The sequence below is a fragment of the Rhipicephalus sanguineus genome, chromosome 9 (genome assembly GCF_013339695.2).
Source record: "Rhipicephalus sanguineus isolate Rsan-2018 chromosome 9, BIME_Rsan_1.4, whole genome shotgun sequence".
NCBI classification, from domain to species: domain Eukaryota; kingdom Metazoa; phylum Arthropoda; class Arachnida; order Ixodida; family Ixodidae; genus Rhipicephalus; species Rhipicephalus sanguineus.
Window position 1 is genome coordinate 92815822 of NC_051184.2, and position 144179 is coordinate 92960000.

The following is a 144179-nucleotide window of genomic DNA, read 5'->3' on the forward strand; positions in this document are numbered from 1 at the left end:
TCTTGCGCCGCATAGCATCCGTAGGCGACGGAGGACATCCCTGTAGTTCTATTTGGTGATTGTTTGACCCTGTGGTGCGTATGTGGTATATCATGAGTATACTCATGGTGTACCACACCACGGGAGTCAAAGAAAGCAGTCAGCGTCACTTTGACATTGCTGCGCACTTGGCGGGCCTTTTTTGGTCTGCTGACGTGGAATGTTCCACTGGGCGACTGGGATTTGGTTTCCTTGTCGTACCCGTACACCCAAGGCTCGTCATCAGTGATTATGGTGTTCATAAAGTCGGTTCACTATTATTGGAATCGCGCATGTCGTGTGAGACTTCAACACGAAGTTGCTTTTGCTCCACCGTGAGCAGCTTCGGCATGAATTTTCGCCGAAACACACACTTCTTTTAGGTCGAAGTCTTCGATCATAATGGAATGTGCAGAAAAAGTGCTGATGCCCACCTCTTCCGGAATTTCTCGGATAGTTGCACGACGGTCCCGCATCACCAGAGCATTCACTTCGGCAATGATCTGGTCATTTCGGCATGTTGATGGCCGACCCGAGCGTGGCTTGCTCTCTACCAATGTGCGGTCATTTTTAAACCGGTTGTACCACTCCTTAATCTGTGTGCTGCTCATAGCATCGTCAGCTAAAGCCGCCTGAATCTTCCGAATGCTTTCGACTTGGCGGTCGCCAAGTGTGTGGCAAACATTGATTCAGTAGCGCTGGTTCAGTCGCTCCGTCATTTCCTTGCAATGAAAAAACCGACGAGAGCACTGCGCACTACCTCAGTCAAACGCTGCGTCCCAGCGACTGACGCTATCGGCAAGCGGGAAAAAAATTCGCGCATGCGCACGAAGGTTCAAGGTGGTCTTGTGCGTGCACGCTTTCTTCATATCCATCAGGTGTTTGAAAAAAAAATAAGCTCGGATACTTTCTAACAGACCTCGTAATGTATATTGCAGTGGGGCTGGCTTGCAGATGCTCAGCGACGAAAACTTCAAGTCAAATTAACATATTTTGTACGTGTTCTCCGACACCGGTGTGTGGACAGCGTTGACACTGCATACAAAGGAAACGGAAAATGTCCCTTTCGCGATGTCTCAAAATCGTGTCAGTACTCCTTTAACCATGCTCCTTGCCAACGCTCGCGAGCTTTTACTCGCGGGTAGAACAAACAATGCGCGGAGCGATGTTATCGATTTAGAGTTTATGCGGAACACGAAGGCGACGGTGAAAACCTGCCCTGAGTGTCCATACAATTGCTAACGCAATAAAAAATAAACAGAAAACCGTCGAAGCGGGCTCGCCGTTTTCCTGGAAAGCTGCATAGTCTCCGCTGTAAAGAGTGCGTCCGTTGGAAGAATCATATAATCCGGCGCCCTTTCCATTGGTTTCGTTTTCGCCTTCAATACCCTTCTCACAGGCGACATCTCCTCGCCACTTAATTTCTTCATAAAGCACGCGTACAATGTCACCACTAAGCGTTGAACCTGTCATGATTTCGCGCTTGTCGGCTACAGTCTGTTATCTCTGCATGCGCGGTCGCAAACGCACAAAATGGAGCGAAATTTTAATCGCGCACGATAGTCGTGCGAGAGAAACAAGAGCGCGCGGGTTGCTGCATAGCAAAGCAGTATGGGAGACAATTCACTGCTGTTATTTCTCGTATATGGACCAGTCGAGAGTATGTACCCTGATGATGTGACGTGAATCAGTGTTCTGGCATCACGAAGTGTACCAAAAGACATGAAACGCAAAGAGAGAAGAACGCGCTCGTTGTTTTTGTTTTTTGTTGTATTTGCAGAGGCTGTTAGGGGCGCTTTATCAAAGCAGGGTGTGCAAACACGGACACAGGAGAGTAGTCAAGACAGCAGAAACGCCGCTAACAACTCAAAAATCACACAGCGGTGGAACCGTAGGTAGACACAAATATTTATCTGCGCATTACCACGTAAGAGGCCATACCTATCAATCAAGTGCGAGTAGTGGTCTGCGCGAGAGATGGCTGTTCACTTTCTCGACTTTTCTCTATGTCCTTGTTTCCTGTTTTCTTAACACGAATACCTACCAACTAGCTCAGCTATACTCTAGGAGCACAAAGGAAATGAATGAAAGGCAGAGAGGTTATCACAGACGTGCATCCGGTTTGCTACCCTACATTGCGGGAAAGGGAAAAAGGGATTAAAAGAAAGAAAGAAGAAGGAATAAGGCACTGTCAGGGTACATATGCGCCTGCTTTCACTGAATGCCTACAAGCGGTCGCTTAAACCGGTCGATTTAAAAAACAGTAGCAATGCTCGCGTCGCTTTGCTGGCCTGTAATGCGTAGGGCCACGATCCGAGGATATTCTCTTCGGAAAACGGTCTGTCGTCGAACTTGTTCAGCGCATTGCGCAGAACGTTTCGTTCCTTCAAAAAACGTTCAGAGAAACGCAGTAGATGTTTTATCGCTTTTAACGCAGTAGATGTTTTATCGCTATTGCACGAGTCACATCTGGAGGTGTCTGCCATTCCTATGGAAAAAGAGTACGCCTTCGCAAAAGCTACTCCTAATCACAGGCGGCACAGTAAAGTTGCATCACGGCGTGAGAGGTGCTAAATTCTAATTTTGCCATTCCCTTTACTTCTGTATTTATTTATCGATTTACTCGAGTAAGAATGAAAGGAAAAAGGGTACTAACGCACCGATATATATATGTATTACTCATCTATTTTATTTATTTATGCACACTGTGCTAGGTCCAGGCCTCCAAGAATACGCTATCCGGCAAATTGGGTCGTCGCCCTTTAAGGCTGGAGGACGTGGCAGCGTTAACCCATATATGTCCAAACTCTGAAAAAATGACAAAACATATATATTTTTTTACGAAAAGTGTACTTCTACTATATGAGATTAAGAAGTTTGTAGATATAACGAGGGAGCAGAAAGCACAAGACAGTGTTGATTGGCGGAACATGGGAGAGGCCTTTGCCCTGCAGTAGGCGTAGGCAGGCTGATGATATATATATATATATATATATATATATATATATATATATATATATATATATATATATATATATATTGCTAGGAAAAGCCCTGACGAAGGGAGGATCCCTCCCAAAACTTATCAGGTTTCATAACTTCGCATTAATTACCAGAAAGCACTTTTTTTAATCTGAAAGACGTGAGGAGCACTACACAGGAAGGGCTTCAGTTTTGTCGTTTGATCCGATCGCCTACCTTTACTAATGAAAGAGTTCATTAATAAACTTGTTTGTTGTTGCTTTTTTTGCTGTCTCTATTCACCTAACGACGTGTGTCGCAACAGGAAAAGTAATTATAAGGAGAACGAGCAAATATCTTATTTGTCTCAATTTCACGGGAACTGCACGCGAATCTGCGATCAAAGTTGATTTCTCTGCAAAAACAAAACAACAACAATAAATAAACTCGGTCCACTGTTATTTAGCTCGCGTTGCTTAACTGAATTCTGGCGCTACTTCCGGTATTTCCGACCTTTAAAGCCGTGGCATCAGTTTCCGGGAATTTTATGTACAAGGAAGTGAATGACGCTTTTCTCAACACTTTCGTGCATTGTCCTTTTGTAAACAACACATTCGGCAGAGAGTAATAAAATTAAATAAAATTGTTGTTTGTTTGTTAGAATCCTGATACCGTAAGCAACGGCATGCTCAACTGAAGAATTTCAAAACAGCGGCATTTAATTGCCTTTCCTGGTGTCGCCTGTAGTGACGCACGGAATAAGCTTGTATGTGAGGGTCACAAGAAACAGCTACAAGTGACGCACTCGCCTTCCAGTGCAATCCGTCATTTCATGCACTCGGACAGGTAATATAAAAGGAATACGTAGGTTGGCTTAGCACTTCTCATTCAAGGCAAGGAAAGGAAGATACAGAATGGCCCGCAAGGTAGCCGTTGCACTGGTTTCTGTTCTCTACGGTGAGTTACTTTGTCAGCAGGTAGAAAATAGGTTTTAGAAAAAGGCAGAACCTTACAATAAAACATAAGCATGGGCGCTCAACGTGTGGCAGAAGGAATGGTCTTTGTTGTTCAAGTGGGCCGGCAGTGTGGTCTTGGTGGCCTCAGGTGGCTCCTCAGAGTCCCTGGACTCGGGAGGCATCCTCGGCCTGCAGGACGGCCCAGAGCTGTTAGTTCAGCTCTGAGCTTTTGAGGGCCGCCTCCCAGCGGCGGCGGCGCCGACGGAGAAGGTACCCCGCGGCTAGGCCGCGGCTCCCGCAGCGGGGGCGGCGGCGGGAACGAGTGAGCTCGAGGCTGCCGGTGACCTGGTATCGAATGGCGGCGGTATCACGACCGCTGTCGCCGGCACATATCCAGACCATGTGGCGCAGCGCTGCTCTGTGCCCGCACGCTTTACACATATTGGGGGAGTTGAGGTAGCAGTGGCATAAGAAGGCAGGGCTAGGGTATAAGTGTGTATGCAGTAAGCCGTAGCTTACGGCATCGCGCCTGCTTAATTTATCGTGCAGTCCGGGAATTTACGTCTTTGAGCCTGTACTGTACTGTAACGTCGCTGAACGTTGCGAGACGATCACCCCACGACCATTGTGATCCTTGTTGTTGCTGCATGGCTGTCGAAGTGTTTTGACCCAAAGCCCCGTTCTCGGGAGCGGAGGCGACGGTCACCTAATGTTCCGCGGCTCGGCGAGTGAGGCGTCGTGTCGCGGCGTGGGCCGCCTCGTTCCCCGCGAGCGGGACGTCGGTGTGTGCCGGGGTCCGTAGGAGGAAGGCTGTCGAATTTGGGTGTTGCGAGCGAGACGCCGAGTCGCGATCATCGAGCATTTTAAGGATCCGGGCCGCTTCCCGCGAGGCACGACCGCGCGCGAAGCCGCGGACTGCCGCTTGCGATTCGCTATCGCGATGGCAGTGTTCGGCGCTGCGGTGAATGCTAGGGCTATCGCGGCTTTCTCGGCCGCCTCCGAATGTCCTGTGGTCACCGTGGCGCACGCGAGGCATTTACCCGCGCAATCAACGACGGCAGCTGCGTGTTCTGCCTTCCCCATATCTTGTGGCATCTACGCATGCAACCTTGTTACTGCTGCCACACGTCTTTTGAAGGTCGCTAGCTCGCTGGTTACGTCGCCTGTAATGAGCCGTGCGTTGGTTTCTTGTGTCTCATTACAGGACAGGTCCTGTAGTGAGACAGAGGAATCAATACACTGTTATGCGCAGAATAAAGTTCGCAGTCTGTGTGCAAAGGTGTATGTTAACTGCTTCAGTCACTACACGGGTTCTATTTCTACGTGATCTTTGGCGCTAGTGCTCGGGATGAAGATGTGTCACTAGGCGTCAACGTGGGTGTATCCACGTCAAACGGGCTTATAGCTGCCAAAGACAAATAGACACTGTGCAATCTCTCATGCATCAATGTATAATAAACAATGAACTTTACTCCTCTGAAGACGCGGTTCAATTTCCTGTTATACCGAGTCACACGGAGAAAGAAGTACTTGAGGAGGAGATTCTTCTGGGCCGCGGCAGCGCTCTAGGGCAACGCGATAGCGTCACGGAGAAAATGCGGTTTTCGCCGCAGCACGAGAGATGACGCTTCCGGTGTATTGCGGAAATGTGTCATGCCGAACTTCAGCAATGGATACATATCCTGCAAGGAGAAGGTAATTACCTTCAATATCTTTAGTGAGCCAGTCAGGTTGGAAGCGTGGGCTCGTGCCATTCCAAGGAAAGACCGAGAGCTCACGCGTCGCGACTACGTTTGCGAGAAGGACTTCTCGGAGAGTAAATCCCACCATTCGTTGAAAAAGCTCACAGTGTCCCTTACGCATTAGACTAAGATGTCTCGAAGGCGAAAACTATCTTGTTTTTCTTCACTCGATGTGTCTGTCGTGCCCAACCCCCGGGCAAAGGCTTCTTAACCTAACGCGGTTTTTCACTGGCTCCAGGATCGCAGGCACAGCAAGCTTTCTGCACCTAACCTGGTTTTGCATTGCCTCCGTGAAAGGCTCAAGGATCACGGAGGCAATGCAAAGCGACGATGTCATATGATGGCGTCACGTCAGGTGAGGTCTTCATGATGTCGTGATGACGTCACGAATTTTGGCGACCTGAGACGTCATGATAACGTCGTGTGTGGACGTCATCACGGGATGATGATTTTTTGCATCAGTCATGTTCACGCCGCCGACGCTGGACGCTGGCACCGATGGTCAATTTTCGTGTTTGATGAGGCATCTAAGGCTTTCGCCTTAAAGATTATACCCAGGCTATCAAGTTCACGCTATCAAAAATTATAGATTTCGCGTTCTAAAAAACATATCACTCATGAAATTGTCCTGTATGTGGCGGCACTGTTCCCGTAGATTTACTGAAAAATTTGGAGCTGACGAGGACGCTGAAGAAACACAGCCAGTCCGGCGTAAAGCGCGAGATGCGAATCGGTGCCGAATGGCCTTGAACCGGCGAGCTTCGTCGGAGAGCACGATGGGCGCGTTTTTTTTTTTCTGCGCTGGCGGACTCTCACGACAGAGGGCGCGTCAGTGCTGTGCCCGATTCGGTGACTTTATAAGGACGCCAGAGCGAGCGCAATTTCGACTCTTCAAGAAATCTTTCTCCGTGACCAAGTACTACACGGAGGGTCCACCATGTTTTTTTATACTTGCGACTACACTCTGCAACAGTGAAAAGATTGTTTATCGCGCTACAGTGGACGCATATCCCCAAACATTTTGTTGCAGTGCGGGCTAGTTTCCCTGCGCAGATAATCGCCTTGATACATGCACAGTGTGTTTGCCAGCTCTCGCTGCTGTGCGGCTGTTATAGGGCGCCACGTCAAGAGCTGGGCTGATTCCTGTGCTGAGAATCGACAGACCCCTCGACTCAGACACATAGGGCAACGTCATTCAAAATATTTTCGTGCCATGCGCCTTCGGCGGACCTTTCCCTGATAGATTTTATTTTTTTTCAGCAAGATAGGAGTCCCGTTCACACATCTAAGAGAGTGAGAGCTGTCCTAGACGCTCTTGGCGTGCAGCAGCTGCCACGGCCTCCGAAAGGAGCCGACATGAACCGCATTGAAAATGTGTGGCGTCTATTCAAAGCCAATCTAGCGAAGTCCCACTCAGTGAATGCCAGCACAGACACACTGTGCGAAGGGACTAAAGCGGAGTGGGAACGGCTTCGCACTGACACGGTCTACGCCATGCCGTTTCAGAAGCGTCGTCGCTGCTGGCGGCGAATTCGCCAAGTCCTACAAATCAACCCTCTCCTAGTGCAGCCTCGATTGTCCTTGTTTTCTTCTTGTTTTGTTTCACGACAAAAAATACGTTTCCTAAAAATTATTCGTTCTTATACGCTTTGCATCGGAACGAGAATTCCGAATGGGTGGCGGTGCACGGTAACGCTCGCAGTGAAAGCATACGGACCGAGTTTCTTCGAAATTAGGTTTCTATTGCAGCGAGCAGTTTTCACAAACCAGGCGTCAATCGCAAGCAAAATCGAAATGATTATTAAAATAAAGGAAAAAAAAACAGACAGTGCTGCTTATCTCCTCAATGACGCGACATAAATACAGCGCGCACTGCAAACACATGCCATTAGATACTTGACAGTCCGCACGTCGCGCACGATGGCCGCATGGCTAAAGCATCGCCAGCAGTGAAAAGCGACTGCCCGCGCGCAAGTGCGTAATAAGCAGCGCCTCACGCGAAATGAGCGATGAAGCAGGGAAACGAGCATATATAGGACGCGCATGCGCTTCATAATCGCCTAGCGTCCCAGAGGCAGCTTTCGGACGGCACTCCGGCATCCCGCAAAATTTTGTCCTTTACTGTACACGTGTAAGTGCATTGTCAATATCGTTCAGCTTGAAAGAAATTCAGCTGCTCAGTAATTCTGCATGGCGTCGATAGATAGGGCATCTCTGCGACTGTGTGTAGCCTACTACTTATTTTTTGTTTCTTATCGCCATAAACCGTTGCTTGTTCGTTCAAGTGTTGTGCGCATGTATTTTTGCCTCCGTGTCCAGTTTTTTCGTTGCTTTGCGCAAAGAACGTTGTTCTTGTTTCATGAACAAGCCCTATGCAAGGTTTTTCTTTACTTGAGCTGTCTTTAGTAGCAGCACTGTATGATAGTGTAATATTTGCACCATCTGAAAAATGCACTGCATGCGGCGCGTAATTCCAGGGCGATCATGTTCTGCTTCCATAGAATATGCCGATTACATGGCTCTCATATTTGGTGTTTGCATTTTTTTCTTAACATTTAATAAATACGACTTTTTGTCTAACACATACTCTTGCTTTCTTCTAGCCTTCCACATCATGTATGCAGTTTGTGAAGGTAAGCATTTGATTAAATGAGCTTGTATATCGCTCTATGGTTTCTTCGGTTGAGATACCATGTAGCCTTTCAAATCCTAGGGGACGTAAAGTCATAGAATTACTTGGGAGAAACCTGAAAAGGAAACTAAAGGCAAATATTAAGTCGACGTTGGTTGTTCAAACAGCGGTTCAGAAACCTCTTAGTGCTACTTTTGTGCCAAGGAAGTGCTCATTTTGAAATAAAATAACGGTTTACTGGTGCGCATCGCGTTAGCGCACTTCAATTTACCCGTCTGAAAGCGGTTTTTTCTGACGTCACTGTTGCCGTGCCCAAGGTTGCCCGCCTTTACTGCGCGGCGGCGTACACTGGCGGCGTGCACCATTCGGGCATCCGGCAACATCACATGCATGCGGCGTATTGTCGAACTTTCTGTCAGAACGACTTTCACGAGCGCGCAAAACACACGCGACAGTACGCGATACCGAAACTACCACTGATACGCGACCGCGTTTGCGAAGCAGGGCGCCGGGCGAAGCGTAGTTCGACGAAAACGGAACCTTTGAGGAACGCGTGCCGTCCCCATGGCAACGCCAAAGAGGTTATTTTTTCCATGAATCAAACAGAAACGAACAAGGAGCATTTTATTACGTCTCTTGATGCACGGAAACTTCTTTTTTTATTGTAGCTAGTTTGATTACGAGTGAGTAATTGTAGTCGGACACTCTCACGTCATCGCTATCATTTCCAAAATGTCCCGCTCGTGGCGCTCATCGTGTGATACATTTAGCTTAATTTAAGTAGGGCACTGCTGTTGATAATATTGCCGTTTTAGACGTTGTCATACATTGAGCTTTCACTCTGACATAAATTGTTATTTGCCTTTAGTGTCCGTTTAAACGCAAAAACTGACCACCGGAGTCGGTGGCGTCCGGCGGCGTCAACACAACTGAGGCAAAAATCATAATCAGGCAATGATGTCGCAGATCGTCAAAATTTGTGACGGTCACGTGATGAGTTACAGAAGACATCGTCGCTCGGTCAAAAGGGAGCCGATCACGGAGGCAGTGCGCAACCACGTTAGTTGCAGAACGCTATCAGAGGAGGGCGAGGGAATAAAATATTGACGTAGAAGAAAAAAAAGAGGATAGTTTCGCCTTCGAGTCGTCTTAGGCGGAGACATGAGATACTCTAAGTTTTTTTTTTTTCAGAACTCTTTGCTTGCTGAATTTTTGCGAGTGACAGTTTTGCTGTGAACCTGAAAAATGTCCCTCGGAAAACTAGTGTAAGGTAAACAATGGTTCCTGACGTTAGCCACCGCATGCAACAGCACAGACACAGAGATAACAATAATAATATCTGGGGTTTGACGTCCCAAAACCACGATATCATTATGAGAGACGCCGTAGTGGAGGGCTCCGGAAATTTCGACCACCTGGGGTTCATTAACGTGCACCTAAATCTAAGTGCACGGGCCTCAAACATTTTCGCCTCCAACGAAAGTGCAGCCGCCGCGGCCGGGATTCGATCCCGCGACCTTTGGGTAGAGATGGCCGCCGCCGCGCCGCGCCGCGCCGCCGCCGCCGCCGAAGTCCCAAGAGAGATCACGCCGCCGCCGCGCAATAATTGCGGCGCGCCGCCGCTAGTGCTGTCTTTTATTTCTAAGGGGGATCTGGAAATAAAATACAGCACTTCGACGGAGGAGCTGTTCTCGATGTGTCCATGTAATGAACTGTCCATTTCAGCGGCCGCTGAATAGCGGGTGCTCGGCGAGAAGCGCGCCCCCTGTTTCCGGTTCTTGTTCTGCAGTGCCATCATGACATCAGGAAGCTTTCAAACACTCTCGACACAAATGACAGCGACGGAATGCGCCTCAGTGCAACGAACGCAGTCCTCCGAGATCCGATTTTCGGTGCACATGTCTTTTGATAGTGTAAGCCATAGATTTAGGTTCAATGCAGCCGCTCGTCTAACGCAGCTGTAAGGTCGGAGCGGATTCCCTGCATCGTTCTCAAACATTTCGGACACATTCATATGCAAATTCTTATTTGCAAAGTTCCTCATTCTGTGCATTTCGTCCACTTTCTTCTTACGCTAGGAATGTGCTGGCGGGTTCGGTGCGGCGACGTGGTCAAGAGCAAGGTGACATCACGGCTCACCGCTTTTTCGAATCACTAAATGCGCTCTGCCGAAATGGACTGTGGACATCTCCTTTGGATGAACGCATCGATAATAGCTCCCCAGAAGTTGCAGTATCTTTTTCTTCTCCAGAAATGTCACGAGTATTGCCTGACCTTAACGCTGCCGCGTGCTCCAGCGATGAAGGGGACGACCCAACTCGCTGGTTAGCATATTCTTGGAGTCTTGGACCTAGTACACTGTGCATAAATAAATAAAATAGATAAGTAATATATATATCTCGGTGCGTTAGTACACTTTTTCCTTTCATTCTTACTCGAGTAAACCGATAAATTAAGACAGAAGTAAAGAGAATGGCAAACTTAGAATATGGCTGAGCTAGTTGGTAGGTATTCATGATAAGAAGACATGACCTGGAAACACAGACATAAGAGAAAAGTCGAGAGAGTGAACAGCTCTCTCTTACGTAGACCAGTATTCGCACTTGCTGGATAGGTATGGCCTCTTACGTGGGAATGCGCAGATCAGTATTTGTGTCCACCTTCGGTTCCGCCGCTGTGTGATTTTTCAGTTGTTAGCGGCGTTTCTGGTGTCTTGACTACTCTCCTGTGTCCGTGTTTGCACGCCTTGTTTTTATAAAGGGACCCTAACAGCCTCTGAAAATACAACAAAAAACAAAAACTATGAGCGCGTTATTCTCTCTTGGCGTTTGTTGTCTTTTGGTGTGCTTCGTGATGCCAGAACAGTGATTTGCGTGACATCACCAAAGTAGATACTCTCGACTGGTCCATATACGAGAAATAACAGTTGTGAGTTGTCTCCCAAACTGCTTTGCTATGCAGCCGCCCGCCCGCTCTTGCTTCTCTCACACGACTATCGTGCGCGATTAACTGATTTCGCTCCATCCTGTGCGTTTGCGACCACGCATGCAGAGATAACAGACTAGCCGACAAGCGCGAAATCATGATAGGTTCAACGCTTAGTTCTGACATTGTACGCGTGCTTTATGAAGAAATAAGCGGCGAGGAGATGTCCCCTGTACGAAGGGTATTGAAGGCGACAACGAAACCAATGGAAAACCGGCGGATTATATGATTCTTCCAACGGACGCACTCTTTACAGCGGAAATGATGCAGCTTTCCAGGCAAAAGGCGAGCCCTCTTTGACGGTTTATTGTATATTTTTTTTATTGCGTTAGCAATTGTATGGACACTCAAAGCAGGTTTTCACCGTCGCCGTCATGTTCCGTATATACACTAAATCTATAACATTGCTCCGCGCATTGTATGTCCTACCAGCGAGTTAAAGCTCGCTAGCGTTGCCAAGGAACATGGCTAAAGCAGAGATGAAACAAGCTGGCATCTCCACCACACGGAATAACATCAACCCGCGTGCGAGGCCTGCCGTGGATTGCTCCTCAAGCAGAAGGAAACACCCCGCCCGTCATTTGCTGGGCGAAGGAGCAGGAAGCGATGTCTGGGGAGAGGGACTGCGTAACTCGAGCAGCAACTGTGAACTTTAACTATAAGGGCGCGGTGGAGAGCGCTGGCACGCGCGCTATTTCGGCAGACATCCCCCAGCGAAAGGCTCGTATACCTTCTACGCGCTGTGAGCGCTGTGATCTCACTGCTTCGCGCTCGGACCATTGATACGACAAACTGACTGGAAACCGCTTCTCTCCCGGGAGCGGCCGTATAGCCATACACCAGCGTTTTGGAGAGTTAAGTGAGATCGGAGCAAAAAGTTAGCTGCTAGCCCTCGTTCATGTAACATTACGGCGTGCACTTATCACATTCACTGCTTAGCCCTCCCCCCGCGCCGCGCCGCCGCCGGTCTGATGAACCCCGCGCCGTTCACGCGCCGCCGCCGGTGATTTTGGGACCGGCGCACATGTCTACCTTGGGGTCAGCAGTCGAGCGCCATAACCACTAGACCATCGTGGCGGGGCAGCGCACATACAGAGAGGTTTACCATATATACACCCTCGAGGTGCTCAAACACGGCCTGAATAAGCCCTGAAAGAGTTGGCAATGTCTAGGTGAGCACGATAGCACAAGAATACCCGAGACAAACTACAGCGGGGTATAAGAAGCACGAGAATCACACTCCTGTATCTAAAGCAGTGAAGATCAAATAGACTCTCATTTATGATATCGACGTTGCTTCAGCAGCAAGCGAAATGGAGTGGGACTCAAGATGAGTGATTTCTTTATCGCAAAAACATTACCAGTGATAACGTTATTTTAGATATTGAGGTAAATAAATTAGTATAACACTTATATGCGATTACAAGTTAAGTGCCGTGATTCTTACAGTTCTCGCTTCATGTGCTGAAGAATAACTTTCGCCTTGAAGGGGTCGTGACCACCCCTCAGCCTTGATGGAAAAACGCAACCTGCGGAAAGCATGCAGTGCTGTGAACCGCACAGCTCATACTTGGCGTAGTGCGCAGCAGCGAGAGTTTAAAAGTGGAGCGCGAAGTTGCCATTTTCTCAGGCGCCCTCTTTTGATAGAGGCCTGTGCTTACTTCCTTCGGAGCTGCCGCTACTTGCTGTTTGGCGTCGCAGAACAGAAATCATGCTATTGGCCGAAGGCGACATAATTCCAGAGCGGCATTTGGATCCGATGTACTTGGGGCCGGGTGCCGCGAGCTGCTGACGCAGAGCTCAATTGTATGTTAACATTGCAGAGTATTGACACCAACGCACACAGAAATCAGAACAGCAGAGAGCGATCACTTTCTTAACTAGCTAGCAAGGTGATGATGTGCGCTTACTCAGCCTCTTTCCCCGTATCATCTCTCCCTTGTAGCTTCGTCGCGTTCGTCGAGACAACAAAAAAGAAGTGCTTAAAGGGGTCGTGAACCAGCCCTCGTGCTTGGCGAAAAAACATATCCTGCGGAAAGCAGACACAGAAATAAACAGTTCAGTCAAAGGTTCCAGTCGTGCGCGCCAAGGAGAGTATACAAGCGGAGCGTGCGGTTGCCATTATCTCAGGTGCCCTCTTTTAATGTAGAGGCGTATGCTCACTCTTTTGGGAGCTGCCGGCGCCTGCTCTTTGACGTCGAAGAACAAACAGCATGCTTTTGACTAACAGCTGACAAAATTCAAAAGCGGCGTTGGGATCAGATGCGCTTCTGGCCATGGGGTGCCGCCGCGTGCCGATGCCGAACTCCATAGTCTGCTAACATTACGCAGTACGCACACGAATCACAACGGACAATCCCACGTTTGCAATCGGGAGAGAGCGATCGCGTTTAATTACGCGCGGTCAAGGTCACGACGCCTACTGTAGTAACTGCTTTCTCCCGCTGCAGTCCCTCCCTCTGTGGCTTCTAGGGCGTTCGTCAGGGTGCGAGAAGAATGGCAGCGCTTGATGCGAGAGACACATCACTCTAACTCGGCTCGTTCTTCCAGATTAGAGAAATTTTTCCGACAACGAATTCGTGAAGCTGATACTGGGGTCTTCAAAACTGGTTCTTCAAAACTTATTGCTTCAAAACTCTTTCGGGACCACTTTAATGTATACAATAATAGTACAATAAATAATAAAATGTCTAACTTTCGCCGTAAGACACTTCAATATGAGGCGGGATGGCTTACATGTGTTCGGTCGTGTTTTTGTTTCGTTCTGCCTGACGTCAGATTTCCGTCACTGGCAACGCAAGCACGAATGCGAAGCTATAACATGTTCCGTCCAGAACACCAGATATCTCGCTTTCTCTCTAGAGAACATATAAAGTCGCCTGTTCTGACGCCATTTATGTAATCGATTCACGCGACTAAATACGCAGGCGTTAGTCATTGAGGCTTGTTCGGCGAAACGCGCCGACATAAAGCGGAGATTGAGGGTTCCGCCTATGACTCCAATCGTTTCGTTCACCCATTCCGTATATCGTGCCGTAGCTCGCAACGATCCGCGGAAGCTTGCAGCGAGACTTTATAGGAGACCCATCCTGAGCAAAGCATATACCGAAGTAACGTCACAACGCGCAACGACGGCCCTTCGGCTTTTTATACACCACACAGGATACTGGCTTTACGCCAATAAGTCCATTCCTGCCAGCAGGTATGACTAACCACCGCCAAGGAGATCGACAGTCAGCTATTTGCTATTTCATTTGGAAGGCGCCGCTGTCCGGCTATTCGGTGAGGGTGGATACCTTTTCTTTCGAGACAAACGAGCTGTTTTGTGCATGCACGTCATTTTAACGTCGAGAGTTTGCACGATTTTCTGACGTCACTAGGTAGACAGGCGATTTTAGGCGAAACAAAAAATTCCATAGCGATAGATGTGAATAACTAGTGGCGAGGAAGATGCTGTAGAAAATAATTGTGCTCTTGTGTACTCGGTAACCGCAAATAAATAGCCAGTATGCGATGGCACGTCTTCGTGGCTTTTGTTCGATCACGTGACCGACAAGCGATCACGTCCAATCACGGAGATAGTGAGGGATAGGGAATAGGTGTGAGGGATGTGGAATACGAAACAGTTCTACGTTATTCCGTCCATTGCTTAGTTTGCTTACCATCAAAACGGGTTGTTTTCACTGTGCTAGTGTTTCGTTACCCCTAAAAGTTTCATGTCGCAAGCGTAGCCTCGATTACCCATGTACAACAAGCTCGGCGACTCTGTGGAAACAATCACGTCCTTAGCGTCGTGTAGAGGCAAAACAAGTGAGCCAAAAGTAGGTGCCTTTTCTGATAGCAAAACAATGAACGCCAGCGGGAGGATGGAAAGAAAGGTTAGTTTCATAAAAACGCCATTTCTCTTGGTAGGATCCAATAAAGTTCGTTGTCTGTCTGTCTGTCTCTTTGTAGGATTTCTCCTAGTCGCATTGCCAGCGCCGGCTTATCATTCAGCTTTTGTTGCGGCGCCAGGTATAGGGACCCTACCTCGAAAACCTCCCGTCGACGCCGAAGTAGTCAGCACGAAGCCCATGTGCGATGAGATCCTCATGCACGACGCGGACGGTACGTTATGAAATAGGCAGTGAAGTTCAATGTGAAGCGTGTGTCTCTCGTCTAGACAGCCGGGATAGCGGTCAGCCCATTCCTCCGTGCTTCAGAGGTCGTAAGATGGGTCGTGGTCCTCTTATCCTGCAGGTAACTCACGGAAGTGTCAACTGTTGAGCGAGCCGATGTGCTTGGCCGCTGCGTCTGAGTGTATCTCCGTGCGCATCCCCGTATATCGCTGCGTCTAACTTCCCCGCCGGCGTTATCTGGGAGATACGTTGAAAAACTTCATGCATTTGCGTACTGTTGTAGTTTATTGTAACCGAATAACTTTTCTCTGTAAACCTCGCCAGCGTTGTGAAAGTCAGATTTTGTGGTCATTGAGTGAAGTATGTCCATGCTCGCCTGTGCGTGGAGACACCATGCTCTGTAATTAGTAGCACCCCGGATGCTTACTGCAATAAACATGCTCGATAAAGCGAACAGTCTCTGTATGGCTATAAGCTGAAATGTCTTTGGCGGCGCTTCAGCTTTCGGGAAAAAGTGGGACCTTTATTTATTTCCACTGAATACAAAAGGTAGACCGGCATAATCAGTCATCGTGTATTGCGAAAACGAATTTGTAGGTTAGCGTTTATAACTCTGACTTGCACGTTTTTTTTTATTCAAGTTACAAGTATTTCTTTTCTTACGTACATTGCAGATCCAGAACTAAGTGATAGTAGCGAGGACTACTTAAGCGGAGCGTATGGTAAGTTAAACTTGCTGCACGTATTTCTTACCGAGAAATGATTACTGATTTGTTATATATAAATATATCAGTGTGTAGTATTTGTAAGTGGCAGATATACAACACCGATTGAGGGGAATTTTAAGAAAGAATTCTGTATCTCTTCAACTTAAGTAATCACCCTCCATATTATAAATGATTAGTACAGAATTTTCCCTTCACTTTTCATATAAAAGAAGCGTACTACAATCATTTTCGTCGTTGGGCTAGCGTAGTACCGAACCAATGTTTATTGCAAGCTGCTATGTACATCTTTTTCTGCGCACTGCGGTGTTGATGAAATCAATGCGATTTCCAGCTATACTTTTAAGATGAGCGTACGAACCACGATTACCTTGTTGGCCATTACTTCACTAGCTCTCCTAATGTGTGGAGGGCTTGCAGCTATGCGATTTGCTAATACTCTTACCGTATTTTAATCGTTTATAGTGGAATCGGGTTATGACATAGGGCAGAAAATTGAGGTGTGGACTTTGGGGGAAGAAACACAGAACGACAAACTCGTGAATTCATTCATAGTAGATTAGAAAATCGGAAGACGCCCCTGAAACCTCAATTCACCCACCTGAATATAGAAAAGCAATGCACTTCTTTTTTCTTTCTTTCTTCCGTTCTTTCATTCTTTGTTTCCTTCTTGCTTCGTTCCTTCGTTCTTTCTTTCTTCCTGTCTTTCTTTTGTTCTTTGATTTTCTTCCTTTCTTAGTTCTGTCTTCCTTTCTTTCTTCCTTTTTTTCTTTGGTTCTCTCTTTCTTCTTTTCTTTCCTTCTTTCTTACCTTTCTTTCCTACTTTCTTTATTTTTCCTTTCGTTCCTTCTCTGTTCCTTTTCTTCTTTGTTCTTTTCTTTCGTTCTTTCTTTCTTCCTTTCTTTGCTTCTTTCTTTGTTTCCTTCTTTACTCCTTTCCTTCCATCTTTTCCCCGCAGGGGCGTCTGCGCAAGCAGGCGTTTGGTGTGTAGCGACACCACGGACCCTAGCTAACGGGGGGGTTTCGACCCCTTCCCACGCCTCGCCGTGCGTGGCTTTGCCGTGTCCGGGGAAAAGGGGATCCTGGGGGTTGAGCCGACGCCGGGTGATTGGACCTTTAAGGCCCCCCGGCAGAGGCAACACGCCCCTTTGGCCCCGGCTTCACGTAGACGGCACCCCTGGGCTGACCCACCCAGGGGAAATCGGCAGTCGCCTTTTCCTATCTCTCTCCCACATCTTCGTCTTTCTCTCTCACTGTTCACCTTTCCTGTCCTCTACTCTCTTCAACTTACTTCCTTTTTCATGGCGGCAAGGGTTAACCTTGTGTGGGTAGCCAGCCTTGGATACGCCATATTTGGTTATAGCGGTAACGTACAGCTGGCGCTTGCAGGATGTGCTTTTCACACTTCCTGCAGCGTCCCCTAGTTGGGCTCCGTGGTGGGTGGTTGGCGTTACTGCCGAAACATACGACATCCTATGGATAGCTCTTTCCCGAAACTTCCCGATCGTCCCCATAAGAGGGGGCGCACCGAAGATGTATTTCGCTTTGTTGGACACCAGAAAGAAACCTTTCCACGTTATCATGTTGTACATTCCGAAAAAGCAGGAAAGACAGTGAGAATGATCTCACCTTTCCTGGTCTCGAAAACACTGTCAGATACAATTGGAGCAGGCTACAAAGCATCGAGAATGGCAAATGGAGATCTCCTCTTAGAACTCCGCGACCAAATGCAGCATCAGAAACTGTTGAATCTAACATCATTTGGGGACGTCCCAGTGACAGTCACCCCCCACCGCACGATGAACACATCCTGTGGTGTTGTCTCAGATGATGACCTCATGGGACTAACTGAGGCTGAACTTGTTGAGGGCTGGAGTGACCAGAATGTCCTGAATGTGAAGAGAATTAGCATGAGGCGCGATGGAAAGGAAATACAGACCAAGCATCTAATCCTTACTTTTGGCTCCAGTATCCTGCCCGAAACGATCGAGGCAGGGTACATCAAACTCAAAGTCAGACCCTACATTCCAAATCCTCTCCGATGCTTCAAGTGCCAGCGATTCGGCCACAGTTCACAAAACTGCCGCGGCCGCTCTACCTGTGCAAAATGTAGTGCAACTGAACATCCGTCCGAGTCCTGCGAAAATGCTGCACACTGTGTGAACTGTGATGGGGACCATGCCGCGTACTCGCGATCGTGCCCATCATGGAAGAGAGAGAAGGAAATAGTTGCAATTAAGGTCAAAGAAAACATCTCCTTCAGGGAGGCACGCAGGCTTATTTCCTACCTACCGAATGGTAGCTTTGCCGATGTGGCGCGACAGGGGGCAGCGTCACAACGGCCTCCGGCGGCTGTCCAGCGCACACGTAGTGAGCTGGCAGTGACGCCAACTTCCCCCTCGGCGGCTGCAGCCAGTGCTGCATCGCCATCTCTAAAAAAGGACCCACCAGCCTCTGAGCAGGTGGGCCCAAAGGCTCTGCCTCCTGAGGCGAAACCTCTTCGACGAACATCCAACGCCTCGCAAGAGGTGATGGACACTAGTTCGAGTGAGGCGGCGCGGAAAGCGCCAAAGGAGCGGCGCGACTCTGTCGACCGCTCTAAGAAAGGAAAAATTCCTATTACGGGGCCTAGAAAGAGCTCCGTAAGTTGAGGTTTCTTTAAACACACAGCACTAACCTTCCATTCAAGATGGATACGCAGGTATTGCAATGGAACGTCAGAGGTCTTCTGCATAATCTAGACGACGTAAATGAGCTCCTGCGTAAATTCAGTCCAAAAGTGCTGTGTGTTCAAGAAACACATCTTAAACCAACACACACAAAGTTCCTCAGACAATATGCCATATTCCGCAGGGACCGTGACGACGCAGACACTTCGTCCGGTGGTGTGGCGATCATAGTTGACAGTAGCGTTAGCTGCAGGCAACTCCATCTGAGAACACATCTAGAAGCAGTCGCTATTCAAGGAGTGCTTTTTAACAAGCTAATCACTGTCATCTCATTATACATTCCCCCAGGCTATAGACTTAGAACTGAATTCCAGAACCTAATTGATGAGCTTCCTGAACCCTATTTACTAGTTGGAGATTTCAATGCACATAGCACTCTTTGGGGAGATTCTCGTTGTGATGCGAGAGGAAGACTGATAGAAAATTTCCTATTCTCTACTGGTGCATGTCTGCTCAACAAAAACGAACACACATACTTCAATGCCACGCACCAAACATACTCATCTATCGACTTAACCATCACATCCAGTACTCTAGTTCCGTATCTTGAATGGCAGGTTATTAAAAACCCATACGGAAGCGGCCACTTCCCTATAGCGATAAGCTTAACAAAACGAGACAGTGGTTCCCCCCAGCTTCCTCGTTGGAAAATTAAGTCCGCAAACTGGGAGCTGTTCCAAGAACACACATATCTACAGTGGGATGACATTGCTTCCTCTAGCATAGACGACGCTGTGGCGTATATAACACATTTTATTATAGACGCTGCTGAAAAATGTATTAAACAAACCAACAGACAAATTAGAAAACGTCGTATACCCTGGTGGAATGAAGAATGTAGGGAGGCAAGAAAAAAACAGAACAAAGCTTGGGCTTTACTTCGCGACCATCGAACAGCTGAGAACCTCGTTAATTTCAAGCAAACAAAGTCGCAGGGCAGACGAGTCCGTCGACAGGCTAGGAGAGAAAGCTGGCAAAAGTACATATCTAACATAAACTCTTATACGGATGAGGGTAAGGTGTGGAATAGCCTAAACAAAATAAATGGCCGGGAAACACAACCACTACCCTTAGTAAATACCGAAGGCAATAGCATGGAAGACCAGGCAGACTTTCTGGGTGAACACTTTCAACATATTTCTAGCGCATCCCACTATAATCCAACCTTCCTGAGGTTCAAGGAACGCGCTGAGCGGGAACGCCTTGAACGAAAGTGCGCAAAAGATGAACCTTACAACCGTCCGTTTAATGTAGCCGAACTCAAGGCCGCTTTGAACTCCTGCCACAACTCAGCACCAGGTGGTGATCGTATAATGTATGAAATGATCAGGAACTTACACCCCGAAGCACAGAATGCACTTCTGTCTCTCTACAACACCTTGTGGGCAGCTGGGTACATTCCAACGTCTTGGAAAGAAGCCATTATAATTCCAATACACAAGCAAGGGAAAGATCCGTCCTTAGCCAGTAGCTATAGGCCAATAGCATTGACGAGCTGCTTGTGCAAACTCTATGAAAAAATGATAAACCGGCGATTAATCTATCTTCTCGAAAACAACAACCTACTAGACCCACTTCAGTGCGGCTTCAGGGAGGGTCGCTCAACACTAGACCACCTTGTTCGCATTGAGGGAATAGTTAGAGATGCCTTTATCCATAAACAGTTTTTTCTTTCCGTATTTCTCGACCTCGAGAAAGCCTATGACACAACATGGCGATTTGGAATCCTCAAAGACCTGTCCGCGTTGGGTGTTCGGGGCAACATGCTCAAAACAATAGAAAGTTACCTGTCCAATCGCACTTTTCGCGTTAGAGTGGGAAATGTCCTGTCAAAACCGTTCACTCAAGAAACTGGTGTGCCACAAGGAGGAGTGCTTAGCTGCACCCTCTTCATTGTAAAAATGAACTCCCTTCGTACGGTTATTCCTCCCACAATGTTTTACTGTGTATATGTTGATGACGTCCAAATAGGCTTCAAATCATGTAACCTTTCAATCTGTGAGCGACAAGTTCAGCTTGGCCTGAACAAAATAACTAAGTGGGCAAATGAAAATGGTTTTAAGATAAACCCCCTTAAAAGCTCGTGTGTTCTTTTTAACAGAAAAAGAGGCCTTGTATCAGATCCTGAGGTTACGCTGGATGGACAACGCTTGCAGGTCAACAAAGAACATAAGTTTCTAGGTGTCATTCTTGACTCAAAACTGTCCTTCATCCCACACATCAAGTACATTAAAACAAAGTGCCTAAAAACAATGAATATCCTAAAAATACTGTCACACACAACTTGGGGAAGTGACAGGAAGTGCTTAATGAACCTCTACAAGAGTCTTGTCAAGACACGTTTAGACTACGGAAGTGTGGTGTATCACTCTGCCGCACCAAGTGCGCTGAAAATGCTTGATCCGATTCACCATTTGGGCATACGCCTAGCCACTGGCGCCTTCAGGACGAGCCCAGTACAAAGTCTCTATGTGGAATCAGACGAGTGGTCATTCAGTTTGCAACGGTCATACAATATCTTCACGTATTTTCTGAAAGTGAATGCACAATCTGAACACCCTGCTTATCCTACTGTAAATGATACAGGATGTGCCACACTATTCCACAAGCGACCGGCACTAAGAGAGCCGTTCTCACTTCGTGTCAGGAAGCTTAATGAAGAAATGGATGTCTCGATTGTTACACACCATGTAATGCCTCCGGCGAGACCACTCCCGCCATGGCAGTGCCAACAAATTGACTGTGACATATCCTTCATCAGAACTTCCAAACATGCTTCACAAGCGCATATACATACACATTTTCTTGAATTACAGGCAAAGTACTGTTGTGCTGAGTTTTTTACTGATGCTTCCAAGTCGCATGCCGGTGTTCATTATGCAGCGATCGGTCCTTCATTTACAGAATCCGGCGCTATGCACCGAGAAACAAGTATCTTCACAGCAGAAGCCTTTGCACTATTGACTGCTGTGAAACATATCAGCAAAGAAAAGTTAGAAAAATCTATTATATTCACAGACTCTCTCAGTGTGGTGAAAGCCATCATGTCTCTCCGAAAGAATAAAAACCCTGTAGTGATGGAACTATATGCACTCCTTTGCACCATGTATGCATCTGGCCAACATATCTTGTTATGCTGGGTGCCTGGACATAGAGACATCGAAGGCAATGTCTTGGCTGACCAGCTAGCCACTTCTGTCCACGTAAATGCTACTAATACATCTATGGGGGTTCCCGTAACGGACCTGAAACCCTTTTTAAGGAAAAAGCTCAGGGCCTTCTGGCAAAGGTCATGGGATCTAGAACTAGATAACAAATTACACTTGATTAAGCCACACCTTTGTAGTTGGACGCCCACTGCAAAGACACGCCACACCGAAGTAACATTATGCAGACTTAGAATAGGACACACACACAGCACACACGCGTACCTTTTATCCGGTGGTGAGCCACCCAGCTGTGATAAATGTGGCCAGCCACTCTCAGTCCTTCACGTCTTGTTGGAATGCCGAGAACTTGAAGTGCTTAGGAGAAAACATTTTCCAGTACCAGTCCGACAGCAAATCCCACTTCACCCAGCAATGTTGCTAGGCAAGGATCCGTTTTTCAAATATGAATATCTTTTAAGATACTTCAAAGAACTTCGTAATTTTCACATCATATACACAGGTGATCCGTAGCACGGCCTCTCAAAAGAGGTCGATGTTGCGGTAGTCTCTTAAGAGAAAGCACCTACCTCAGGCCCTTGGTCTCAAGGGCGTACGTGAGGTTTTCGTGCTACCTCCATGCTCTATTTTAGTAACGCAAGCACTACTGATTTATCCTCACCACACAATTCACGCCACTGTCATGATTTTAGCAATTATACTTTTTACGCACCGTCACTGCGAACAATTTTAGGCCCTTATACAGCCATCTAACATCCTCATTGATCACATCCCATACCATGACCTGGCACTCTTTGGCCACCACTGGCCCTTGTGCCAAAAAATACCATATAACAACAAGAGCGCAGAGCTCCGATATTGAGTTCTCGTCGATTTTTGGCAGCACAGTGTGTTCCGCTGACCATTCGGCGCTGGATGACGAAAAAAACAGGCGCATTTTTTTAGTCCGAAAGCTTCGCCAACGACTGCGGCTCAGCCTCTCCGTGGCCTCTCCTTATAGGGACGCTAGCAGAGGATACCGCGGCGGTGCCCAACAAAATATGGCAGACGCGCCCAGTGTTGTCCAGTGCTCGACATATCACTAACGAAAAGGGTTAGCCCATAGAGTTTCCTACAGTACTTACTAGAGATTCTATCCACTGTACGAGAGCGAACTGTGGCACTGCGATCGTCCAGCCACCATGGGAATGCTCGGTAGCACTTTGGACTTGCTTAGACTTCATGCTGGCACTTGTGGAGTTGTTCATTCTTGTGTTTTGATTTTTGTTTTGGATAAAACAATGGCTCGTTGTGAAACTCGTGAACTGATTTGAATTGGTCCGCCTAAAAGAGTCAATGTGGTGAAATGAGACTTCTGAACTTTTGCTGAATTTCATCTTGCGGCAAAGCGGCACTGCAGGCCACACGGAGCCACACGAAGCTGAAAGAATGAAGCTTAGGCAAATAAATGTACAACCCATCATTTCCATGCTGCCCGAAGTGCCAGGCGTTGCGGCTTCCATAGACAGTAGTGCCAGATTTAAATTTCAATTCAATTCTTTATTTGCAGGCGTAAAACATACAGAAATACGAAAACTAGTTGGACCCAAAGCCAAAGGCTATGAGTCCATCCCCTCTCTAATGTTCTAATTTCTCTCTCATGTTCCATTATGAAACTCTACGAATTAGCCGACCTAGAAGAGCGCTTACGAACAAACTAGATTAGCTAATTAGACCCTGAGACATGTGGGTTAATTCACGAAACGTTGTCACGACAAAACTTTTCATATGAGAAAGTGCCCGCTAGTCAAGATGCTGCACATATTGGAATGGACGGAAGCCGGCCTATAGGGCAATATAAAAGGAAGGACACGAAATGAGAGCAGTAGCTTTCAACTGGCCGCCTTTACGTAGCTTCATCTTTAAGTTGCGCTGTTTCAGGCACTGTTGCACACACTATTAGTAGGAATAACGTGATAGATGATAATTGAAGCGCCAACGACGTGTCTCTCGTTTCTTTTAAATGCGAAGCATTTCTTAGCGAACTTGTGCGACTTTGAGCGTATCTATCTATCTATCTATCTATCTATCTATCTATCTATCTATCTATCTATCTATCTATCTATCTATCTATCTATCTATCTATCTGTCTGTCTGTCTGTCTGTCTGTCTGTCTGTCTGTCTGTCTGTCTGTCTGTCTGTCTGTCTGTCTGTCTGTCTGTCTGTCTGTCTGTCTGTCTGTCTGTCTGTCTGTCTGGCCGCCTACGACTTGTGCTCTCCTGGCCGTTAACGGGATGTAAACCAAAATTGGTATGGCATAACGTGACTGTATGACAATCGTAAATGACAGGTCATAACATTAAAATCATGACACGTGTGTTATGTACAGCATGATTTACATGACATGGTCTCGGGGAGCTCGCGGCCATTTCGCAAGCTTGACATGTAGCAGATTTGGTGTTGTGTGACGTGACTGCAGGGCAAATATAAATGACAGGTGGTAACATGACAATCGTGACATGCATGTCATGTAGGGCATGATTTACATGCCACGCTCATGCGCTCGCGGCCGGTTCGCTAGCTTGACATTGATCATCAAAACTGGTATTACGTGACGTGACTGCATGATGAACAGAAATGACAGGTAGTGACATGACAATAATGACATCCATGTCATGCAGGGCATGATTTACATGCCATTGTCATGGTGTGCTCGCAGCCGGTTCGCTAGCTTGACGTACACCAAAAAACTGGTATTGCGAGACCTGACTGTATGACGAACATAAATGACAGGTGGTAACATGACACTCGTGACATGCATGTCATGTAGGGCATGATTTACATGCTACACTCATAGTGCGCTCACGGCCGGTTCGCTAGCTTGACATACACCAAAACTGGTATTGCGAGACCTGACTGTATGACGAACATAAATGACAGGTGGTAACATGACAATCAGATATGCATGTGATGCTGGGCATGATTTACATGCCACACTGATGGTGCGCTCGCGGCCGCTTCGCTAGCATGACATACCCAAAACTCATAGGCATGCGCAAAGGGGGGGGGGGGGCAGGCGGCGGCCGCCCCCCCTAGTCACCTAAGCAGAGGGGGGCGCAAATTCCGCCCCATACATTAACTTAATAGGGAGGGGGCGCCGCGATGAACCTTCGCCTAAAGTCCCTTGATAAATAGAAAGTAGCGACACTCTCCTCCATATCCTCTCCAAAGTGTCCAACCCTCCTCTCCCAAGTGTCCAAACCTTATCTATATCCTCTCCCAAACGGCCACCGTGCGGGCGCCCGCCCTATAACCCGACTCGCGCCACTTTCCTATGAAGAATGCTATGTCACGCTAATAACGCGCGCAACGTTGGTTGACCGCGAAGTGCCGGAACCTTGGTAGTAACGCGAAGAAAACAAGAAAGAGGTTCGCGTGCGTTTCCCGGGCGACGGCGCGTGAAGCGGGGAGGTGGAAGGCGGGTGAGGAGGGTGCTCGGCGTGGCGACTCGGTTAAAAGAAAGACGGTACTTTCCCAAAAATATCCAGGGACTTTACCTTCGCCCCCTCCCCCCGAAGGGGAACCCTGCGCACGCCTATGCCAAAACTGGTAGTGCGTGACGTGAGTGTATGACGAACATAAATGGCAGGTGGTAACAGGACAATCATGACCTGCATGTCATGATTTACAAGCCATACTCATGCTGCGCTCGCGGCTGGTTCGCTAGCTTGACATACACCAAAACTGGTATTCATGAAGATCATGACATGCATGTCATGTACGGCATGATTTACATGCCACTGTCTTGGTGCGCTTCTGGCTGTTTTGTTAAGTGGATATATAACAAAACTGGTATATCATGAAATCAGTGCGCGACGAACATAAATGGCAGGTTATACATTGTATGTACCAGAATATACGTTTCATTAGCATGGTATATACTATATTGCAAATACCCGCATGCATGCATGACAGCCATACGATATATAGTGGAGTAGATGTCATGACATGAATGACTTCATTTGCCGCAAAGACAAACAAGGCGATGTTGCAGCTCTTTGCTGGCTGCTTCACATTACATCGATTCTCACAGTGCGTGGGATCTGCCGGATTTTTTCTACTAATATCGTACACAACAATGCCTTTCACAGCGCAACTTAAAAATGAGCATTATGGCAAAACAGCGCAAACTACGGGACAGCGATACACACAGGACAGGGCACTGCAATGTGTCCTCTGTGTTTCACTACCCCGTAGTATGCTCGTGAGCCAATAAGCCCACCTAAGAATCCTTACGTTTAAAGATGAGTTAAGTGACATCTAATAATTAAGGAAGGCTTGTGAGGCAATGTTCTTCGCTTGCAATAACTCAATGCTATTGCAGTCGGTGGGCTTCGCCGCCATCACTTATTACTGCTGATGGTATTTCCTACCCAAACGTGGCGGCGATAAATAGTCACCCTGTAGCCGCCGCGGTGGCTCAGTTGTTGTGGTGCTTGGTTGCTGACCCGAAAGCCGCGGGTTCGATCCAGGCGGCCGCGGTCGTGCTTTACTGGTGGCGAAATGCATGATAGAGGCCCGTGTACTGTGCAAGGTCAGCGCACGTTATAGGAGAGGATTGATTGATCAATTGATCAACTCAGTGAGACCTTCCCGTTAAAAGAAAACTCACAGGGTCCCTTATGCAATCGCCTACAACGACTCGAAGGCGAAAGCCATCTTTTCCTTGTTGTTCAATGTATTGACCCTCCTCCTCCCCCCCTCCCCCACTTGCGAAAGCTTTGTTTCACTGCATCCACAATCAGAGGTATTACAAGCTTTCTGCGCCTCCCACGGTTTTGCACAGCCTCCGTGATCGGCCAGCCTTTGACCAAGCGATGATGTCGTGTGCTGACGTCACTAAGATGCAAGCTTTGAGAATGGGCTAGTTGGTAATCCATCTTCAACAAAGAGCGCAGGAGCAGACAACGGAAAGAGAAAGAAACAAAGACAGCGCCTGTCTTTGTTCTTTTCTTTGTATGTTGTGCGCTCCTCAGCTGTTTGTTGAAGAAGTCGCTATGACGTCACAAATTCTTACCATCTGTGCGGTCATTAATAACGTCGTGTTACATTGAGGTCATGCGACTTTAAAATGCCGACTGCACACACACACACACACACACACCACACACACACACACACACACACACACACACACACACACACACACACACATTCACTTGAGTATCACTTGACGTTTGACAGACTTTAATTGCTTACTTTTTGGCATCATTCGTGTTGACGCCGACGCCGGTATCGCGATGTATCGTCAGGTCTCCCCAAATCTTGAAGACACACCGACGGTCAGTTTTCGCGTCTAAGGCTTTCGCCTTAATACGCACCTTGTTCGAGTCCGACTTGTCGGCAGCAGCCACTTCTTTAGCATCTCCGGCGGAGTCTCCTTTCGCACCTTTCTCCACGGGTGAGGCCGGCGACACTGCATCCGCTTCGGCGGCGACATCCGATGCACGCCGATACAACGGTGGCAGCGGAATGTCCGGTGGTAACCACACGGGCCTGTCAACATTCAGTGCAGACAATAAACGAACCTATTCAAACAGGAACTCCGGGATGTGCATTTAGAGTGGTGGCCAAAGGAAGTAATGTAAGCAGTGAACTGAAAAGAGAATAAAGCCAAAATATTTCGGTGGCAAATTATCCTAAGACCAATGGTCGCATTGTGCAACGTCTTCAGTGTAGTCAGGCACAAGCGTAGTTGTACTCGTGTACCAATTTGTTAGGTACACAACTCCCACGAACAGTCCCGTCCATTTTTGTGTAGAGCGGGCCAGCAGCCGGCTTTGCTCTACGGGGTGACACCTTGCGGCGGTTGAGGGTCATACGAAGTGTGCCCAGGAGCATGCGCGGCCTAATAGACGTGCAGATCTCGCGCGTTGCTTTTAACCAAACTTGATGTCGGTAAGCCCTTTGTTTCGCCCGCCGTGCGCATTACCCAAGGTTGTCACTTTTTTATGTGACCGCGTACTCTCGGAGCAGCCAGAAAGCACGCATCATTTGGTCAGAAATAATTTTGCGGCATCGTGATTCTTTGGCATCGAGATGCCGGAAGCGCCCTGAGGCCAAGTGCGTATTCCGTTAAACACCGGCACTTGGTAACGTTGTCACTCGTGCAAAGAAGTCTGCATGTTTCTTAGGCCGCGCATGCTCTTGCGCACACTCCGTAAGACACCGCAAGTACTGCAAGGTGTCGCTAGAAGCGCTAGAAAGTGGCAACATTGCTTTCAATCTGTTACAAAAAGAGGCCGCAGCAGCTTCCAGGTTTATTTTATGCTGCTGATGTCTTATTTGCGGACAGCCGAGATGGTATACAGCGGCTGGTGGATATATGCAGAAGGGAAGGTGAAGCTATAGGACTAGGACTTAGTGTAACAAAATGAGGGTTGATGGTATTCAATGGTCCCATTGATCAGGCGGTGCCCAATACAGGGCCAACAAATACCGAAGGTAAGAGAATACAAGTACCTCGGAGTATGGGCAAATGGGGGTGATAGATACAAGGAGGCACAGGAAGAAGCCTCGGCAGCAAAGGGAAAGTGGAATGCTTCAATAATGAAGCACAGAGCGTTACGGGGATACAATAGGTACGAGGTGCTTCGAGGTCTGTGGAAAGGTGTAATGGTTTCGGGGCTTACATTTGGGAACTCAGTGGTGTGCATGAAGTCAGATGTACAATCAGGACTGGATGGACTGTGGGACGCCTCGCATTGGGCGCTCACGGGAAGACGACTACTGAGGATATAAAGGGCCATATGGGAGGACAAGTATTGAGGCGAGGCAAGCTGAGTAAAATTAGGTTCGAAGAGAGGCTAAGGGATATGAAAGAAAGTAGATGAGCAGAGAATGTGTTCTGGTATTTGTATAGGAACAGCGTTGACTCACTGTGGAGAAAAAGAACGAGGAGACTCCCCAGCAAGCACGCGGCTGGTAGTGTGGGGAATATGGCAACAAAGAGTATTAAGCGAGAAGTCAAAGAGGCGGAGAGGATTTATTGGATAGAAGCGATGGAAAAAAAGATAGCTGATCCCTCCGTCATAGGAATCGGTATAACACGAAATCGAAACGTGTTGTCACAGAAGTAGTTGACTATTTATAGGGCATTGGTATATGAGAGCTTGTATAATGTCTATTGTTGTATGGCACATATAGCACCGCCTATGTGGACGCACCCACGCTGACGCCTAGTGGCACATCTCCGTACCGACGACTAACGCCCATGATCATGATTTAACCCTTGCGGTAGCTGAAGCTGTCAAGGTATACCTGGACACCGCTTATGGTGAATCCCGCGCAAAGATGGCATCAACAAGCACTTGTAAACATTGACACTCGATATGCACTCCTTCAAAGCGTCGTGTCTTCCCTCTAGCCTGGCCGTTAATTCTCACAGGGCGAGCGGGGAAGGTGGTGTGACAGCCAGGCAAGCGTCGGAGAACTATTTTTCGTTATGGATGGATGCTATAGGCGAGGCTTGGGCTAAAGCCGCCACCTCGCGGTGTGTTAAAGCGTTGACGAAATTACACTTCTCCTAATGGAAACGCGCCGAATGGGACGGTCGTAGCAACGACACGTTGCCGGACCTAATTGCGGTGGCAACGAAGTTTTTTTCTTTTCGAGCCTGGTAGCACACATCTCACCGCCCTGTTTAAAAGGGGACGCTCATAGCATCCATCCATCCATCGAAGAGCACTGTGAGAGGAAAGTGTGAAAGATAAAAGGCGCGTTCGTGTAGCCTCCGTTATGTGTTCGGCGGTAGCTCAGTGGGCTCAATGCCCGCCTGCGATCGTCCCGGACCGAGAGGTCATGGGCTCGACTCCTGTTAACAGAACTTTTTATAGTGTTTTTTGCTTTGCCATCTGATGCAACACGTCTGATGGCGTTCATTTTGCTGACGTATTTCAGTGCCGAAAATACGTCGTGAAGGTCTTGGTGGAACCTGGCATAAAACACTTTCGTGTTAAAAAAACGGCTCTGTGCAACTACCGAAATGGCAAGCACGAGATAAGGACGAAGGCATACTATGATAATTCAAGGGGAAGCGTTTTAGTGCTTGAAGTGAGGTCGAGTTGCTTTAGAACACGTAGTTATAAAGCGAGATTCAGTAAAGAAGAAGAAATGTGTACATGCTGTAGGGAAGCTAAGGAAACGATGGAGCATGTTCTGATTGAATGTAAAGATGTCCACCCAGGTGTGTTTGGCCACGAGCCTTCAAGAAGCCTTGGGTTTTAGGGACAACAATGCAAAGCTGAACACGTCCGCGATTGAAATAAGTAAGAGAACGCTAGAGTATTGATGGCAGAAAAGTAGAGAGAAAGGACAAAAATAAATAGTGGAAAAAATAAGGACATTCTGCCGTAAGGGGCAAACTGCTAATAATAATATTTGTTGCGTCAGGAACTTTCTAACCAACAGGAAAACAAGAATCAGCTTACGAGGTCTTACATCTGACCTCCAAGAACTGGGCTGCACAGGCACACCACAGGGCTCCGTAACATCACCAATGCTCTTTATCGAATCATGATTGGGCTACCGAAGGAGCTAGATAAAATCCCAGGAATAAATCATTCTATATACGCGGATGACATCAAGATATGGGTCAGTGATGGCAGCGACGGCTACATAGAACTAGAGTTCTGAGCTTCTCTACAGGCCAGCAATCAGAAGTAGACCACCCAAGTCCCAGGAAAACAAGCAGCAACGCCAGGAAATTAGCATTCATGTACACGAAGGCACAACGATGCCGATAGTCCCAAAAATACGTGTACTCGGATTGCATCAACATTTACTGGCAGGCAAGTTGGTGATGCATAGTTCATAGGTAAAAGCAGCACAAACGAAGCGAAACACCAGGAAGACACGGGACAGAGTGCTGATAACATTTGCTGGCAGGCTAGTTGGCGTAGACACAGAAGACACGGGACAGCACTCTGTCCCGTGTCTTCCTTGTGTTTCGTTTCGTTTGTGCTGTTTTTACCTATGTACTCGGATTATTAATCGAGGCTAACGGCACCAGCGGCGAGATCGTACGCAGGCTAAATGCCAAAGTCATGAATGCGATGAGACTCATTCGCAGCGTCACAAATAAACACCAAGGCGTGAAAGAAGACCACGTACGTCATCCGTCTAATGCAGCTAGGCCTTCGTAATAAGCCGCATAACGTATGTAGCAGCATACCACAGCTGGCAAAAAGCAGAAGCCAACAAAATAAATGCGCTCATCCGGAAGGCCTACAAGCAAGCGATAGGAATACCAGAGTATGCGAGCACAGACCTACTTCTTCAGCTAGGAATACATAATACACTTGAAGAGAGAGCGCAAGCTCAGCGCATATTTCAGCTTGAACAGCTCACTACTACCAAAATGGGAAGAAATATAATGACCAAATTAGGAATAATGTACCATACACAACATGGGACCAAACATGACGTCACCAATACAATCAGATTAAGATCGTCGCTAACCCGATACCGAAAAACATGACCCCCATCACCAACGCGGACGGCAGAAGACACAGAGCCAAAGCATTGCTCAAAGCACACGGCACAAACAGTCAATCTCTTTTCGTAGATGCTAGCCCATACCCTGAACACAAAGCCCACCTTGCTGTCGCGATTGACACGTCGGGCATGTGTATTAACGCGTGAACTGTCACAACTAAAAAGATAGAAGAGGCTGAGGAGGTCGCCATAGCCATAACTGTCACCTCCAACAAACACAAATTCATACTGAGTGACTGGCAAGTAGCTACAGAAATTTCACGCAAGGACGGATTTCACAACAAGCCCTCAGAATCCTCGTTAATAGCCAAGAACTCAACAAAGTAGATGAACACAAATACCTAATATGGTTCCCGGTGCACACAGAGACTGATAGCTCCAATCCCAACGAGATGGCCCACGAGTTGTCGCGAGAATTAACAAGCCGCGCAACCCCCTCCGGTGAACATCCCTGGCGCCGCCGACGTACCACACAGACAGATTTCCAAGCTACACATAATATACACACAACACTACAGAGAGACAGGGAGCGTTCCCCGCACCTCACCCGAGTCTAGACAGGAAACAAGCGTCTGAATACCGACAGCTACAAACGAACTCCTACCCTAACCCTGTGCACCTCCACAGGAGCAACCCACACCTACACCCGGACAACGAATGCAAACTATCCACAACAGAAAGGGCTTCGTATAAACATACACTGTGCGAATGTCCCAACCTATCAACAAGTTCTCCTGAGGCCCTCCGGAGGGGTGGCGGAGGGGTGGCGGCTAATGCTGCTCAGCTCGGGGGTCGGAGACCAAAAAATTTGCAGTGGCTTAGCTCGGCCATGCCAGGATATACGTAGCGTTAGCAAAGGTTCAGCTGATTATTCTGAGCTTTCCAGATTGTCTAGGATTAGCTTGATTGTCATGCTTACTGCTGCTCCAATGACACGCATTCGGCCACATCGTTCAGAACCGGTTGACCTGGCGGCATGGCCGGGTAACGATACCCATTGGTAACGCTAAAGAGCGGAATGTTCTGCTTAACGAGAAAGTTCTTGCACGTTGTACAAACCCGCGCCACGGTTTCACCCAACTCAGGCGCCGCCACTAAACTCAACGTTTCACGCATGGCACTACTTAGCGGCGTCAAGTCTTTCATGTGCCATAGTCTTTCACACACGTCGCACACGTATCCAAACGGATTGTTTACGAAGTCCGTCTCGAAGGTCCGAGTCGCACTGGCGCTTTCGCTAAGTTTCACAGTATAGGCAGTCGATCGGCGAGCCTTGACGTCATCGACGGCGTCTTGTTGTTGCTGCTGCAGAGGTGGTCGGGCACGTCGCTCAGCATCCTGGCGACGCCGCTTTGCTAGACGTTCCTCCCTTTCCTCCAGTGTCTCCGCAGCACGTTTAGCCTTCCTCTGTTCATTCTTCGTACGCTGAACCGCTAATTGCCAGGCAACTACTTCGGGATCCGATAACATAAGCTTCTCGGCTCTTCTGCGCCGTTGAGCAGCATTTGCGCTCTCCTCCTTCATGGCGTTACCCACCTGCAAACGCCAGTCAGAGGCGCTATCAAGCGGCACCAGCACATTGTCAGACGGCGACTGCACAGCGAAGGCGAATAGCTGCGCGCGCCATGGCTACGACGTCACCCCTCTCGAATGCGCAGAGCAGCGGCGGCGAGTCGCGCGCGCCGGCGCCAGTCTGTCTGCCTGGCTACGACGCCACTCCTCCCGCTTTCCGCCACCAGCAGCGGCGAGCCGCGCGCGGCGGTGGCGGAGAGCGCATGAGATGCCGGCTCCACACTCATCCTCGCGCATGCGCAGCACGGCTCATGATGATCCACGCGAAATCGGCTCCAGCTAGGCAAGTGTAGCTAACGCTACAAAATGGCCTATCCAGCAGGCCAGGGAGGCTATAGGGAAACCAGGTCTCCTGGTGTCTACCTGTGCGGTCTAGCCCGGACCAGAAACATGCCGGATCTTGTAATAAAGTTTATTCACTCACTGGGGTTTAACGTCCCAAAAGGGCAGAATGCTAGGCTGTGAATTTATGTTATTTTTTCTCTGTGATAAGATCGAATTAATCGAAGTAGACAAGACAATAGGCCAACTGAAAAAAATGTTTTTTTTATTTTTATTTTTGTCGAGTCTCGTGGCGCACGTCACCGCCCCGTTATATAGGAGACGCTCCTCGCATCTATCCATCCGCCTGTTCGCGCGCTTAGACAGTAGTGAACAGGAGCTCTCCAATGCTCACCGATTGAAACGCGACAATTAAAGGCCAAGTAGTGCACGTACCTTCGTTTCCAGCGTCTTCAGTTGGCATCATATCGGCGTGATTTGACTCGAACGCTTACATCCAACCCAGCATTACCCATAGCGACGTGCAGATTAGCGACATGACGCGGTTATCTCGAGCGAATGCTCATCGCAGTCGTTATACTAAAAAAATAAGGAAACCTGCAACGCTGATTGTTGGTGGGCCAGTTGTTATATACTGAGCGTGAAAAACTGATGTCGCGTTTCAATACGTGCCTACTGTACATACCTGGTGATAACCACCGATCCGGCTAGGCCGTTGAGCGAGAGGGCGCCAGAGACGAGTAGCGCTCCGTTGATGCCGTAGGTGTCCACCAGGATTAGGAACACCGGCGGATACACGATGGCTGACAGAGAGAACGCCACCTCGTACAGAGTGAGCGCCTGGTAGCGCACCTTCGCGAAGTGCAGTTGCAGCGCCATCTCGTCCACCACGACGGTCAGCGCTGTTCCTAGACCTGCACAGGAGCGCAGTTCCACGTCCCTTGATTGCGTATAACCTGTACACGGGAACTATTCGGAAGTTCAGGAGAAGATGGAGGCTTGGAGAGATGAAAAATCCTTGCAGCAGGGGGAGCCAACGTTTCAAAAAGTGGTGCTGTGTTCTGCTGCCTTGAAGAAGACAAGGCCACTTGTCGAAAATGTTGGCTCCAACCACACCCTCTGTACCAAGGATTTTTCATCCTTGTGGGAACTGTCATAGATGTCTCAAGGAGATGTTCCTTATTGGGGCTGCCCCAGATAAGGTTAATGAAGCTTAAGAAACTGGTATAATATATGTTTACCATACCCACTCAGTGTTCGAACAAGACAGAAACGCAGGGGTAGATGGAGTACTGAGGTGGTAAGATTATGAACAAGAAACGTCGCGGGAACGAGCGTTCCAACCGTGCATGCACGTGTACGTATAGGGGTATTCAGACGGGGGAGAAATGCTCGGGGGAGACGGGGGGATTGCGGATCACGTGACCGCGACGTCACGGATTAGCGAGTGGGCGTGACCCCCCCGCGGCTCCTCGGAGGAGACGGGGACCTTTGCCCCGAAAGGACAAACGATCCCACGGCGGTGGTGGATGTGGCGGAATTTCGGGCTCTTGTTTGGCCACATTGTTGCACTTGCTCCTGCAGAGAGCGGCAGTGGGTGTCCAGTCTGCAGTTGGGGTCATCTGTAGCTGGGGTCATCGTCGTCAGCAGCTGGTGAAACGGGCGGTACAAGCCACAGGAGTAGTCTGGTAACACTGGTCTCCCCCTCCGTTCGCCCCGTCCGTGAGAGTAGGGCGCACTTGTGGAGACTTCTCCTCGCGAGCTGACGTCACTAGGTTCCGCCTTCATCCCCCGAGCATTTCTCCCCCGTCTGAATACCCCTTATATGCCTTAAAGGGGCCCTGCAACACTTTTCCAAGTAATCATCGAATGACTTCACTACGGGAGTCTATTGTGTCACGAATCGACTGCCGCAAAAAATTTTTAGAATCCGTCAAGTACGAGCGCAGTTACAGGTATTTGTCGCACGCTTTAAGCGCTTTCTCTCCCAGCGTGCGCGCCGAAAGCTACGCAGGGTGGGCAGGCGGTAGACGAGGGGCCAACAAACTACGTACGTCCGTCAGCGCGCTTCATGACCTTGAACGCTTTCAGTACTTTTTTTTTTTTTTCGAACGTGCGGCTTACTTTGTGTGATGGCGAGTGCGCGCGCGGGAGCGTCGTGGCATCCCGCGGCCGCGGCAGCTCACGTTGCTCAAATCAGCCAATGGCCGTGGACTGTGTGACGCGGTCATCTTGGATTATGGCATCATGGATCGAGAGAAGAATCAGCCTTTGCTAGCTGACTGAGAATTAATTGTCAATGCCAGGCCGCGTGCAGCGCTCTAATGTTTCGCTCACATGCTCTCAGGAGCCTCGACTACCGATCGGCAGCGTTTTCTGATCATGCTCAAAAAAGTGTTGCAGGGCTTCTTTAGGATTGTCTAAGCAAAGCACGGTCCCAAATCGACGCTATCTGCATCTCGTTGACCACAGAGGTTCGTATTCCTAGCGGCAAAGAGGATGTTAGCAAGGACACGTACCGCACAATAGTCCGATCACGGGAACGATGGCGGCCAGACTGCCCAGGGGAAAGCAGATCACTTGGCCTGCTCCAACCAAGATGGCGCCCGCGACGGAGAGCGAACGCAAAGATAGGACGCGGCTCAGCGTAGACGTCACCGGCGCTGCGAGGATTCCATGCCACGTTAGCGACACTCATTTTAGCACGGCAAACATGGCCCGACATTTCCTTTATGCAATTATCTTGCAGGCATATCGTTGTTTATGTTCTATAGACGTTTGAATCGATTGCCGAGTCGTACATCACTCAGTGGTGCCCATTTTGAGCTGATGATTGCCCACTTCGCTGTTCACCCTACACTTCTTCCAGGTTTCCAACCGGAGGTAATGAAGCTGGTAGCTTCTTGCAGCCATTTATACAAAATGTGTACGGCAAAAGGCGACCGTGAAGTGTTGGTTGTAGGAAACAATAAGTGGCTCTTTATTAGAGGAAGATTATACAAAAGCGGGAAGGTAAAAGACGCTTTCCTTTCTGATGGTCACACTGTAACTGTATCCGCCTCGTGCATCGGTATGGTGGCGCCACCGCTCGGCTAAGGCGGTTGTACCCTCTCCCAACCCCCCATAGGATCTCATGCATTTTGAATCAAGTTTGCGATTTCGTTGCGCAAAAACAAACTAGCGCCATCTCTCGACAATACGCCACACCGACGACGCAACACGTCCTCTTGCTTCCACCGACTGGCCACGCTCCAAGCTAACTCATCTCTCCACTTTCTTTTATTTCTTTCGGTGGCCGTGAGAGCGCGCGCTGTGCACTGTGCTGTAGCGCACCCGACAAGACCGGCTGGGCTCGTCGCTTTCGTCGCGTCTTCCTTGAATGTTGCAACGTTAATATTGTGTTAAGGCGGTGGCCACACGTCGGACGATGAGCCCTGATTTCGTTCAGCTGCCATCTCATCAACGGCAATGTTTCAGACGCCTCAGTTGTGTACTTTTGTCCGTTGGTTGCGGGACAAGATGGCCTCCTGCAAGACCGCGTTTTTCCAAGTCAGCTGTGTGCGTAGTTCTCGGCGTCGTAGAAGTTTGATGACGCGAGGACGTCAACTGGTGCTATACATCGTGGGAACCGCTGAAGTGACTGCAAGCTTGACGACATTGTGCCAGAATATTCTAGCGTACTGTACGCGCACGATTGTGCTACACTTAAAATACCGCGCTTGGCCTCGAGCGTCAACCTGGTACGCCTGTGTGCAACAAGTGTGTTGTTATCGTTGTTGCGTCGGTTAATATTGAATTGCAATTGGAATACCGTTCTTGCAAAGGTAAGTGAAGCTGTAAGTAGTTGCCCTTCTATATGCTCGCTACTCCACGAACATTACTTCTAGAATCGCATTTTATTTTGAGCTGCACGTACCAAAGGAGAATCTAGCATACGAGATACATTGCACGCGTGCGCATTTCCTATATAAATCTGAGTAATGCCACGCGTGCGCATTTCCTATATAAGTCTGAGTAATGCCATGCTCAATTTAAAGCGCATGTGTTAGAGGATTGTGGCTTCAATGGTGAAAGTGATTAGATATTCCGAAATATGTGATTGCAATGCAGTTAGAACTTTCTCATATGTTGATACGGTCTGTGAACAAAAACAAAGACGCTGTGTGAATGTTTGTTGGTCATTTGCTACAGTACTTTCACGCATTATTATGCAGCTGTGTGACGGCTGTTAAGACGTTCAGCAAGTTAGATTTTGGTTTTCTTGGCCTAGTTGACTGCTACGAGTGTTGGGCGAAGATAAAATCGCGTGTCTTTTGTGCGTTTCTTAAGCAGGCATACAGCCGTAATAGTCATTGTTGTTGTACTGTTTGGGGTGTTCAAAAAACAAGAATGCTGTTTTGTACTGCAACAATTTTTATTTCATCTGTGTTAACAGATCACGCAAACAACTTGGACACATGCACGTAAGAAACGTACGCAGTGCATCGCGCGCACGCATAAAAAAACGGGCCTGTCATTTTAAAACAAATAATATAGAACAATGGACGTAACAGACGGCATGGTTGTCTAGTGGAGCAGCGTCGGCAGTACAAATATCAAACTAGAATGAAACATGAATAGAAAAACGGAGAGTAACAGGCGCTTTACCCACGGCTTCTCTGAGCCGCGCATATCCACCTATCGCCACCGTCCGCCGTTGGTGGCGCCACCAGTACCACTGAAAGCAGCAGCGCACGAGGCGGATAGCTCGAACACCCGACACCTGAACGGCGGCCATTTGTGGATGAGGGTGTAGTAATGGACACGGAGAGAGGAAGACGATAGGGGGGGGGGGGGGGGGACTACTGACATATGTACAACGGCGGAGATATGTCTCATAGTGTTGGCTGCATTTTGCGGAACAGTCTTCCCGTTCAGGTGCAAGCGCGTACTTTCTCACTCAGCTGAAACGTCTTTACAAAGACCTGTAATAAATGTCGAAATACGCGAAATATAGGGTGATCCTTTTAGAGCTGAAACATCACGTGCAATGGGCGTTTTCGGCGATGCGCATGACGTGCAACGCCGAAAAAAAAGAGAGAGAGAACGAAAACGGCGAAATGCTATTTGGAGCACCAAAACGAAGCGCGCGTGCCGTACACAATGTGTATGCCAGTCTGTAGATGAAGGCGTTCATCCAGGCGACCGAGCTCTTGGTGCTTGTGGGGAACGCTTCTCCCACGGCACGGAACATGACGGGCACCGCACGACGCAGCAGCGAGCAGCAGAACACGTTCCAGGAAACGGCGGCCGCGATTATCCAGCTGTGGCCGCTGTCAGGAGCGAGGACATCCGGGTACTGCTGAGGAGACGGCGGCTCCTGCTGCTCGGCCGACATGCGTGCACCCTACGGGGAGACCCCCTGCGGTAGCATAACGACAAATCTGACGACCATAAAGGGTCGTTCACACCTGCCGGTCGTGCGACCAAATTAGTCGCAGAGCGACTGGTCGCAAACGGTCGAAAATGGCCGCTTTGGTAGCGAAGCGACTGCTTTGGCTCAATTGAAGGCTCATGCACACCAGCTACTAGCACCAGCCGCGCGACCATTTCCAAGTGTCGATCAAAAAGCGTGTCTACGCCACCGATGTTCCCACCTGCGTGCGACGTATACCCGTCGACACACTGAATTCACGTCTGCTCTGATGTGGCTTGCAATGCAATTCCCCCGTAAAATAACCTAACGTTCTGTTCCAGCACATCTCATTGGTTCAGAGGTTTGCGACTGCAGTCGCGCTACTGAAAAACCGAGCAGCGAGTGACTGAGCCAAAGCAGTCGCTGTCCGACCAAATCGGCCATTTGCAGCCATTTTCGATCGCTTTGCGACTAATTTGGTCACGCGACCACTGCTAGTCGCAAGTGCGAACGAGCCTTCACCCGCTGCTCGATTTTCCAGTCGCGCGACTGCAGTCAAAAACCTCTAAATCAATCATATTCGTAGGAACAGGACGCCAGCTTATTTTACAGGGCAATGGAAAGGCAAGCCGATATGCGAGCAGACGTGCGCTGTGTTCCCTTCAATGTTTCACCAACACGCCCAAGTTTCGACACTAAGACGTGAGTTCTGTGTGGTGAAGAGCACAGGTAGCACTCGCTGGTGTGAACCTCGGTTGCCTTGAGTCGCTTTTGGTCGCCAGTCGCAAATGGTCGCGCGACTGGTGCTAGTGGCAAACGCGACGCAGTTAAGCTTAGTTTACGTAAGCACAAGCAGCTAAGCTGGTGGTGCCACCATATAGTGGCAATTCCCGTTCCTAATGCAATTCCCGGAATTCCCGTTCCTAATGCGATGACGCGGGCTTCTTGCGTGCCGATTTTACCTACTACCAGGACAGGACAGGAGAGAAAAGTGCATGACAGGACGGGTGATAGTTGGAGTCGATCGGCGCCCATCCTTTACCGCACTTCTCGCTCCTGCCTTCGCAAAAGGTAACGTTGGAACATTTTAAGTAAGAAAGTATCACCATTTAGCTCGGCAACGTGCTTTGTAAAGTCAAGACAAAGAACGCGAATTCCGGTGTGCCAAGGTGGCTTCACGGCAGTTCTTCACAGTTATGCAGAGAAGCTAGCTTTGTGGCACTGCATGGTGTCGATGGCGATCATTTTTAGAAAATTTTCCGCGATGTTGCGGAGGCCGGAGGGTGCTGGTTATGCGCGAAAAAATACGGTACATGTTACGAATAGAGCCGGAACGTAAACGTAATGTCGTAACTATGTCACAGCGTCCCTGATTTCTCGTGTTTCCTGCTCTAGCTGGCGGTACTAGTTTGGGTTTCGATTGCAAGCCGACCTTCCAACTTCGGATTTCAAAATTGCATAAAATGGGTAGACCTACAACTGTGTAAATACGGTATATAAGTTCCTAGAGGAGTTTATGCCGTAACGATACAAACGGCAATAGAATGTTTACAGTATAAGCCTGAAGCTTATACAGCCAGATGCTTCATCGGAATTTTCTTTTTTCTCTTTTTCAGCGAAGCTTTATGTGGCTAGGAGGTGGGAAAATGTGTCGGTCTGTGAGTCCGTGAGCGCGCACAAACTACGATGAGGACGCAATGCTAGCATACGCTACTTCGAAGGGCCTCCGCGCTTGCATTAGCTTCTCTTCTGGTTTTTTCAGCATGCATATCTAGGGATCGATACCCATCGCAGCATAAATCGCTACCCATGAAATGGTTTAGGTGTTCCTAATATCGTTTAAGCTAGCGTCACCAAATGCAAAGTTTGAAGCTCCCATCTCTTAAATGCGATGACAGAGAAATCGAAACTTACAACAGGAAACGCTTCGATAGACGCCAGCTCGTGATAAAAACCGGGGCCGAATGTTTCAGTTTCGCTGGTTAACCGTCTGTACGGGGTGCTTGGGTCGTGAATTTTTCATTATTTCATTTTTTTTTTATCGCTGCATGTCCATGTGCTTGGGCTCTTATATCTGTTAACTGAGACAGGAACAAAGCTTAGCAGGCCAAAGCGCGTGCTCAAAATTAACCATGACGTCATTTATTGTTCGAAGTGTATATGATTTAGGTGCTGATGCAGGCACGTAGCAAGGGGAAGGGGAGCCCTAGGGGATCCCCTTCCCCTCCCCCCCCCCCCTAAATAATTATGGATGGGGGTGTTTTACCGAAAATAAATAATGAAAATAGGTGTTTTTCTCAAATAGACAAGGCCGTCAGCAAGTGCCCACCCCCCGAAAAAAAATCCTGGCTACGGGCGTGCGCTGATGTAGACTATACGTTGCGATGTGTTTGATAACAAGCTGCCTTTCGTTCTAATTTTTGTTACAAGAACACTTCTCTAATTCCTAAACGCGCACCAAACGTCGTGCTTAGGAAAAGGGTGGCGAGATGTCGCCACCAACGTTCATGCTGCACTCTACGTCACCTCGCAAGACGGTATTCCGCGAAGATTCGCACGTTTGCGCAGCATAAAAACTAAACTTCTAGAACAGGAACCGTACCCGATCCGTGGACAGCGCTGTCGCGATCATGCAGGCCAAATATTCCACTGAAAGGCGAAGGTCACACAAAGCAACAACGTTTGCACCCCAATCCAACTTTCCATGCGCAGTTTATGACGTCGTAAACATGACTGTCAGAGAATTAGGCCTATACCTTATGTGCGGCATCGCTGAACTTGCGCTTACCAGTCGACGGACGACTGCGGTTTTCTCCAGCACAGCTCCTCCGTCGTTTCCTCGAGGTTCCTTCCTGTCGGATGCGCTGTTAGGCACACGGTCTACGGCGTCATCACGGCGACAAATTACATCGCTGAACACACCGCCACATCAAACTGCCTATTCTTCTTCTTCTTTTCAGCTCAGGCCGAACCATTCTGCTGCCCATCCCTCAGGGTGGGTGTGAACAAAAATTTTAGGATCTACATCTACATCTGATGCGAATAGTCGTCAGCTGTGAAATCTGACCAAGATTGCGGACATGCAGGTCGCAGTACTGATGCTGTAGATATTCAACCATTTTGTATGTAAGCTGCACCTGTAAAAAAAAGGAAGGAAACAGAAAAAAGGAGAAGGCAGGGAGGTTAACCAGAAACACTTCCGGTTGGCTACCCTACACTGGGGGATCGCGGAAGGGGAATAGAAAGACGAGAAATAGAGAGGAGGGAAGAGAAAAAGAGAGAGAGAGAGAAGATATGCAGTGCATTCACTACAGCGTGCGGGATTGCACCACAAGTCAGAGGCGTTCGCATAAGCCCGTCGTTCTCAAAAAACACAAGAGTGCTTTCACTGCTTTGTGGGCCGTCGAGAGATGTGGACGGTGCTGTAGTAGCACCTGCACGGAAATTGGCCGATCATCCAGTCACCGCAGTGCGTTGGACAGTACTTGTCTCTCCGAGGAAAAACGAGGGCAGTGGCACAGCAAGTGTTCGATGTCTCCTTCGGTGCCGCAAATATCGCATGCCGCGCTGTCAGTCCTTCCGATTAACGTTGTATATGCCTTCGTAAAAGCAACTCCCAACCAAAGGCGATAGAGAAGCGTAGCTTCGTGTCGATGAAGGCCGGATGGAGGTTGGAGTTGCAGTGAAGGGTTCAGTTGATGTAGTTTGGTATGTCTGATGCTTGGTGCTGCACCTGTAGGACTTCAAAAAACGCCAGGCCTGCGCTGAACCCGCAGCACAGTCACAGCGAAAGCTGGAAGAGCGGCGTTTCTAGAGTCCATTGTAAGCTCTCTCGGGGCTACTAATACAAGTACACTAGCAAAGTACCCACTACGCCATAAATCACAATTTTTGTGAAGTTGGGAACCACCTACTAAGCCATTATCAGTCATTCTGCGGAGAAGCGAGGCACCAGCTACACGTCTGTAAGGCATTATGTGCACTTTGTTGACGCGACGACTGATGACGATGAAGAATTATGGCTCAGCCCTTTGTAATGGGCGGGAAGCTTTAAACGGCCCACCAGTTACGCATTTTGGATGGGGTGACGCCCGGTCGCTATTTCCCTCTCCCCTCATGCTGTATAACATACGTTGACGCAGGGCTGGGCAGAGATACTCAGAAAAGTATTCCGGAATACAGATATCGAAATACATGAACTGGAAGCCTAAAATACAGATACTGAGATACATTCGCCTTTAACGTAACGGGATATTTCGGAGATACTTTTGCAACAAGACGAAAAAAGTATTCCGGAATACAGTTACAGCGATACAGATACCGGAATACTTTTTTTATTTCAAGGATGCTCATACCACGCAAAGACACCTATTAGTGCAGCATAATGTTGTAATTAAAGTTACAGCGCATCGAAACGTTCAGTTCATTTATTTATTCATGACAGTACCCTCAGCGTCATTAAGACATTGCAGGAAGGGGGGGGGGGGCGGACAAAGTACATAGTTAGTAATAATGACATAATTACAAGTATCAATTGCAATAAAAATACCCTATTTCACAGCAACAGTAACAAGGATTGGACACCGAAATCGACATACTTGGCGAACAACCTAAGCTATGCTAGACATAGCACACTTTAAGCAAATCACTGGAATCATTAATGAACACCAGTGAATTGAGAAAAAGCACACATTTATTTTGAAGATCTGCTTTGCTGAGAAGGGTGCTGTGTAGGCTTCTCAAATGGGCTGTCTTCTAACAGTGTCCGTTCAGCCTCAGCACAAGACTCACGAAAGAAAAAGTGTCTACCGCTGAAGGCGAGCACAAAGTCCAGTTATAGCAAATTTGTTTAATCGTCTCGCAAGTACGTTACTGTTGCAGTGTTCATACTCATGTATTGCTTTCTTCTACATTTCTTTTTGTGATGCTCCCCTTACTCAATACTCCCCGTGGAGCCTGTAAGGTACTTGTAAATAAATAAATAAATACCGCCTTCATAGCCGGATTGCCCTGCAGCGTGCCGATATCTCTTCTCGGGTCATCTAGATACCGAAACACTTCCGCCTTCACTTGGGTTGTTCTGACTGTTCAGAATCCGAAGTCGGTCCCCATCTTCGGAATCCTCAGCCGTCTGAACCTGTCGGCTTCAATGAAGCTTTCACCACCACCGACGCTACCAGCACCCATTTCAGAAAGCCGCAACAGGCGAAGTCGGCTCCGGCGGTGGGGGAGCCTGCTACCACAAAAGACCATACCCTGACCGTACCCTCACAGGAACGGACCCTGACATTGGAGTGGTGGCTGAAAGCGCGTCAAAGATAGCCATCTTCTAGTCACTTCCGCCGCGACTACGGGAACTGCTTTTGGAAGTGCCGCCGCTTTGAAAACTGAACGCACGCGAAGCATTGCAAAGCTTGTTCCAAGGCGGTATCCGCGCGGGGGGTCGCGAAGTAATGGCTTGCCACCCGAAAAAAATTAGGAATGCTGCAATGAACTTGAGGGACAGCGACTTTCGTCGACAGAGGCCGACAACACTGCCCCCGCGATTCTGCCGTCAGCGGCGTCGCGCACTTTACCACATGGACATTCTGTGCTTGAGGGGAAGCCATCGCCACCCTATCTGTCGGCGACCGGCGGCGCGCCTTTGCTTGTCTTGGCACAAAAAAGGAAAAAAAAAAAACGTCATTCCCCCATTGGAAACACGCCTCAACTCATTTCCGACACACAAAAGAAAAATGTAACGAGATACACGTGTCCTGCATAGTATCGCGATACAAGCGATACATCATAAATGTATTTCACTACTGAGATACAAATACATTTTTCAAACGTATCTCTACACAGAAATACAGATACTCAAAAGTATCGCTGAAATACTATCTCGATACTCTTGTATCGCGATACTGCCCAGCCCTGCGTTGACGTGGGAGAGAGAGGGGGGGGGGGGCGAAGAACTTTACCGAGACCCCGAGGAAATGGATCATACGCTTATGGGCTTCCTTGGCAACCAATACAGGTGCACTTACGAAGCATTCAACAACCTACTCGTTGCGCAATTCGCATTGTGTGACGCCTGGTTACAGAATTCGCGTTGTGCGACGCTCGGTGCTTATTTTACTCTTCTACCACGCTATATTGCATATGTTAATGTGGTTCCTTCCCGACATGAAGCTTGTATAGGACCTTTTCGCAAAGCAGTTTCAAGCACCGGCATGGCTCAGAGGTTGAATACTGGGCTCCCACGCAGAGGGCCCACGTTCGAACCTCGTTCCATCCTGGAATTTTTCTCTTATTAAATGCGAAGCATTTCTTAGCGAACCTCAGGCACTTTGGACGTTTCTATCTACGTATCTATCTATCTATCTAGCCGCCTACGTCTGGGCGCTCTCCTGGGCGTCTCCGTAACTTCGATTATACCAAAATTGGCATAGCAGGGGATCGGTGTATGGTGAATACGATGCACTGGTCATGACATGAATAACGCAAAATATCTGTCGCGTACGTCATGAAACCCTTTCTCTCAGTCACGTGTGGCACATACCCGTAAACCAGAGTTTATGTTATGCGGGTATGTGCCACAGGTGATACAAAGTCTCAACCAACACAGTAGTGAGTGAGTCAGAACTTTATTGTGGTCCAAAAGTGGCAGAAGCTGAACGCGACTGGAGGTCCCGCTAGCTCAGCCAGTAAACGCGAACACATACAATGACACGCAAGGAGAAGATAATAATAATTGTTGGGGTCTTAATTTTGACCATCTGGTATTCCTTTACGTGCACCGAGATCGCACAGTACATGGCCCTCTAGCATTTTGCATCCATCGAAATGCGACCGCCGCGGCCGGGATCGAACCCACGACCACCGGGTCAGCAGCCGAGCACCGTAACCGCTACACCACCGTGGCGGACACAAGGAAAGTGAGGAAGCTGAAGACAGAACACCCCTGGAAGACGCTCAACTACCATGCACTCGTTCACGTGGTCCGCAACGTGGACCACGTCGATTACGCAAAAACCGGGGTCAGTGCTTCCTACAATAAACCTGCCGAGAGAACCAGGCCTCTCATCATTACCGGTGAGTTCAACATCGATTTATCAAGACCCAACAACGCCTGGTCTTTACACTGCGTGAAAGACGGCTTGAATGTGGACAGGTCATCAAAAGACCTCGCTGCCACGTGCAGGACAGGGGGCGTCATACATCATTTCATCGTAGGAGTCATCCAGGATTTCCGCCAGCTGTGCTATACCTCGCACTTCACTACACTTAGACCCCTCTCGTAGCCGCGATCACGAACCGGTCCGATTAACAAGTCCGGTCCAGCTACTGGTGCTCACTGATCACGGTGACGACGATCTTGTTCAAGAACTGTCAAGAATCGCTTCTACACATACACACGGGTTCGTGAAACGTTCGTCCGTTCCCGTCATAACAGATAAGAATAAGCATAACAACTGTAACGCAGCTGTAACAACTGCAACTGTGACTGTAACGTACGCGCAGTGCGCCTGCGTGTGCCACTCGGTTGTGTGTATATCCAGGGGAACTTTGCTGAATGAAGCTTAGTTGCGAGTAACGCTTGTCCTGTGCATTTGTGTTTCTTCTTTGTGCTGTTCGGATTCGCGCTATCCAGTATTGAAGAATATAAGCACTACATATCAGCTTACCGCGTCTAGTGATGGCAACACCCATGTTGCTGTTGGCATCGTTACGCAACTGTAAACAAGTGGTTATATAATACATATGCGAATCTTCAGCATATGAGTGCGTTTACATCACTTCCACATTTCTCTAGCGTCATTCCCTAACGTTTCGCTCAACATGAAAAATTATGCCACAGTGACCATTCCGCGCATGCTTCGCATAACATCGATTCCCACGGTAAAAGGGATCTGCCGAATTTTTTCTTTTTTTTTTTCTTATTTCGAGCGATAGTGGTTACGGACACCGGCGGCGGCGGCAGCGGCGGCGTCGGCGGCGGCGGACAACTACGGCGCCAAAAACGGCCGCTGAAATGATCTCATAACAGCTTTCGCTGTAAAAAAGTCACAGGATCGCCTCAAGGGCGAAGCAATCAATGCGATAGCAAGAAATTGGAATGTCACAGGAAGAACGGCAAGCAGGTAGAACCTTGCTGCGCGCTGCTCAAACACAAAGAAGGATGCACAAAAAGAACGCACAGGTATACACAGGACGAGCGCGAACAGTCACAGCTGTTGCTTCAACTAACTCCTACTTTGGCTCATCTAGCTAGCAATTCACTCCTTTCGCAAACGCGGCCGCTGCAGCGAGCAAAGTAACCTTCGTGTGGTGTATAGCTTGAACGCAATCTTTGCGGTGAGAGCATAAGACGTACAAACCCCCCCCTCAGGAGATAGGCGCGCGAGCACGGCCGACTACACGCTGTATTCGACTATACCCTGTATGGTGAAGGACAAGTCGGAGGCGCGCATCCCAACTCCGGCGAAACACAAGAGAGTTTTAGAATTGGGGACCGAAGAAATTGTCAGTGGTGGATTCTGGTCACTAATATAAAAGTTCATTTCGGTCTAGTTGATACATATTCCTGCGGCTAAAATTACAGCGCAAATACGCGTCTTTGTCCTTCTTACCTCTTCTTTACTTCTTTGTCCCTGCACCCATATGACTATAAGTTCATGTCTTCGCGTATGTATAATACACTATCATCCTTCTTACACGTTTTGGTTTAGAGCTAGTTTTGTGTGCGCATGAGCGGTAAATTTGCGTCGGCCGTAACTGTGCGTTGGCGTATGAAAAAATAAAGCAGTTAGTGAGCGCTTGTGCCGTACGTTTCTTTTCTTCGTCGGTGTCTTGTGCGTTTGCGTTGTTATTTTAGCCTCAGGATTCTGGACACGGTGTAACATACATTCTGCGCTTCTGGTTCAGCCGTCTCGTTTCTTCCCCTGTGGCATAAGCCTACAAGTGTCAAAGCGCTCCGACTAGTTCGCGCCACCCCGAGCCATGGGCCACTCTTCTTTTTCCCTGGCCGACTGGCCACGAGTAGCGCGGTGCAACAGCCCCAAAATGGAGAACTAGAGTGGGTCGCCAGCGATACTACGCAAACGCAGAGCGGGCAACAATGCAGCATGGCCCGCGTCTCGCATCATTTTAGTTTCCCCATGTGTGGCGTCCCGTGCGTTTCACCCAACGCCGCGTGCGTTTCTATTCTGCAGTTAGTATCCTGGAGAACGAATGGCGCATGGCGTAATTGTCTAAGGCAGCGCGCTGCGGTGCGAGGAGTCGCAGGTTTGAATCCCTGGTCATACGCTTCGAAATTTTGTTCCTCTGAATTTCTATTTGTGACGTTAATGTATATATACATACATATACGGGACATGACGGCGACGGCAACGGCAAAAATCCGCCGAGAGTGTCTATATAATTGCTATCGAAATAAAAGAATATAGTAGGCACCCTATAATCTTCGATCGACTACGGGGAGTTTAAACACTCCATAATTCATGATTATCCACTGTCACGAACTGATGATGCTACAGTATGGGATATAGACGTTAATTAAAATTGTTGAAGTTTTACGAGCCAAAACACCGATATGATTATGAGGGACGCCGTAGTGGAGGGCTCCGGAAATTTCGACCACCTGGGGCACCTAAATCTAAGTGCAAGGCGGAAAGTTGAGCTGGTTGGTATCGTGAATAATAGTGTAGCGTAGTGTTCTGGTCGCTACTTGGTCGCCGCCGGAGAGATGACACGTACAAACAGCATATCCATATACTTTCTCCTAAACTGATTTATTTGGCTTAAGTTTCCTAATTAGAGGTTGCACACACTTGCACGCTACATAACTCTTGACAACTCTGAGCAGCGCTCGCTGCAACCTGCTCTCTTGGCGTCTCCGGTGCGACTCCCTCTGGCTCCCCCTGGAAGCGTCCCGAGGCCACCGCAGAGACCAAACAAAAAAGGGCCACTCAGAAGTCTCCGTTGACGACACCCAATCTGGTGTCACGAATTCAAACAGGTACACCCAATCGCTGGCGGTCTCCACCGAGTTTGAACTCGATGACCACCGTCATCCTAAAGAATAATGACCTAACTAAAGTAAAAACACACAGGAAGCTACCGCGACATCCGTTAGGTTTCCACCGTACAACTCACCCCGCATACCTTCCGGCGCCGCGGATGCAAAGCCGTCTGCGGTCTCCTAAATGGGGACCGGACCCTCGTAGGAAGGAAGATAACGCGCTCGTACAACAAAGCCGGTAAGCCACTCAAGGACACCACTGCAAACCCGGCTCTTTGGCTGACCCGCGACATTGGAACGAGCCAAAAGTTGAAAGAAAATAGCTACATCAAGGTTTACGCGACAATAGGACATGTTTACTAGCGAAATAGACGTGGACGAGAAGAAGGAACACAGGACAACGCTAGAGAGCACAGGACTAGCGTTGTCCTGTGTTCCTTCTTCTCGTCCACATCTTTTTCGCTAGTAAACATGTCCTATTAAGTGCAAGGGCCTCTAGCATATCGCCTCTATCGAAAAGCGGCCGCCGCGGCTAGGGTTTGATCCCGCGACCTTCGAGTCAACATTTGTGCGCCATAACCACTAGACCACCGTGGCGGATAGGTATAGTCGCAGTACTTGCCCCAGTGCAAGATGATAATAATATCTGGGGTTTTACGTGCCGAAACCACGATATGATTATGAGGCACGCTGTAGTGTAGGGCTCCGGAAATTTTGACCACCTGTTGTTCTTTAACGTGCACTGACATGGCACAGTACACGAGCCTCTAGCATTTCGCCTCCATCGAAAATGTGACCGCCGCGGCCGGGATCGAACCCGCGACGTTCGGATCACAGGCGAGCACTGTAAGCTCTACACCACCGCGGCGGACCCAGTGCAAAATGGTGGCTTAAGCACCGAACGAAAGCATGCTGCCCTATGCAATGCATGTACTGTAACAATTATTTGCGATTTTTCTGAATTACAGCTTTATCAATCGAAGGGTCGATGGCTTCGATTTGTATAAGCGTCGAGAGTGACTTTCCTTGATACCGTTTCTAAAGCAGACACTTCGAAAGCGGTAGGGAAATAAGGTCGTTCTTCCGTAAGGGGTAGAATGCTGGGCTGTGCATTTATGCTTTAACTCGCCGCAAATAGCCCGCAAAATTTTCGGAAGGGAGCAGTGGGAGACTTTGCTCGCCAGCGAGGATCGGGGGGTGCCACTAGCGCTCCGCGACAAGGCGCAGCGGGCCGCTCAAGCCAGTGGAGCCCTGGAATAGGGGCCCCACCCACCCCCTCCCTGGACAATTCTTTTTTAGGGGCGAAGCTCCTTAAGGCGGCACCCGTTCGTCCCTCGTAGTCGTAGTAGTGCGTAACCAGTCGTAACGCTAGTACCAGATCTTGACCTCCAAGGTGGCGCCGGTGGGAGATTTTTCCTGTGCGTTGTTGAACAATAAAAATTCGCAGCGTGCGCGTTAACTAAAAGCCGAATTCTTCTGTCTCTCATTCCCCATTAGCAGCCATTAGCATGTTCCAGTAGGAAACGTTAGTAGAAGTAGAAGTGTAAGTGTTAGCTAAAAGCCGACTTCTTCTGTCTCTCATTCCCATTAGCAGCCATTGTTTACCTCCAAGGTAGTGCCTGGTGAGATTTCTCCTGTGCGTGATTAAACAATAAAAATTTTGTTCAAAACGCCGTTGATTGATGAAATAAACCAACGAAAGACGCCAGATGTTTTCTAAAAGCAAAACGAAAGAACGCCAGATGTTTCTAAAGCAAAACGAAAAGACGCCAGCTGCTTAACGAAAGACGCCAGATGTTTTCTAAAGCAATGGTTTTCTAAACAATGAAAATTCACAGCGTACATGTAAAATTGAAGTGAGCTGCAAGTCGTCATAACTCGTCGAACCTTTAGTATAAACGCGCCCGATCTCACGTCGGTGATGATGTACTGGGCAGAATTCACGGAAGATTCACGGTTTACCGATGAACCTCCGCAGCTTCGCCTACTCATCATCATTCACTCCGTGGATATGCTGTGTTTTTTTTTCTTTTTTCCTCAATAAACGTTATATATATATATATATATATATATATATATATATATATATATATATATATATATATATATATATATATATATATATGTATAAGGCTCAAATAAATATAAAGCAGAAGAAAGAAATTCCGAAGCGCTCGACCGGGGTCTCGAACCAGCGACTCCTCGCTCCCCAGCGCGCTGCGTTAGAAAACTCAACACGTACCATGCATGCGCCGGCGAAATAACGGCGAGCTATTTATATTCACCATTTACCGCTGGTGGTGCGCAGATCTCGGAGGAGCTTGAGCGTGTTTTATATCACCGCAACGTTCCTACATTTTCTTTCCATGATTTGAAAACCACCCTTGAGACGCGCACGACAAAGTGGCCCCTTTCTGTACCCAGCCGTGATGTGAAACGAGGAAAAAAAATCACAGCATATCCACGGAGTGAATGATGATGAGTGGGCGAAGCTGCGGAGGTTCATCGGTAAACTGTGAATCTTCCGTGAATTCTGCCCAGTGCATCATCACCGACGTGAGATCGGGCGCGTTTATACTAAAGGTTCGATGAGAGTTATGACGACTTGCAGCTCACTTTAATTTTACATGTAGGCTGTGAATTTTCATTGTTTAATCACGCACAGGAGAAATCGCACACACGCACTACCTTGGAGGTCAAAATCCAGTGCCTATATATACGGGGTGGTCAGTGAACGGTTGTGCAGCGCGAGCGGTCGGTTTTTTCAATCAAGACGCTGCCGCGACGCTGGCTCGCGACGCTGCCTTCGTCGGCGCCGCTGCGCCGCGAGGCGAGATAGGGGGGGGGGGGGGGGGACCGTAGGAGAGGAGAGGGCGATACATATCACGTACTGTCGCAGCGCATTGTCTTTAGGGAGCCTTCATGTGTGCACGCCCCCTCCGTTTTTAAGACTGGTTACACACTACTACGACGGGGACGAACGGGTGCCGCTATAAGGAGCTTCGCCCCTAAAAAAAGAACATCGACCGGGCACACCTAGGGTACACCTTGAGTCAGACGCCCCTGTGTGGGAGGAGACGCAGAGGGGTCACTCTACGCGCCGCAGTATAAAAGAAAAAGAAATATCTAAGAGCGTCTGATTCTCTATTTTCGACACTTGCAGCGCGATCCTCAAACACAACTTTGACAGTTGTTACTTCACGCTTGCCCTGTGCATACCTGTGCGTTCTTTTCGGGCGTCCTTCTTTGTGCTTCAGCGGCGCGCTGCAAGTATCGAGCTGCTTGTCGTTCTTCGTGTGGCATTCCAATTTCTTGCTATCGCATTCAATTGATTCACTCTTGCGGCAAAATATTGACTTTTTTACCGTCGCCGTCATGTCCCGTATACGTATGTATATATACATAAAAGCCACAAATAAAAATATATCAGAAGAGAAAATTTCCGAAGCGCGGGACCGGGGATACCAACCTGCGACCCCACGCCCCGCAGCACGCTGCCTTATACCCCTGTCACACGGACAGCCTTAACCGCGGTTAAGCTAACTACGGTTACGGTTAACCGCGGTTAGTGGTAGCTACACGGCAGACGTAACCGCAGTTATGGCGCGTTCACACTTGGCCTCGATGGGGGCGAAAGCGGCAAAACTCACCGGAAATTCACTCGCTTCGCCGCCTAAGCGGCCGGAAAACCACGCCGCGAGGCGGACGCGAAAAAATCGGTCCGAGACCGATTTTTCCGCCACGCGAAAGCGGATCGCCTTTCCGCTTCACGGGAAGCCGTACTTTGGCTGCGCTAGCTCAAATCACGTGACGTAAACAACAGACCGCAAATTCAACATGGCGGCCAAGGCGTCGGCGGTGGCTCACATCGGCGCATTTGCAAACTACCCGTCCAGCACGACAAGACTCACAGCCTCGACAAGGACGCGTTCCTCGAGAACCTGGTTTGGATTACGATTGACAAGAACACTGGAAGTAGAACAAGGTGTAGCAGTAGCGAGTCGGCGTGCCCCAACGTGTCTCGCTTCTTGCAAAGCCGGGTGAATCCGCCGCCGCAGCCACTGCTGCCGTGTCCGCTTATGTAGTTTCTGCTGGTGTATCTCCCGAAACGGCGGTTTGAAAAGGTGAAAGCTATTTATTTTCCGTGTTTTGCATGCTCAATTTGAATTCGGTACGAAATTAAATGCTCAGGAAACGGGGAAAAGAGAATGAATTCTCGAAGTGGCGAAGGCGGCGGCGGCGGCGGTGGCGGCGACAGCATGCTGGAGAGGCAGAACAAATGTGAACATTTCCGACGCGCGCGAAAACGGTTTTTCGGCCGCTCTGGCGCTTTCGCTTTCTCTTCGCTTCTCAAGTGTGAATGCGCCTTTAGTCTCCTAACAGTAGTTATCGCAAACCGAGCTAGGCAAGCACGGTTTACCCTCACAAACAGAGAAGCTGACAAGATGGCGGAGCTGGAAGTGCACCAGCCGTGAACCGGCGCACGTTATTCGGCGGCTTTACAGAGGATTTACAAAGCGTCTCCAGTCGGCGAACAATAGCTAAGCAAAACTAGTTTTCAGCGAGTTTTGCTTGGCAAAACGAGGCTCGCTGTGGAAAGGCCTACAACAAAGATTATTCCGCCCACGGCGGGTTTGCGAGATGACAGGTTTCTTGAGGGGAAATGCTTTTTGCATTGTTCGTGTCTAGCCGCCTCACAGAGCTGCAAACACTGAATATGTAGTTACAGTATTCTAGCCACTGTAATGTAGTCGAAGGTGGAACGATTCAATACACTGTCGTGGGGGTTAGCGGAGGTGTATCGTACCACGAAACTTGCCGAGGGTGTGCCCAAACTTCTTTCTGACCGCATGAGCAGCACAGCACGTGTAGCAATGGCAAACCCGCGTTCGCGTTAACTGCGGTTAATCCTGTAACCACGATTAAGCATAACCGCAGTTAAAGCTGCCCGTGTGACAGAGGTATTATTTTATGCCATGCGTCACTCGTTCTCCGGGATACGAACGGCAAGATACAAATGCACGCGGCGTTGGGTGATGCGCACGGGACGCCACACGTGGCGAAATTAAAATTATGCGAGACGCGTGGGCCATGCTGCATCGTTGCCCGCGCTGCGTTTGCATCGTATCGCTGGCGACCCACGCTATTTTTCCATTTTGGGGTTGTGGCCAGTCGGCCAAGTAAAAAGAAGAGCGTCGCGTGGCTCGTGGTGGCGCGAGCTAGTGGGAACGCTTTGACTCTTGTAGGCTTATGCAGAGGAAACAAACGACACGGCTGAAGCAGAATCACAGTATATATCTTACACCGATCACAGTATATATCTTATTACGATGTGAGCCATTCGTTTCAATTACCGTTCTAATGTCCACCTTAATGCTGTGTAGTTTCTTTTGAACAAAAATGATTTGGGGTGTATGAAATCGTGGCCAATGAGCAAGAAAGGAGTCGGGGTCTCTGATAAAGGCGTATTTAGATGGTAATGAAAGACCAAGCGCAGTCTTTATTTCCTTCTCTTGAGGTCGCGCGCTCTCCGGTTTTGTTTGCCGCCCAAAGGAGGGCACTACAGGGTCTTGGGACATAAGGTCCCTGAAAAACTTTATTGGGACAACGCGAGCGCAAGAGTCAGAGAGTGGCTTGCGTTCTGCGCATGCGCCCTGGCGGCTCGCAAAATTTTTGGGTCCCCAATTCTAAAGCTGTCCAGCTTTTCGCCGGAGTTGGGATGTGCGCCTCCGACTTGTACTTTGACAGGGCGTGGTCGACCGCGCTCACGCGCTTACCTCTTGAGAGGGAGTTTTGTGCGTCTTGTGCTTTCTCCGCAAAGTTTGCGTTGAAGCTATAGACCGCACGAAGGTAACTTTGCTCGCTGCAGCGGCCACGTTTGTGAAACGAGTGAGCTGCTAGCTAGAAGAGCCAAAGTAAAGGGGCTAGCTGAAGTAACAACTGTGACCGTTCGCGCTTGTCCTGTGTATACCTGTGCGTTCTTTTAGTGCGTCCTCCTTTGTGTTTGAGCAGCGTGCTGTAAGTGTCGAGCTGTGAACGTTGTTAGTTCGCACTCGCCTTGTGCGTTTTCTTTTCCTGCGTCCTTTGCGCTTGAGCAGCGCGCAGCAAGTTTCTAGCTGCTTGCCGTTGTTCCTGTGACATTCTGATTTCTTGCTATCGCAGTCATTGCTTCGACCTTGAGGCGAAACTGTGACTTTTTTTTTTTTTTGCTGTGGTAAGATCGAAGTAGACACGGTATTAGGTCAACTTAAAAAAAGTGTTCTTTTTTTCTTTTTGTGGAGCCTGGTAGCGCACGTCGTCACCGCCCCGTTATAGATGGGACACTCATAGCATCCATCCATCCATTGGATGGAGGGGACAGGGCAGGAAAGCTGGAGTTGCCCACTTGGTTCTCTAAAGGGGAGGGAAGCGGCCTAATCTCACATTTCCGTTGTCGCTCCTCGTGCAGGACAACGTCCACGCAAATCCACGCAACTTGGATGCCTACCGGCCGTGATTCAACCGTTCTTTATGGTCAATAAAATTATACATTCAAGCCCGCATATATCGAACTCGCGAGAAAAAAAAACAAGAAGGAATTAGTTTGACCCACCATATAATTTGATATAAAACTTTGAAAGAAGTTACCGTATTTTTGGTGCGTAAGTTTTCTTCACGGCATTGCTTAACGACAATCTAAGGAAGGCGGCTTCACGACAATACATGGGGACTGTTTTTAGTTTTTATTTCTACATGGTTTGTATTTAGGGGTCCGGGTTATAGCAGGGGCATGTTATACAAAATAAAACATAGTATCGATATAAACAGTGCCTCAGCACCATCATACGCAGCTGTACATTCTCGTACACTCAGGAAATGCAGCCGAAACTCGCACCTCTGCAAATGAACACGTGCTCGATTGTTCATATAATGAACAACAGAGCAAGTTTTTGACACAGAGCACGTTCTTGGGAGGCCGGAAGGGACCAAGTGAGTCTGGCGGAGAAATTTTGGCAAGTCTCAGTCTGAGTTTCAAAACGGTGAGTAAGCGGGCTTGTTGCTACGTCCACATCGTTTTTCAAACAGCGCAGAAACGGGATACCGAGAATTGACGAACACAGCGCCTGCGCTGTGTGGTCTGTTTTCGTGGTCCCATTTCTGCGCTGTTTGAAAAACTATGAGTCTGAGTGAGCCGTAAGCACAAAATATACTTCTGAAGTGAGTCTGATACAGCAAGATCTACTGAGAGAAAAGAGAGGAAGATGAAGCCTAGAAGGGGGCTCAGGAAAAATGGTTGCGTAAGCAGGCTTTTAGCCCAGTGTCACACGCTCCCGTAAAATTTTGGTAGAGCCCGTTATAAACTCGCTTGTGGCTACTAATGTAAGTACATTAGCAACGTACCCACTACGCCACAAATAATTTTTGTGAAGTTGGGAAGCACCCACCACAACATTATCCGTCATTCTGCGGAGAAGCGAGGTATCATCTGTAAGGCATTGTGTACTTTCTTGATGCGTCGGCTTATGACGATCATAGAGATGACGATGAAAAATTATCACTGAGCCTTTTGTAATAGGTTGGAAGCTTTAAAGGTCCCTCTAGTTACGTAATTCGTATTGTGTGACGCCCGGTCGTTATTTAACTCTCCCACTACGCTTTATAACATACGTTAACGTGAGAAAGACAGCGAGAGAGAGAGGGGGAATTAACTTTATTGAGACCCTGAGGAAATGGATCATGGGAGCCTTATTGGCTTTCTTGGCAACCAGGAGAAGTGCACTTGCGAGGAACCCACTACGCTATAAATCATCATAATTTTTGTGAAGTAGGGAAGCAGTCATTATGCAATCTTTCATCGTTTTGCGGAGAACCGTGGTACCCGCTAAACACCTGTAAGACATTATGTGCACTTTGTTGATGCTTTGGCTGATGGAGAAGAATTATGGCAGAGCCCTTTGTAATGGGTTGGAAGCATTCAGCAAACCACTCGTTGCGCAATTCGCATTGTGTGACGCCTGGTTACAGAATTCGCGTTGTGTGACACTTGGCTGTTATTTTACTCTTCTACCACGCTACATTACATATGTTATTGTGGTTCCTTCCCGACATGAAGCCTGTATAGGCAAAGCAGTTTCAAGCGCCGGCATGGCTCTGAGGTAGAATACTGGGCTCCCACGCAGAGGGTCCAGCTTCGAACCTCGTTTCATCCTGGAAATTTTTTCCTATTTCGTTTATTTTCTTATTTCGAGCGATATTGGTTACGGACACCGGCGGCGGACAACTACGGCGCCAAAAACAGCCCTTGTTGTGATCTCATAACAGCTTTCGCTGTAAAAGTGAAGTGGTGAGTGCTTTACAAGAGGCCCTTGAAGAATCTGCAGCAAACACAGGTTAGATGAGATTCTTCACGGTATGTTCGAAAAGGAAGCCCATCTTGCTTCTGTTGACATTGATCACAGATTAGAGGATTGAGGATAAGTTGTTCTTGGGGCATGGATGGGCATGTCCGTAGGAAACAGCAATATATGGAAGTGGGAAAGGCCAGAGAAGAGGGCTTGCATAATAGTGAAAATTTGAGGAAAATCTGTGAGGCACGTCGCTGCGGGGGACTCTGAATTCATTACAGCCATCTGGGGTTCCTAAATGTGCACCTACATCTAGCTAAGTAAGTGCTCTTGCATTTCAGATGCATCAAGCTGTGCTAGTGTGGCCGGAAATCAGACTGGTGCTCTTGTGCTTAGAAGTTTTAATTAGACTAAATGGCTTATGTCAAAGAAGTGACCTTTTCATTTTGATCTAGGTCTTCCCAGCCCATACATTCTTGTATTTACACAGCACTGACTTTAGCTACACTTGGATTTTATTAATGCAACAGGGGCGGCCACTAGATCAAGCAAAACTTATGGGCATGTAATATTATTAGTAATGATGCCGCTTCCAACAATACATAGATAGCAACGGACATTTCTTACTATACTTTCAATTCAAGCTTTGTAGATTGAGCCTGTGTGTGGTTATAATGATAAAATATATTGCTTTCATAGTTCACTCTAATAAGTAATAGAAAAGGTCGGTCCTCAGATTGCAAACGTAGTTCTTAAGGGACAAGCATCTGCATTATGTGAGCAAAAATTTTCAGTACAAACCAGGCTAGAACAGCAGAAATTACACATAAATGCAAGATTTATTCTGCAAAGAACACATTTTCATGTACAGATGTACAGTTCCTTGTAGCCTTGTGTTTATGCCAAAAAATATTCATTCTTGATCGATTGCCTAGTCGATCTACGCACACTGTCCAGGGGAGCATGGTTTTTCAGGGAAGCTATTCTTGATGTGTCCATCGATAGTCCATCAACAGTCCATTAGATGTGTCTGTAGCGAACTAGCGCGGGCTAAAAGAATCCGACCAGGAAAAGACGACGACGACGAAGCAACCAGCACAAGGTGGTCACGCGTGTTCTTGCTCGAGTAAAATACATAATTTGTGGTCTCACAGCATCGACATCTGTCTGCCTTTTTCCAGGCATCTGATGGCCTGAAGCGATGCCTCTTCAAAACATAACTGCGGAGTCGACAGCCCGAGCGCTCGTTGCTCTGTGAATTAGCCGCTATGGTGTCCCTTCCACCATTACGACTGACCATGGTCGCAAGTTCAACTCAACATTGTTCGCCAATCTATCTCGGCTACTCGGTGTCAACCACATCAAGACTACCTCGTACCGTCTCATCGCCAATGGAATCATCGAATGTTTTCATCGCCAACTGAAGGCGTCACTCATGGCTTTCACTTTTCCTTCATCATGGATCAGACAACTTTCTTTCATTATGCTTGGCATCCGCACGTCTCTTCGTAGCGACTCCTCCATAAGCATGGCTGAGCTGACATTTGGCACCACTCTTAGAGTTCCTGGTGAATTCTTCAGTGACCCACCCTAGGTATCTGCGGACGTTTCCAACTATGCATACCATCTACGCAACGCTATGCGTACCGTGGTTCCGCCTCCACAACGACGAACATCTCGTAGTATGTTTGTCCCGACCTCCAACACTGCACGCACGCTTTTGTGCAACACAATGCCGTGCAACCTCCTTTGCAGCTCCTGTATGATGGCGCATTTAAGGTCGTCAACCACACCCCTAAACACTTCTGTCTGCTCATCAACAGCCGGGAAGATATTGTTTCCATCGACCGTCTCAAGCCTGCGTACTTAGACACCGACACTTCGACAACATCGCATCTTACAACTACTTTGGACTGACATACTCATAGTGTGCATTTTTGTGGCTCAGTGGTCCACCCTTGGCAACCAACAAACCCGTAACTTCATCGCTAGAAGGGGGGCCCTGTAGCACACTAGCGCGAGCTACTACAAGAATCTGTCCACGAAAAGACGATGACGACGAAGCAACCAGCACAAGACGGTGGCGCATGTTCTTGTTCGCATCTGTGTGAATGGTTGCAGACGAAATACATACCGTAAAATGCCAAGCAAGCGCCCCCCCCCCCCTACGATGAAGGATAATCCGACCAGATTTGGAGGGGGGCGCTTGCTCGGTCCCGGACCGAAATTCAAGATGGTGGTGGGAGAGCCGTTAAAGATAAAAAATGCCCATCCATGTTTCTAATGAAATGCTTTATTTATTTACTGTTTTGATTCCCCCTCATTGCTGGCAAACCATTGAAGCAGCGACCGGTTTGACGCATATACGACCGGCCACACGACAACGGAATTTCATAAACAACATTAGATATGCATTCAGTGTACTCATTCGTGTGGTTCTTTTACACAAACGATGCTCGTATTGAAAAAAAATATGTGGCCGCAGCGGAGGAGGGGGAGGTGGGGGCGCTTGCTTTGTCACTGGCGCTTATTTCCGATCTCCCGAAAAAGGGAGAGGGGCACTTGCTCGGCATTCTACAGTAATTTGTGGTCTCACAGCATCGACATCTGTCTGCCTGTTTCCACATGTCCATCTAATGGACTGTCCATTTCGACCACCGCTGATTGGTTGGAGCTCGGCGAGCAGCCCGCCCCGTTTTCAGTTCTTGTTCCTCAACGTCATTTCGATGTCACTGCGCTTTCAAAACTCTCGACACACATGAGGGAGACGAAATGTGCTTCGACGCAACGAACGCAGCCTCCAGAGATTCGCCTTTGGCCACATGAATCTTGAAGCCCGTGCATGAACTCTGATGCTGTGATTGCGTTAGCCCTTGAATTAGGATTTAAGAAGAGACCTTCAGCGCAGATCAAGACGGACCACAAAAACTAGAAGAGACAAGCACTTATAGTCTTTGTGGTCCGTCTTGATTTGCGCTGAAGTTGTCTTCTTAAATGCTATGTACCAACTCGGCCCAACAAAAGTTTTACTTGAATGAGGTTTAATGCGGCTACCCGGCTACCTGCCTGTGAATCTCAGTATGCATTCCCTGCATCGTTCTCAAGCATACAGGACATGTTCATATACAAGGACAGACTTGTCAAGTTTGTTGAAGTGTTCTGTTACTGTACATTTTGTCCGCTTTTTTTCTTCTTACGCTGGGATTGTGCTGAGCGGGTTCGGTGCACCAATGTGTTCAAGATGATGACATCATGGCTCACCATTTACTTGACTAACTGAATGCGCTCCGCCGAAATAGACATTGAGAACAGCTCCCCAGGAGACTAAAACAATCTCCAAGAAACACCTGTGGCACACAAGACAGTGTTCTTCACGCTGACAAACAAGACAAAGACAGATTATGCTTGGCCCTGGGGGACCCTTTATGTACCCTGCCTGTGACACCTGTCTTCAATCTGTTCAGCACTGAGGTTTTCCGCTGAAAGGATGGCATTGCAAACGCTAAGCGTGTTCTGGAGGGTGCTTCCGTTCACCCATATCCTCCCATTGTGGCCGAGGGCAATCTCGAACTGACAGCGCTTGCCGAGTGTCTGAAGCAAGGAGCAGTCTTTTGCCAGGAGCCTGTAAAGGATGTTGAAAAGCTGTTTTGGTCAAATGCCTTACACCAAAAGTCACGCTTACATCAGAGGCTGTCCAGTCAAAATGCATCAGAAGGGCCGAAAACACAATTGGACTCAGGTTAAGTGGCACCCCGTGTTACAGTGGTGTAGTCAAGGGGGAGGCTCAACCCCCCCCCCCCCCAAGTTTTTCAATTTGGCATGTGCACATTATACACACAAACATATACATAAATGTTAGTTGAAACGCCCTCCCAAGAAAAAAACTTCAGAAAAAACTTCAGAAAGGGGGGAGGGTGTTCAGGGGGGGGGGGGGGCATGTACAGTTGTGAGCAAAAGTAATGGACCCCTACGAGCAAGTGCCCAAAAGTATGTCACTGCCAACTAGCACCTTGCCACTGAAGGCTGCATGATTCTTATTCCAGCACTGTGAGCATCTATGTTCCAAAAGCTTGGAGAACTTTTGAGCTTCGCCTTCAAGAGTAGAATGCGATAGCTTAATGGGGCCCTGTGCGCATCGTCTTCTTAGTTGCTAGCCTGGTTTCAGTTCTCGGTGCATGTCTCAACTGTGCCGTAAGAAAATGAACGACTGTGCGCGTAACATTGGCCGTTTCAAACTATCCTAGAATGCCTAATGCAAGTACAGTTGCGCAGTGCCCACTACGCCATAATTCTTCCTTTTGCGAATCAGCGAAGGGCCCACTATGCGTCCGTAAGGAAACACTCAAACCTACGCAGCTACTCACTGTGTTGATGCTTTTGCTGATGATGATTAAACATGTCTGAGTGCATTGTAACGGGTGGACTTTAAAACACCCACTCGTTGCGCAGTTCACGTTTTGACGCCTGGCGCGATTCTGCACTTCTGCCATGCAATACTACATGCGTTAAGGAGACTCCTTCCACTACATATTCACATAGTGTTTTTTCCCGAAGCAGTTTCAAGAAATCGTGTGGCTCTGTGGTAGAACACTTGCTTGCCACGCAGACAGCCTGGGTGCGATTGTCACTCAAACCTGGAGATTTTTATTATTTGTTTTATTTGCATCTTCCTCGACTTTTGGTCGCGGACAAGACGATAATTTTTCGCTCACAACCAACGACGCCGACACTGGAATTTCTGCTAAACGAGCTTTTTAACGGCATAGCGTTAATATATTACTCCTTTGCATGATCGTTTGCTCTGTCCAACAAGCTGCGCTACCACTTCCACCATTCACAGTGAACCACTTTCACCTCCACTGAGCCAGATAAGCAAGCAAGAGAAGTGTGCGTAGAATTCCTGTATTGATAGCAAGCATGTGTTGTGCAAGGCAAATGACCATGCGAAGAATTAATATAGTAATGCAGATGCACACTGAACCAGAATTAACGTCACGTGAGCTTCAGCAGCTCCGTGCCAAAAGCACTGGCATGTTCTAGATACATGATCGTAGTGGCTTATTAGTTCTGCTCATGACTGCACAAATGTAAAACATGGGTAGACTGCTAAACTGAAACTGAGTGAAGGCAGCACTGCAGTTTCGTCACAAATCCTGCTTCCGCTTGATATTACTTGACACTTTGGTCGTATGATTTCTACATAAGAAAATGCTACAGTGCTTGTACGGTGAAGTTTCTAAGCAGCACAGACTTCATATTTCTGTATTAAATGAACATAAAAATATATTAAGCTTTGTAAACAACAGTAAAGCGACACGCCTGAGCACCCTATATGATTTACCATAACTACGTGTTTCTATAACGCTACAGGCACTTGTACACATTTGTGTACACAACTTGTTTTTGTTAGTTGTGCCAACTAGTGGCTAAGAAAGAGTAACATGCGTTGTGCTTTGGATGGACTGAACCTCGTGCGTAATAGATGTATCTTCATTTAACTTCATTTTGATGCTTATTTCAGCATATGATGACTTTGCAGAAGGCACTACTATTGCAAGAGGGCTAAAAGATACACTGAAAAACAATGGCACAAACATCTGATACATTAGTGTAGCCAGAAAGGGTGGTTGTGGGGTTAACTTCGACCATATAAATAATCTAACAGCCAATTTGATCTGACCAGTCAGTACAATTCCACAGTAAAAACCATAAAGCAAATAAGGCTCAATGAGTCTCATACGGCAGAAAAATACACACTGGGAGATGTGGACAAGGACCGACAATTTGGAGCAGTCACTCATGCAGTCCACACTTGTCTCCAAAGCACAACACCCTGACAGCAGCACCAAGCTTGGGCGTACCCATCAGCTTGCCCTCACATGCAGAGAAAGATAGTCTGCCAAAAGACAGAATGGCTGTCAGTTGGGCTTGTTGGTTCATGATCTTGGGCGCAAGAGTGGGGCATAAAAAACTGTGTGCTCAGGAAATAAACTTTTGTTGGTAGTTTGCGCTCTGTGTGTTGTCATCTCTTCTTTTAGTCCCTGTCTCGTTTGCGCGATTAGACCCTCAAGGCCAAAAGACAGGGACGGAAATGTCGTTTCTACAGTTGGTACAGTCAACTCCCGATAATTCGAAGTCACTTATGTCGGTTAATTAGAAGTGGAGTGGGGGTCCCGTCAGTTTTGCATAGCAATTCAACAGGAAGAAATGCTCAGTAATTAGAAGCTAAGGTCTGAAATTTCGGTCAATTCAAACTTATTTTCAATCGAATTCCCGGTGGACATCGTAATGTTTGTTAAATTTCCTATTTTTAAAGTGCAAAACAATGCGTGTGCGACCGGCACCCAAGGGCATCGCAGCTGCGTGCAGCGCCGCAGATCACGAAGTGGCTAGTTGCGCAAATGCAGTGAGAATGTTCCGGTTCCGGCATGGTTCCGGGCCCCGTGAGTGGACTCAGCGTTTCCACATGCGACGAAGCTCCACGTGCATTTTAGGTGCAGTCGCGACTATGGCAACTCGCGGGCCTTATCGGACGCTTGACTTGGCGACGAAAGTCAAAATTTTCAAAGTTGAACAAGGAGGCACCGCCAAGCAAGATATTGTGCGGAAATACGGCATCAAGCCTAATACCCTGTCTAACATCCTGAAGAACAAGCGCTCGGTACTGGACGCATTCGAAAATGACCAGTTCAAGATGTCTCACAAGAGAATGCGCACCGGCGCCCACCCCGAGTTGGAGCAAGCGCTGCTCATCTGGATTTGGGAGGCGCGAAGCAACAGACTTCCTCTCAACAGCGATATCGTTTCAGCGAAGGCCTCATCGCTTGCAATGATGCTAGGCATCAAGAACTTTGCTTCGTCCGATGGGTGGCTCACACGCTTCAAGCAACACCATGACATGGTGTTTAAAAGTGTGAACGGGGAAAGGGCTGCCGTCAACGCTGCAACATGTGCCACGTGGAGGGACAATCAGCTTCGCAAATACTTGGGAGAATATCGGCCGGAAGATATCTTCAATGTTGGCAAGACGGCACTTTTTTACAGAATGTTGCCCGAGAAGACACTGACCTTTAACCCCTTAACTGCTTTGGACGAGCAGAGCTCGTCCTGCCCAAACTGTCCCCAAACTGCTTTGGACGAGCAGAGCTCGTCCTAGCGGAATAGGTACTCCCCTCTAGTGTTCAGGACAAGAGGCGCTCTTCTACAGCTTAGATAGCGTGTAATCCACCAGATGGCAGCATTTACTTGGCAGTTTATTTTTCTCCTGCGGAATGAGCGCGGTTTTTGCATGAAAAGATGGCTTGCGGTGGCGGTCGCCCATGCATAACTGGCTTGTCAACACGAAAAAGAGGCTTTTCATTTTCCTCATCTTCTTCGAGTGATGATCATTTGGATACAAATGTTTATCTTGTGTCCAGAAGTGGAGACAGCGAAGGCGGCGAATTGAGCATCTCCTCCGGTGATGATGAAAACAGCTTGGAAGCGAACATCGCGAGTGCTCGCCAGTGGATCCTACTTGATGCGGACAATTCTCCTGTGAAGCCTCCTCGCTTTCCATTCTTGGCCATTCCAGGCAAGACTTTCAACTTGTCATTGCCAGATGACCTTATGGAACATATTCAGCAGTTTCTCCAAATGTGCTTCGTTTGCTGTCGGAAGCAAGGAGAAAACGGGAAAACATTGAGAAAGGAAACTCGATTTTGGTGCAGGAGCTGCAACAGGCCCCCTTGCGTTATTTCGTGTTTTGGTTTGACTAAGCATATGGTACAAATATTTTTTTCAACATCGACAAGCTGCTTTTTAGTACAATCAGATTCGAAATCAGCAATAAAAAAAAATAGGCACTTTTGGTTCGGAAATTTTCAAAAAAATAAAGCACTTAAGGGGTTAAGGACGATGACTGTGCTGGAGAGAAGCGTAGCAACGAAAGAGTGTCGGTGCTGATAGCGGCGAACATGACGGGCACTGAGCGATGTCGTCTGCTCGTGATAGGCAAAGCCGCTAAGCCTAGATGTTTCAAGGGCGTGAAAACGCTGCCAGTCAACTACGCGTGTAACAGGAAAGCATGGATGACCGCAGACATATTCAAGGATTGGCTGACAAAATTGGATCGCAAGTTCACGTTATCTAAACGCAATGTATTGCTCCTTGTGGACCACTGCAGCGCACACATGAATATGCCGCCCTTGAGTGCCATACGTGTCGCTTACCTGCCAGCGAACACTACATCGGTGTTGCAACCAACGGACCAGGGGATTATCAAAAACGTGAAAGTACTGTACAGGAAGCATCTTCTTGAGCGGATGCTGTTGCGTATGGACAATGCAAGTCAGTATGAGGTGAGCCTTCTCAGTGCTATCCATATGCTGGCGCGAGCGTGGGGTTGCGTAAAGGACGAAACCATTGCGAACTGCTTTAGGGCGTGCGGCCTCATTGCAAGTGGTGCAGATGACGACTCGTCTTGTACAGTGGGGGAAGAAGACACAAGTGAGCTTCACGTCGACGGTCTCCTGCCAGCTCTCGGCGCCGTCCCTTTCGAGGAGTACGTTGCCACACTGACAGTTCGGTAGAAACGTGCGGTGCGCTGTCGGACGCTGAGATCGTGGAGATGGTTCGGCCCAGCAAAACTAGTCCCGAAACTGAGGTTGACGACGATGACGCCGCGAGTGAGCCACTATCGCGGGCTGCTGATGTAGCCGCAGGCCTTGCCCTCGTGCAGTGGTTTTTCGCTGCTGAGAGCAACGCCGAGGAAGCACTCGGGCACATATACAGCCTGCAGGACTTGCTTTCTGCCGCAGGATTCAGCAAACAGAAGCAAACGGCAATCACAGATTTTTTCTCATAAACTGCTTTGAAATAAATGTATTTTTCATTCGTTGTGGTTAATTGGAATTCCGCTTAATTCGAAGTTTTTCGCGGTCCCCGTGAACTTCGTATTAATGAGAGTCGACTGTGTTAAGCTGCACCATGCTATCAAGTCAGTAACAAGGTCTTGGTGTGCAAGGGGACAAAAATAACGGCGCTGGGCAAATATAAACTACAGGAAAGAACTAGAAGTCTTAAGCCCTACCCACTGCACTCAAGTATTTCAGTGAGATGAAAGATCTTGTGGAGGTGTGAGTGGAGCCAACATCTCAACACATGGTCTTTTCTTGTAGAAGACAAGACCACTTGTCAAAATGCTGGCTCCAGTGACACCTCCTGTTCAAGGATTTTTTTAGGGGTGTGCGAATATTCGAAATTTTGAATATTTTTCTAATAGTGTTTGCTATTCCATTCGATTCGCACTGGAATTTTACTATTCAAACTTCCCAAAAACAAATACAGTCAACGTCCGATTGAAAGTGACCCCTTCAGATTTTAGATGCGAAGCAGCTTTTGCACTGGGCTTTGTCCGTAGTTCCATTGGCGACCGTCCGCTTTCTAAAACCTACCATAGCCATCTGTAACATACTGAGCGCGTGCTCGCACCAAGGAGAAGTCTTCTTCGTCTTATTCTTCAACCGCCTTGATGATGATGCGTGCAGAGGACTTTACGGGCCCGGGCTGCCGTATGCTGTCCTAGCTTGGCGTAACGCAGACAAAACCACGTGTGCTGGCACACGCTAGCGCGTTCAGGCCTGTGTAAGAAGAGGGGTAAGATGCTGTGGCCTCTCCACCTTACACTCTCTCAACAATCATGTGATGGCGCCGGCGAACAAGATTCTGCAGATGCGCGATGAACCAACGAATTGTATCCTGGTCATAACGCGCTGGCACGCGCTAGTGCGTTCAGGCCTGTGTAAGGGGCTGGGTAAGACGTTATGGCCTCTCCCCCTAACACTCTCTCAGCAATCACGCGATGAACCAGCGTGGCATGCTCCAACAAGAGTTCGGAACGAGTAACAGCAACAGCAACTACAGTGAATTCATGGTGTGCTCCACATGCAAAGACGCGTTAACATCGGGCAAGGTGCCCATGATGAACGGAACTTTAAGTCGACCCATGCGCACCTTTGCATCCCCACATGGTTCCCTTTAGTGGGAGATGGTGAAATTTTTTTTAATATGCTTCACCTCATTACGCTCTCGTACTGCGGCAAAGCTGCCTTTCAGGCTCCGCTACGGTCGCAAATGTATTAACTCAAGAAAATGCTGGTTTCAACATGGAGATGAAAGATGTGGCAGAGTTGGGGGCTCAATTAATGCTGTTTTGTGCCTGAATTTTGGGCAGGAAGTCCGAAAAATCGGACGCCGAAGCTTTTTAGCATCCAAAATTTCAGATGTTCTTATATAATCAACGTCTACGAAGCAGATTTGGAACTACGGACTTGAAGGGAGCACACCCTTGTCCGCCACATCAGTTGGGCTTCCACAGAAGTTGAAAGAGGAGGAGAGGCTGAGGAAATGGCATCTTTGCCTATCACGTGTAAAGTGTTGTCGGCAACACATTGGTTGCACCAAATCATGTGCATAAATAGAATTCGGCCTCTACATTGCTTCATTCTTGATAAGACAACTATGAAACACTACCCCGTCAGTGCTTCATCAACCTAGCGAAAAGAAACACTTTCATGTTGCTATCTCATAAGAATATGCTTAGGAATCCTCTCTAACTTTTTTTTCTGCAATTTCACTTTGAAGTATTCAGAAAATATCCTAGAAAAATTCGACAAATATTCGAAAAATATTCCATTCGATTCGCACTCACACTTCAATATTCGAGTTCGCTTCGCACCCAAAATTTTGCTATTCGCACAGCTCTAATTTTTTTTTAAATCTCTTCAAACCTCAATCGTCTCCCGAACTTCTGCCTTGTTCGCATTTGCACAGACGGATGATGATGGAAAATGGTGAGTCTCCTCTACTTTCCTTATTGCACATATACGGTACACTCTCCGTAAATGGAAGTCTCTTAAATGGAACTGCAGCTTAAATAGAACAACTTCCTCTAACATGATTGGTTTCATACTTGAATTCTGCCCTCCTGTTCACCTCTCAGTACACGGAACTCCCGTTAAACAAAACACATTTCCCTTGTCCCTTCAGGTTCTGTTTAACGAGAGTCTACTTATAGTTGCTGGCTTGAAGAAGATATGACCACTTGTCGCACTTGTCGAAACGATGGCTCCAGCGACGCCGGCTGTCCAAGTTTTTTCATCTCTTCAAGACACCATCTTCTTGTGAATTTCTGCCTTGCTTGGTTTTGTCTTTGATTGAGCCTCTTTAAAATTGTTTGGAGAGGGTGACGCTGTTTGTTGTATCAAGTATGAGTGTACAGTGTGTGTTTAATGATTTCTCAGGGACCATGAGGCGATATTCAAGATACCGTTGGGGACAGACCATTAAACGAGACATCTAACGGTGATTTGGGGTGGCTCCAAGAGTGCACTGATCCCGAAGACAGAGCACTACTGAAGCGCGCTATATGCTGCGAGATTGAGCAGGTAGACACACTAAACTGCAGGCCCAGAGGAAGCAAACACAGGGAGGTTTGCTTCGTTAAAGAAATTGTGAGAAACGAGAAACGATACTCTCAGAATAAATTTTCTGACAAACAGCACTCGGACGACATTCTGTGAAATTCAGGAGGCTCCCACGTCACCAAATTGTTTTTCACTCCAAAATATCCTAGCAATTGATTGTTTTCAATCCAATAAATCAGCACAATTTTTTTTTCTAGCACATGTGAGATGGCCGCCAGAATGGCTGGGATGTTTGGCATAAAATGACCCTACTATACGTATTATATTACAAAAGTAGGCAGATTAGGCAAAACAGAATGTGCCTGGTACGTAAAGGTAAAAATGACTAACTTGTTGATGAGGTTGATGGGGACTTTGATGAGGAAGCCTGTGGGGCTGCGAAGGACGCCCAGAATGCCTTTCTTGCCGTAGCTGTCCACGCAGACCAACTCCGGCTCCATGCCTCTGTTGGCCATCAGAACTTGGGCCATGACAATGTCACCAACCTGGTTCACATGGAGAAAGAAAAAATTCAGAGCCCTTCCATTACTGTGAAGCTAGAAGCTAGCGAAGTTGCGACTGTGGTGTGTCTGGTATAGTGAACATTGCTGTAGTAAACTTGTATATATTATTGTTATTGACTATATTGAGCGAATAGACACACACTGAAAGATGCCGCTGTTTCTATTGCGCATAATGCATCTTATCTCATCAATGATGGTCAGTGGCGGTCACAAAATGAAATACTGTAGTACATAAGAAACCACGTTGTTTCGAAAATACATATTTGGCATGACGTTCGTTTCTTATGCAAGTGGTCTTGTTTCTGACGCAAAATTTTTCTCTTCATTCTGCCATGTCGGCGAAATCATACACCTTTACGTTTACTTTTATGCCATGTCCATTTTTCTAAATGCAATAATGCTGGATTAGAGGAGTTAAGCAGTTCACCAAAAATCGTCGTTTTACGCGTCTTTTGTCTGCGGACACGTTCCACCAGAACCTAGCCACATACAGCTTTGCTGTGAAAATTAGGCACAATGGTAACATGAGATGTCACAGGTACAAACGAGAGTCTGAAGCAGTTTCCATACAGTGCACTTTAGCTCACTAGAACAAACTACACTGCATGATGTGGAAAAAAAGTACAACGCTTTTAGGAAGTAGTGCGAGCACATTAATTTCTTGTATAGTGTACAGCCACCCATTTCTTTAACTGGAACGCGCAAGCGTCAATCACCGAGTGGATAAGCGCCTTATAACGGAGCACAGCAGCGAAATCAATGAGAATACATGCATGCGCGCAATGAACAGTCCAGTGCAGCTTTTGTCTGCAAGGCTGTTATACGAAACGGAGCCCACCCCACCTGCTTTTTCGTCCCTCTTTTTGGCTTGCTGTGGCAGATATCTTTGTTGCCTCAGGAAAGTGCTGAGAAAAAAAAACAAAGCTGATACGCATGTAAATCAGCGGGTCTATATCAGATCCCATTCATCTCACACGCAATCACTCGATCTCTTCTTTATAACTTGATGGCAGCGTTCAGAAAAGCAAAAAAGGATGACGATAACGGTGCTCAAAAGAAGCAGGGTTGCTGTCCGGTTCCTGGAACAGCCTAGCAGAAGACAGCTGCACAGGACGGCTCATTGTGCATATTGTCGTTCATTTCGCCGCTGTGCTCCGCTATTATGGCGCTTATCGACTCAGCAGTCGATGCTCGCGCGTTCAGGTTAAAAAAATGGGCGGCAGTACATTCTGGTGTAGTGTAAGTTCTGGTGCAGTGCAGTGCAGTGAAGGAGCAACGCAGACTACAAAGTAATGCCATTGACTCGGCTTGGAGGCAGCCACAACTAAAGAAAAGAGAAAGCAAAAAATACTATACGGTAGCCAAGTTTTTTTTTTCATATTTTGCATGTTTTTTTTTTTATCAGCTGTTACAAATTAGCATGCTGAAAATACTGCAGCTAGATGACCCTTAGAAGTGTGTATAAATGCCTTACTGACCCTCTGATAAATAGTAGAACACTTATGCAATTAGATAAATAATGACTGCTGACTAATTAAATGGTATTCAACAAAAGTTTACTGGCAGGTGCTCTACTGTGTTAGGAACAATTTGTATCAGGCTTTCTATGCAGAGCATGACTACCCGTTTCTTTTTAATCTCGGTGTGTGACAACGGGGACACACTTCTCAGTCTCGGGAGCAGGATGTACATTGCAATAATTAATGGCCTTTAAATTCCGCCTAAGTGGACGACAGAGTCATCTTGCAGTTTACTGACATAACAGATTTTTGTGTGCTGCAAGTGGCCCCTAATCCCAGTGGTAAGGATGAGAGGTCGTGCCAGTACTCAACAATCTAGATTCTATGTTGAGCAATAATGACAGTGTGCTTTTCCTTGTGCTTTTCGCTCTGGCTTAGGTGTAAGAATATGTGAACCTATGAGAAAGCTTTTCACAACACCATGCATGCGTATGACGAAATTAAATAAAACAAGATCATTACTTCCCTCTTCCTAAACACACAAGGCAGTGGATGCAAGGAAAAGAGCTGCATGCAGCAGCTTGGAAAACCCTGTTACGCCCCACATGACAACACCGTGGCAAGGAAGAGTTTAGGTTTTAGAAACATACAGAAAAACTGGAAGCATTCTGAATGCGAGCTAAAATTGTAATGAACAGGTGTAAAAATACCTACAGTACAGACCAATGCAAATACATGCATATAAAATCAAAAACATTAATTTATTTGATTAACATTACTTGATTAAAACATAATAACGTAACATACAAGAGACAGAAATGAAACACAATTTAAGAATTCGGTTGAAAGGTAATTAAAAAAAAGGAGCCGTACGCACAACACCGTGAATATATTGAAATTTTAAATGCAGGACCAGTAAAACTAACTTTTCAAAAATGTGTTATCTACTTTCTTCAGTGACATCAACTTTATCTAAAACTAAGCCATTTCACATTCAGATATCGCAAACCCTTCAACAGTCACTTTCGCACAGTGACCCCCCCCCTATTCCCAAGTACAACTACCTTTTCAGAGTATTCTCAGCATCTCAAGCATCAGCTAGTACAAAAAGATATTTTTACCCGTTATGTCACATACAAAGAAGTCATATCTGAACACACAAAAAGTTTATAATTTCCAACAGCATGTGAAATAAATGACCATGTCATTGCTGTCTTGTCTCAATTAACAGGGCTGCAAATGGCCAATCAGTGCATCTGTCTACATTGAGAGATGGGATTTATTAAGTGTTTATGCATCATGAACTGGCAAGGGCTGACAACAAAGAATCAGCTTCCATGTGCTAGCATGAAGTGTTTAAAAAAATTTAGTTACGGAGTATCATGTGCCAAAGCCATGGCATGATATGAAGCATGCCGTATTGGCAGACTCTACATTAATTTTGACCACCTGAGATTCTTTAACGGGCACCTAAATATAAAAAACTACACGGGTTATATTTCACCCTTATCGAAATGCGGCTGCGAATCAAACGCGCTTCTTCAGGCTTGGAAGCGTGACACACCATAGCTGCAATACTACCATGGCAGGTCACGAAGTGTTCGCTGAAGCGGCACCTAAAATTTTTTAAAACAAAATTTGGCCAAGTTAGAGGGTAGGTAAGGTTCGCTTGGCCATAGCCAGTGTGGCAGGCCTGATTGTTCAGACTACAACCGTGAAATAAAATAAGACGAGAACTGCTCAGATATAATAAAATGAGAGAAAGTTATCGTGTAGAAAAAATAAAATGAACAATTCAGCCGCAAGGGCGAAGTGATGAATGCAGCAGCAACAAAGTGGAATGAATAAAGTTAGGCCGGCAGCTAAGTCCTTTAGATCCAATCCGACGTGCCCCTAGAAAATGTTGACGTAAGAAAACATGGCCGCTCCAGCGAGCGAAACGGTTTTCATGCTGCCTCTCTTCGTGCTTCAACGCGAAGTAACCAGTGAAAGCCCCACACAGTCAAGCAGTGCACATGGTCAGAGGGCAACGACACCCTGTAGTCAAAGTGCGCATCTCATGCATCTCATTCCAGTGGCACGCAGCCCCCTCCCCTCCAGCTCATATCTCTAGGCGTTCTTTGCGCAATGAAAGACGGGCATTTCCTTTCTGCTTGAGGAGCCATCGATAGCGGCCCTCACACAGGGTGATGTTATGGCGTGCGCCTTTCGCATGACGGAGGTGGCCAGTTCGTTTCATCTCTGCTTCAGTCGCATTCGTCCGCAGCACTGGCGCACTTTCACTCTCACGTAGAACATATGCCACGCGAGACAATGTTATCGACTGGGACTTTATACAGAACATGACAGTGACTGCGATGGCAAAAACCCGCCTAGAGCATCCGTATAATTGTTATCACAATAAAAAAAAAGCATCTACGTAGGACGAAGCAGCCACTAAACTCCAACAGGCAAAGCAGCATTTGGCAAGAACGAAAAAAAGAAAAGAAAGAAGGCACCTGTATGTTTAAACACCGTGAAATTTGTCAACAGGGTCGATTTTATCTAATCCCTTAATAGGAGAGAAATTAGCGTCTTAAACAGGGTGCCTTAACGTCATGTTTATCTGTCACTTTTATCTTTTTGCTGACGATATTCACAGCTGTGAAGAATTTTGTTTAGTTTTTTAACTTCTCTTTTATGTTTTCTTCACTCATGGTGATGTGACGATGTGTACTGCGCATGTGCTAGCAGGCACTGCTCTTCCACATATTGCCTTGCGGCAGTAAAATTGTTGTTAGTCGGAGCATCGTGTGTCGTTCCTTCCCTGTCCTTGACGTATACGTGCAGTTTTTCCCTTTCGTTGACTTACCTCCACATCAGGCCTGTTCCTCTTTGTAGCTCCCTCAAAGGCAAACACAGACAGTGTGGCAGGCTCACTGCTGCCAATGTTGACGCGAACTGTCTCGCCTCCCTTGGCCGTCACCACTCCGATGACACAGTCACCCTTTGCCGGAATATACTGCAAAAGATACTTATTATTATTGCTATAGTTTAATTATAATAAACAAATTCATTCATTGGAATAATGGGACATTCTGGTATCTTGCCTGAACAGATAAAATGCACAAGCCCTAAGAATCTTAGCTATCCCTTCGACCATTGCATGCACCAGCTGAAGTGATCACATGTACTGCATGTGCTCAGAGATTGGCGAGCCATCTCAGTAGTCCCATGCATTACTGCAGAAGGTGCAGGACTCTTGAGGCAAGAGGAAAGGTGGAAGTCCCATCGTGAGTGGTCATCCATACGATGCATGCTGCTCTGTCAATCTAAGCACCCTGAATCGGTGGAAATGTTGGTGAAACAAACACATTGCCACACCAATATTGTCACGTGGTTGTAACATGTGTGGTTGGCACTCCAAGCATAAAGCTTTGCTTATATGAGTGAAACAGTGGGTTGTCACATCGTCCGTACTTGTTTTCATCAGTTCTCTGAAACTTTTTAGGCAAGAATCAGGGGGGGGGGCAATAATCTTTCTAAATAATTGTCATTTACCTGCACTGAAAATCTCTGCTTGGTGCTTAGTCGGCATTTGCTTGCCCCTGTAGAATTATTATGATCACAGACCCATTCATTCAGTGAACACTCACTGTTACTAGGAAAATAAACAGTTCTCTTGAAAACTGTGCTTATACTGGTCGTATTCCCATACACTTTTTCGACTGCACCAAATGCATTCAACACTACACATGGTCCGACGTTCAATGAAAATTCACCCACATGCCAGTGAATAAGCTAACACAACTCGTACATGGTAAGAAACCCTTGGAGAAATCAAAGTTCTCAGGGGCGATGTATGAAATTCCAAGCATAAACTGTGTCACATTCTACACTGGTAAGAGTGGAAACTTCACACGGAAAGGTTCAACAGCAGAAGAAAGACATTGAAAAAGGCAAAGCATGCTCAAATGCCTTGGCAGATTGACACCTATCTAGAGTGAAACCGCAACAGAGAAGTGTCTATCTTCACGTCCACTTTTGGAACCCTTATAGTACAGTGAAACATTCGATAAACAGTACATATATTAATCCATCCAAGTGTGAACAAGGAACTGATAGTGGTAAAAAATGACAATTTTATTTTCTTATAACAAAAAATTTCAGGCAAGTGTTTATTTTATTTCAACCAAACGATAGCTATCAGGCCTGAAAATCCAAGGTCTAAAATTTATTGTGGTCAGGAACATCAAATCAACACATTTTCCTGAATCACATGTGCAATACCACAAAACAGCCGTGACTGTAATATGTTAGACAGAGTACTGTGCGTTTTTAGGCTATTTGGTATTCCATGATTTATTCTTATCGAAAAAAGCTTGTGTAACAAGGGATGAAAAGAATACAACACAGATACACTAACTTCCAACTGAATTTGGGGTGGCGTGATTTGTGGAAGCAGAGTGGCACAGGCACTCAGTTACCATTATAAATGTGTCCGAATAATAAAAATTTTATTGGAAGCTGGCGCTTGTGTGTGTCGCATGCTTTTCATCCCTTGTTACAGAAGTTCTTTGCGTGAAGAAATCGTGTCAGACCCATTGCAAATGAGCTACTTATGTCGTTTAACACGAAACACATGTTGAGACCAACGTTTCGGCATACCATCACTGCTTACCATGTTAAAGCCGTGTTTAGCTTAACACTGCAGTAGGCAATCTGGCTTTCAAAGCATTAAACGTTAGTCATTGCCAACGCATTATAGCCAATGTCAGTGCTCAAAAGCGGAAGAAGCCCACATGCTAAGAGGAAACGAAAACACTTTCTTTGGCTAGGTGTTGCCTCTGGATGCTGAGTGGTGTCAGAACAGACAATAATTTTAACAATAATGACAAAAGTAGACTTTGCTGTTGTCATTTTTACAACCGAGTCACAAAAATCAATTCAACTCAATTCAGACATATCATTTTCTCTGTACACAGCGTAAGACAAGACTAAGTAATGGCTGGTTTTATCACTTATTTCCTGCTGCCACGACAAAGAGAGGAAGGAACGGTGAATTAGGATCAACAAAACTGTTGCTCCGGTCCATGTGGGTAATGCTGCATCATTGTGCAAGCACTGTTCACTGAAATACCTGCTCCAATAATTCACAGTACATAATGTGCATGCAGACAGGATATACACCTTGAACAGAAGTGACATCATGCGCATTACACAGAACTACGGCTCTTTAGTACTGCCAATAATCAGACCATTACACTAAGCACTACATTCCACAGGGCCTGTGTATGAGTTGTACTGACTTGCACAAGAGTTAGTCGTAAATAGCAAAATTTAGTACATTTTGTGCCAGACCCTGTATATAGATAGGGTTGTTTGTTGTCGGGTTTTGCATATCTTTTAATTTCGGGGGGTGGGGGGTCAAAATTTGGTGCTATTTTTCGAGCTGACATTCGAGGAGAAATCAGGTTTTTCTGTGTAACGATTCCGAAGTTTGGTTTTTTTCAGGTTAAATGTACAAATATTTCTACTAATACATTTATAAAAATTAATAAGTAATAATGGCAGTAAAGAGTTAGGCATGCTTGTCGGGTGGTTCGTTGAAAGCCATGTAGCGTCAATTGTGCTGTACGCAACTTGTGAACAGGAGTTCACTAAACCCAACAAGATATAACTTCGTTGTCCTGAGGCAGGGTAGCTAGCACGCGTGCACCGCAAAACTCCATGCAATGCAAAAAATAAAGAAAAGGTGGTTATGTGGTTGTGACACTAGAGGAGAAATCGAATTTGACTTAATTCTCCTGATACATGTTAAGGGTACAATAATCATGTTTTGCCTGACAACGTACAGCTCTGTATATAGAGAACCTTAGGCACATACGCTGGGGTTGCAAGGGTCAGCTGAGAAAGGTGGTAGTCATGAGGAAGAGTATGGCTGGCAGTTTTAGGCAGATAACCATCAAACACCATTACACTGTTATAACAGCACACTTCGTATCACAAAATTTGGAAGGCTATTAAGCTCTTCCTTGGGCCAATGAAGCTGAAAATTGGTGAATTCAGAATAGACGTCAGTAAACACTGTAATAATATCTGGGGTTTAACCTCCCAAAACCAAGATATGATTATGAGAGACGCCGTAGTGGAGGGCTCCGGAAATTTCGACCACCCGGGGTTCTTTAACGTGCACCTAAATCTAAGTACACGGGCCTCAAACATTTTCGCCTCCATCGGTCAGTAAACACTGATATAAGCATGTCGCTCACATGCAGGCATGCTGCACCTCATTACTAAATAGAAAATAGCAATCATATCTGCCTATCTGAGCAAACGAGAAAGCAGGGGCTTTCTTATTTCCTAGATCTTTTTTTATTGGCGTTTTACAATTAAAGTACAGATGTGATAAACACTAAAAACAATGCAGTTAGGACCTAGTAAACAGTAAAATCAATGCTGGTAAAAGTCAGGGTGCATTGAATTTAATACTATGACACTCAGTACTGGAAAAGAAGTTTTGGTTTCAGTGTCCAAGAAGTTGAAGTCATCATATTGTCGTAAATACTAGATTAGCCTGCTGTAATCCTGCAACCACTGAAGACTGGGCAAAACGAATTCGTGAGACTTAAGCACACACGGTGCTTTGAGGTGATCACAAACATACACAGCCACCCAAATCTTTACTAAAGCGTGCAAGTGGTGACTTTCAGTGTCTCAGCACCATATGACAGAGCCAAAATTGCAAACCAGGTGAGGGTAAGCGCATGCCTACAAAGCATGCTCAGCTGCGCCCCATCGTCTGCTAGGCGGTTCCTTCTTGGTGACCTCAAAAGCGCACTTCAGACAGTGTTTTCGGCTTATCTCATGACTGTGGACATGTGGCGTACCTTTACATTTTATTCTTGATTGCTTGCTACAATGTTCACCTTTGGAACTTAAAATATGGGCAAAACCATACACCTATTCACAGTGCCCGTTCGTCTGAAGTGCACTAGCACCCAATGGGCCTAGCCTATCGTGTGCGAGAGATTACGTAGAGGCCCCGTTTCATTTGTATTCTGGTTTGCATTTCTCACTGCACACTAGATGCATTCTGTGACACGGAAACAAGCGAAAATATGCCCTCAACAATTCTTCTGATCAACAAACCCAACCACTGGTGGCAGGCACCCTCAGCCGAACATGCTACCAACTTGTGTTACGAGTGCTGTCACATACAGCTGCTCACAAGATGTCTGATTTCACGTGTGTGCTAATTGTTTCAGTTAGTATAAGTAAGATAACGGAGAACTTTCTCTAGTGAGGGCCTCACTTTTAACCACTATCAGTGCACCAATGCCAGGACATTGTTAATTTTGGGTTCACCATGCCTCGCATTCCCAATCAGCCCTTAATTTGTAACATGGGACTAACAGTTCTTCTGCGTAGTTGTGCAGCGAGGGCCAAACCTGTGCATTAACACTGTAATAAAGTGGTTTTGTTACCGTGTTCACTACACGCAGGGTTGCATTGCAATATGGGCCGGCAAATGGACAACCTATTAGTGATGCAATACTATCGGTAAATTGACTACCGACAGCATCGATAGTTCTTTTTTTAACTATCGATAGTACGTGTAAACAAACTATTTACAGTACGATAAACTATTGATAGTATTACCTATTGTGCAACTGATGGTACCATCTGTAATATTAGTAGCGATAATACTATTGATAGTGGTGTGAATAATTATGCTGTGAATAATTAAGCCTACTATAGGTTGTATTCACTGAGGACACGCCCACACTGGCGCGCGGGCTGATGGGAAGGGCGTGAGCTGCTTCCGCTTCCGTCGGCCATGGTCCTGGCCACTTCGTGAAGCTCTTTCGGTGCGTGTGGATGTTCTGTGCCTCAGTTCGCGAAGCAGCAGCTGACCATGTTCTGTTGCAGTCTCTGAAATCATGGTAAATTGCGCCGTCTATTGACGTAGCAATAGGTCACGGCGAAAGGACAGCGTCAACTTTTATGGAGCCATGTACAACCAACGCGAGAATTGTGGAAATGTGTTGTGCCGAGTGGTTCGCCGCATTGTTCGCTCTCGCATCAACAAAAGTTGGACTAACTACGAAGTGTGCAGCGTTCATTTCATTGCTGGTGAGTACAAATTTTGGTTCCAAATGTTACATTTGACGCATTTTATGCTTCAGAGCGTCCGTGTTTGTTGTCCCGTCACCACGCCGCTTGGAGAAGGGCAGTTAAATATCTGGTTGGCTGGGTGTTTACGTTTGCATAGCCGCATTTTTTATTGTTGTAAATGACACTAATACATAATGTCAGCGTGCACTGGCGCAGTTGCATTTTTTCGCTCCGCTTGCGACGTCTCTCCTGTAAAACGTTTGCTCTGAGATTTGCCTCGGTGACTGCTTCTCACTTCAAGAGGCGGCGCTGGCGTACTACAAGATCTGTAATTACACTTGTATTACTCACTTGCAGGAAAGCCATCCTTTTTGGTGGACGAGACCAGCCCCAACTGGGCACGAAGTCTTCGGGAGGCTACGAAAGCAACCCTAAAGAATCCTTGATGTCGGAACTTTTCACCGTCGGCACACACTCGACGTCGAAGTGCAACTCGCCCATGCCCAGGAACAGTGGTTCAATACCGCCGCAAAGCTTGAGTTTTTCCACGCAAAGCTCCAATCTTTTCCAACCTGCTCCCTTGCCGTCTCGTCCAAGCTTTTGCGCATTGCGCTCATAACTGATTAAAGGCGTATCGCCCATCACTTCGCAGCGTTTTCGACCGCGTTCGTCGAGGGTTATCCTGCGGTAGTTGCTAGTACACAGCAACAATTCCTGTCCTAAAAGGGCAGCACCTGTCAAATCCCAGATAAAGCAAAACACACAGTGTGGGGCACTACTACGGTCCCTAGGGACCGTAGCACTACGGCACAGACGCCATACAGTGGCCAGAATCATGGCGGACCGCCCGGAGGACGGCGTCACCATAGTTGCCAGCGCTGCTCACAGCATCGTGGTGACGTCATGTGAATACAACCTATAAGCAATAGTCAGTTCGCTTAATAGACCTCTACCAGCCTACGTCACTCACTCCCCGTGCGTCAGGTCACGTGACCTCTCGGCGCACGTGCAACCACGGGTGGTTGGCAAAATATTCCCGCTGCCGGCTCAGCGTGGTACAGTCGCACGATGTTTGGCGCACGTTTTTTTTTTTCTTTGGAACCTTTTTCTGAATCTTTCTGTTCCAAGATTATTTGTGGTATGTGTCAAAGAACATATAAATGTGTCGTGGACTGTGTGACGAAAAATTTGCCACGCTGCTGGTTGTTTACCTTGGAGAAGTGAACTCACGTGGTGGTTTGTGCAAGGAACAGCGGCATCGTCTTCGAAAATGTGCCGCGTTTACTGTGGCGTGTAGTGTGCGTTGAAAGGCAGCGACGATATCGGTTCACATTTGCGGACGTTGAAACTGACAATATTGTGTGGTGTGTGTTGTGTGAATAACGATGCATCTTGTTTGTGAAAACATCGGCACGCGTTGTTTCTAACAGGGCAATTTGCAGTGACCGGTTGTCGACGGAACATCAGGATTGGACATTTTATTTGACGCGATGATCTGCAAGTGCGTGCATCTCAGTGTTTGTGCTGCGTGCACAAAAAAAAAAGAAAGGGCATGGTGTCCGTGCTGAAAGGTGAGACTACGCATGAGCTACCAGCGTGTTTTAGCATTGCGGAACATGCACGTATGGTTTACCACGGCGAATATCCAGAACCATACGCGTATCGCCTTTTATTGGAGATATACGTCATAATGGAAGCAGTGGAGATTCTTGTTTGTCATATTCTAGTTAGCTTATCTTTACGGCTCGATATTTATGAAGTGACATTCCGAGTTTGTGTACCAAGTCTAAAGGAGAGGAGCAAGTATGGAAACACGTTGTAGGCATCAGATACAGCGACGTAACCGCGCAAGAGAATATTTATAATTAAATTATTGGTGTTAAACATCTCTTAACTGCTCAGTGGATTATGAGGAACGCGGTAGGGGATAACTTTGCTTTAATTTTCACGGGGATTTGTTAACCGAACGCAGGCTAATGCGTGTTTCCTTCGTTTTTTTTCTTTGATTCATCTCTGATCAGAATTTTGCGCCGTGAGTGAGAATCGAATCCGTGACCTCGCGCACAGTAGCCGCCAATGCTGTACATCGTTTAAAACTGCAGTGCAGATTTCGCGACGGAAATTCATGCCATGCTAATCCATGCCATGCTAATATTTCTCCAAACACCAGTCGCCGTGAAAATGTACAACGTTCGCTTCCGAGGAGCATAAGATTTTTTTATGGCTGTCATCCCCGACGAGCAAATCATATGTTGACCTAGCAGAATCATTATAGGCAGTGGCTATTCCTTTTAACAGCTGTGAGTTCAGAAAACAGCAATTTGCAAAAACTTCTATCGAAGTAAAGCAGACACACGCAGCGCTGCTATGCAGAGAGATCCCGGCGGCGGAACTTTCTTGCCAACCAGCACCTGCTCCGAAGGCGGGACTTGGGGGCGGGACACTGCCAGTGACGTCACACTGTTTGCAAACAGGGAGAGGTCTATTTATGAGCCATTTTTTTTTTTTGGCGAGAGGAATAAATTATTTCCGCAGTGAAAATGGCGGAATATGCCCATCAATGAATTCATATTCAAAAGTAACGAGTTACACTTTACTGTTAAAAAACTTAGTTCTTGATATTTTTATATTGAAATCCCAAAATGCAATATAAATTTGAAGCCACGCAGCTCCACCACATGTAAGGGCTTCTTTTCTGCTACAGCTGAACAGTTCAACTTAATTATCATGTGTCAGCCAAGCATTCTGGTGAAGGAACACAAGCATGTAAACTTTCTTGCCCTTTAGCCTGCTTCTCCTGCTCCACTATATACCACGCACTCGGAGAACCAAGTTCATGCTGCAATGAGTGCACGTGGTTGATTTCATACTATCGACAGCGCTATCGATAGTCTTTTTTTAACATCGACAGTTCGATAGTGACCCAACTATCGATAGTATCGATAGTACCATCGATAGTTCTGCATCACTACCGCCTATGCGTCTCGTTTAGTTGTTCAGGAAGCTGCTACAACATGTCGATGAGTTCAGTGTCGCGTAGACATTCGAGTAGAAGGCGTGAGACCTCCTTTTTACCGGTGACTCGACAAGTCGTCCTACCCTTTTCTGGTGTCCCTCTACCCAGTAGGTGTTCGGACGCCGATGCTTCAGGATGCCGGCTCGAGTGGCTACGACGCGTTCGCCTTCCTTGCGTAGCCCAGGTCCTACGATGCATTTCTTCTCGTCGGTCGCACTAACGTCCACGACGTCACCGGGCAGAACTAGCTTATTCACAGACATTTCGCGGGAGACGAAGCAAAACAGCAACACATGCTATGCACGCAGCGCGCGCACATGAGAACACACACACACACACACACACACAGCTGAACGGATTGTCTTGACTTGGCTTGCTGCGCTACGCTTGTAGACTATTAAATGCACGACGATGGTATCGAATCTTAAAGCTTATATTTCTGCTAATTAAAGAAGACGTCAACTGTTGCCAAATTTACGTTGTGAGAGTTTTAAAGCGTTGTCCGCGCCAATCTTGAAGCCTGTGTATTTGGCTGCAAACGTGGCAAGCTGTGGCAGGGTCAAAAACCGAAAGCATCATAGTAGTACAGTCTAGAACACCAGAATCACAAGAAAACATGTTGCGGCTGCTATATTCAAAGCGAAAAAAAAATCAACGAGAGAAAGAATGACACCATTAATGTTTTTTTTTTTTTTTTAGACAGCCTAAACATTGTTCTCTCTCCTTCTTTTATTTCATTCCCGCTTCGAAGATGGCAGCCGGGAGGCGTTTTCGGTTCCGCTGTCGCTTGCAGCGTTTGCAGCCGCTAAATACATAGCCTTCGAGATTGATTTTGGCAGTGCCGTATGCATAATGGGTTTTAGCGGTTTAATTCAGTGCTTGCAATGCACAAACACATAGCATTTAAGAGCTGCAATTGTTACTCCGACAAAATCGTCAGTGTGACGTGCATTTGAACCACACCTGGCCGATCCCACCCACGTAACCTTTGCAACTGCTTTTGTTGTGTTTAGTAAGAAATAAAATTTAAAAAAGCGTCCTTTGAAATCAGCAACCGTTAGTATCAGAGGGGCTTTGTTTTATCATATAATTTCATACCACTGTAAATCTCCATAGCGTTATGAAACTTCGCGTGTTACGTTGTGCATGTGCAGCATGCGAAGTAAAACGGCTCAACACGTAAGGTGTCGCGATTTTATTTCACAAGTAATATGTAGCTGTCAGGATGGCCGAGTGGTCTAAGGCGCCAGACTCAAGGCATTGCCTTGCCCTTGATAAGGGCACGGGAATTCTGGTCCACGAATGTGGGCGTGGGTTCGAATCCCACTTCTGACACATTTTTATTTTTTTCGTATGGACTGCAGAAGGCAGTGCCAAATTTCTGTCGCTGACAACCTCATCACGTGGAGCAAACAAATACTCGCGTTTCCGGCCTTGGAATGTGAGTACTAATTTTAAATGCTCTATTATTAATGTGTGTAGTCTAAATGACTGCAGAACAAAAATATGCATTAAAACACGTACGTGCTTGTCGCGGCAAAACTTCGTAAATTTTTGTCAATATTTTCTAGCCCGACCATGGAATCTTAAGGATAAACATATTAGTGCGTTATCTTCATTAACGCGCAGCGACCCAAGTTAATTATTGCATTATATCTTAGGGGGTCTCATATTCTGTTGGCCTTTGGCGCTTTGCAGAAACTGCAAACAGAAACACGCAGTATGTGGGCATTAATTATTACTTCCACTTAGCGGCTCTCGCCACTTGATGTCATTTTCATCACGCCAGACATTCAAAAGCGTTTTTTTTTTTTTTTTTGCCACGTTTGCAGCCATCAAATACACAGGCTTCAAGATTGGCGTGGGCAGCGCGGTGATATATTTTTTTCGCGCCGCCGTGAAAAAGCGTTTTGTTTCTGCAGTTCCCCACCTCATATATGCGATCACGTTAAACGCGAGATATTATTATTATATTATATGCGATCCATATTTTCACGACTTTCATGTTATGTAATTGCAATATGGAATTAAATTGAAGTTTCCATCCATAACTTCCTTCTACTGCCCAGAAACGCTGACGTTAATTGCGGAAAAACTATACCATTGATAATTTTTCGTCGATATTGGTGACATGTGTACCCAAGGCAGAATTATAGCTTAAATGGCTGTTTTAATTCGTATTTAGGTGAAAGCTAAGAAGACTTGTATTTATTTACTGCCTTATTTGTCGATTTACTTGACTGCTGACCCGAAGGTCGTGGGATCGAATCCCGGCCGCGGCGGCCGCATTTTAGATGGAGGAGAAAATGCTTGAGGACCGTGTGCTTAGATTTAGGTGCACGTTAAAGAACCCCAGGTGGTCGAAATTTCCGGAGCCCTCCACTACGGCGTCCCTTATAATAATATCGTGGTTCTGGGACATTAAACCCCAACAATTACCATTATTATGTGTATGCTTTTCGCACATACATACTACAACCCTCAAAGGGTTATTATCGCGGCACAGGGATAAGGACAAGCACTTTAAATGCATGTGCATACAACATAAAATGGCGTCAGTGGCATCAGTCGCTTCAGACAACGCTAATTACTGATAGCCAAGCTTAAGGTGAGTGTTCGTGTTTCATGTTATCGAACCACGAGTGTTGGTCCGTGAGGTACTGATTGCCTTGTAGGGGCATGCGCGGTTAAGTCTACTTTAACTTGTTCTGTCAATAAAAAAATTCAGGAGCATTCCCCCTATCGGTGAAATCGGGGCACCCGACCTTCTTTCTTTCTTTCTTTGTTTATCTTTCTTCCTTCCTGTCTTTCTTTCTTTGTTTGTTTCTTCTTTTTTCTAGTTTCTTTCTTTCTTCCTTTCTTTCTTTCTTTGTTTTTTCTTTCTTTCTTCCTTTGTTTGTTTCTTTCTTTCTTTCCTTACTTATTTCGTATTGCGAAATGCTCCCTCCTGAGCTTCCTCCATGTCGGGAATTGGAGCTGTCATCCACGTGTTTATTAGCGGCGCAACACTTCAATTCCTACAGGCAACAGCGATGGCCATGCGTTCATATTCACAGGCAACAATGAAATGTGTCAACCTGAAATGACAGATCACCCTCATAGGCGTGCGCACAGGGGGGGGGGGGGGGCACGGGGGGCGCAAAATATGCCCCGTACATTGACCCTTTTATTCACCTAAGAGGGGGGGGGGGCGCAAAATCTGTCCCATACATTGACTTAGTAGGTCGGGGGGCGCTGCGATGAACCTTCGCCCCCCTGATGGGGAACCCTGCGCACGCCTATGATCACCCTGACAACTCGATAAAAGATCAGATTATTGTATCAGAAACGGCTGATCGCTGACAAGCCCATGATCGGGAGAGCTTCCTACGCAACTTCGAATTGCTTATTTGCGTACACCCGCATTTCTGTACAATCACGGGCACCGGTTGTTTTTTTTATTGTGATAGCAATTATATGGACAGTCTCGGCTGATTTTTGCCGTCGCCGTCGCCATGCACCGTATATGTCCATATATATATATATATATATATATATATATATATATATATATATACATATATATATATATATATATACATATATATATATATATATATATATATATATATATATATATACATAGATATATATATATATATATATATATATATTGTCACGTGGTCGTGACGTCGACGAAGACAGCAGTCAGCACGTCCGAGATGAAACTGTTTATTTGGCCGAACTTGTGGCCGGGAAAATGAAAGTCAAACTACAGCAATACACTGATAGCGTCGAACAGAGCGTCGACCGTCGATCAACTGACAAGCGGTCACGCGCGTCGGCTTTTATACAGGCGCTATCGAACTTTCCAGCAATATCGCTGGTGGCGGCGTAATCTCTAGACAAAGCTGGAACATTCGCGTGCGGGGCGCAATCTTAACAAACCGATCTACTACAATCGCGACGCTTCTAGAACACTACTTCGCGGACAGCGTCGAGCGTTGATAACCGTCCCTGCCGGTCAAACCCGAATACATCAAAACAAGACAAGAAGTGGGCGTGGCATTGCCCCCCTCTGAAAAAGCATCGTCCCGATGCTTGTGAAAGAGCATAGAAGAAAAAAAAAACAAGTGCATACACAAATAAATTAGTACAATAACAAAGGAAAAAAATAGAGTCCCCAGTATCGCTAACGCGCAAAAAACGGCTTAAGGCGCACGACATGGACGACTTCAGGTCGCGCACGGCGCCGCTGAGAGTTCGTAATGCCGTCAGGAACAACCTCATAGTCGAGTGCGCCGAGGCGTCGAAGTACCCTGTACGGTCCGAAGTATCGCCGAAGAAGCTTCTCACTAAGTCCTCGTCGGCGTATTGGCGTCCATACCCATACACGGTCACCGGGTTGGTATTCCATGTGGCGTCGTCGAAGGTTGTAGCGGCGGCTGTCAGTCGTCTGCTGGTTCTTGATCCGTAGGCGGGCGAGCTGTCGTGCTTCTTCGGCGCGCTGTAGATAGGTGGTCACGTCGATGTTTTCCTCGTCGGTCACGTTTGGTAGCATGGCGTCGAGCGTCGTTGCCGGGCTCCGTCCGTAGACCAACTTGTATGGCGTCATCTGCGTCGTTTCCTGTACGGCCGTGTTGTACGCGAAGGTCACGTACGGAAGGATGGCGTCCCACGTCTTGTGTTCGACGTCGACGTACATGGCCAGCATGTCGGCGATCGTCTTATTTAGACGCTCGGTGAGGCCGTTGGTCTGTGGGTGGTACGCGGTGGTGCGGCGGTGGCTTGTGTGGCTGTATTCCAAGATCGCCTTAGTCAGGTCAGCCGTGAACGCCGTACCTCTGTCGGTGATGAGAACCTCTGGGGCGCCGTGTCGAAGGACGATGTTCTCAACGAAGAACTTGGCTACCTCAGCGGCGCTGCCTTTGGGCAGGGCTTTTGTTTCGGCGTAGCGGGTGAGGTAGTCGGTCGCTACGACGATCCACTTGTTGCCGGAAGTCGACGTCGGGAACGGCCCCAGTAGGTCCATCCCGATTTGCTGGAACGGCCGGTGAGGTGGTTCAATTGGCTGCAGAAGTCCCGCGGGCCTAGTCGGCGGTGTCTTCCGTCGCTGGCAATCTCGGCAAGTCTTAACGTAGTGGGCGACGTCGGCAGCAAGGCGTGGCCAGTAGTATTTTTCCTGTATTCTGGCGAGCGTGCGGGAAACACCGAGGTGCCCAGCCGTCGGGTCGTCGTGTAGGGCCTGCAGGACCTCTGGTCGCAATGATGAGGGCACGACAAGAAGGTAGTCGGTTCGAAGTGCCGAAAAGTTCTTCTTCATGAGAACGCCGTTCCGTAAGAAAAACGACGGCAGTGCTCGCTTGAATACCTTCGGAACAACGGCGGTCTTGCACTCGAGGTACTCCATAAGGCCCCCCAGTTCCGCGTCGGCTCGTTGCCTTTCGGCGAAGTCGTCGGCACTTATAGTTCCGAGGAAGCAGTCGTCGTCGTCCTCTTGCGGCGGCGCGTCGACGGGGGCTCGGGACAGGCAGTCGGCGTCAGAGTGTTTTCGTCCGGACTTGTACACGACGGTAATGTCAAATTCTTGAAGTCTGAGACTCCATCGTGCGAGACGACCAGAAGGGTCCTTCAAGTTAGCTAGCCAACATAAGGCGTGATGGTCACTGACAACTTTGAAGGGCCTGCCATAGAGGTAGGGGCGAAACTTTGACGTAGCCCAGATGATGGCAAGGCATTCCTTTTCTGTTGTGGAATAGTTGGCTTCTGCATTGGATAGTGACCGGCTAGCATAACTGATAACTCTTTCAAGCCCGTCAGTCTTTTGCACAAGGACGGCACCGAGTCCTACGCTGCTTGCGTCGGTGTGTATTTCCGTATCGGCGCAATCGTTGAAATGCGCAAGTATGGGTGGCGTCTGCAGGCGTCGTTTAAGTTCTTGAAATGCTTGCACTTGCGCCGTTTCCCACCTGAATTCCACGTTAGCCTTCGTGAGAAGCGTCAGTGGTTCGGCGATCCGTGAAAAGTTTTTGACGAAGCGTCTGTAATAGGCGCATAAGCCGAGAAATCGGCGCACTGCCTTCTTGTCGGTGGGTGGCGCGAAGTCGGCGATGGCAGCTGTTTTCCGCGGGTCTGGGCGCACTCCAGACTTGCTGATCACATGACCCAGAAACAGGAGCTCGTCGTATGCGAATCGGCACTTTTCTGGCTTCAGGGTCAGTCCAGAGGTCTTGATTGCTTGAAGTACTGCCTCAAGCCGCCGGAGATGCTCGTCGAAGGACGAGGAAAACACGACGACGTCGTCCAAATACACAAGGCACGTCTGCCACTTCAATCCGGCCAGTACGGTGTCCATGACGCGCTGGAACGTCGCAGGTGCCGAGCAAAGACCGAAAGGCATGACCTTGAACTCAAAGAGGCCGTCGGGCGTTATAAAAGCGGTCTTTTCTCGATCTCTTTCGTCTACTTCGATCTGCCAATAGCCGGTCTTGAGGTCCATCGACGAAAAGTACGTCGCGTTGTGAAGTCGATCCAGGGTGTCGTCTATCCGTGGGAGGGGGTACACGTCCTTCTTCGTGATTTTATTCAGGCGCCGATAATCAACGCAGAAGCGCAGTGTCCCATCCTTCTTCTTCACTAACACCACAGGTGATGCCCACGGACTCTTTGAAGGCTGGATGATGTCGTCGCGAAGCATTTCGTCCACTTGCTTCTTTATGGCCCCATGTTCTCGCGTCGAAACTCTGTAGGGGCTCTGTCGGAGTGGTCGAGAATTTTCTTCTGTTATAATTCGGTGCTTAGCAAGGGGCGTTTGTCGGACCCGCGATGACGACGAGAAACAGTCCTTGTATTGCAGGAGCAGGGTTTTGAGCTGGTCTTGCTTGACCTTCGGAAGGCTCGGGTTGACGTCAAAATCCGGTTCGGGACCTCTATTTGTCGAAGCAGGTTCGGCAGCATCGAAGAGAGCGAAAGCATCGCTGGCGGCTACACATTCGTCGATGTAGGCAACCGTCGCACCCATGTTGAGGTGCCTATATTCGTGGCTGAAGTTTGTCAGCAGTACCTTTGCTTTACCGTCGTGCAGCTCGGCGATACCTCTTGCGACGCAAATTTGACGGTTCAGGAGTAGTTGCTGATCGCCGTCGATTACGCCTTCAAGGTTCGCAGGTTTTTCGGTGCTGACGGAAATAATGACGCTGGAGCGCGGCGGAACGGTCACCTGCTCTTCTATCACCTTCAGTGCATGGTTCCCTGGCGTCGCGTGGGGTGGGAGCGCTTTGTCTGAGCTTAGTGTTATCGACTCAGACCTCAGGTCGATAACGGCGCCGTGGTCACTTAGGAAGTCCATTCCGAGTATCACATCCCTGGAGCAGTTTCGTAGGATTACGAAGCTCGCAGGATAAGTCCGGTTATTGATGGTGACTCTCGCCGTGCAGATACCAATCGGCGTTATCAGGTGGCCTCCAGCTGTCCGGATTTCGGGTCCACTCCAAGCGGTCTTTACTTTCTTCAGCTTGGTGGCGAATGGCCCACTGACGACGGAATAGTCGGCTCCGGTGTCGACGAGAGCTGTGACGCTGTGGCCGTCGATAAGAACATTGAGGTCGCTAGTCCGTCGTCTTGCGTTGCGGTTAGGTCGTGGCGTCGGATCACGGCTTCGTCGATTGGTCCCGCTGTTTCGACGTTGCGTCGTCAGGTTTTCTTCGGGCCGCGAAATTTTGTCGTGAGGGCTCCGTCCGGTTTGCGTCGTGTTCTGAAGGTCTCGTCGCGTTGTCGTCGTCGGCGGCCGCGGAGGATCTTCGGCATTTCGTCGTACAGCAACCGCACCTCCATCGGTTGCTGCCCTTAGTTTCCCGGATACGGGCTGGGCGACCGGCCCCGGTTTGGGCCAGTGTACTGCCGGCGGTGCGGGGACATGTAGCGGCCGGGCGACGGCGATCGGGAAGGTCGTCGTTCTTGCCACTGTGTTCCGGTGAGGTAGTCGTCAATGTCGCGAGGCCGTTCGCCTGGCTGCGGGCGCGGCGCGTTGATGGCGAATCCGCGTAGCCCCATCTGTCGGTATTGGCAGCGGCGGTACGTGTGGCCGGCCTCTCCGCAGTGGTAGCAGAGCGGGCGGTTGTCAGGGGCACGCCAAACGTCGGTCTTTCGGGGGGCGCATCCTTGTCCTGTCGGCGGGCGGTATGGCGTCGTTGGGGGTGGCGGTGGTGCCTGGCGGCGGAACTGCTGCGGCGGCGCGGCGTCTTGACGCGGGCGAGGAGGGGGGGCGTTGCGTCGGGCTGCAGCAGCATAGTTCATTGCTTGCAGCTGCGGCTGCGCTGCATAGGGGGTGCCCAGCGACTGCTGGATTTCCTCGCGGACCATGTCGGTGATCGAATCGACTTGAGGCTGCGCTGAAGGCAACAGCTTGCGCAGCTCCTCGCGCACTATCGCTCTGATGGTTTCCCGTAGGTCGTCGGTGCCTAGCGAGTGCGCTTCGGTGTAGCCTGTCGACAGGGTTGAGCGGTTGTACTGCTTCGTCCTAATCTCGAGGGATTTTTTCGATTGTTGTAGCCTCCTTTAGAAATTCGGGGACAGTTTTCGGTGGGTTCCGCACCAATCCTGCAAAGAGGTCTTGTTTCACTCCCCGCATAAGGAAGCGGACCTTTTTTTCCTCAGGCATGGCAGCATCGGCCAGGCGGAAAAGTCGCGTCATCTCTTCCGTGTAGATAGTTACCGTCTCATTCGGTAGCTGTGCTCTTGTCTCCAGCAGAGCAGCGGCCTTTTCCTTGCGGACGATGCTCGCGAAGGTATTGAGGAACGTCGTCCGAAAGAGGTCCCAGGATTGAAGGCTCGATTCATGGTTTTCGAACCACGTCTTCGCGGCGTCTTCTAAGTAGAAGTAGACGTGGCGCAGCTTCTCTTCAATGTCCCAGTGGTTTGAAGGTGGCGACTCGCTCGTACGTCTCCAGCCAGCTCTCCGGGTCTTCAAACGACGATCCACGGAAAGTTGGTGGCTCCCTTGGCTGTTGCATCACTACCGTTGTAGGTGGCAGGGGGTCTGTCATCGTCTCGGCGGTCGATGTGACGGTCTTCGGCTGCCTGGCGTTTTCGGGAAGGAGCCCGTACTCTGGTTGTAGTCCCTTCTGCCGGCGGCTGGTTCGAGGATCCGGGTTGTTCTTAGAGTCGTCTTCTTCGCGGCTTGGGCTTGGGTCAGCGCTCCGCGGTGGCGTCCGGATCATGAAGCAGCACCTCCACCAGATGTCACGTGGTCGTGACGTCGACGAAGACAGCAGTCAGCACGTCCGAGATGAAACTGTTTATTTGGCCGAACTTGTGGCCGGGAAAATGAAAGTCAAACTACAGCAATACACTGATAGCGTCGAACAGAGCGTCGACCGTCGATCAACTGACAAGCGGTCACGCGCGTCGGCTTTTATACAGGCGCTATCGAACTTTCCAGCAATATCGCTGGTGGCGGCGTAATCTCTAGACAAAGCTGGAACATTCGCGTGCGGGGCGCAATCTTAACAAACCGATCTACTACAATCGCGACGCTTCTAGAACACTACTTCGCGGACAGCGTCGAGCGTTGATAACCGTCCCTGCCGGTCAAACCCGAATACATCAAAACAAGACAAGAAGTGGGCGTGGCAATATATATATATATATGTATATATATATATATATATATATATATATATATATATATATATATGTATATATATATATATATATATATATATATATATAGAGAGAGAGAGAGAGACATATCCGACGTTTCAGCCGGGGACCGGCCTTCATCCTGATGACCTGATGAAGGCCGGTCCCCGGCTGAAACGTCGGATTAATAAAAAGTTTTCGTGTTGCACGTCCTCTACTTCGCAAAGCATTGATTGGACTGGATTCAAGGACACTTCCTTCCTCATATATATAGATATATATATATATAAGCCACAAAGTAAAAAAAATATAGAAAAAACTTTCCGATGCTCGGAATCGAACGTGCAACCTCTCGCTTCGTAGCACGCGGCGTTAGACGGTTAGGCCACGAACAGTGCCGTCTTCCAGCCTGCTAGCGGCGAGCTATTTATATACACCATTTACTTCAGCATGCTTTCTTAGTCGCCACATAGATGGCGTGATGTGTGCGCGTAGCGCGCTTTAAAGATCGTCGCCCAGCTCCTGCGAACGCCGTTGCTCTTCGCCCTAAAGGGCGTGGTCGTCTTCGTGCGCTTATCTCGAGGAAAGAATGGGGCAGCCGGGTGCGGGGGTGGAGCGGGGGTTGTATGTCTTGCGCTTTCCCCGCGATGTTCGCGCTGAAGTCACAGACCGTACGAAGGTCACTTCGCTCGCTGCAGCGGCCGTGTTTGCGAAAGGAGCGCGCTGTTCAAACAGAAATAAGTAACAACTGTGACAGCTCGCGCTCGTCCTGTGTGTACCTGTTCGTTCGTTGCGTGCGTCCTGCTTTATGTTTGGGCAGTGCGCTTCAAGTGTCGAGCTGTGACGCATGATAGTTCGCGCTCATCCTGTGTGCGTTCTTTTCTTGCGTCCTTTGGGCTCGAGCGACGCGCTGGCAATTTCGAGCTGCTTTCCGCTCTTCGCGTTACATTCCAGTTTATTAAATGCGAAGCATTTCTTAGCGAACCTCAGGCACTTTGGGCGTTTCTATCTACGTATCTATCTATCTATCTATCTATCTATCTATCTATCTATCTATCTATCTATCTATCTAGCCGCCTACGTCTGGGCGCTCGCCAGGACGTCTCCATAACTTCTAATATACCAAAATTGGCATGGCAGGGGATCAGTGAAGGACGAACACGATCCACTGGTCATGACATCAATAACGCAAAATACCTGTCGCATACGTTATGAAACCCTTTCTCTCAGTCACGTGTGGCACATACCCGCATAACAGAGTTTATATTTTGCGGGTATGTGCCACAGGTGATACAGAGTCTCAACCAACACAGTAACTGCGAGCACACACACACATTGACACGCAAGGAAAGTGATAATAATAATAATTGCTGGGGTTTTATGTCCCAAAACCACGATATGATTATGAGAGCCGCCGTAGCGAAGGGCTCAAGATATTTTGACCAGCTGATATTCTTTAGCGTGTACTGAGATCGCACAGTGCACGGGCCTCTAACATTCTACCTGCATCGAAATTCGACCACCGTAGACGGAATCGAACCCACGACCTTCGGGTCAGCAGCCGAGCACCATAACCGCTACACTACCGCGGCGAACGCAAGGAAAGTGAAGAAGCTGAAGACACACCAGCCCTGGACGACGCTCAACTACCATCCACTCGTGCACGTGGTCCGCAACGTGGTCCACGTGGATCACGCAAAAAACACGGATCAATGCTTCCTACAATAAAGCTGCCGAGAGAAACAAGCCTCCCATAATTACCGATGACTTCAACATTGATTTATCAAGACCCAACAACGCCTGGTCCTTACACTGCGTGAAAGACGGCTTGGATGTGAAGAGGGCACCAAAAGACCTCGCTGCCACGTGCAGGACAGGAGGCATCATAGATCATTTCATCGTAAGAGGCATCCAGGATTTACACCAGCTGTACTATACCTCGCACTTCACTGCACTTAGACCTCTCGTAGCAGCGATCACGAACGGATCCGAATAACAAGTCCGGCCCAGCTGCTGAGGCTGACTGATCACGGTGATGATGACCTTGTTCAAGAACTCTCAAGAACCCCTTCCACACATGCATACGGTTTCGTACGTGCGTGAGTTCGTTCTCGGTCATAACGGACAAGTATAAGCCTAACAACTGTAAGAACTACAACTGTGACTCTAACGTACGTGCAGTGCGCCTGCGCGTGCCACTCGACTGTGTACATATGTAGGGAAACTTTCCTGAATGAAGCTTAGTTGCAAGTAACGCCTGTCCTGCGCATCTGTGTTCCTTCTTTGTCTTGCTTGGTTTCGCGCTATCCAGCATTGAAGAATACAAGCACTACATATCAGCTTACCGCGTCTGGTGTTGCTAACACCCATGTTGCTGTTGGCATCATTACGCCACTGTGAACAACTGATTATGTAATACATATGCAAGTCTTCAACATATCAGTGTGCGTATACCACTTCCACATTTCTCTAGCGTCATTCCATAACGTTTCGCTCAATGTGGAAAATTACGCCACAGTCACCCTCCCACGCATGCGTCGCATAACGTCGATTCTCACGGTACGTGGGATCTGGCGAATTTTTGCTATCGCGTTCACTGCTTCGCCGTTGTGGCGAAACTGTGACTTCTTTTTTTGCAGCATTCACACATATACCCGATAATTTCTGAGGAAAGAAACTTCGCTTGAAAACTTTCAGTTGAAAGCAGCGCTCGTGTTGCATCCAAGTCTTCCTTCGTCCTCGTTGTGAGTGCACTGTTTGCTATACCATATGAGTCAATACCAACTTTTGCTTCTTCCTTATTCATTTTGGCGAAATTGATTCTCTGTATATCCTATTTTTCGGATCTTCACCGTGTTTTGTTGCTTTAAAAAATGTAGCACGTAAATAGCTCGTAAAACAGTTCATATTACACACAGGAGTGTAAAGAGACTTAGAAAGTATATGAATATAGTAAAGAGACACAAATGCAATCATGGCGAAATGGTTCTAACATAGAAAGAAAGACTGAATACAATATGATATCGATGATGTAAGAACAATGAACCAAAATACAACCTATTGAAGCGGTCTGCGCCGGAGGCGTGGAGGAAGCAACATCAGTTGGAAGAAGAAGAGGACGGCACCCGTTTCTCTCAGAACCTGAGTAAATTACCGTAAAGGAACGCTGCAACTATCGTATACAAGAAATTAAGAGAACTTAAGAATACCACAGCACATGAGCAACTTCTAGTAGTCTATGCATGTATCACAACTCAGTATTTGGTACGTATACGTTCATGTGTGTGCGATTAAGACGAGAGAAATAGTTATTCATTCATTTAAAAATTGTGTGATTGTTCGTTCACTATTTTATATAGCTTATTATTTGTGTGCCACTTAGCATAATAAAATTCTTCTCGTCCATCTCCTGTCGTCCGATTCTAGGGCCATCCCATTGTAGTGGGCACGCGCCATAAAAGTTTATCTTCGTGACTATCATCATCATCAATCGGCGATGACAAGCGAGGTAGCCGAGGGGCAGGCAGGATTCCCTATGGCAACGACCGGAAGCTCTCGGGACATCGCACCGCTCAAACGTGACCACGCGGTTGTACCGTGTCTGCTGAGGGTCAAGAGAGACATGGCCGACTTCGCGGCCTACCCGCCGCCCGGAGTCTACATCGCGGCGGCCGACAACGACATCGCCAACATCGACGCCATGGTGATTGGCCCTCGCGACACGCCGTACGAAGGCGCCTTCTTCAGGTTCCTCATCGTCTTTCCGACAACCTACCCGATCGAGCCACCGAGGGTCCGCTTCTTGACCACCGACACCGGCAGGGTGCAGATGCATCCGAACCTAGACAAGAACGGCGACGTGACGCTAAGCCTCGTGTCGACGTGGAGTCCTGCCCAGTCATTGAGCAGCCTGCTCGTTTCCCTGCGATCCATGTTCACCGCCGACCCGTTGTACGACGCCCCGCACGCCGTCAGAGGACAGCTCGAGTATTCGGCCGAGTGCTACCGGCAGTTCGTGCGGCACGAGAGCGTCAGGGTAGCGGTGTGCGACGCCGTGGAATCTTGCCTCATGGACGGTCATCCTCGATTCCCAAAACCGTTCAGGGAAGTAGTCTTGCGAAGGTTTCTCGAGCACTACGGCAAGTACGAAAAGGCCTTGATGAAACAACGGTACCTGAACGGGAGCGAAATGTTCGACCTGATTGGCGGAACCAAGGGCAACTTTCAGCACGATGCCCTGCTGGCTCGGCTTCGAGACATCAAGGAGAAGGTCGAAGAGCGAAACAATGCCGTAATTTGTGTGTAACATGACGAAGCGCTTGTTTACTTTACCTGGCCATCGAGTTAAGAAATGCTTGGCTCTGCAAGAGATGCGCCGGCAGGGATCGAAGTGTGGACGTCATTTTGGTGGTTCATTGCAACTGTTCGCGACCAATAAATCCCCCAAGCAATACGGCCTTGTCGTTGAGGATTATTAAAGAAAAATTTAGGCGACCCTAATGTTTCCTTTAACATTTTCGTGACCGCGCCTATTCCCACCGTTAGTATGTACGTTAACGATGACGCCAAGTTCAAATTTTGGCTCTCCCTAAGCGCTTCTGGACAGCTAATGCCATTTAAAGGATAAAATAGGCAGTATCAGTTTCGATTTTTAGCTTCCTTTTTCCGCCGTGGGCCCGGGGTACTTTTGAAGCTTCTTTGCACTCAGTGGAGTGAGCACTCATCGTTTTTGTTGTGGCATCGACGTCGCTCGCGGGTTCTCCACAAAAACGGCGAATTTTGACGGATTCCGATTAATCTGAGCGTCCATCTCTGGGTGATAGGAACAGCACAGACATGGAAGACGACTTCGACTGCGCAGTCTTCAGTACAGACGGCGATAATGCGTCAAACCGCCCCGGAACATCAGCAGGTATCCGCTAGTAAGTTTCGCTCCTTATTGCTGCCGCGCGTTGATGTAAGCGTATCCGGTGCGTACTAAAGGCCACAGCTCTTATCTCCAAGGCGTCAACTTTGTTTGGGTGGGATCATTTGGTGCCGGCCGCAGAAAGAGCGGAGTTCTCTCCGCGAAGGCGGCGCGGAATGGACCTTGACCTAGCGCTCCGGAGTGCCGCGCAGAGGCTTCTTTGTGTTGTTTTTCACCGTAGAAGTCGTCAGAGAGGCATGCGACCACACAAATAAGTATGTGCGTTTGCTTTTCGAAAATATGCATCCACGCAGTGAGCCAACCTTTGTTCACCGCGTCGAGAAACGGCTTCGCGCGGTGGCATGGTAGGCGCTAGTGGATATAATTCTTATGTACGTAAGTAACTTTTATACTTACAGAGCTTATATTTGCCGTATTATTCCAAAAGGAATTTGTGTCCAAAACGCATATTTCGATTTTTTTTAATCTTTACCTTGTGCAGAGCAGCATTGATGTTCTTATAATTCTTTTTTCTTTTTCTTGCACTTTTTTTGTTTTGATCATTTTTTGATAATATTCGAAATAAATGTGTTGTCTGAAATTAATACTGTTGGAAAGACAGATTCTACTTCTCTCATTTGATACCCCCCACTTTAGCATCAATCAATTTCTGTGGCAGGAAAAAAAAATTTCCTGGACTACCCCAAAATATCCGCTTTTTCAGCGGTTACGAAAGTGTTAAAGGGGCCCAGCGACGCCTTTGCGACTGTCTTGTTTAGCGCTAAAATTCGTGTAGTAGTGAATGCCGAGACGAACGTAAAAAGAATTACGAAAATTGGTGCAAGAAAACGGATGTTATTAGTCTTCAAGGTTCAAAACTCGAGCAGACGACGACAAGAAACGTTCCCTTTCGCGTTTCACTCTCCCGCTGACGTCAAAGGCCGTTTCCAATCACCGCGCGCCTCTCACAGATACACACCGGAAATCTTACCTCATGGTGGCCTTCACACAGTTCCTTGCCACCGTTCTTTTTGACGGCGTTGCAACCATGGCTACGAGGAACCACGTGCGTCGCCTAGCAGACGGTCCCATGGTTTGTCATGCAGTGCAAACAATGAGTCTGTATGACCTACAAAACCTTGAGCGCGAGATCTTGCGACGTAGCAATGCCCTGCATGTAGTGCCGTATCCGGACACTCAATTGTAAATTGAAAGTGCGTCGCTGAGCCTCGCGCAACGCGAAGATGGCTCCGAGGGCTCGGATAAAACACTACCGCCCGATGACGCGGATGGCGTCGGTTGGTAAGCGTTTAGAATTTTTCTTTTTTCGTTGACAGCATTGTGCCGAACAGAGCGCTGCGTGTTTCGCAGGTGCCGGTGTGGCCGACATCGCCCGATGCCGCAAAAGACAAAGCACGGAAGAGTATCGTTTGATTGCCATTCCCACCCAGTCTCACAGCGCACCTAGCGTCCTTTCCGTTGTTTTGAAAACACACAGTTAGAAACAGAGGGGATTTGTTTCTGAGAAAGCATAAAAAACGGATTTTATTTTTTAGGGCTCAGTAATATGGCCTAGCTGCCACCAGGCCCGTAGCCAGGGGGGGGGGGGGGGGGCGAGAGCCCGGGTTCCCCCCCCCCCCGAAATTTTTATGATACATGGTGTTTTACTGAAAGTAAATAATGAAAATAGGCGTTTTTCTCAAATAGTCAAGGCTTTTAGCAAGTGGGCTCTCCCCGAAAAAAATTCCTGGCTACGGGTCTGGCTGCCACCATATGAATATTACATGGCACTTGTCGCGTCAAGCCATCAAAACGCACGGCCTTTGGCGTCACTGCCACATGCATGAGGAAACGTCATTTCCCATAACAAAAATAGTCGATGTGTGTCGCTGTAGTGTGAAATCAAGGTAGTTTATCCGGTGACTGGGACCCAGGGGGTCACAAATCTAGCTCCCCGTCCAGCCTGGCTCCCCGATTCTCGCTCCATTTTTTGTCAATACAGTTTATTTCGCCTCCTCCTTATCCGGTGAAATAAAATTATAACGGCTTCATTTTCGGCGATGCCACTTGCGCAACGATGTCGGCGCATTCCACACTACCAGAACAAGCGTTGAAAACGACATGCCTAATTTGTGTCGCAGGGCCCCTTTAAGTGTCTTTAATGGCGCTAGCCCGTAGCGTTTGATGACCTCTTGGTTGACATTTTATCATCGAGTTCCATATCTTCAGTCTACACAATCTACTAAAACCGGCTTGTTCCCCACCGTCCACTTGAACGAGTCAACCGATGAGTGAAAGAAGGCTTTTCTATAGTGGGTATGTGCCATCATGATGGCAAATAACCAAGAGAGAGAGAGAGACATAACTTTATTTTTGTCCTTACTGGGGTCAAGGGAGGCGGGGGCCGGGAGACTAGCCCTACCGAAGTCCCCCTTCCTCAGGCGGCGGCCAGACCTTGGGTCTTGGCGGCGTCTTCGGCCAGCCGGACTGCCCAGAGTTGGTCATCCGGAAGAGAAAACAGTGTGCTCTTTCGATGATCCCCTTCAATTCATCCTCATTATTTTCCTGACAGTTAATGGGTCCTTGTCTCTATAAACTAAACGTTTACTATATCATATGTACCGTATACAACTCTTGAACCATTGCCTCCTTTTTATATGTGTTTTTATTTTTTATTTGGGTTCATAACATTCGAGCCAACACTGAACTTCCAATTGGTTGGGGGCGTATTCCGGTGTACTGCTGGAAAAACAAAGTAGCTTGTTGTTAGCACCATAAAGATATGTGATAGATAGCCGAGTTTTTTGGTAGAGATAGGCTAAGGTTTAGTATTTATCTGTTACTGTTAACTAAACTACACACGAACAACTCAACACAGGTGGGTTCTGTTAAAGCATTTTTGTATCTTCGGTCGTGTGCAAAGTAACAACAAAAAATACAGCGAGCTTTAATACTGGGCGAAATTTCAGAGTTACGCGTGCAGCGCATCATGCAGGATACACGCGCTCTTATCCCACCGTGTGTCTGCTCCCTCCCCCTTCACCTTATTAGGGCGTAGAAAGTCGTGCTTAGGAGGCTGTCCTATCAATGTGGAACTTGTCGCATTTACCACTAGATGCTACGGGTCCGTACTGCTCTGTCCCAGTGATGCAAGCGGATACATACCATCTTATATGGACATATATGTCAAGGGCTACAATCGGAACGCTCCGGTCTACTACTGCAAGCCGGCCTTCGCCACAGCGACCCTACGCTATGGCCACTGGAGACATGATAAAAGATTCCACAAGACAGTGGTTCACTTTATAGACAGAATAGGTCTTACGGCACACATCTAATACACATATGCGCACAAAGCATGAGAACAAGTTGATATCACAATAAAAAAATATCAATTGCCCCTCAAGGACGGTATTTGCACCGTCCACATTCTTGAAGTAATAATGCTTAGCCTTGGCAATGCTGAACAGTGCTGCTCACAGCTATGCCAGTGAATGTGGAGCGTTCTTTTTTTGCCAAAAGGCGTCACAGAGCACGTGACAACGACGAGCCGGCAGTTGACCAAGAAGCCCAAGAATTTTTCGCACCTTCACTTGTATCCCGATATGCAAGCTCACCTGAAGTTAAGATTGTATTTTCGTGTTACTGCTCGGCTGAACTGCGTAGGGCTCAGAAGGCTTGTCAAACTCGGTCGAACGCCTTAGATGCCTCATCAAACGAGAGAAACTGACTGGCGTCCCTCTGCGTCGGCGCAACACGAGTGATGCAAAAAAATCATCACGTGATGACGTCATCACATGACATCGTCGCTTGGTCAAAGGTGGGCCGATCACGGAGGCAGTGCAAAACCAGGTGAGGTGGAGAAAGCTTGTAACACCTCCGATACTGGAGGCAGTGCAAAACCACGTTAGGTGCGTAAGCTTTTGGCAGGGGGGGGGGGGGGGGGCGGCAGGATCAACACATCGACTGAGAAAAAGAAGGTGGCTTTTGTCTTAGGTGAATGAGTAAGAGACCTGTGTGATTTTCTTCGTCTCTCTAAATCTTTTTCTTTTTCGCGAGCCTCCCCGCTTTTTCTTCTTCTTCTCAAGGTGAAGATAATGAAGAAAAAATTATAACGGAAACCATGTGAGGACGATTTTCACAGCGAATGCGTACATAGGATAGCACAGCCGTTGATGACTCAACGACAATCGGTCAGCGTTGTGCTTAAAGCGCCAAGCGTCTCAGCGCGCTGGCTTGCACGAAGTAAGTTCTTTAAAAAACCGTGAGCGTTGTGGAAAACGCGCCCAGCTTCTGAACGTGCTTGTCTGCACGCGGGACATTCTTAAATGCGTTTGATTGCGATAGCAATTATATGGACACTCTCGTCTGGCTTTTGCCTTCGCCGTCATGTCGCGTATATATATATATATATATATATATATATATATATAAGCCACAAAGGGAAATAATTTAGAAAATTTTCTTCCGAAGCGCGGAACCGAACGGGTGACCTCTCGCTCCGCACGGAGACGGCTAGGCCATGAGAAGTAAGTCTTTCAGCATGCTAACAGCAACCTATTTATATACACCACTTACTTCAGCGTGCTTACTGGGTCACCAGCAAGATGGCGCGAAGTGCGCGAGGGGCGCGCTTTAAAGGTCGTCGCCCCGCTCGTTGCTACTCGCTGCGATGCACGCGCGCCTCCGGTGCACTTCGCCCTAGAGGGCGTGGTCGCCGGTGCTCAGGCTTATCTCGGGTGCGGTGGTGAGGTTGGGGGGGGGGTGTATGTCTTGTGTGCTTTCCCCACGACTTCCGCGTTGAAGTTAGAGAGTGTGACAGTTCTTAGTTCGCGCTCCTCCGGTGTATAACTGTGCGTTCGTTTCGTGCGTCCTTCTTTATGCTTGAGCAGCGCGCTTTAAGCGTCGAGCTGTGACACTTTATAGTTCGCGCTCGTCCTGTGTGTATTCTTTTCGTGCGTCCTTTGCGCTTGAGCGAAGCGCTGGAGATATTCAGCTGCTTTCTGTTCTTCGCGTTACATTCCAATTTGTTGCTATTGCATTCATTGCTTCGCCGTCGCGGCGAGACTGTGACTTGTGTTCTTTAAATTTATTTCACTTCACCGCTCAAAACTCGAGCAACACTCATGTACACTTACACTAAACATTTCAGCTATAGAACGAGTGAATTCGATAAAATGCCAAGGCGTTGTATTTGATGAAATTTTTAACTGGAAACCTTATACCGACAAAGTCTGCGAAAAAAAACTTAGTAAAGCTTGTTTTCTTCTGTACAAATACCGAGGCATATTTTACATACAGACGTTAGCAATAATTTGCTTTAGTGTATTTCATAGCCGCTCAAACTACCGTGTGGTCACCTGGGGTCGCACACACCGCATATACCTAGAATCAGTAAAAAAACACCAGGAAAGAGTAATACGCTTTATAACCAATTAAGACTACACGACACATACACTGCCACTCTACCGAAGCCTAAATATCATTCCGTTCAACCCTCTAAAGGATTATAAAACTGCACTTGTGGTCTATTCTGGTATTAACACCAACAATACGGTTTGCTCATCACATTTTTCATGTTCTAGTTACGAAAGCCGCAACAAAGTAAACGGAAGCTATCTCACTCGGCAAACCAAAAATGTGTACGGTAACAGAAAACTTACGGTGTCGCCGTGTGGTGTAACCTTCCACAAGAACTAAAGTAGAATAAGAATTTCTCCTTAGCACTGAAAAAAAAAATTACGTAACATATAGACAACTAATGCATTAATGCTAGAAACAGCCATATTGAATTCGCTAACATGTATAACCATGTTCCATGTTATTTCATTTATTTGTGTATACGCTCTCCTACATATGTGTATGTTACAGGTTGTTTCAGCTAACAAGCGGCAAGTATTAAACAATTAAACACGAGCGCTACGCGTGTCCACTTAGTGCAGAATTTTGCTGAGCCATACAGAGCACATCAGGATATATTTTTTTTTCATTTGCAATGCTCGGTAATAAACAAAGTTTGGCTAATGAACTTTTGAAATCGTACACTCTAAGAAAAAAATCGAGTATTTGGGGAGTATTTCTGCCACACAACAATAATCGTCATCTGCCTTGCTCGCGTTTCCTTTCTTGATACCCCGGCCCTCGTCACTTTCCTAGCAAGAATCCCACGTCACGCTGATAACGCGCGCGTCGTTCGTGACTGGGTAGTGTCGGGACCGCGGTGATAACGCGAGGAAAGTACGCGAGGTGGATGACGACTGTTGTTGCGTGGCAGAAATACTCCCGATATACTCAATCTTTTCTTACAGTGTAACTCTAGCGAAAAATCTTCAATACAAAAGTTGTATCACTTGATCAGAAGCATCGGATGGTTTAACCTATGCTAAGATAACTCCCCTGCTTAATGTTTTATAGCGATAGCAATCATATGGACAGTCTCGGCTGGATTTTGCCGTCGCCGCCGTCATGCACCGTATATGTATAAGTATGTACATATATATATATATATATATATATATATATATATATATATATATATATATATATATATCAAAGTCCCAAAGAAAAATAATTCAGAAAATGCTTCCGAAGCGCGGAATCGAACCAGCGACCTCTCATTCCGCAGCGCGTGGCGCTAACCACTACGCCAGAAAGCGCAGACGCTTCAGGTGGCTAACGGCGAGCGTTATATACATACCCTTTACCGCTGGCAGTACTCCGAGACGGTAGGCGCTTTAAGCGTTTCTTCATTACCAGCGAGATGGCGCGAGGAGCGCGACGGGCGCATTTAAGCGTCGTCGGTGAGCTCGCTCGCTTCTTATATTTGCGCAGGGAGAACCCTGACCTTCCGCTGTCTGCTTGCGCGGTTTTCTCGTGGTGAGGGGAAGAGGGATGGTTCGAGCTTTCACCGAGATGTCCGCGTTCATGTTATGGAGCGTACGAAAGTCACTCGAGCTCAAGAGACGCCGCTAAACGAACAAACAGGAAATGAGCGCGAACTATCAAGTGTCACAGCTCGACACTTGAAGCACGCTAGTTTCCTTCGCTGCTTCGGCCGCCTTTGCAACAGGATCGCTGTTCAAACTGAGAGTATCCATTGGCGAGCCTCACTTCGTATAGCATTAGTAGAGTGTACTAGAACAGGGGAGTGCCCGGAACGAGCTTCAAAAAGTGAAGCCCAAAGAGGGTCAATCTGCTTGTAGCGCTGCGATCGGTAGTCTGCAATGTGTCGTTGTTTAAAGAGTTGCGCGCGGCTCCGCGAAAGTGGTGCAGTGGTACGATCCCCGCTTCCCACACAAAGTGCCCGGGTTCGAATCGCAGCTGTACAGGGTGGGTTTTTTATTCGTAGTGTCTACCTTCATAGCTGTATTGGTTTCCCTTACTTTCTTAAAATTAGCTTCAGTTGCTACGTATTGCTGCAAAAAGTAACGCAAAATGAGAAGCAAAATAAAAAAAATTCACAGTTAACATGGTTATTTGCAGCGCCATCTCGTGGGATTCAATCTCGGGGGCCATACCTTATGTTTTTGTTGAATTCCGCGGGATGGCGCTTCAAATAACTACGCTCACTGTGAATTTTTTTTTCTATTTTACTTCCCATTTTGCGTTACTTTGTAGCAATACATAGCAACTGAAGCTAGTTTTAAGAAAGTAAGGGAAACCAATACAGCTATGAAGGTAGACACTACGAATAAAAACCCACCCTGTACAGCTGCGATTCGAACCCGGGCCTTTTGAGTGGGAAGCGGGGATCGTACCACTGCACCACTTTCGCGGAGCCGCGCGTAACTCTTTAAACAACGACACATTGCAGACTACCGATCGCAGCGCTACGAGCGGATTGACCCTGTTTGGGCTTCGCTTTCTATACATTGGTGCTACGGCCGTTCCGAGCACTCCCCTGTTCTAGTACACTCTAGCATTAGTTTCTTGCTATCGCATTCATTGCTTCGCCCTTGCGGCGAAACTGACTTCTTTCCTGCCTTTCTTTAAAACGCACGAATTTTACAAAAATACCACGTGGCTGCCACCTAACGCGAGGTGCTTTTAGTGCCCTCAAATGTAAGTTGAAGAAATTATCGAAGGCTGCTCCGCGCACGAAGTTCGATTGAGTAGGCTATCGGTGACTGTGATGGACGTTAAATGATGATAAAGGCGTACAATATAAAAAAGTCAGTTTCGCCGCAACGGCGAAGCAATGATTGCGATTGCAATAAATTGTAATGTAACGCGAAGAACAGAAAGCAGCTCGAAATTGCCAGCGCATCGCTCGAGCCCAAAGGACGTACGAAAAGAACGCACACAGGACGAGCGCGAAGTAATGCGTCACAGCTCGACACTTGAAGCGCACTTCTCAAACATAAAGCAGGACGCACGAAACAAACGAACAGGTACACACAAGACGAGAGCGAACTAATTGTGACAGTTGTTACTTATTTCTGTTTGAACAGCGCGCTCCTTTCGCAAACGCGGCCGCTGCAGCGAGCGAAGCGAAGCACCCCACCGGCCGCCCCCCTCTTTCCTTGAGATAAGCGCACGAAAGCGACGACGCCCTGTAGAGCGAACAGCAACGGCGTTCGCAGGGGCGGGGCGACGATCTTTAAAGCGCGCAACACGCGCGCATGTCGCGCCATCTATGTGGCCACTAAAAAGCATGCTGAATTACATGGTGTATATAAATAGCTCGCCGTTAGCAGGCTGAGAGACGGTGCTGTCGTGGCCTAACGCGGTGGGCTGCAAAGCGAGAGGTCGGCCGTTCGATTCCGCGCGTCGGAAAGAATTTCTTAATTATTTTTCTTTGTGGCCTTTCCACATATATACATACTTATACAACGGTGAATGACGGCGACGGGGACGGATATTTTCCAGCCGAGACTGTCCATATAATTGCTATCGCAATAAAAAATGATGCGACAGAGCGGCCGCCAGGTGTGAGTGAAGTATATACATTTATTGTTGGGTGATTCCGTGATTCCAGGAAATATCGAACATGCATGCCCTGTCGATATTTTTGTATTGCCTGGTTTTTTACATCTTGCGTGGGCACAGTGAATGTGCACGGAACCGAAAATTTTATTTCCAAGAAAACTCTGCCAGCGCACCATATATATATATATATATATATATATATATATATATATATATATATATATATATATATATATATATATATATATATATATATATATTTGCAGGCGGCGGCGCGGGCGACCCCTTTTCTTGCTTACCGCAATATTCTTCTATTTCAGGGCCGAATTTATTGGGAACTATAAACGTTGTGTGGGAAATTTTTTCTGCTGGTTTTAATACGCATCCCTTTGAATAACGTCTATACTTTCCTTATGCTATCCTCAAAAGAGAAAAAAATGTGAAAAAATGGCAAACACGGCCCAAATAAATAGGTTGGCTAATTTTGGCCCACCTTGGCGCGTTTCCTATTTCACACAGAAACTTCAAAAAAGTGTAAAATACAGAAGGAAGCATTTGCAACATTTTTACGAAAATCCTTTTCCTACAGGCAGCGCGAAAAAAAGATCAAAAGCCTTATTAAAAATATCATGGTTGATCCCTCTGTCATAGGAATCGGTATAACACGAAAGTAAAACGTGTCTTTACAGACGTAGTTCAGCGTTTGTTGTGCATTGTTTCGCCCCGAGCGCGAAGGAATGAATGCTATAGCAACAAGTTGTAATGTCCCGTGAAGAACGGCAAGCAGCTCGAAACTTGCAACGCGCTGCTCAAGCAGAAAGGACGCACTGAACGAACATACACAGGATGAGCGCAAACTAACAACTGTCACAGCTCGACAGTTAAAGCGCGCTGGTCAAATACAGAGGAGGACACACGAAACGAACGCACAAGTATACACAGGATGGGCGCGAACTGTCACAGTTGTAACTTATTTGTTTGTGAGCAGCGCGCTCCTTTCGCAAAAGCGGCCGCTGGAGTGATCGAAGTGACACAGGATACACAGAATGAGCGCACACTAACAACTCTCGTGCTCTCTCTAACTTCAGCGCAAACTTGCGGTGACAGCGCAAGACGTACAAGATAAGCGTGCGCGCAGGAGCAACCACGCCCTGTAGAGGCGCCCGCTCATCTCAATGCGTGGGGCGACGCGCGCCGTTCGAGCCCTTCGCGCCATCTCGCTAGTGATAACGAAAACACGCTGATGTACCGCGATCTCCGAGTACAGACACCGGCAAATGGTGTATATAAATAGCGTGCCGTTAGCATGTCGAAGAACGTGCCGTCTGGGGCGGATGCGTTTCGCGCTACGCGCTGCGGATCGAAGGGTCGTAAGCAGGGCTGGGCAGTATCGCGATACAAGAGTATCGCGATAGTATTTCAGAGATACTTTTGAGTATCTGTATTTCTGTATCGAGATACATTTGAAAAATGTATTTGTATCTCAGTAGTGAAATACATTTACGATGTATCGCCTGCATCGCGATACTATGCAGGACACGGGTATCTCGTTACATTGTTTTTTTTTTGTGTCAGAAATGAGTTGAGGCGTGTTTCCAATGGGGGAATGACGTTTTTTTTTTCTTTTTTGTGCCAAGACAAGCAAAGGCGCGCCGCCGGTCGCCGACAGACAGGGCTGCGATGGTTTCCCCTCAAGCACAGAATGGTCCATATGGTAATGCGCCCGACGCCGCAGACGGCAGAATCGCGGGGGCAGTGTTGTCGGCCTCTGCCGACGAAAGTCGCTGTCTCTCAAGGTCAGTGCAGCACGCCTAATTTTTTTCGGGTGGCAAGCAATTACTTCGCGACCCCCCGCGCGGATACCGCCTTGGAACAGGCTTTGCAATGCTTCGCGTGCGTTCAGTTTTCAAAGCGGCGGCACTTCCAAAAGCAGTTCCTGTAGTCGCGGCGGAAGTGACTAGAAGATGGCTATCTTTGACGCGCTTTCAGCCACCTCTCCAATGTCAGGGTGCGTTCCTAATTGATTACATGCGTGAAACGGTCTTTTGTGGTAGCAGGCTCCCCCACCACCGGAGCCGACTTCGCCTGTTGCGGCTTTCTGAAATGAGTGCTGGTAGCGTCGGTGGTGGTGACAGCTTCATTGAAGCCGACAGGGTCAGACGGCTGAGGATTCCGAAGATGGGGACCGACTTCGGATTCTGAACAGTCAGAACAACCCAAGTGAGGGCGGAAGTGTTTCGGTATTTAGATGACCCGAGAAGAGATATCGTCACGCTGCAGGGCAATCCGGCTATGAAGGCGGTATTTATTCACTATAACACGAATTTGTGCTCGCCTTCAGCGGTAGACAGACTTTCTTTCGTGAGTCTTGTGCTGAGGCTGAACCGAAGCTGTTAGAAGACAGCCCATTTGAGAAGCCTACACAGCAACCTTCTCAGCAAAGCAGATCTTCAAAATAAATGTGTGCTTTTTCTCAATTCACTGGTGTTCATTAGTGATTCGAGTGATTTGCTTAAAGTGTGCTATTTCTAGCATAGCTTAATTTGTTCGCCAAGTATGTCGATTTCGGTGTCCAATCCTTGTTACTGTTGCTGTTAAAGAGTGTACTTTTTATTGCAATTGATACTTGTAATTATGTCATTATTACTAATTATGTACTTTGTCCGCCCCCCCCCTCCCCTGCAATGTCTTAATGGCGCTGAGGGTACTGTAATAAATAAATAAATGAACTGAACGTTTCGATGCGCTGTAACTTTAAAGGGACCGACAACTGATTTTTCTCGACCCAGCTTTTTACGGCGCGACAGGAAGCTTACCCTTCGTAGCGTTTGTAGCTGCAGTGGTTTATCCTAAAAGCACGTAGTTATTTTATAAGCAGTATTTTTAGATCTGAAAGGCTCCAAACACGCATGAAGGCTTGCTCCAGCAACGCTGAAAATTGATAGCAATGCCGCTAGCCCCTGTGAAGGCTGTCGTTGTTCTGCTTTCGCAGGAGTTACTGTAGCTATGCTTAACCACCTTTATTTTGAGCTTTCGAGCCATTTTTGAAAATAGCGAGCTGTTACAATGAGATGATGTGGCTTTATACACCTTCTCGGTATTTGTACAGCGTTGTGCGCGCCTGCGACCAAGGTTGCCTGCGCCTGTGTCATGGATGGCTTTTCGCGGCATGGGATCATTACGCCAAACGAAGGCAGCGCCACTTTGTTGCATACAACTAACGCAGGCCTATATGTACATTTTTATGGAGTAATATATTTTAATATAAAGAAATGAACAATATTTCAGTACTAACAGAAAAGTCATCGAACGCATACACCAATCAATGGTCACGTGACCGCCTTCATCGGACCGTGTATGATTTTGCCGCCAGAGGCGCCAAAGGTCATTTTTCGCGACTTTCAATGAAGAAATAAAAATATAAATCCGCCTCTCACGAGATAAACTGGGTTGGTTTGAGTCAATGCGACGGACAATCTTTCCATCAGCGCAGTCATCTCATTTCATGTTCTGGGCAGTTGCCGGTCCCTTTAATTACAACATTATGCTGCACTAATAGGTGCCTGCGTAGTATGCATCCTTGAAATAAAAAAAGTATTCCAGTATCTGTATCGCTGTAACTGTATTCCGGAATACTTTTTTCGTCTTGTTGCAAAAAGTATCTCCGAAATATCCCGTTACGTTAAAGGCAAATGTATATCAGTATCTGTATTTTAGGCTTCCAGTTCATGTATCTCGATATCTGTATTCCGGAATACTTTTCTGAGTATCTCTGCCCAGCTCTGGTCGTAAGTTGGACTCCCAGTGACGGAACTTTTTCTTCTAGTTTTTTCTTTGCCATATGTTAGTCTTTATATTTTAGAACGTCATATCCGTGACGGAAATGCGTCAGTGGAGCCGTCGTGGACCCCGGCATTAAACACTTTCGTGTTAAAAAAATAAACTAAAAAAACTCTGCTATCAGTTTTGGCGAAAATTTGTTATCGAAGAGCGCTTATATCAGTTACAAGTTTTCACTATTATATGTCCTCATTTGCTTTGTTCCCATGATATAACGGGCCAAAATTGCCTATGCTGTCTGTGCTCACTTCAGTGCCTTTGTTGGTTGTTATAAGCTTGCATTGCGCGTAAATCTACACTTTTAATTATTTTGCTTCGGCAAAACTTCGCTCTGGTGGCTTGAATTCAAGAAAAGTATATTCTCAGGTTTTTTTAGGGTCTAGCGTGTGCCGTCTCCCTCTAAAGGAATAACGCATCCACAGTTTGCAGCCTACAACCTCAACTTACCCCTCCATGATACGCTAGTCAGGAGCATGCCAGACACCGCGAGGGCATGTTTTAGGTGCATTTGCCAAAACCCGTCTTGCACGCAAAACAAGGCATCTGTATGCAGTGGCAGGCCAGCGTAATCCGTAACTAAATTCCGCACTGAGCAGGCGCGCTGTAATGGAGGTGCTTTCTCACTGCCCGCTTCCCTTACTTTACGCGCATTGGATACTCTAACAATCTTCCCCATTCGACGCACATTGTGCCTGAGTAACATCTGTAAAAAATTGGCCGCGTATCTGCGTGCTTCGCTGCAAATGTCCTCTAAAGACGATATAAGAGGCGCTGCGTGAGATATGGACGCCATCTGGCAATACGTCGGGAAACATGTGCTGTGTTGCGGGCTGGTAGTCCCGGCGCAGCGGCAGGTGGAGACAGGCGGTGACCAACGCGACCGGCGGAGACGCCGGCCAGCCCGAACACGCGATTTGGCGCGATGCGCCGAAGGAGAAGAAACGTCCGCACTCACCGAGTACTCTGCACAAACTCCCTTATTTACACGTCGCCTGGATAAAACAGGAATGCCAGAGCGGCGCCCCCTGTCATTCGTACAATGCCATACTGAACCGAAACCGAAACACAACATGAGCTTGTGCAGAGGGCACGGAGGAAGACAAGTTTCAGCGCAGTCGCATTTTCAGCGCAGCTCAAGAAACTAGGGTCTTTAAAATTGCGTATCTATGTATTTTCTATTAAAGGAACACACCACCTAATACTTACCTAATAATGTTGTGCCTCAGATATGCGTAATATTTACTTTTTGATCGACAACGTTCACAAGTAGGAACAGCCGTACCATTTCAAGATGGGTGGGCGGTCAGCAAGTGGTTCAACTTTGGCCGGGTGCCTGAATCGAGTGACGTGCGGACAAACAGAAAGACAGACCAAAATTTCTGCGCTTAAATTCCCCAAGAAAGACTATCGTCTTTAAAAGATATCTCAGTCATTTCGCGAGCCGTTTAATTCGCTTCCCGCTATCACGTTTTCGGCGTCGCAGATTGCGTCTTCGTGCATCACCTCGACCTATAGCTCTTCGTTTCAACAGCGAGAAAACGCGCGGTGCGGCATGATTAAACCACAAGGGGCCGAAGCTGCCCAATTTTGTCATGTTTTGTCGGCACCTTGCCAACATTCTTTCCCTCACAGCACAGGTGACCTGGTGGCGCCAAACGGACATTATCCTTCAACAACGGATGTGGCCCACAGGTTAATTACCACAGTACAACGCCTATAGATAGCCTTGGTCATAAAATTGAAACCGTGAGCCATTCTGTTGATTCATTCGTGACAGTAGCGCAGAAGTGAGAGAATGAGTGCGGCGCTGCTCAGTATAGACGTTTCGACGTGGTCTAGCTCTTCACTACATGCGATGCGTGCAGCTCATGGCTGTAGGCCCGAGTATTCTGTGCTGATTATTTACGCGTTCACAAAAATAAGATTGACAAAGACTGAGAAAAACATTTTCTTTGTGTAAATGTTTTCTCTTTCTTTTGTTGGTGTTTTTGTTGTTGCCTACCTGCCAGTGGCAGAGGATATTCGCGACACCTACGAGATCTGCTAGCACTGCTTTACGCGTCTCAAGGACATCCTATCTACATCTATGAGAACGGTGATGAAGCAGACCACACATTTATTTAGGAAGCCGAAGCGATTGGTGTCTTGAACAGGTGCGTACACCTTTCTTCTGATGCTTGCGAGGTTGTTGGCTGCAAACTGTGTACGCTTCAGCCCTTTAGCGGGCGGCAGCAGCCCACCCCTGCACACGCCATACACAAATAAACTCTGAGAATATACTTTTCCTGAAGACAACCACTACAGCGAATTTTTTCTGCAGAAATATTTGAAACTATGGATTTAGGCACAATACAAGCTGATAACAACCAGAAGTGGCACTCAAGTCAGCACGTACAGCATAGGCCAGGGGTCTCAAACACGCGGCCCACGGAATTCACACGGAATAAAGTTCCGTGACTTTGCTAAACAGTACTTGCATTATTTTCTCGCCTATTGTAATTAATAGTGCTTTGTTCGGGTATGCTACAGAGACGGGACTGGTCTCAAGCATCTTGATTTTTGTGGGGCACGCCTTGCGGTCACTATGAGTTGAAGAATATCACCGCGGAACGAAAACTACATATTTCAGAATTGGCGTGTGCAAATCAGTATCGATATGTTTTTCCAAACGTGACAACAAATCCCCTTCAGAAATGACCCATATGTGGGATATGGGAGAGTTGTTCTTTGAAATGGCAACTATTTTTTTCCTTCGATTGCGTGCTGCCTGTAAGAACACGACTTTTCGAAGAAACTTTGCAAAGGCTTTGTTCCATACTTGACACTTTTTTTAAGTTCTTGTGTGAAATAGGAAACGCGCCAACGCGCATCAAAGTTAGCAAACTTTCTAGATTTGGGCCGCGTTCGGCCTTTTTTCACATTTTTTTTTCTCTTTTGAGGACGTCATAAGGAAAGCATGCATGTAATTCACAGCGACACGTGATGTAATTCACAGTGACACAGTTGCTACGTGATGTTACATTGATTTTAGTCACGTGACTAGTGGTTACGTGATGTCACGTGATTTTTATTAACTTGAATAGGCGTTACGTGATTTTGATCACGCGACTAGATGTTACTTCACGTTACATGGTTTCAGTCATGTGGCTACTTACGTGATGTTACATGATTTTCAGTCACGTAACAGAGTCGCCCATTCAGAGTTATTGCATTCCACGCTGGACAAACCGACGCACGTGTTGTGGGAACGAAGCAGAAGCGATGTAGGTGATGATAATTTCTGTTCGTACTGCCTGGCTCAATGGAAAGCTTAAACAGTACCACTGTTAAAATGTGTCTTCTATTTGGCGAACATAAATGACAAGTGATAACATGAATATCATGACATGCATGTCATGTACAGCATGATTTACACGCTACGCTCACGGTGCGCTCGCGGCCGTTTCCCCAGCTTGATATACACCAAAACTGGCGTTGCGTGACGTGAATGTATGACGAACATAAATGACAGGTCATGCATTGTATATACCAGAATACACGTTTCATTATATAAAAGACTGTAAATTAGTGATGAAGAACTATCGGTAAATTGACTGTCGATAGTATCGATAGTTTTTTTGAAACTATCGATAGTCTAAACAAACTATCGATAGTGCTACTATCGACAAACTATCGATGGTGCAATCGGTACTACCATCGTTAATATTACTATAGCGATATTACTGCCACGCGTGTTTATTGCTTTGTTTTGACGTATTAAGGTTTCATCCACAAAGACTGTTAGCAACGTTTGAGGCAGACCGCGCCGTAATGTTTGAGAAGCTTCACAATTGTTTGAGATCATTCTGTTAACATTACGCGCCGGACACGAATAGTCAAGATTATTCGAGAGCTTACGCGAGCACCAGCGATAACGCTGGAAGGTTTGATGACTGATGTATAAAGGACGACGCGTTCCACCGATGATCAGATTACTCAACGGCTGACAGCTGCTCCCGCCTATATCAGTGCGCAGCATGTATCGCTTGTATTTTGAGTTTTGATTTTCTTGGCACAAGTTCGCCCAAATAAAGAGCTCCGTATTTCCCAGTCTTCTTGCAGCATTCTTCACCGTCAAAACCACGCGTCAATACTATCGGCAGTGGTGTGAATAATGATGCGGCTACTGGCCGGCCATACTATCAAAATATCTTCGATAGCCTACTAAAAGCTTCCCTTGATTTATGAGCAATTTTGGCAGAGAAATTATTTATTTCCGTATTGAAAATGGCGGAATATATCCACCAATAAATTCGTATCCAAAGGCAACCACTTACACCTTACAATTAACGTCTTGATAATTTTTATTTTGAAATCATAAAATGCAATATCAATTTGAAGCCGCGCAGTCCCACCACATGTAAAAGCTTCCTTTCCGCTACAGCTGAACAGTTTGACTTTATGACCATGTGTCAGCAAAGCACTCTGGTGAAGAACACAATGATGTCAACTTTCTTGCCCTTCAGCCTGCTCCTCCGGCTCCACTATGTACCACGCGCGCGGGGAACCAAGTTTATTCTGCAGTGAGTCGGCGCTGTTGATTTCATACTATCAATAGTACCATCGAATTTTTTACTATCGATAGCGCTATCGATAGTATCGATAGTACCATCGATAGTTCTGCATCACTACTGTACATGCATGCATGCATTACAAACATGGGAATGTATATTGAACTAGATGTCGTGATATGAATGACTTCATTTTCCTCAGAGAAACAAGGCGATGTATGCAACTCTTTGATGGCTGCTTCGCATTACATCGACTCCCATTACATCGGCAGATCCCACAGTGCGTGGGATCTGCCAGATTTTTAATGGCTGGGCTTCAAAATTCTCACGTGACACTCTCTCCTAGTTTTTTCCCTCCATGCGACTGATGGTGTGCAACTGTTGGGGTGACTGTTGAGGAGTGACTGTCGGGTGTGACTGTTGGGGTGACTGTTGAGGCGTGACTGTTGGTATGCGACTGTTAGGGCGCGACTGTTGGTCTGTGTCTGTTGGTCTGCGGCAGTTGGTGTGTGACTCTCGGTGTGCGGCTTATTTGTGTGATTGTTGGAGTGACTTTCGGTCTGACCATGGGTGCGACTGAGTGCGACTGAGGGTTTTACTGTGGTCGTCACTCGAAATCAGGTACCCAGACAGTCGCTCCGTCGGTCGGTCCAAATGGCTAGGCTCTGGGTGGATATATACAGTACACATTTAAAACGTTCACAACCTGCGAGAAGATTCTACACAGACACACAAGAGCCCGCACCGGTCATTTTCAAACTCATTTATTGTTCCTTGCGATCAGTCAAACAGGTATACACGTCACGCTATAATGATTAGGAATGGTTTTATCGGAAAAGGACCAGATCGGAGATTTGTTATTGTCTTTCACCGGCCACGGCCCTTCGCCGCCATTCGCGTGGTGACGACCACGGTGGTTTCGCTTGCGCTCGTCAACAACATTCGCTCAAGGAATGTGAATAAATTACATAACACGCTTCAAGCCCTTGCGGCCTGCACACTCCGTTTCGTCATTGCACAGGAAATACATTGCCTCGGACTGAAAACAGCATTAAAGCGCCCGCCAAACGGCCTGTTTTTTTTTTCTTTTTTTCGCAGAGGCGCCAGGCGGCACAGCTGCGCAAATACAAAAATTCACATTGCCACAATAAAAAAGGGGTGTCCTATATATATATATTATATATATAATATTTATATATTATCTCTAACAACTTCCTTGGGGAGAGGGAAAGGGGGAAATAGGTAGGAAACAGATTCACCTAACAAAAACAAGACGGAGATAACTAATGGGAGAGAGTGAAAGAAAATTGTCATGGAGCATTCAAGTGCAGCAAGTCGAAAACGTCTCTTTCTCTAGTGCGTCAAAAAAAAAAATTACACGATCGCTACTCACACAAACCACGCACGCGAAACATTTTCGCGTTCTTTTCCCATCCCAAAGTGACACAACGACCCTCCAGAAAATCATGCACACCACGAGAAAATGTTTTATAAAAGATAGAGAGATAGAGAGACACACAGACAGACAGCGCATAAACACGTGAGAAATAAAAAAAGAGGAAACAGACTTTTTTCGATCAACAAACCACCTCCCATCAAACGCACGCAAAAAACGCGACTGTGTGTATACGTATAAAACATTCCCCACCCCGACATTGCTTCCTTTTAATTATATTATATATCTTTAAAAATTCTGTAACAGTTCTACTCGCAACATATGTAATTCGACGAAAGAAAAACGGAATGGAATGTGCCGTAGAATTAAAAAAAAAGGAAATCTAGAAATGTGTACGACTATCGTGGAAATCATAGCCGGTTGTCGGATACCACTCAGAAAGTCCGGAGAGGCCCCCGCTCAGACGACCGAAGCACGACGGCCGATCGCCTCCGCGACTAAAGAAATAGTCCCGCTCGTACACTCAGCAATGTTTCCCGTGGGCGGGATCGCCGGCCGTCCGGCTCGTGACGTCAGTCTGGAGTGCGAGCCCATTGGTGCAGGCTTGTGTGCATCCGCCTTTGAGGAGCAAACGCCGCGGACTTCTAAAAGTTGTATCCGACTGCAGTTGCGCAAACAGCTAACGCTCCACTACTGGTCAAACGCGCCACTTGGCGTATACAACGAAATCGAAAGTGTGCTACGTTTTGATCCGAAGAAAACTTTCGTGGTAAACGTCCTCGTTAGGTCATGCAGATCGACAGAGCCTTGCGCAAGTAAACGGGAACGTCGTGGGCGACATAGGTTTTGCTAACGCTGGCTTACGTTCGAGCTGTGCGTTATAGAAAAAGAGAGAGTAACATTTATCCAGGGGAGTTGTGATCTGGTTCACTTAATACGTATTCTTAAGGATCGAAAGCAGGCAAGACAGGAAGCACAGTCGTGCATGCCATGTCTCTCCTCTGTGCTTCGTCTTTCGGCTGCTTCAGATCCTGAAGAATATATCCAGGATACGTTCGAGCTGAAATTTGGTTGGTTTACTGGGTTGAACGTCCCAAAGCGACTCGGGCTACTATAGAGACGTTGTAGCGGAGGTTTCCGGTTAACTTAGATCACCTGGGGTTTTTTAACATGCACTGACATCGCACAGTACACGGGCTTCTACATTCTGCCTCCATCGTAATGCCTAAGCCGCGGCGAGGATCGAACCCGTGTCTTTCAGGTCAGCAGCGGAGAACCGTGACCACTAAGCGCCCACTAGGTGGCTTAGTGTTCACGGTGCCCGAAGTGGTCACGGGGCTCGAAGCCACCGGGCGGCTTCGAGTTGAAGTGCGAGTGACCGTGTGTGCCGCACTTCGAGCTTGCCCGCAGAGCCTGCCAAACGCCGTTGGCTTCGACGCAATAGCGATCTTTCTGCAGAGAAGCCAGTTGTAGGAGTCCGTCTAAGAAATTTGCAAGCGTGGGGGGTATGCATCGCGCGTCTACTACGCGTGCGTGTTCGTGGCAGAAAGAAGGAGAGAAAGACAGTTGGATGAAAGAGTGGTGTGTTGGCGTCAGTGCACGTGTGTTTGTGCGTATTTGTAAGCGCCTGTAGTGTAGTTTAGTTTGCGTACAAGTGGCGTGTGTCGAAAGATTAGTAACAGGTTGCCACGGCTAGTCGGCAAACAAAACGTGACGTTTTAAAGTGTAAGGGATGTGTGTAGCTATTCAAATGTTCGTGAGCACTTCAACGAACGAGGTAATGCATTTATAACAAACAAGGAGATTATGCTTGTGCCCAAAACGAGGCCCGAAACACATCGACGAATTACATGCGCGGTATCTTTTCGTTCTCTCTTAAAGAGGAGATGACCTTGTGCCGGTATCAAGACCGAACGGACCACCGATGTGCGTGTAGCAGTGTTTATTTTTTCTTTTATGGCGAAAACCTTGTATGTCTCATCAGTGCAAGATTTAGCGAGACCTGACGATACTACACAAGAATTGAGGAATGGACGAAAGAAAAACTAACAAGTCCGTCAAGGTCACGTGATACTCAACTGAATGCATGTGCGCTGTCGACGCAACGAGTAACATGAACTGAATGTCACATTGCATCATCAACTACGTCACACGTGACGTCACAGTCCTCCAGAATTAGGGACACGAGGCTTAACGAATGGACAAAAAACAAATTTAATAATAAAGTCCGTCGAAAATCACGTGATACTCAACCGAATGTGTGTGTGCTGTGAGCGCACTGAATGTCACATATCCGCAATGTCACACTGCGTCCTGACGACGTCCCCACGTGACGTCCTCATGACGTCCCAGTTCGCCGAGACTTGCGACGTCATCCCAGGAAATCGTCGCTTGGTCAAAGTTGGGCCGATCCCGGAGGCAGTGCAAAACCTCGTGATGTTCCAAAAGCTTCGGTGGAGGTTCAATACAATATAGTGAGGAGTAAAAATAAACAACAACAAGAACGTGGCTTTCGCCTTCGAGTCGTCCAAGGCGAATGCTATTTGCACGACAATCATTTACGTGCGCAAGGCCCGACAGTGAAGCTTCCAACGACGTTAAGTGCGGAACGAGAGTTTTTGAAACAGCCTACGGTAGATATTTTTTTTCTTCTCTACAGGGGAAACAGCGCGCTGGGAATGTCGGGAAATGGAGGAGAGAGAAAGTCTTTACATCAAACGTGCACTATTACATATACACACTGTGCACATCGTCGATAGCGTCGGGTGGGTCTCGAGCTTTCTTTCTTTTTTTTAAGATCTTATAGCGGCTTTGCCACAATGCGAGCTGGCATAGACATTTGGGCGCAATCGAATGCCTGCAGAATGTATTGCACCGTCGCTCGAGGCAAGGGCGGTGCGTTTGCTGTCCACCGCTTGGAAAGAATAAGCAGCAATTATTGAATGGTAGTCGAGCGCACGCTACCGTGGTGATGGATTGAAGGACACTACAGCGTAAAAGCAGGAAAGAAAAAAAAATGTCAAGCTCTGCTCGATCGAGAGTGTAGACATAACTATCAGCGCTGGTGGTAACACAGTAAAAAAGGGGCATAACTTCTATTTCGTCACGGCGTCGGTTGCTCTTTATTTTAACGCGTCTGCCTCTCTCGCCCCGGCTTGTTCAATAATGCCAGCTGAGAAAGCCTGTCCTTTTCCTAATGATACTGACAGAAGCAGAGTTCCAAATATATATATATATGTGTGTGTATATATATATATATATATATATATATATATATATATATATATATATATATATATATATATATATATATTATATATATATATATATATATATATATATATATATAAAGAAAGACAGTATGCGCGTTTTCCGAACGTAAAGGAATTACACTTCGATAGTGTGAGGCTGGGAAAACATATTTACATTTGATGTGAAAGTTTGTCTGAGAACTTCGGACGCACCGTCGTAGAAATTATCGCGAAGCCATGACGTATAGCGAAATTTGGTGACGTCATAAGGTCTATTATGGTGATGATGTTACCCTCCAAAAAAAAAAGCAGAACTGCTGCGCGCGTTCCTTCTTCTGGCTGCATCTTGTTCACAGCAACCGCAACGATGGGATGAACAAACAGAGCCGGTGTATGATGACGTCATTTCACGTCCTGGCCACCGAAACCGAAACTATGCAAGAAACAAGTGATGTTAATGTATATAAGACGGTATAAAGCTTTTTCAGTACCTTTTCTAGGGTCTTACAAGGTTTGGACATTTAGAATAGACAAGTCGAAAACGGGACATCCAGGGCTCGGTAAAAAATCATTTTTCCTTGGCTGTCTTACTGCGATGATCATCGATCGAGTACTTCGCGGTCAAGGAACTAAGAATTTGTGCTGAGAGTAAAGGATGAAGCTCCTCGGTCTTGTCACACGCCGAACAGCGGCGAATATTAACCGCATGTACACATGGCCTGCGAGATTACGCACACCGCAATTACGTTGCGGATCTCAGAGGTCATGATGTGTGTGTAGGCGAATTTCATAGTTTGGAAATTCGCTTAGAGCTTAACTTAGACGCTAGTGGCTTCGCCAGCTTCAGCAGTGGCGCCTCGACCTGCACGTGAATCGTGGAAACTACGTGCACTGGCTTGCATCGGCCGAACCCGTTACGCGACTGCGGCAGCGCAGCCGCCTTTTTCCAGAAGCCGGATAAACTGTAAACTGTCTCTTATGTTCCCAGTGTCCTATCGTAAAAATAAAAATTCGTGAAATTCCGTTCACCTGCTCATCACTGGAGCCAATGTATCACTAGCGATTTGCAGCGGCACCGTGGCCTACGGGTATCTATAGGTGAAAGTGCTTCCTATGATAGAAGAACCACAGAAACAAATTGTGCATCTCATGGAAAGTACACGTTAAGAATATGAGAAGCCAGATAAACGGGAGATAAGACCAAATTATAGATGGCTTGCACTGATGTCACTGAAACCGCCATGTTGTAGTACCAGCATGGTGAGAGGCGAATCTTGTTAAGTCACGTTAATGGTGCATCGGCACATAGCATGCAGGTTCTTCCGTTATTCATGCGCGGAGGTCAGTAACGTTCCAGCGGTGTCATTATCACATTGAAGCAGGTTAACCGCCAAGTGATATTGCTGAAATGACGTCATCAAGGCCACCATGTTGGAGTACCACTATGTTGAGAACCTGCATATCAGTGACGTCACGTGCAAGCTATCAGTTGTATGCATAGTGCGAGTCGAGAAATACTATCCCAGGATTCCCTGCTGTGGTTGAGCGACTGCAGCGCCACTTTTACTTCTAGCGAGTTCGTATACGCAACCGCGGTGCGCATGCGCCATTTCCGAAAGTACGTATGGCGGTCTTCGCCAAAATTACGAGTGGCGTCTGACAGAGTCTAAAAGATCCCTCCTCAGTTCGGTACAAGCACTCGCAAGAGCAATACCCTTTTCAATCGAGGCGTCTGCCCTCTGTTTAGATTACGGATACACTATATATATATATTTTTGTTTCTGATTAGCACATCTAATGAGGTTGTTGTTCGACAGACACGAGGAATCATTCGCTGTAAAAAAATGAAAGAAAGAAAGAAAAAGCGAATGAAAAAGCGGTGATGAAGGGGTCGCGACACACTGGCAAGCTTGATGGGGCAGTCGGGCTTCGGCCACGCCTCTACAGGGCGTGGCCTAAATGTTTAACCTCGTGGCATTGCATACGGCGAAGCGATGTCACAGCGTCGACACGAACGCTCCTTCGCATTTCGACGCTACACGGTCGAGATGCTCAGGTTGATCGAAGATACCATCCACACATCGGAGACGAGAAAACGAAAGGATGATTGAACATGCTACAGTGCATGGCATGAGACACTCATTCACAAGATAAAATGTCACAACCGTTGTACGCACTTGAAATAAACGAGAAAGAAATCCGCAAGCATGGCGCCCACTGAACGTGTGTGTTCTATACAAAAATCGTCCACCGGGTGTGTCACGAAAAAACACATTCGTCCCAAACCTGCAATAAGAACATTCGAGTTACACAAACGGAACCCGCCACTTCTCACACGAAATTCGAAAAAGAAGGTTATACAGATTTTTCCGCAACTTTGAGACTGAAAAACAACTACAGGCGCGACATTCGCGGGTGGCTGCGTTGCTAACGTAGCAAAGAAAGTCACTGCACCCAACTATTGCCGGCGGCAGGGTTCATCTCGTCCACTTCTTTCACATGACGGCATGTGACACGGTACAGCATCCGCCATACGGTACAGTATCCGCCGTACGCATAAGGCTCTCCGGTCTATTGATCATTCGCGACGTATCTTGCAAGATCAAAACAACTAAAAGCGAGCGCAAACTTCAGCGACGTCATCGTTTTTCGCGTGAAATGAAGCTCATTGTTTACGCAGCGTCCTCATTCCACTGTGCCAGTGTGGTTCGGCGCAGTACATGGCTGAGCAGATTGGGTACACGTCGGCTGCAGAAGACAACGCGTGCGGTAGTCATTGACTGCTATCTGTTGTGCAGGGGCGGCGCCAGGAGGGGGCAACCAATCGCCCCGTCCCAATTTTCACCGGCCTTCACCCCCCCCCCCCCCTCATTGGCAATCTCAAGCTCAGACACAAAGCACAACGCATAAGTTCACCCTCTTCGTGCCCTACCCCGTAAGAACTCCCATGACGTGAGTTCCCCCCTGCTTTAGTAAAAGAATTCTGGCGCCGCCCTTGGCTGTCCCGGTATTTTAGTCAAGCCAGACATTGGCTGAGCCCCTATAATATGGTTCTTAAAATGTCGTTACGGTGTATTGAGAAGCGCGAAATTAAGAACAACCGTCACGGCTACACGTTGGTGGTAAAGGGGCACTAAAGAGAAAATTGGGCTTAGGAGTGTCATTCAGTACGTTCATACAATAAACAAAGAAGGCTTTCTTACCGTAAGAAGGTACTCGATAAGTTTGGAAAGATGCGGACCGAAAAAAAGAAAGGTGGCTTGACGTTACTTTGGAAGTTACCCGATCGTCTCGCCGCGACGTTGGGCAAGCGCAACGTGGCACAGCAGCGCTTACAATGACGAAGCAGACAATTTGCCGATGCCGCGATTTGCTGCGGCAAAACCATGTCCCGCAGGCCATCCGCGGATTTCGGTCGCCTCGTGTGTATACAGCTTAAGCGGCAAATGCTCTGGCCTGTACTTTAATCTTTGACGTCACGTGGATATATCAGCCTTGGGTATTAAACATGAAATTAAGAAAAAAAGTGAAGCTGCTTTTCTTGACGAGCCGGCAAGACGGAACGGCGCATCACGATAAAAAAAAACTAACGCGCAGCGGATTCCGGCGACAAACGCGACCTCTAGCGCTCATCAGCCACAATGACAAGGCTTGTGGGTCAACGGTAAGCTTTATTCATGGAGCGGTGTTCTTTAGCGATCACTTCAGGCGATACCTCCTGTCTTCGCGTGACTCGGCATCGGATGCGTCACGCTTCTATGGATAGTTTGTCACGTGACTTCACAGACTCGGCTGCTCTTTGTGCTAGCGCACAGTCAAGGCGGCCATGATAACATCGTGACTGACCTTATCGCACGCAATTCGTTAAGCTCTCGGGCAGCGAATATTTTTCATCATATTATCTCTTATCAGTACGTCGCTCGACGCAAGGGGCGCTGTCGCTCCTCTTCCTTTAAGGACCTTCTAGGCGCGCTAGTACGCAAAGATGGCGGCTACGATGATGTCAATGAAAATGTATTCATAGGATTGCGTCTTTCATAAGGTCCTTGAGGTTAGGAAGAGAAAACTTTATCAATTTTTACTGCATCGCCTTTTCTTTTCGGTGTTGGAGTCTATACGGGTGAAATTGTTCTTCGCACTGTGCCGAAAACCGTGTCAGATACAGAGGAAGAAACTAGACGACAGCGTTGCGTTAAAAACGGCGAATTCTTTGCAACTGAGCGAAGACCTTCGTGAAGCCGTTCCGTTCGCCGTTTCCCTCGTAGAATCGGCCAAGCACGTGACCTCCGAGACTGAGCGTATTGGAGGGAGTTAACTTCGATCCCGGTAGTTTGATATTTGGTTTTTAACACGCAACCTGTTCGCTTTGTTGTAGCTCGGCTTCTGCAGAGCGGGGGCACTAAAACGTACCGCACGCTCTGACGGGACTGTCACATAGCCAGGTTGACTCTCTCCACTTCATTCACGCATTCTTTGCTCTGGGACTCTCACCGATATACACGTCGATGCGTCCGGCGCCGACCCACGCGGGATCTCGCGGGATTGATCGCATCTCGGACAGAAGACGGCATGACTGCTAGTGTAGCGACAGATTCTGCTTGGCGAAATGGTCAACGACTGCGAACAATGTCGAGGGGATGTAGGTAAGAAATGTACATCCTTATATCTATTGGCTGACAGCTAACCTGGTCAAGAATGCGGTATCTGAACATAAAATAAAGTAAGAACAAGGCAGCTTGCCATCAGAATCGAAGGTGGTCCTTCGTTTTCTCCTCCAGTAATCGGTATACCTTTCCGCAATAATAACGGTGATAGAGATTTGAGAGAGTGTGCTGATCTGTTTTAGCTTGAATGCTTCTCTTTAGTGTCCCCTTTTTGTGTTTCGGTTGTGTGGTTTTCGCGGTAACCTAGAAATAAGAAAGTTTTGACAAGATTGAATCGGCCTGAAATTACAAGGAGGCGGAATAAACTTTATTGTCAACCAGCAATTTAAGCGCCTTGGCCTAGACCTCCCACGTGGGGACGTCGAGGTCTTGCCTCTTCGCCGCCTCGCGGGCTTGCTGGATGGCCCATAGCTGAGAAAAAAATAATTTTGTTACTCCAGAAAAGGCATCTGTTAGGGCGTTTTAAGTGGAGAATGTTGATGCGTACTTTCACGTGCATCTGTATTATATGAGTTCTTGTTCAATGGTACTATTTTAACACCTTAGTGAAGCGCAAGATAAAGGATAACTCAGCCTGTAGAAACACCTACACCAACCAACCACCCTAAAGAAAGAACATAAGCAAACATGAACGATGTAACATGCAGGCATCAATTCGGGGTATCTTAACAATTTATTTTATGCAGTCTCTTACGTAGAGTTTGCGCTACTGCCATAAACAATCGTTTCGCCAAGTAACAGAACTGTCGACGTAATTGGTTATCTTGATTCAATGAATTTGAAGAATTTAGATGTTAAATATGCTTCAAAATATCCACTTGAACTAATGCGTGTTTAAAATTTAGCAAATATGTCGTTAAAATAAACCCACAGTTTTAAGGGGAAGTATTTTCATGCTTCCGAAATGCGTAGGGGAGACCGGACGATGCCTTCATATTGAGCTGTTGATTGTTTCCTAAATTATACTCCTTTTTCACTCCTGTGCTTTTTTTTTCCAGGTTGTTAAGTTCGGCGGACGCAGTGAAGCACTCTTATCAGTCAACAATCCGCTACTGTCTCGGAAAAGACGCCGTTTTATCGCCTCCGATTTTCACCGGCCCGCAGAATGTCGATGAACAATCTTTGAGGGAGGGACCACATGATCTTCGAAATGGCTCTGACTTGTAGGACTTCACATCAGACCGCGTCTGCGTTGAATTAAACTGCTATCAGCATGAAGCAGGCCACTTCCTTCACTGATACGAGGTTTAATCCGCCTTTCTAATGTTTCTGTGCTGCCCTCTGCGGTTTCGTTAGGGGGGAGGGGGGTGCTTTGCGGGGTGATCCGAGACAACCGGACTCTCCAGAACAAAAGCCTCCGAGATCGAAAGGCGTGCGGAGCGGAGACTCTACCACAGCTGTTTTGCGACTTTCCCGCTAGGGAAGGCCGCAGGCGCCGTGATACCGGGTAAAAAAAAGGCGGATCAAGCTCTCAAAGAGCCGACCTAGTATGCTGCGTTGTTATATCTTTTCTTGCCTTTAAAAAATCTGTCGATGTATTCGTAATCGCGAAGTTCCGCAAGGAGCTACAAAAAAAAGTTAACATGTTGGAAAGTATTATCTGCTGCCGTTTTCTGTTGAATTAATTTCGTTCAGGTTGTCAAGCCACCTGCTAAAAGCGAAACCATACATTTATCAAGGGCCGCAGTGAAGTCTGCTTCCATTTTGAATAAGAGATAGCTGAAGAGGCGCATCTTTTAACGGTGTTTCGCAAAAAGAGCTGATCACGGACTTTCGGGCTTATCTCCAATAATAATATCTGGGCTTTACCATCTCAAAATCACGATATGATTATGAGAGACGCCGTAGTGGAGGGCTCCGGAAATTTCGACCACCTGGGGTTCTTTAACGTGCACCTAAATATAATTACACGGGCCTCAAACATTTTCGCCTCCATCGAAAATGCAGCAGCCGCGGCCGGGATTCGTTCCCGCGATAGGGCTTAACTCGATCCCGCTGCATTTAACCCTATACGATATTCCGCACCGGTTTCGTGAAGGAGCTGCATGGCTCCAGCGAATAACCGTCGCGCTAGAACTTGAGGTTGCGTCGTTTCATCGCCGCCGCACTTCCCAGACTTTCAAGCCACACCACCGCACGCTAAAGCATCTCAAAACGACAAGATCGGCTACGCCAACACGATTCGGCAGGTTTCCACTTAACGCTGACAGGTGGCGCGAGGTGTTTATGGCGTGACGACGACGACGACGCTCACAGGTATTGTTGATGGGAAAATCGTTTTCTTTACACTTCCCATCAATGCGGTTTCTGAAACGCCGTGGCCTGGTGCCCGTCCGCTGTCGGCAAACACCCTCTATCGACGCGTCAGAAGGGCCAACGAGAACGCGAACGAACCTTGGTAATGTGGAGACCTGAACAAGACAGACCCGCCCCGCGGGGGGAGAAGGAGGAGGAGGAGCCAAAATGACGCACAAGTCGACGAGGAGGCCACAACGACGACGACCACCACCAAGGAGGGGCGCAGAACTTGATTACATGGGGGACAGCGACGCAGCTCGAAAAGCCTTCAACTGCTCGCAGGAGTAAGCGCTCAGTTACTCCGGAGTCAGTCCGCTCCCGCGGTGTATGTGTGTTTGTCACGTGCTCCGCACACGACGACGGGCTGAAGCACAAGATGCGGCTGAAGAAATCAAAGAAGTCAACGTAAAAACGAAGGGGGGTTTTCAAACCGAAACAATGGCACGGGATCAACAGGCAGATTCTGGCAGTGATGATCTCTGGCTAGGCCACGGCTTGCTGTCGGGAGCCGCCCCCGACGACGCCTCGCCGGGCCTCGACTCCGATCCCTGCGTGGCGACGGAGGACGGACCGCCGTTGGTTCCGTTCGCACCGGCGCCGCCGCCGTTCACACCGATCCCGGAGGCAGTTCCGATGCCGTTGGTTCCCCCGAACGCCGCGGCTCTCCCCACTGATGGGTTGGCACCTCCCGTGACGTCACAAACCCTGTCCCTCGTCGAGTTGAGGAGATGGTGCCCGCTCGCTCGCTCCCTCTCGAGCGTGCCACTGACGTCACCTAAGATGGAGCGCTCCCGCGGTTCGGGCCGCTCCCTGTGCTCGGGTCGCTCCCTATGTTCGGGTCGCTCCCTATGTTCGGGCCGCTCCCTATGTTCGGGCCGCTCCCTGTGCTCGGTACGCTCCCTGTAATCGGTACGCTCCTTGTACTCGGTACGCTCCTTGTACTCGGATCGGTCGCGGTGTTCAGACCGCTCGCGAGGCTCGGGCCGCTCTCTGGTCAGCGTAGACGATGCGGTGGTGGTGATGGCCGTCGCGTCGCGAGGTGGTGACGAGGAAGAAGACGGCGCGGTCACAGTGGTGGTCAGCTTGTCGGACGCGCCCAGCGATGACAAGCCCGGCACGGTGGTTATGGGCACCGAGATGCCGATCCCGCCGGAGCTCGAGTACGTATTGCTCGAGCCCAGTGTCGAGCTCGTGTAGCCACCGCCGCCCGCGAGTTCGCTCGTGCGGCTGGTGTAGCTGCCGGCACCTCCCGCCGTGTGCACGCCGCTGGTGTAGATGCCGGCGCCTCCCGCCGTGTGCACGCCGCTGGCGTAGCTACCGGCCGTGGAGTAGAGGCCGCTGGTGGCGCCGCCGCCGCTCAGCGAGCCGACCATGTGCGGTGACGACGACGCCGACACCGAGCTGGTCAAGTAGGCGCTGCCCCCAAGTGACGAGCCTCCGCCCAGGCCGCTGCCCGCGGCGATGCTGGCGCCCAGGGAGGGGCGCAGGTCGCTGCCGCTGGCGGCGACGAACGCGGCTGCGAGGATGAGCAAGGTTAGGGGAAAAAATGACACTGTTTAGCCCTAAACACGAACGTTGATAGCGATAGCAACGCATGTACCCGCTATAAATAAATAGTGTGGTTTTATCCGCCTATATTTTGTAGTAATCATTGGCGCACTTATTAAATTAACGAGCATGGTATCAGTCGCGCACAGACAAACAGGAACACAATACACTCGATGACCGCGAACACTGGGCTCAGTCACAACGCTGTCATTGGTCATCAGCTTTTCTGTCGTGTTGTCCGATGCGCGCGCATATTTTCACCCTTTATAGCGGGCTAGCGCGCATCGAGGGGCCCCTACGTGCGCCACAGTTTCGAAGAAGGCGAGACGAAGTTCCGCTCATGCAGGGAAATACTCGTAGGTTGCTAGCGGTGCTAGCATGTCGTCCGCCATCGTGGCTGAGGCTGCATGTCAGTTCCTAATACTGATGCAGAGCGCGTGCTCTCTGATGTGAACTCTACAAAACAAACGATGCGCAACCAAATGTACTGTTCATCTTCAACCACATCGTACTACATGAAGGTGGGCTGGTTTTATGGATCTTATACTAACCATACACCGTACGGGGCTTCAAGGAGATACTGTTTTAACGTCCAAAGTTCCTATTAAGCTGTTGCCTAGAATGTGCCAAGCAGGGGCGTAGCCAAGGGGGGGGTGGGGGTTGGGGGGGTTAACCCCCCCCCCCCGAAATTTTTCAGTTCTGCTTGCGTATATATACACGCACACATACAAACGCACGCACGAACATACATAAGGTATGGTTGAACACCCCTCCCCCCGAAAAAAAATTCTGGCTACGCCCCTGGTGCCAAGACTATTTTGGCAAGAACTCTACCTATTCGAGATTAGCTGTGTGCGTGCGCACTGTACTTATAAATATTTACTTATTTATATAATTATAGTTAAGTGTAGCCTGGAGAACTAGCAAAAAATATCTGTGCACTTTCATCTATATTTGAGCTCATGAAATATTATTTCTCGTCCGATAACAAAACTCTATTGGTAGTATCGCTTCTGTTCTATACGGCGACAAATGTGACCGTAAGTTTAAATGTCATGGATACTTATGGCTACTTTTTCTCTTGAGTTAAAATGTGCCAAACGGGAACACTGCTCTGGGTTGTCAATAAAGTTTTTATCGGTTCGAGTCGATACATTGTTTCTTTTCGGTGTATCTCTTTAAGCGCCCCCTTTTTGGGTGGGGCATACTGACCCCTGTTGAGCGGCCATATGTCGAGCAGGTAGGCGAAGACCTCGATGGGGCGACGCAGGTCGGAGACGGGGAATCCCGTCTCGGCGTGGCACACGCACACGGGGCCGAAGCACTCGGCCAGGGCGCGTGACGTCATCTTGTTGCGATCGCTGCGACTGCTCACCAGTTTCAGGTGGTCCAGCAGGAACAGGGCGGTGCACTGCCAGCGGGAAATGGTAAAAAAAATCACAGCATATCCACGGAGTGAATGATGATGAGTGGGCGAAGCTGCGGAGGTTCATTGGTAAACCGTGAATCTTCCGTGAATTCTGCCCAGTACATCATCACCGACGTGAGATCGGGCGCGTTTATACTAAAGGTTCGATGAGTTATGACGACTTGCAGCTCACTTTAATTTTACATGTACGCTGTGAATTTTCATTGTTTAGAAAGCCATTGCTTTAGAAAACATCTGGCGTCTTTCGTTAAGCAGCTGGCGTCTTTTCGTTTTGCTTTAGAAACATCTGGCGTTCTTTCGTTTTGCTTTTATACCCCTGTCACACTGGACGGTTTAATGTCATTCGAATAGAATGACATTCGCATCTAATGACATTATGCGGCTGCTACACAGTGATATTTAATGTCATTAGGGACGAATGACTTAGGCAATCGAATGAGTTCGAAAAACACATTCGCTGTCGAAGTCGAACCGAATGTATAGTCTCTACACCAGAGACTACTTAAAATGTGTCATTTAGTATTCTCAATTCGACACGCATTCGTGCAAACACGCTATTAATGTTGCTTTTTTAAAGGCGCCTGTGATTTTAACGAGCACAGGTGTAGGGAAGGCTGTCGCAAAATGTTTTTACTCTCCACCTCAGTGGCGTCTGGCCGCCGGCACTGTCGGCCATAATGTAAACAAACAGACGCCTGTGTGCATGTGTATCTGCAGCGATGGAATGAACTCCACGAGCGCACCGGACCGAGGTGGAGATGTTTGCTCTCATAAGGCTATGAGAAGACAATTGTGCGCAGTTTCACTGAAAGCTGTTTTCCCGCAAGGACGCGTGCGAGACCGCGTTTTGAAAGCGAACAAACGCGGAACGCTCCGAGTTTCCGTCAAATCTCTTCTTCTGGGTTATGCGCGTTCCTTTCAACGCTAAGTACAAAGCAACTGAATGTTTTACTTGCTGCAGCTTAGCGTCGTCGTTCAGCGGTATTACAGTGCCTAGAATAGCGGTACTGCCATGTCAGCCATTCTATCGGCTGTGGCCCTGGCTAAGCGTCGTCTTGGCTTATGGTGGCCAGATATCCTGCGATATGAAATTTTTATCCGTGTTTATCTAGCGATGCGACTTCCCTCATGCCTTTTAAAATAAAGAACTTCGCTTTCATGCCACTCTACATTTACCTTCCTCAACTTTTCCAGCCATTTCTTTTTCTGAATTATCGACATTGATATCATGAACGAATGACATTAATTTTTCCTGTGTAGCACCGCCACGGATCGAATGGCATTCGTTGCGCCGAATGACATTCGAACCTAATGACATTAACACCTCCAGTGTGACAGGGGTATTACAAAACATCTGGCGTCTTTCGTTGGTTTATTTCATCAATCAACGGCGTTTTGAACAAAATTTTTATTGTTTAATCACGCACAGGAGAAATCTCACCAGGCACTACCTTGGAGGTAAACAATGGCTGCTAATGGGAATGAGAGACAGAAGAAGTCGGCTTTTAGCTAACACTTACACTTCTACTTCTACTAACGTTTCCTACTGGAACATGCCAATGGCTGCTAATGGGGAATTAGAGACAGAAGAATTCGGCTTTTAGTTAACGCGCACGCTGCGAATTTGTTATTGTTTAACAACGCACAGGAAAAATCTCCCACCGGCACCACCTTGGAGGTCAAAGCGTAAGACTGGTTACGCACTACGACTACTACGACTACGACTACGACTACGACTACGAGGGACGAACGGGTGCCGCCTTAAGGAGCTTCGCCCCTAAAAAAACGCGAGTCGATCACACTGCTGTCTACGGAGATTGTCAAGGAACTCAGCATTAACTTTGACCATTTGAGTTTCCTTAACATGCTTTTAAATCACAGTAAGCGATCGCTTCCACAGTGAAAGTAACTGCCATCCGAAAGCGCCTGCCGCGACCGGGATCGAATCTAGAGCCTTGAGCTCAGCACCGTAACACGTAGTCAATACGCTATCGCGGAAGTTCACGGGTTTCACTGGGAATGTCTGAGTTTTGAAAGGCGGCTACAGGGCCACGTACACGCTGGAGCCACCAGGCCTGGGACGTCATATTCGTGCTATAACGAAGAGAGGCACCTCCGAGTAGGAGGAAGGCAGGGATATTAACGTGATAACGTTAAAGAGGCCGCGTCGAACAAATTCTGGCGTCGGCGTATCAGGAGTCGCAAACCATCCTGCTCACACACATGTAGTTCCTAAGGAGAAGTGACTGGCCTTTCAAAAACTGAAGACCTGCCTGGCACCCCGTGCATGCACACACTCTTCCGGTAAACAGTGTTTCGCAACTTTTGGTGCGTCATTCAGTTTTTTTCTCGGGGGTCTAAAGAGGAGATTTTCCGGTACGCACCTGGGTGCCCTGGTGCATGGTTAATGGTCGCAGCGCCTGGGCGCACCGATGCTATTTGTCGAAGATGCTACAAGAAAGAAGTCGTAGGATGAATGCTCACCCTGTTGACCTTGGGCAGGCAGTCGAGTATGCTGAACATGAGCTTGGCGTTGCCCTCGGGGTCGTCGGGCAGGCAAACGCTCAGCCCGTCTACCAGCATGTCGAACAGCCCCTTGGTGAACAAGGGCTCGGGAAGCTCGCGTAGGTAATCCTTCAGAAGACCTGCGAACGCACAAGTGCACACAGTAGTTGACAAACACAGCGACCTCCATTGAAACGGAGCATATGGTATCTATAGATAGGCACGAATTAGAATGGTTATAGTAAAGTGGCACTTTTGGTGCTGCTTCCAGTGCGTAAGTGTCTCTTGGGAGCAAATCGCATGCAGTGCAGACGTCTCCAATATTATGGTCTCAGATTCATGTTTATTTACTTTTTATTGGTTTAATTATGAGTCGTTTGTATCGTCAAGCATACATACGAAGTAGCGGCGCCATCAGTCATCGTTGGACCAACGTATGGACGGATAGACGGACAGTGATATTAGCCAGTACCCCAGTGCAAAGGAGTGTAGGACAATCAATAGGACATGCTATAACTGTAGCTGTGAGGAAACAATCACACATTTTCTCTGTGAGTGTCCCCGCTTCGGTGCGCCAAGAGAAGGAATTTGAAGAGTGTTCAATGGACCTAACAATCGCTCATTGTCGGAGGAAAGAATCTTAGGACACTGGCCGAGACCACCCGCAGCACAGAAGGCTTTGAAAGCGTTGTTTCGTTTCTTGCGGGTAACTGCTCTTAGAGACAGACTTTGAGCAGTCTCGTATTCTCCTCTCTTTTTCGGTTTTTCTTTTGCTCTTTTCCTTATTGTGACATCTCTTTCCTTTTATTTCCCTTAGCACTTTCCCCAGCACAAGGCACCCAGCCGGTCTGAGGACTTGCTAACCTCCCTGTCTATCCATTTAGGTCTTCCTCTTCCACCTAACCTGATTAACTGTCACAGCTATGGGACATGATTACCGCTAATAACACGCTTACAAAACATGGAAAACACAAGCACGGCGGCGCGGGCATCGGACTGGGCCGTGAACAGGTTCGTCTGGACGCTTCAGAGGTAACACGCCTTGGTTGAGCGACCGCTGCGATTCGTAATGGATCAGTAGAGTTGTACTGACTCGTGACAACGTTGATGTCCGGCACGTGCTCCGCGGAGAGGTCCACTTTCCAGTGGGGTCCGCTGGCCGCGCAGCTACGCTCGATGGCTTCGCGTAGCATTCGCTTGCGCACGGCGGACCCGCAGAGGCGGTAGATGCCCACGATGTCCAGGCCACGGTTCTCCACCTACAATCGACGACAAGGACCAGCTGTCAAGTAAACTCTACATTTCTTTTAAAAGAGCCCTTTTGAGTCTGGACTTTCTTAGTTCAATGGAAGTCTTGGTCCATAATGCATACCTTTGACGATACGCCTCCAAGACTGCAGAAAGAGCGACATAGAGAAGCACACACCGTTGTGTATGAGCATTTCCGAGCCGCTCTTTGCCACGTCTTGGAGGTACTACGCCAAGGACGTTTAAAACATGTCATCAAAAAGCCCGATGTGCTACCTTAGTAAAGGTCTTCGATTTCGAGACGCTAGGAGATATATCGACAAGCCACAGCGCCGCCACGATGGTCTAGTGGTTATGACGCTCGACTGTTGACCCGAAGGTCGCGGGATCGAATCCCAGCCGCGGCTGCTGCATTTTCGATGGAGGTAAAAATGTTTGAGACCCGTGTACTTAGATTTAGGCGCACGTTAAAGAACCCCAGGTGGTCGAAATTTCCGGAGCCCTCCACTACGGCGTCCCTCATAATTAAATCGTGGTTTTGGGACGTTAAACCACAGATACTACCGACAAGCCACAAAACGCCAGAATAGTTTACCTTATTAGCATCTCGTAGGAACAGGGTTAGTGCCGTTTCGGCCGGAAGGGGTATGCGCGATGACGCAGCGCAGACGGTGGTCACGTGGGAGGGGACCATCGTGACGCTTTGGCCACTCTCTCCAGAATGGTGCGGTCGCCTCTACTAATACCCTAAAGGGGGCACCAAGTCTGCTCTACACCTTTACTCTGTCCGACCTGCCTCTTAATTGTACGAATTGCAGGATTGTGGGCATGCGTGTTTTCCGACGATAATGGCGTGCGAGGATCCGTGATGTTGCACTCCATTAACTGCCACCGGTAAAGTCAGTGACCAAAGCCAGGCCGTTGTGAGCGGCACGTCATCACTTCATGTTCATTTTTGCATCCACTGCGAAGCTTGTTTTCTTGCAGACACAACCAGTGGACGAGATGGGGCAGCTGTGGTGATACTTGGCTCCCTCTAATGGATAACCCTGCGCATGCGTACGGTCGCAACAGATTCTCCGTTTGCACTTTTAATCTTCCGATGCTTATGTTTCTACTATGTCGAAGATGCTACGTCAGTAGAGTGTTTTGGTGCCGGGGACCCAAGGCGGCTTGCGTTATCCCTCTTGCGTTCATTTGTGCTCCAAGCAGCAATCAGGGAGAATACAAAGGAACGCAAGGGCTTGCGTACGCAAACCTTCGCGTTCCTTTGTATTTTCCTTGTGTGCTGCTGATCAACAAAAGAAAGCGGGGAGGTGCACAAAAGAACGCAAGAAAGCGGGAAATCGACCACTAGAGGTCCCCGGAACCAAAACCCTCCAGTAGAGAGCTTTAGTACCGGGCGCCAAAAGCGGCTTGCGCACGCAATCCCTTGCGCTCGTTTGTATTCTCCTTGGGTGCGGCTGGGAGGACAAAGAAACGTCACAGCGTGCGCACGCAAGCTACTTGGAATCCCCGGCAGCACGATGTATCAGTAAATAGATAGTTAACGTTGCATCAGCAACTGGCAGTGCGCACCTGTTGCACACATCGTTGCACGATGAGCGGCACGGTGCCCTTCTCCCTCGCAACGAGGGCGTCCAGAGGAGCGCCGAACACGCCTCCGCCGCTGTAGTTGGGCGTCCGCTGGAAGGTGTGTCGGGGGTCTCGGTAGCGCATCTTCAGGTAGAGCGCCCCCCGCGGTTCCAGCCGCAGGGCGAGGCTGTGCGCGGGCGCCTCGCGCAGCGCCGACAGCAGGTGCACGGTGCCCTTGTAGCAGAGCTTGTGGCGAGACTGAGGGTCCCAGCTGTAGAGCAGGAACGACACCGTCGTGTTGTCCACGAGATCCAGCTCGAAGACCTGCGAAAAAAAAATGAGAAAGAGACCGTAAGTACGCCGCTTGAAATGTAACTAATCAAAGTGGACGATTGGGCAAGTCGGTGATTCATGATCGTAGTATACTTTCGCAGACGAAAAAGACAGGGGCGACGGACCTTTCAGGCGGCAAAATGTATCAGAGCGCTAGCAGACGCAGACGACAAAAACACTGGGACGAGCGCTCGTCCCGCTGTGTCCTTCTCGTCCGTGCCTGATAGCGCTCTGATACATTTCGGTACATTTAACCAATTAGCTCAAAAAGCCACTCTGTCAAACTCCTTGGCGGGCCGTGAACTTCTGCGCTTGACTCTATTTTTTTCATTAATACTTCATTTTGGGCGAGTTGGTTCATTGTAGATTAAGGGAGTAACAGCGCGAACACACCCACAAGAGAGACGATACGGACACACAAGCGCTTGTGTGTCCGTGTCGTCTCTCTTGTGGGTGTGTTCGCACTGTTACTCCCTTTATCCATTTTTTTCGTCGTCCCTGCCTTTTTTTGCGCAGTATACCAAGATCATGAAACACCGCTTGAAGTTCATGCGCCGGATACTTTTAATTGAGTATCAAAACGGTGCTGCTCCTCTAAGCATTCTTCCTTGTGTTTGCTTCCGTACTCCATGAGCCGATCGTTTGAATACACTTAGAGTACTATAGAGTCTTAAGGACACTATCTTCCTAGGCCTCTATAACCCACTTTCTGGAACCATGATAGTCTGACGTCATCCACGATGATAACGATCATGCCAAATGCTATATCTTTTGGGCAGCATTCAACTACCGCACTTAGTCGCGTATTAGAAGCACTGACTAACGATGACTAAATGTTGGGTAGCGACAGTACGCGCTATCCACTGTTGTAACAGCCACATTGTCTTTCTTCACTATCAGTCCCATGACTGAGTTATTTTTGTCATTTTCGCTAATTATCCTTATTATTATTGCTGCGTATAGTACGCTGTATATACCTCGTCCCAGTCGAAGGAGTGGTCTCCCGAGCGGACGACGGTGCGGGCCTTGTGTGCCCGGTCTGTCTCGATGACGCAGTACAGGTCGCGTGGCCCGTGTCCTCGGAGTCCGCGGGCGCCGAGCAGGTGGAGCCACAGCAGCCCGCTGAAGGCCCCCGCCAGCACCGACTCGCTCTCCTGCAGATGGCGCAAAGCAAGGGGGCGCTGAACAGTCACATCGCGTGAGGTCACGGCAGATGACGGTGCAAGAGGGTCAGTCGGTAATTATATCCGGTAGCCGTCAGACAAGAGTGTTTGAAGCCATGGAGGAAGGAAAATATTGCGTCGTGACAAAATGCACCCAGCTAACGTCACCCGTACGTTGGATCATGACGTACTTATGCGTAAACCGTCTGAAGCGCTTGCTGGAGCAGGAAAAGAAGATGGCTTCCGCCTTCGAGTCGTCTTAGGTGAACGCACAAAGTATCGTACGACTTCTTTCCTGCTTACACAACCTTGTATGATCAGGCTCCCTTTAGGGTCACTGACACACTGCTGCTATCTGGTAAGGATTACTAGCTCACGATTACCTAATGGTCACGGTTAACACTCACCTTCTCGGGCCTGTACTTGAGGAACTCTCTGGGGTTGAGACACAGGGCTCGGTCCTCGGCGCGCACGTAGTCGAGGCTCATGGCGTGTGGCAGCCGGAGCGGCCGCGGGAAAAGCAGCGACGAAGAGCGTCCCATGGGCCGCAGGCTGCTGCCGCCGGCACTCGAGCCCAGGTCCAGGCTGCTGGAGCCCCAAGTCGGCAGGCCCGATAGGAGGCTGCTCCGCCGCTGCTGGAGCTGCAGTTGTTGCTGCTCCTGCGAGGAATCCATCAAGGGCACGCGCAGTGGGTTCACGCGGCCGTATTTCAGTTCACTTAGACTCTTTATTTCGGACAACAAAGTCTCGGATACAAGGGCAAAAGGCAGATGTTGTCTTTGTGACGGGTCGCCAGCACCCGAGTGCACACACTCACAGCATGCAGCAACAGAGAGTTTTATGCAAAATAAACAATGGGAAATAGGTACATAGTTTTACAATCATAAAGGAAGTGTCATGCAATTACAAGTAACGAAACCTAAGGAACATAAAACTTACCTATACACTACCTATAAATCGTAGGAAAGGGAAGGAGGCAAGCTTTAACTTCTTTTTTAAGATTTTAGGGACACACATTTCTGAATACCATGGCATGTGTATCTCTCTTGAGAAGACTAGGAATTAAGTCTTAAAATTAGACTGGGAATTAAGATATGATCGACAGGTACCCTACCGGAACACCTCGTACAACGATCTACAGATGACAGGAGCACATACGCACAGACCAATATCCGCTTGACGCATTGGCTTCAGCCTTTAACAGCGAAGCTCTTTAGCATATCATTCCTTGTCTGACGAACCAAAAGACTATCATCATCATAAACGGTTATGTGCCGCAGAAACTGGGTAAATCCCACTACTCACCACTGGTCCACTAAACATGAGGAAGGCAACAGCTAGCCCAACAACAAATAACCTCGAAGCGACGGCGGCTAGCCGAAGACCCCGAGTACGTACAACGAGAGAATACTAGGCAACGGGAAAGGCAACAGCGGCTGAGAGAAGACCCCGAAGCGATGGAAGGCGTACGCCAACGACGACGTGCCCGTAGATCTATAAGAGGTGCGAACGCTTGGCTTCAGCGCGAATTTCTGTCTGGAGTTTGGACATCCGTGTCGTGTCTGTGTCTGTCTGAGGTTTACTGGAACCTCTCTGCACTGGGAACCTCTCTGCACTGGGAATCAACGTAGAAACAACCTGCATCACCTAGCTAAGGCCTAGAAACAATCTAGAAACAAGGTTGTTACTGAAGTTTTTTATGCACAAGTAGCCTCTTGGAACAAGCATGACACTCCTGTGTTTTCTTTCTGTTTTTTAAAACACTATCTCTCTCGTTCTCTCTCCTCTAGTTCAGAAATAAGTTACATGAGATATTTATACTCCTTGTTAAGCTTATCGTAAATCATTTCCGTGGTAGCCCGCAAGGTTAAGTAAGGTTCCTTCCGTAGAATTCATCAGCCGCATTCAGCACAGGCATGCGCAAAAAGAAGAAAGGGGGCACCCCGTACGCCAGTACTTCGTCTGTGCACTACATTGTTCTTGTAAAGGCTTCAGAAGGAATAGGGTCGGGAAGAGCTTTTCTTTTAAGAAAGTCGGTTGAACACGTGACCTCTAAGCCTCAGAATACTAGTGGACATCCTTTGTTTCCCGTTTGTTGTAAATCTACGTGCACTTTGTCAGCTTCTTCGCTATGATCTACAGGCAATAACAGACAGAGGTATATGGTCTGATCTAGGGACTGTCTATATGCCATGGCTAGAGATAGAGTGGTAGAAGAAAAAAGTGACGACAGGAAGGAAGAATAGATCGTTCTGAAAAAGTTGTCTTCTAGCCTCAGTCTCTTAGCCAATCTAGCTTGAGCTTGTTTTCCGGCCACCCTAGCCATAGCTATGCAGGCAGACCAGGATCACTGAAAGAGATACTAGCGCTCTCACGTCACGATCACATGATGAGACTCAACTCGTCTGTCTCTAATCGCACTGCGAATGCTCCCTCCTATGTTATTGCCCAATTATATGGACACTGCCGGCGGGTTTTTGTCGTCGCCGTCATGTTCCATATAAAGTCCAAATCGATAACATCGCCCCGCGGGTCTTATGTTCTACGTGCTAGTAAAATGCGCGAACGCTGGCGACGAACGCGGCTGAAGCAGAGATGAAATGAGCCGACCACCTCCGTCATATACGGAGGGCGCATGCGATAAGAGTAAAACTTTTGTTGAACCGAGTTGGTACATAGCATTTAAGAAGACGCGCGCGCATGCAAGAATTGTGGGTGTGGCGCATCTTGGTTAGATATCTATGGTGTTACGTATGTAATACGTCGCTACGCGTGCGCATGCGACGATTGTGGTTGTGGCATATATATGAGATGCTGAGAGATGAATAGAGCAGTTGTTAGTGAGCGACATGTGCTTGTCTCTTCTATTCTTTGTGGTCCGTCTTGCTTTGCGCTGAACTTCTCTTCTTAAATGCTAGGTACTACCAACTAGGCCCAACAAAAGTTTTACTGAACTTCTCTTCTTAAATGCATGCGATAGCATCGCCCAGTGTCCGAGGGCTGCCGTCGATGGCTCCTCGAGGCGAGAGGAAACGCCCCGCTCGTCTTTGGGCGCGTGAAAGGCGCATGGCGACAGAAGCCGAAGAAGGCGCTGCATGCCTCCGGAAGCAAACACGTACTTTGACCTACAGGGCGTGGTCGCCCGTGGTCGTGCGCACCGTATATCCCCAGAGGGGAACAGTAGGCGGCTCATACCTTTGTAACTGCTGTGCTCTCACCGGTTCGCGTTGAAGCGACAGAAAGCACGAAAACCGCTTCGCTCGCTGGAGCGACCAGCGTTTTGTTAAGTTACGCGAGATCGGACCGTAAAAGAGTTAGCTACCAGCCTTACTTCGTATAACACTACAATTGGCTGCTGTCGCACTCATTGCTTCCTCCTTGCGGTGAATTTTTAAAAAAATTTCCATGCTCCTGCGTAACGTGACGCACCGCTTTGCCAGGAAGCGGATTGAGAGGAATCGATCCTTTAAAAGCGGTGACCTCTCAGTCCAACTAAAAGCTGTCCAGAGGGTCTGCGAAAGGGCGGGGGACCACAGTCTTCCTCCATCTACGTGGGAGCGGCCAGCGACTGCTATGGACTTCCCTTAGGGGCTCCCATCGTAGGTCCTCTCAGGGCCGAATAAAGTTCGTTGTCTGTCTGTCTGTCTGTCTGTCTGTCTGTCTGTCTGTCTGTCTGTCTGTCTGTCTGTCTGTCTGTCTGTCTGTCTGTCTGTCTGTCTGTCTGTCTGTCTGTCTGTGTCCAGCTTCAAACACTATTAAGCCTCCTAGTTCACCTGTCTAAGAGAGTCCAGTAGGCTCTCGGCGCTGTGGGCGACCCTCGGCAGGGGTCGCCGCAGAGATGAGGTGGCCGACGAGGATGAGGACAGCTGCGGGTGCATCATGGCCCTGCCGCTGAGGCCCGTCGACGATGCCGTGGAGGAGAGGCGCCCCACGCGCTCGTACAGTGCCGAGGTGGACGGCGCGCGGCGCATCCAGGCCCGGTACTCGGACGACGAGAAGACGCCGGGCAGCGTGCCCCCGCCGCCGCTCATCAGGGGAGCCGCCAGCGGACCACCGCTCGCCGACGCTGCAGCAGCAGCCGGCGCACGAACGAATATGAGCAGCTCGCACCACCGGTCGCCACGCTGAACACACACACACACACACACACACACACACACACACACACACACACACACACACACACACACACACACACACACACACACACACACACACACACACACACACGCACACACACACACACACACACACACACACACACACACACACACACACACATGCACACAAAAACAAAACCACTCTTTGAGGACGATTTTTTTGTTTGAGCAGGGTTTAAACTCCAAATACAAGAGCTACCCTTCGTTTGGTTTCGCGTTGTACATGGGTCGACATCTGCAATGCCTCTACACTCGGGCACAACCGAGAAGGATTAAAAAAATTCTCCTTGGGCACAACTCTAGAAGGCCGCGGAATTTCCACCTCAAAGGCGGATGCCTACAAGCCTGCACGAATGAGCGCTCGCTCGAGACTGACGTCATAAATGGCACCGTCTGTGACCCCGTCTTCGGACACCTCTGCCGAGTACATTAATGGGACTATTTCTTTAGTCGCGGAGGCAATCGGCTACCACACTTCGGTCATCTGCACGGGGCCATCCTGCTTTCTTAAGTTGTATCCAATTTTATGCAATAAATGGGTCATTAAAACCGACTGGTGGGCTAGTTGGCACTGCATATCTTATGTTTCAGCGCAAGCAAACGCGAGGACGAAAAGGAAGACACGAGGACACAGCGCTACCAACAACTGTGGTTTATTGCACACTGTAACAGCATAAATACCAATGTACAAGAAAGAGGGAAAGGGTTACGAGAACATCCTAACAATGTAAGCAAACTGGCAACGAGTGGTCATCTTGTCGCACACTGCATGCGCTGTGGTTGTAAGTCCATTTTTAATAAAACTAAAGTGATTGCAAGAAATTCAGATCAGATGACCAAGGAAATTGCTGAGGCGTTTGAAATTAACAAAAGCAAAGGTTATGCGGGCTGCCCATCTGTTTCGTTGTCTCAAAAATAGATAATGTTCTTGTCGTGGTAGTGGTGGCGCTGTTGCCGCAAAGCAGTATGTGGTGCAAAGGTGAATTTGACACCCTTTCCCTCTTTCTTGCACATTGGTATTTATGCTGTTACCGTGTGCAATAAACCTCAGTTGTTAGTAGCGCTATGTCCTCGTGTCTTCCTTTTCGTCCTCGTGTTTCCTTGCGCTGAAACATAAGAAAGGGGTCATGTTTCGAGACATAAAATTATGAGGCCTAGTGCACCGCGCTACATTGGTTCACATGACGCCTGCGCATAAACTTTTTTTCCCATACATGACGCACTGAACTTTGGTCGCGAATGCCGGCAATGGAGGAAGTCTAACCTATTCCTCAAAAACCATTCTCAGCTCAAGATGTTTCCTACTCCACCCCGTCGAGTTTGTGTGTATCCGCCTTTGAAGTGTGAATGCCGCGGCCTTCAAAAGTTGTACCCTACTACGACATTGCAAGAAATCCTATATGGTGAAAGCATTCGTAGCCTTGCGCGGTGCGTATGTAACGGAGTATATTGCCACGCTCGCTTTTTTATTTCTGATATGATCAGGTTTCACCCACAAAAACTGTCACCACCGCTCGGCGAAGGCCGCGCTGCAATGTTTGGAAATCTTGATTGTTTTAGATTGACCTGATAAGATTGCACGCACGACACGAGTAGTCGGGTTTACTCTGCAGCTAACGCACTCCCCAGCGATAATGATGAAATTTTCGATCATTCGTGTATGAAGAGGACGCGTTCCGCCGACGATCAGATTACGACGTCCAATTATTGTGCTCGACGCCTCTGTTTTACTGCGAGTGTCATTAAAGCGAAAGACTTAGATGCCTCATCAAACGCGAAAACTGACCGTCAGCGTCCCTCGGCGTCGGCGTCAACATGAATGATGCAAAAAATCATCACGTTATGACGTCACCATATGACGGCATCATGACTTCCATTGATAGCCACAATTTGTGAAATCACTATGGCGTCATCATAACGTCACTATAGCGTGCACATAGCGTGGCGTCACATGATGACGTCACCACATGACATCGTCGCTTGGTCAAAGGTGGGCCGATCACGAAGGCAATGCAAAACCAGATGACGTGCAGAAAGTTTCCAATGCCTCCGATCCCGGAGGCAATGCAAAACCACGTTAGGTGCGGAAAGCTTTGGTAGGGGAAGATCAATACATCGACTGAGGAAAAGAAGATGGCTTTCGCCTTCGACTCGTCTTAGGTGAGCGCATAAGGGACCCTGTGAGTTATTTTCTTTTCTTTTTTTCTGGGCACAGGTTCGCCCAATAAACAGTTCAATCCTTACCGGCTTGTGTTCTGGGTACTACACCGCTACAACCACGTGACAATAAATAGCCTCCAGCCCGAGAGGGGGCACTGCTGCATGCATCGGCAGCAGGTTCTCACCCTTGGGCCTGCGAGGCCTTCCCGAAGGCAGTTCCGGCGCTGACAGTGCTCCGTCGCTGTCCTCTTGCGAGTCGTAGGCGGCGCGCTCGAATCGCACACCGTGACGCAGCGCCCGACGCGGGTCCAACACCCCGAGTGCCACGCCGCGAGGCAGGGAGTTGGAGCGCCCTGTCAGCGTGCGCGGATGTTGCTGTGGCCAGGAAAGAAAAGGAGTTGTACGTTTGCATCAGATCTTGGCAGGCTCGGCTAGCTCGCTTTCACTGAACAATGAATTGTCTGTATCCGGGCCAGTTGGTATAACTCAGCATTTTCACTACAATAATTAATGTTTTTTTAGCTTATGGCGAGATATTTTATTTTGCGATATTTCTATGAAAGAGGGAAATAGTATATATAATACAAGTCGAAGTTTTCATCCGCATCCGTGTAGACAAAACTATTTTATAATAAACTTTTATAACAAAACTTTTGTGCCGGTTCACTGTAATATGCTCCGACACGAAACAAAGTTACTAATATCAACACAAAAGTTCGGCAACTAAAAAATGGTTGCTCACAAAACAACTCTGGCTTAGTTCCTATCCGTTGCTGATTACGAGCCTGGGGAGTACTCGACGGCTTCTGTTTTACTTTCTTGAAGTAATATCTCTTGTCTTGCTTAAAGTCATACTTCTACAGCTGCCGCCAGAAGCATGAGTCGCCTCCGTGAACGGCGCGGCTAGCTTTTCGGGAAGCTCGGAGCGCTTGCATCATCAGATAGGGCGGCCAGGTTCAGCTGACCTAAAGGCGCTACCGAACAATAATAATAAAGTGTAAAATGCGGGACAATTCCGAATATTTTCGTATCTCTTGCGGAAGACGGGACAGTCCCGCGAACTGCGGGAAGGGTGGTCACCCTACAGCATCTTTATGCCTGTACAGCGCGACATACAGAAGAGTGGATGGGTGTGTACGTCCACTGTCCCTTCTGTCGCACCTGTACGCGCTCAAAGGGCGTACAGCGCACCGTTAACAGGGTTAAAAGAGAGAGACACACACTGAAAGAGAATATGAAATCATGCTCGTCAGTCTCTCCCTCTCCATCTCGCTGGTTTTGCACTAACGTTGTGCTGTACACCCTAGAAGATGCCTCACCAACTGTAGGCCAAACAACCACATATACCCTTACAATGCACTCAATGTACTGAGTCGTACCCCAAATTTTTTCAGCACTATAGACACATGCCTTACATCGTCGCGAACGTTTTCACCTTTTAACCTAGGTGTCTTTGTCCTCTGAGAACCAGTTGGGACTTGAAAACTCAAGAGGCACACTTTGGCTTATCGAATCAGTTCGCATTCGTAATTTACTACTTGAGGTCCTCGTAAAGCTTCATGAAATCTTTTTTTTTGCTTTTATTCGTTGCATCCAGTTTACCTTTCTTACTGTAAGGCTGGCAGGTGACATACTCTGGTACTTTGCTTACCAAGAACAAAACAAGAGTACGCCTCTGTGGCCGTGAAAGGACCAGCCTCTTCCGCGATGGCTGAGCCAAAGAGTACCGCTGAGCAGTGGTAGCTGAGCAAACAGGTTCGAGCAGTGGTTTGTTCACACTGTGCTACAGAGCAAGTTAGCATACGCTGTCCATTAAACGAAACGAGAACTCCGTAAGCGCTGTGCTTGTCATGTCTTGGTCTGCATACGTCTACTTGATGCTTGCGGGTCCGTGCCATGATTGCTAGTACACGGGCTTTGACTTGAGAAGGTGAAAAGTTTTCTCTGGCAGAACACACGCGCTCTTATCCCACCGTGCGTCTGCCCTCTTCTCCCTTCACCTTATATGAGGGCGGAGGAAGTCGTACTCAGGCTATGACCACGGGACACATGATAAGAGATTCCACAATAGGCTGCTTCACACAACACCAGTATTACGGCGCGCATCTAATACACATACACACAGAAAGTATGCCTTAAAGGGACACTAAAGAGCAAAACTATTTTTCTCGTATTGGTAAATTACTCTTTCACGATATCAAAAACCATCACGCTTGTCGCGAGAAGACGCTTGGTAAGCGAGAAAATGCGCAAAAAGAAACTGCGGGTGGCGACGCCACCTTGAATGTCCCGCATCAGTCGCCGTGACGTCATAGAATTTGACGGCGTCTATTAATGCCTACGTACTTCCTAATCGGTAAAAATAAAGTACATTGTCCTCTGAGAGAGTCAGAGACTTAACATAACAAGTTTCAGTAACTTTATTTGAGCCAATGCCACCAAAATACGAAAAATAGACTTTGGAGTCCGTGACGTCACGCACAAAGATTTCGGCGTGAAATTTAGAAATGAAACTTTGACCTTGAGTTTCTCCTCTATTAATAAACCTATGAGGGTGAAATTAACGACATTAGAGTGCTCATAGTAAAATTTATCAATCTAAACCGATTCATTGTATGACGTTAGTGTCCCTTTAAGGGCGAGTCGGCATCTCAATAACAAAAAAAAAAAGTGCCACACGTACTCCGTGCGTCGGGGCCACCATGAATGGCGCTCCCATGGCCGAAGGCGGTCTCCTGCCGGACTGTACCTTCTGTGTCCGAGCAGCTCTCCATGAGCGACCGGCGCCGCAGGATGCCCCCAGGGGCCATCTGCTGTTGCTGCTGCTGCTGTTGGTGGTGGTGCTGCGCAGCGTGGTGCAGGGAGACCATGCCTCCAGCCCGTGGCCGAAGGCCTGAGCGAGTAGTACCGTCCCGCGTGCGGG

At 47.9% G+C, this 144179-nt stretch overlaps 4 protein-coding genes, 1 long non-coding RNA gene and 1 other non-coding gene across 6 annotated transcripts in view; 3 read left to right on the top strand and 3 right to left on the bottom strand.

The window, feature by feature from the left end:
- The first annotated feature begins 3871 nt into the window (after positions 1-3871).
- LOC119404250 (uncharacterized) lies at positions 3872-16134 on the top strand. Its single transcript, XR_005186224.2, has 3 exons — positions 3872-3936; positions 8281-8310; positions 16087-16134. It is a non-coding gene; the product is annotated as an uncharacterized LOC119404250 (long non-coding RNA).
- Positions 16135-17981: 1847 nt separating this feature from the next.
- On the bottom strand, positions 17982-38798 carry LOC119405735 (monocarboxylate transporter 2). The gene is made up of 5 exons (XM_037672570.1): positions 38561-38798; positions 35941-36084; positions 34107-34335; positions 27394-27568; positions 17982-18026 (listed from the first exon to the last, which is right to left on the bottom strand). Exons 1-5 carry the CDS (start codon positions 38796-38798, stop codon positions 17982-17984), a joined length of 831 nt encoding a protein of 276 aa, XP_037528498.1.
- A 21744-nt stretch (positions 38799-60542) lies between these two features.
- Positions 60543-82024, bottom strand: LOC119406022 (exosome complex component RRP40). Its single transcript, XM_037672866.2, has 4 exons — positions 81768-82024; positions 73423-73572; positions 68939-69093; positions 60543-60765 (listed from the first exon to the last, which is right to left on the bottom strand). The coding sequence occupies exons 1-4, from the start codon at positions 81945-81947 to the stop codon at positions 60567-60569; spliced, it is 684 nt and encodes a 227-aa protein (XP_037528794.1). The 5' UTR covers positions 81948-82024; the 3' UTR covers positions 60543-60566.
- An 879-nt stretch (positions 82025-82903) lies between these two features.
- Trnal-caa (transfer RNA leucine (anticodon CAA)) lies at positions 82904-83019 on the top strand. The gene is made up of 2 exons: positions 82904-82941; positions 82974-83019. It is a non-coding gene; the product is annotated as a tRNA-Leu (tRNA).
- An 11779-nt stretch (positions 83020-94798) lies between these two features.
- LOC119405736 (ubiquitin-conjugating enzyme E2 Z) lies at positions 94799-95608 on the top strand. Its single transcript, XM_037672571.1, has one exon. It carries the CDS (start codon positions 94799-94801, stop codon positions 95606-95608), a length of 810 nt encoding a protein of 269 aa, XP_037528499.1.
- A 29927-nt stretch (positions 95609-125535) lies between these two features.
- Positions 125536-144179, bottom strand: part of LOC119405737 (rho GTPase-activating protein 100F) — a 111291-nt gene continuing 92647 nt past the window's right edge. The window contains exons 7-17 of the mRNA XM_037672572.2: positions 143940-144179; positions 142891-142999; positions 141442-141631; positions 138710-139002; positions 135344-135595; positions 134751-134927; positions 133444-133764; positions 131711-131876; positions 130597-130757; positions 127896-128094; positions 125536-126651 (exon numbers count right to left, since the gene is read on the bottom strand). The exon at positions 143940-144179 is cut by the window's right edge and continues 93 nt beyond it. Coding sequence (XP_037528500.1) covers positions 125585-126651; positions 127896-128094; positions 130597-130757; positions 131711-131876; positions 133444-133764; positions 134751-134927; positions 135344-135595; positions 138710-139002; positions 141442-141631; positions 142891-142999; positions 143940-144179 — 3175 coding nt within the window. The 3' untranslated portion in view covers positions 125536-125584. The remainder of the gene's footprint in view (positions 126652-127895; positions 128095-130596; positions 130758-131710; positions 131877-133443; positions 133765-134750; positions 134928-135343; positions 135596-138709; positions 139003-141441; positions 141632-142890; positions 143000-143939) is intronic.

Bases quoted from the DNA above. Each gene is read 5' to 3' on its own strand.
- LOC119405735 (XM_037672570.1), bottom strand. From the start codon at position 38,798: ATGTCGGCCGAGCAGCAGGAGCCGCCGTCTCCTCAGCAGTACCCGGAT. The intron at 36,085-38,560 runs GTACGGCACGCG...GAATCCTCGCAG, and splicing joins CAGACTGGCATACACATTGT to CGCCGGTGACGTCTACGCTG. The intron at 27,569-34,106 runs GTATGTACAGTA...GAATGTTGACAG, and splicing joins GGATCGGTGGTTATCACCAG to GCCCGTGTGGTTACCACCGG.
- LOC119406022 (XM_037672866.2), bottom strand. From the start codon at position 81,947: ATGTCTGTGAATAAGCTAGTTCTGCCCGGTGACGTCGTGGACGTTAGT. The intron at 73,573-81,767 runs GTAGGACGACTT...TATCTTTTGCAG, and splicing joins TAGAGGGACACCAGAAAAGG to TATATTCCGGCAAAGGGTGA. The intron at 60,766-68,938 runs GTTAGTCATTTT...CATCCTTTACAG, and splicing joins CCCATCAACCTCATCAACAA to GCTCCTGGCAAAAGACTGCT.
- LOC119405736 (XM_037672571.1), top strand. From the start codon at position 94,799: ATGACAAGCGAGGTAGCCGAGGGGCAGGCAGGATTCCCTATGGCAACG.